A 144,179-nucleotide genomic window follows, 5' to 3' on the forward strand; every position below is an offset into this window, starting at 1 on the left:
TGGAGGGTTTCTGCAGAGAGAGCCACTGTTAGTCTGATGGGCTTCTCTTTGTAGGTAATCTGACCTTTCTCTCTGGCTGCCCTTAACATTTTTTCCTTCATTTCAACCTTGGAGAATCTGATGATTATGTATCTTAGGGTTGCTCTTCTCAAGGAGTATATTAATCTGTATTTCCTGAATTTGAATGTTGGCCTGTCTTGCTAGGTTGGGGAAGTTCTCCTGGATAATATCCTGAAGTGTGTTTTCCAACTTGATCAAATTCTCCCTGTCATTTTCAGGTATACCAATCAATGATAGATTTGGTCTTTTCACATAGTCTCATATTTCTTGGAAGCTTTATTTGCTCCTTTTTATTCTTTTTTCTCTAGTCTTGTCTTCACACCTTATTTCAGTAAGTTGATCTTCAATCTCTGATACACTTTCTTCCACTTGACCAATTTGGCTATTGATACTTGTGTATATTTCATGAAGTTCTCGTGCTGTGTTTTTCAGCTCCATCAGGTCATTCATATTCTTCTCTAAACTGGTTTTTCTAGTTAGCAGTTCCTGTAACCTTTTATGAAGGTTCTTAGCTTTCTTGCATTGGTTTAGAATATGGTCCTTTAGCTTGGAGGAGTATGTTATTACCCCTCTTCTGAAGCCTACTTCTGTCAATTCATCAAACTCATTCTCCGTCCAGTTTTGAGCCCTTGCTGGAGAGGAGTTGCGATCATTTGGAGGAGAATAGGTGTTCTGGTTTTTGGGATTTTCAGCAAGTTTGCACTGGTTTTTCCTCATCTTCATGGTTTTATCTACATTCGATCTTTGAGGCTGATGACCTTTGGATGGGGGTTTTTGTGTGGGGGTCCTTTTTGTTGATGTTGATGCTATTCCTTTGTTTGTTATTTTTTCTTCTAACAGTCAGGTCCCTCTGCTGCAGGTCTGCTGGAGTTTGCTGTAGGTCCACTCCAGACCCTGTTTGCCTGGGTATCACCAGTGGACGCTGCAAAACAGGAAAAACTGCTGCCTGGTCCTTCCTCTGGAAGCTTTGTCCCAGAAGGACAGCAGCCTGAGGCCAGCTGGAGCTCTTCTGTATGAGGAGTGTGTCAACCCCTGCTGGGAGGTCTCTCCCGTTGGGAGCCACGGGGTTCAAGGACCCACCTGAAGAGGCAGTCTGTCCCTTAGCAGAGCTCCAGCGCTGAGCTGGGAGAATCCTCCTTGTCAGAATCTGCTGCTCTCTTCAGAGCTGGCAGGCCGGAAGGTTTAATTCCGCTGAAGCTGAGCCCACAGCCTCCCCTTCCCCCAGGTGGTCTGTCCTAGGGAGATAGGAGTTTTATCTCGAAGCCCCTGGCTGGGGCTGCTGCCTTTCTTTCAGACATGCCCTGCCTAGTGAGGAGGAATCTAGAGAGGCAGTCTGGCCACAGCCACTTTGCTGCACTGTGGTGAGTTGCACCCAGTCTGAACTTCCCGGCCTCCTTAGCACTGTCAGGGGAAACTGCCTACTCAAGCCTCAGTAATGGCAGACGCCCCTCCCCACCACCAAGATGGGTCATCTCAGGTTGACTTCAGACTGCTGTGCTGGCAGTGAGAATTTCAATCTAGTGGTGCTTAGCTTGCTGGGCTCCATGGGAGTGGGACACACTGAGTGGGACACACTGAGCGAGACCACTTGGCTCCCTGGCTTCAACCCCCTTTCCATGGGAGTGAACGGTTCTGTCTTGCTGGGGTTCCAGGTACCACTCAGTTGGAAATGCAGAAATCACCCACCTTCTGTGGTGGTCTCACTGGGAGCTACAGACAGGCGCTGTTCCTATTCGGCCATCTTGCCAGATCCCCGATAAATGTCTTTATATAAATTTTTTTATTTAAAATTTACCTGGTTTCTGCAATTGACCAATGGATCCAATATTAAAAATTATAAAATGAAATGATAAAAGTACTAGATGATGATATTCTACTGTTTGCAAACACCATCTTTTGTTTATCCATTCATCTGTAATAGACATTTCAATTGTTTCACCGTTTGGCTATTGTGAATAATGCTGCTATGAACATCAACATATAAATATCTGTTTGAGTCCTTGCTTTTAATTCCTTTGTGTATATACTTAAAAATTGAATTGTTGGATCATAATATGGTTGGTTGTATGTTTAATTTTTTGAGGAACTGCCGTCCTGTTTTCCACAGCAGCTGTACATCTTACATTTCCACTAGCAATGCCCAATGTTTCCAGTTTCTACACATCCTCTCTAATACTTATTATTTACTGTTTTGTGTTTTGTGTTCAGGACTCACACATAAATGGAATTTCTAACATTCAAGGTTATTCACTGAAGCATTGTTTCTCTCAGGGACAAATGAATATAACGCAATTGTCCTTTAATGGTAGATTACTTAAATAAGTGGTTAGAATGTGTGCCCGATAATGTGATTGTGGATCTGATACATTTATAATGTTACTGTTTGACGAGGGGAAAGTAGCAATGAATGAAAATGAAGTCGGTTCTTAAATCATCTTGAGCTAATGCTAGAAACAAGAAATATGTAGAATTAGATATTTCTTTGAAAAAAAATGTAAGAGTTATAGATATTGTCTACAGTAGTGGCTACTTGTTAGTCAAATGTAGACATTCAGGAAGACTCCTTAAAGGGTGGGAGCAGCCTTGTTTTTGCATTCTCCTCTCTTGCTTGACAGAATGGGTGCCTGGGCTAGAGCAGACATCTTAGATTGTGAAGCAATTCTCTTAGTATGATGAACCAGTGATATAGAAGGAGCCTAGGTCCCTGCTGATTATAGAATTTCCTGGAAATTTCCATGTTCTTCATGCCACTACTGTGTATTCTTTTTAAATATGGTGGAGCAAAAGTTTAATGAATATAGGAGCAGAGGTGAAAGCAGATTGACAGTTAGGAGGCTTATACAACAGTTTAAGTGAGAAGCAACCAAGATTAAGAGGTAGTGGAATAATAATAGATGGTGAGATTTAGAGTATACTTTAAAGAACAATACAACAGACCTGGCTGGTGGATTGAATGCATACTAATTATTGAGATAGAAATGAAGCATACATCCCTATTTTTAGCTAGAATGAAGTTACTGTTTACTAAGTTGGGAAAAATTGCAGGTGGTGAAGCCATGTTTTTTGTCTGCTTTTTTTAATTTTTGAAGGTCAGACCTAATCAAGACTATTTCGAGTATGCTAATTTTAGATGCTGTTATATTTCCATACTGAAATATGGTGGGGGCATTTGATAAATGATTCTGCATTTTGAGGGAGAGAACTGGGCTGGAGATATATAATTATGGATTTATCAGATATCAGCTAGGAAACATGTATAGATAAAGAAGACATCAAAAGACTGAGTTGATGGGCACTCTGAAGTTTGCAAATTCAGAAAATAAGGAATCAGCAAAGAAAACTGAGAAGCAGCAGCCAGTGAGGTCTCTTAGCAGCAAAAGACTTGTTTCAAGAAGAATGGAGTGATCATTTGTGATAAATCCTGCTTTTAGGTCCAGGTAAATTAAAATAAAAAATTCAGGATTGAATTTGGCAATGTGAATGACAAGGATAGCCTTGTCAAGTGCTGTTTAAATAGAATAGTGATGAAAAGGACCTTACTGGAGTGGATTCAAGAAAGAATGAGGAGATAGACATTAGAGATTCTTGGGACAGACAACTCTTTTTAGAGCCTTTGTTGTAAAGAGGAGCAGAGAAATGAGGAGTTAGCTTTTTATCACTTTATTTTAGATGGGAAATACTATAACATGTTTTTATGTTTGCAGGACAGATTCAGTAGAAAAGACCAGTAGAAAGCAAAAAACAGGAGGGAGAAAAATCCATGTCCTATCTTTGAGTAGGTGACAAGGGACAGAATCCAGTGCACACATGAAGAGGCTGGCCTTTTGCATGAGTAAAAATAGTTCAACCAAAGGTTAGAGCACACATTTTTGTTTCGGAATTTATATTTTGTTGTTGGAATGTTGGGACATTTTCTCCTAATTTCTTCAATTTTTCAGTAAAATAATAGACAAAGTCATTAGTTGAGAGTGGGAGGATGGAGGAAATGTTAGAGGCTTGGGGATAGAAAAGAAGATGGGAAATAGAGAAAACAGTGTGAAGAGTGAATTGAACAAGATAAAATTAGTAGGGGGGTTGAAAGTTAGTAATCGTAAATGTAAGCTGGGACCAGTCAGCACTGTGATGGGGTTTTTTGCCAGCTATATTCTCCCCTTGGGTACAGGTGCAGAAGAGGTGGAGGGTTATATTTACCCAGGCTTGGAAACTTGGCCATGAGAATACAATGGAGGCAAAGAAAAAGGAGGGAGTTGCTAATATATATAAGGAAATGACTATAATGATGAGCCATGGTATCTAAGCCAGGTAGGAGAGAAGTTAGGAATGAGAGAGGCAAAAAGGAGTAAAAAGGCATTAGAGTGAATGAATTGGAGGTCCAGTGGGCTTGAGGTTTTTAGATGTCAGATATCTACTGGGAACAAACTGAGAAGAGTAAAAGTGGTGGTCAGAGTGTGTGGTATTAAAAATTAATATTACAGAGAGGGCATTGCTATTGGTAATGGCAAAGTCCAGGGTACCACCATAGAGTGGTTACCTGAGGCAGGTTGGAGGCTAAGATTATTGGAGAAGAGGTAAAAAACCTAGTGGCCACAGTATTGGAAAAATGATCTATGTGGATATTGCAGTCACCAAGAATTAAGAGAGCAAACCAGGTGCCTAGAATATTTGTATTGGTCCATTCTTGCACTGCTATAAAGAAATACCTGAGACTGGGAATTTATTTAAAAAGAGGTTTAGGGCCAAGCATGGTGGCTTACGCCTGTAATCCAGCACTTTGGGAGGCCTTGGTGGGCGAATCACCTGAGGTCGGGAGTTCAAGACCAGCCTGACCAACATGGTGAAACCCCATCTCTACTAAAAATACAAAATTTGTCGGGCATGGTGGCGCATGCCTGTAATCCCAGCTACTCGGGATGCTGAGGCAGAAGAATCACTTCAACCCGGGAGGCGGAGGTTGCAGTGAGCCAAGATCACGCCATTGCACTCTAGCCTGGGCAACAAGAGCAAAATTTCGTCTCAGAAAAAAAAGGAAAGAGGTTTAATTGGTTCAGAGTTCTGTAGGCTATACAGGAAGCATGGCAACATGTGCTCAGCTTCAATCATGGCAGAAGGCAAAGGAGAAGCTGGCACTTCACATGGCAGAAGCAGGGGGAGGAGAGAGAGCAGAGAGGTGCTACATGCTTTTAAACAACTAGATCTCACGAGAACTCTATCACAAGAGCAGCACTAGATGGGTGGTTTCTAAACCATTAGTAATGGCCCCCATGATCCAATCCCCCGCACCAGGCCCATCTCCGACAATGGAATTACAATTGAACATGAGATTTGGGTGGGAGCACAGACCCAAACCATATCAATATGCAAGTAATTACAGAGTGATGTAGAAGTCATAGATGTCAAACTTCTCATTAATTCCTTAAAAAATGAACTGTCTTAGGTATGTGAATACACTGGAAACTTAAGACAATTCTATGTTGATATAATATTAGTTCACTTTCCCTGTTTTAATTAAATGCTAACAAAATACTAGGCACTGAAGAAAGAAAGATTTATAAGGATGGCACAGCCTCTGATATTAAGAAAACGACTCTAATATAGGCAACAAACATGCAAACAAATGGCAATTCAGTGAAAATGCATTTCCACAATCTGTGAAACAATAAAAACAAAAAAAATATGTTGGTCATGAATTGCTGAAATGAAAGCCTTCTTGATCATATACAAGTCATCCCTGGATGCAGTTCAAAATTGGATCCACCTTACACTGATTTTCTCAAAAATATCTACTGAGTACTACCTGAGAGTGTACAAAGTGTGGTAGAAGACAGGATTATATATTAAATTCTAACTCTGTCTTTATATTGAATGATATTATGGTAGGTCTTATCATACATTAAATTCTCTGTGGTTAATTTTTTTTCCAGACATTTTATTCAGGCAGTGCATGAGCTCTGATCAGCTAGGGGCAAAGTTATTCTTTCATGTTACATCAAATTATCTGAGTCATGTAAGTATTTGTTTAAAGTCAGAGCTTTGGCTAAGAAAAATATCAAGGGAAAACAAAAGTGGTAACTGGATGCTGAAGACAGAGGATATTATCTAATATTCAGATTTTCTCTGAGAACTTAAAAAAGGCTCAGTGTCAGTGGGATGCTGTTTTGTTTTTGTTTTGGGTGATTTTTTTTTGATCAAATAGTATTATCTGTCAGAGCATCTAATAATGTCACTGGATGACTGGTATTTACCTCCCTGTAATGATCATGACATGCTAGTGAATAACCAATTTCAAGAAGAGAACTTGCAGCCTTCCTGAGAATATTTATCTCTCATCTTCTTGGTTGGAAGCTTATTATAATATCACAGTTTACTTAAAGGAACTCAGTATCTATTGATTCTTTAATTCATAGTAATAACTTGCTTGAATGATTTTTTTTCACCTAAACATGTAACAATATATGTTAATATATTGAGTTGGGGATAAAAATAGCACCTATCTCACGAGGTTATAGTGAACATTACATAATTCATGTATAGCTGTGAAAAATGCTTAATATAAACTAACATTATTGTTGTTATTATTGCCATCATAATTATTATTTTGACTACATAGCTGCTTTGTTTTGAAACATCTAGTTGCAAGTAAACAGAACCCAATTAGGAGTAATGCAAGCATACAATGAAGCTTAATTGAATTTACAGCGACAGTGGAGTGACATAAGGGCTGGAATGGTATTAGGACTCAGAAGACAATGGGATTAGAACCAGGAGAACCATTAAAACTCTATTTAAGCATCTCTCTTTTTATTTCTACATACCTGCATCTTTTTTTTTTTTTTTTTTTTTTTTTTTGGTCTCTGCATAATGGCTGAAAGCAGAAATCTCTGCTTTTCATCTGTAAGGTGGAATGGCATTGCCGTAGCCCCCGAATTTACATGAAGGTACAGACACATGCAGGACTAACCAGCTGACTCTGAATTCCATTTCTACATAGGGGAGAAAGTGTAGTCCATCCAATTTGGCTTAGTAATCATCTTCTGACCTTTTTAGGATTGAGGATAAATTGATACAAGTTACTCATCCTCATGATACTTGGGTAGAAGCAGGAGGATTATTATTAGTATGGCAAACAAAGATCTACCACATACTATTAATTTCTCAACACATATGTAAGTCTTTCTTTCTATATTCCCAAAGGTATCCTATCCATGATCCAACTAACTTACGTGTAACAACAAACTACTCAACGACCTCATAACCGGAGGAACCTGATCTTCTTTTGGTCATAGGCCCACATAGGTCAATTGCTCTACTTAAGATAAATGGAGATTTATCTGTGTCTAGAGATGTGTCACGTGTTTACCTCTAAGGCTGGGACAAATAGATAGGGGTAAAGATATACTGTATGATTGACAGCCGCACTGGAATCACATGAATGGGGAAGGGATGGCTCCACAAAGGTAGAGTGCTTATAAGATACTTTCTAAGCCACTGCTATATTCCAACCCTAGCTGCCCAGCATTCACATTATGAGAAATTATTATATGTCTCCACCTAATAAGCTATAATAATTCCATATACCACCAAATACACACTCAGTTCCTAAGGGAAATAAATCAATATTCTCTCCAGATGACACATCTACTGATAAGGTCCAGATGCAATCCTCTATGATGCATTTAACCACCCTACTACTTAAAATCCACCATGAAGGTAGGCAGAAAACAATAATAATAAAACAAGATAACTGCAATAGCTGTCTTATTTGTGAAGTAGAGAAGGAAAAATAACAAATAGTCATCACTGCATCTTAGTGTAAATCATATTCTATAGGAAAGGGTAGTAAGGATCCCTACCTTTGTCCATGGAGTAATTTCCAGGTTACATATCTGCCTCCTTTTGCTATGACTGCCAGGAGGATTGCCAGTGTTCATTTTCCTCTGTGGTCATAATCCAAAGCAGCATATGATAAGATTTCATCTGGAGAACTATGATCTCTTAGTCCACTCATTTTCGGTGGATATGATTATAATAAACTGAGTGTTGAATTAATGGTTGAACAAAAATAGATCTTTTTCAGGCTCGAGGGTTCTCTGACAACTACATTTTCTGAAGTAACCCACTCTTTTGCTTGTTAATTTATTTCTGAAACCCCCAAAGGATAATAATCAGCATTAGAAACCTTGGATCTAGAGCACTGAATCTTAACCCCACAGGTGTTTGTCTCAGTAATTGCCGTTAGTGCTCTGCTGGTCTCCTGAGGCCACTGCTCACTGGCTTCCACTGTGCCCTTAGCTGAAGGTGGTGAAGGCGAACCTGTCTGTACCCTGTCCCGGTGCATCCCAGTAGATGCTTTACACTATCTACTACCTGAAGAGAGAGAGTATTACCTCTGTCATTCTGGGAACAAATATTAAGATGTGGTTGGAAAATAAAATCTATGACTTAAGCTACTTCTGGATAGCAATCTTACTTTTTTTCTTCCTTTTTCATTTTTCTTTTTTTTTGTTTTTGTTTTTTGAGATGGAGTCTTACTCTGTCATCCAGGCTGGAGTGCAACGGCGTGATCTCGGCTCACTGCAACCTCCACCTCCTGGGTTCAAGCGATTCTCCTGACTGTCTCCAAAGTAGCTGGGACTACAGGTACGTGCCACCACGCCCAGCTAATTTTTTTGCATTTTTAGTAGAGATGGGGTTTCACCATGTTAGCCACGATGATCTCAATCTCCTGACCTGGTGATCCACCCGCCTCGGCCTCCCAAAGTGCTGGGATTATAGGTGTGAGCCACCGTGCCTGGCCAGCAATCTTACTTTCTTTCTTTTTTTTTTTTTTTTTTTGAGACGGAGTCTCGCTCTGCCGCCCGGGCTGGAGTGCAGTGGCAGGATCTCGGCTCACTGCAAACTCCGCCTCCCGGGTTCACGCCATTCTCCTGCCTCAGCCTCAGGAGTAGCTGGGACTACAGGCGTCTGCCACCTCGCCCGGCTAGTTTTTTGTATTTTTTTTTAGTAGAGACGGGGTTTCACCGTGTTCGCCAGGATGGTCTCGATCTCCTGACCTCGTGATCCACCCGCCTCGGCCTCCCAAAGTGCTGGGATTACAGGCTTGAGCCACCGCGCCCGGCCGTGCAATCTTACTTTCTTACCTCCCTGATTTTATCTGCTCTAACTTTTGCTTAGAAGCAAATGAGTAATTTTCTTTCAAAATTCATAAAGCACTGCTTTTCTGATTCTCAGCCATCTCAGATTCCTGTGCTGTGTTTTATTAACAAAGCTAAATATTGCTGTCTTTCTAATTGCAGATAACTGGCTTAAGAACCTAAGCATGACCACTTCTTGCAGGATCTTGCTGGAAGCTGCTGAAAGTGAACAGTATTTGCCAACGTTCTCATCTATTTCTTTTAGGTTCTCCAAAGTTCCACCTGAAGAAGGCATATCAGAAACATAACAAGCATTTCCAATCTCCAGTGCAGAGATACAGAGATCACTGCTGCCTGCAAAGAAATCTGGACTCAGACAGTTTCTCATTTCAAGATTTGTACCTGCAGGTTTACTTTTCAATATACCAATTTATACATTGAACTCTTTGGTTTACAGGGACAAAACCCAACTCATATCAGATTCAGTTTAAGATTCAGTTCATATATATATATATGAGTGCAGTGGTGACATCTTGCTCACTGTAACCTCCACCTCCCAGTTTCAAGCGATTCTCATGCCTCAGCCTCCCCAGTAGCTGGGATTACAGGTGTGAGCCACTGCACCTTGCCAGATTAAATTTAAAATGGGAACTGGATTGATAGTTTTAGACTTGGCTCTATTCAAGACTCAATCAATGTAGTAAATTTTTTGTTCTCTCTCTCCCTTATTTCTGCCCCCACCTTCCCCTCACCCCACGGCTTTTTTTTTTTTTTTTTTTTTTTTCATAAGCTGGCTTCATTTTCTTTTCCTTTACACATTTTTCCTACATGCAGTTAGGAAAGATGGAAGCCAACATTCCAGGCTACTCACTCCAGTTTAACAATCTTGGAAAGACAGCCTCTAAGTTCTGGAATTACAGTATGATATATTGATACAGTTTTTAAAAATTATCCATTTGTAAAATTGACTAATTTTTGTAATTGTACACATGTATGGCATACAATTTGATGTTTCAGTGCAAACATTGCATGATCTTAGTTATACATGGAATCTAGAAAATAACAACTGATATCATAGAAGCAGAGAGTAGAACAGTGGTAACCAGTCACTGGAGAGAGAAGGGGGAGAAGGAGGGGGAGGGGAGGATGAAGAGAGGTTGGCCAACGTGTACAAAGTTGTAATTAGATAGGAGGAATAAACTATGGTGTTCTATTGCACAGTAGGGTGACTACAGTTAATAGTAAAACATTGATATCATTTTAAACTCCACAAAATAATACTATATATTCTTTTTTTTTTTTTTTTTTTTTGTGACGGAGTCTTGCTCTGTCGCCCAGGTTGGAGTGCAGTGGTGTGATCTCGGCTCACTGCAACCGTCACCTCCTGGGTTCAAGCGATTCTTCTGCCTCAGCCTCCCAAGTAGCTGGGACTACAGGTGCACATCACCACAACTGGCTAATTTTTGCATTTTTAGTAGAGACAGGGTTTCACCATAGTGGCCAGGCTGGTCTCGAACTTTTGACTTCATGATCCGCCTGCCTCAGCCTCCCAAAGTGCTAGGATTACAGGTGTGAGCCACCACACCCAGCCAATACTATATATTCTTTATGAATGTCTACATATGTTAAAAAAAAAAGTTTTGTGACTGACATGGGAATAATAAACATTAAATTGAGCAGAGTGATTACTTCTGCAGGACCATAGGTGAGTGAGCTGCAGTGGGGTGCATAGGAACCTTAGCTATGTCGGTAATATTTTATTTCTTACACTAGTTGGTGGTTATATGGATTCTTGTTATATGATTTTTTTTCGACATTTAAGTATGGCCAAACTATTTTATAGGTTTAAAAAAGAAAAAAATCCAATTGTTATTAATGTTGGGATTTGGATTCCAGAGACAATCTCAGATTGGCCCTGTCTGGATGATTCAAGCATCCTAGTCCTTTATTTCTTCCCAGTAAAACGTGGATAGTTAGGTCATGCACTGATCACTGTGGCTGTGGGACGGGTAAGGAGATATTGTGGTTTCCAGCTCCATTACATACAAAAGGAATAGGGAAATATGACTTTTTAAAGAAAGGGATGTTGGCTAGAAAAAAAACAACTAAGGGCCGTTTTAGTCTGGGTTAATTTTCCCTAAGCGAAGCTCATTCCTTTCTCCAGTTTATTCTCAATCTGTCCAGGTATAGATTCTTACCACATTTTAAACTGTGCCCTAAAATTTTAAATTGAACCATGGCCAACACACTTGATAAGCAATGGTGGTGAAAAAAAAAATGCTTTTTTTTTTTTTTTTTTTTTTTTGGAGACGGAGTCTTGCTCTGTGGCCCAGGCTGGAGTGCAGTGGCATGATCTTGGCTCACTACCAAGCTCCGCCTCCCAGGTTCACACTATTCTCTTGCCTCAGCCTCCCAAGCAGCAGGGACTACAGGTACCCACCACCACACCCGGCTAATTTTTTGTATTCTTAGTAGACACAGGGTTTCACTGTGTTAACCAGGATGGTCTCAATCTCCTGACCTTGTGATCCGTCCACCTCAGCCTCCCGAAGTGCTGGGATTACAGGCGTGAGCCACCACACCTGGCTTCCTTTTTAAAAATGAAAAAAATAAATCTTAATTTTCTCCTTAGGTAGTGCTGTTCAAGGTCACTCCCAAGAGGAGCATGAGGAAGGTTCCTGTGAGTGGGTGTGTGTGTTTGCACACACACATAGGTATGAAAACACCACTTCCTAGTAGTGTTTACATTTGGATCTGAGGGTAACCCGAGTGGCTAACACTTCCCTTACTATTTATTACCATGGGTCACTGTTCATTAGAATTTCACACCATCTTAAAGCTCTTATATTTGCTGTCTTTTGATTTCATTTTGGGGGACTTGTTTTGCTAAAAACAAACAAATAAACAAACAAAACATTTCCGTAAGACATTGTCTGTAAAGACACTCCCCAACTCCTATTCTACCATGAAAACTCCCTGCTTGTGATGACGAGCTGTTGAGAGTACTCAACCATCCTCACATTTTCTGCCAATTAAACTCAGCCACAGACCACAGATGGGTAACAGTCACCGTAGGTGGGTAACAATGGGATGAGGAAGGAGCCAAATTAAATATATCAGGGTGCAAACAACACATTCTCACATCTGCAGATATTTGCTACTGTTTCTACAAAAGTTTCATCATTGGTAGGCACTCAGCCTAAGTTTTAAGAATCAACAGATAATAGCTTAATCAAAAACATCACTGTATGTATACTAGACTACCAAATTCTCCCCTGGGTTGGGAAAACCTTTCTGGACCTGAACCTTGCCTGATTTAGCCAGTTCCATATTTTCAGAAGTTCTATTACTCTCAGCACTTCACCTGATACTAAAATAGGTTATTAGCTAGAATTCTTTAGAACACAAGTAACAGACACCCATTTGTGTTTACAAATGTAGGAATGGAAAACGTGTTATGAGGATGTGTGCATATCTCATCTCCCAGGGCTATGGATAGGATCACATCCAAGCCTCATGCAGAACCTGGACCTATGAAATGAAAAGCAGTTAGGACTCAGTTTCATTTTTTGTCTTTACTTTGCCCTGTGCCTTTGTGTCCTTGTCCTCTTTCCAGATCAGTTTGCTTCCTTTTTCTATCTACATGACTATGTACAGTTACTGCACAGTTTGACTTTATAGATTCAGACACATGCTGAAGTTGTCTCCAAATTCCAAGGGAAAATCTGATTGGCTTAATTGAAGATAAATGCCTTCACCTTGTGCACAGGTTGTGCTAAGTGAAAACTTAATTTGGGGGGAGTTATTTTGAAATATCAGCTGGTCTCTTTAGAACATGGTCATTCAAGATAAACCATTATAATGGAATTTTTGCCAGCTAGAGATAAAAGACTATGTTTCTGTCTAACTCATCTTAGAGCTGGTCTTGGTTTTGATGTTTGAAATAGGTGTGGAATGTCTGCAGTAACGATAACCATAGTAATATTGGACTTTTGTATGATAATTGCAGGTTTTATAAGCTACCCAACATCTTTTTTGAGGTTAGTCAGTATTATTATAATTATGCTAGATTTAGGGATATGGATATAGAGACATAGAAATTTAAGTTGCTATGCTAAGTGGTCATAACAAATCTCAAAAAAATCAGAATTTAAATTAAAATCAACTGGCTGTAAAACTTGGGCTAAAATTTAGTAATGGTATTGGAGTTCTAGTTCTATTCCATCTGGATTTTAATTTTCTTCTTACCATTTCTCATTCCAAATGCTCTAATGGCCCAGCCATTTCTCGTAATAGATTTTTTTTTTTTTTTTCTTCCTTGAGAGGCAGTCTCACTCTGTCACCCAGGCTGGAGTGCAGTGACGAGATCTTGGCTCACTGCAAGCTCCACCTCCCAGGTTCACGCCATTCTCCTGCCTCAGCCTCCTGAGTAGCTGGGACTACAGGCGCCTGCCACCACACCTGGCTAATTTTTTGTGTATTTTTAGTAGAGACGGGGTTTCACTGTGTTAGCCAGGCTGGTCTCGATCTCCTGACCTGGTGATCCGCCTGCCTTGGCCTCCCAAAGTGTTGGGATTGCAGGTGTGAGCCGCTGCTCCTGGCCTAGATTTTTAAACTGAAAATTATTTGTTCTTTATGCAATAACAAACACCAATGCAATCTGTCTACAGCAGTAGTATCTTATATGTTTTTGTAATTTTTTTTGGTTAAATACTCTTCCATAATTCTCTTTTTTTCAAATAACAATCATAGTGGCCATGAATTTTATTCTGCCTACATTTGTAGGTAGAACTGGGGTCCTGGCAAACATCTACTTAAATAAAGTTTAGTGTTTTAGTGGGGATTCCTTTCAATACCTACTAGAGAAATATATTTTTAGTTTGAATACAGGGAGTAGGAAAGATAGAAAAGAGCATTGTTCAAAAATGTATCTAGGCTGGGCATAGTGGCTCGCACCTGTAATCCCAGAACTTTGGGAGGCCTAGGCAGGTGGATCACCCGAGGTCAGGAGTTCGAGACTAGCCTGGCTAACATGGTAAAATCCCATCTCTACTAAAAATACAATAATTAGCTGGGTGTGGTGGTGGGAGCCTGTAATCCCAGCTACTCTGGAGGCTGAGGCAGGAGAATTGCTTGAACCCTGGAGGCAGAGGTTGCAGTGAGCTGAGATTGTGCCATTGCACTCCAGCCTGGGCAACAAGAGTGAAAACTCAGTCTCAAAAAAACAAAAAACAGAAAACAAAAATGTGTATCTATATTTGTGATTTAAATATGAATATTTTCACTATAAATTATGAATAATTTTATTCTAATAATTACAGCAGTGATTAGGAGATAATTTTTTGATATTGGAAGTTTAATGTTGAGTAATGTAGATGTTGAATCCTTTGAAGCTCAGTTTCCTCCAGAAACAGTTGCGTGTTCTCTAAGAACCAGAAGAGTTGATCTTTTGTATAAATAAACCTAACATTATAATTATGACAGCCTCATGGTTTGGTGCTGTCTTCATGATAGTGAGTTATCCTGACATCTGGTTTTTTAAAATATGCGTGACACCTCCTCCTCCTTTTTCTGTGGCTCTCACCATGTGAGGCACTGGCTTACTCCTTTGTCTTCTGCCTGATTGCAAGCTTCCTGGGGCCTCCCCAGAAGCCAAGGAGATGCCAGCACCATGCTTCTTGTACAACCTACAGAAACATAAGCAAATTAAACCTGTTTTCATTATAAATTACCCAACCTCAGTTTTTGTGTTTTGTTTTGTTTTGTTTTGTTTTGTTTTTGAGATGGAGTCTCCCTGTGGATATGCAGTGGCGCGATCTCGGCTCACTGCAACCAAGCTCCGCCTGCCGGGTTCACGCCTTTCTCCAGCCTCAGCCTCCCCGGTAGCTGGGACTACAGGCACCCGCCACCAAGCCCGGCTAATTTTTTGTGTGTTTTTAGTAGAGACGGGGTTTCACCGTGTTAGCCAGTATGGTCTCGATCTCCTGACCTAGTGATCCGCCTGCCTTGGCCTCCCGAAGCACTGGGATTACAGGCGTGAGCCACCACGCCTAGCCCTCAGTTTTTTTTTTTTATAGCAACATAAAGAATGGCCTAACACATTAGGAAGAAAAAGTACATAGAAGCTTGTAAACCTAGAATTGAGAGTCTAAGAAACCAGGAGGCTTTCCTGTGAAAAAGAGAGTTAAGTTAAACTGTGAAGGAGGAGTTCATAGTAGTTTTTTTTTTTTTTTCATTTTTAATATACAAGGGTGTTGATGGCAATATTGTGAATAGTAGAAAAAATAATCTGGATATAAAATTCTAATCAATTAGTACTACATATATAATATATCCTCACCAAGGGGTATTATGCACCCATTCAAATAAACAATTAGAGCTCTGTCTTTTGACATGGAGGGATTTCCATGAAGTAGTGAGAAGTGAGAAAAGAAGCATGCATTTAAAAAAGCACAGGAATAGTTCCACAGAGAGCATTCCTCAAGAAAAAGAGAGAGGAAGTGGTGTAAAGATGAGCTTCCTAGGCATAAGGAACAGCATGTGCAAATGCCCCAAGGAAGAAGACAGCCTGGTGAACTACAGTAACTGAAAGGAGAGTAAAGAGGCTGGAGCTCAGAAAATGAGGTCGGGGCTATAGGTTAAGGAGAGGTGGGAGGCATACCGGGTGAAATAGAGAAGTAGACAAGTCAGAGCGTATATTTGAGAAAGCCACATGTTTTATACCTTGAACTATTTCCTTTTTAAAAACTTAGTGATTGCATGTCATTTAACATGTAGTGATTGCTGGGGGAGCTGTGCAGAGTATTCACTATAGTTTAGAATCAATGACACAAAGGAAATAAATTCTTTCCTGGCACAAAGGAAATAATAAATTCTAGTTTTCCACTTCACCTTGTCCCCTTTCCAGTGGTTTTCTCCCATGAAGGCATACAATACGGTTCTGTAGTTCTCAACTCCCAGGCTCAATGCCCCTTCTTGGTTTTAAAGAAATATTTTGTAACATCGTCTTGTTACACTAAAACAATGAAATTTATTAATAATGTAATTTAGCCTACACATATAACTTTTAAAAATAATGTTATGTCCTGATTATAATGGAAATAAAAGGAATTTATAAAAAAAATGCTATTTGTCATAGTATATAAACATTCATACACAAATATACCAGAAGACAGAAGAAGCTGTGAGAGGTGAGATGACTGACCTACAGATGCTAAGGAAGAATGATGAGTTTTATTATATCTCTGAAGCAGTTCTGTAGTGCCATGATCTAAAAAATGATGACTAATTCTTAGCAAATGTCTACGTTAAGCAAAATATATTGTAATTGGATTCCTGTAATTCAGTATACATTAAAACCGTGCCAAACATTTCTTGTATTTGTATGTAAAACGGAGAGAAGCTCTGAACTTAGGCAATTATAAATGAATTTTTCATCTTCATTTTGTCTGGCAGGGCTGCTATTATTTGCCCAAGACATCAGATAATTTTCCATTGTGATGGATACATCACAGGACATTGTCATTCCCAGGCCCACCATATAACCTCAATACACAGCCCTCAATCACTGTAACATTTTCCAAAAGTTCCTTATGAATTAGTCCACTGAGAACCACTGATCTGACTGGAAGACAAGACACTGGAAATGTCACATTATACCAGAAGACTTCAATAACAGCCGGAAAAAATAAATAAATAAATAAACAAATAAATAAAAAGGATGTTATAAAATCACATATAGTTGGCAGAAAAAATAGTAAAGGGATTAAGTCTTAGGCATTTTAAGGGGCCTACACCAGTCAAAGCTGGAATAAAACAATGTAGAAATAGATTTTGAACAATGGCTAACCTGAAGCGAGACAGAGGAACGAGGGAGGCATTGTAGGCTGGAGGTCCACTGAGCAGAGGTGGGCAAACGTGTGATGTAGAAATAAACATGATATGTCTGGGAGACAGTGATACAGAATTTCAGACATCCTCAAATTAGGCCTTCCAAAAAGGCAGTTGGAGTTGGCAGTTTACTGATGCTCCATTTTTGTTGTTGTTTTCTCTTTTTCTGTCTTAATTATAAAAAATACAAGTTATATCCCAGACCTCAGCTGAAGTTTGTGAAATCCAGTCCAGAATGTGACTCTAAGGACACCAAAAATGATCACTACTGATGTCATTTTTTATAATTCCTACAACATATAGTAACAATGAATGTCTATGATTATGCTAACAATGTTGATGATAATGACCTTTCTATATTGCTATGATAAAACACCTTAGAAGATGGCTATTCATATTCATCCATAACAATGAGTAATGAATGACTTCAGAAGTTAGATTTAGTATTTCAAAGATGTTAAATATTGACAATTCTCATGTCCTAACAAATACTAATAACAAAAGATGAATGAATATTTTAAAAATTGAATAATTAAAATAATCAGTACTTTGTATGAAATAGATTCTATTAGCTCACTCTATGTTCTGTTTTTACACCTAATGGCATGATTATGCAATTTACCAGTAAATACCAGCATGGTTTTTAATGTTATTTACATGTATTATGAAAAATGTAAGCAACCTAATATTTTCACGTGTTTGATCTGCCCAAGAGAAAGAGAAGAGGAAATGCACTCATGAGAGAATAGGACCTAATGAGTTTAGCAATTTAAAAATTAAGGACCATGATTTTCTGCTATTTTAATTAAGTCATTCCATATCTCTTTACCTCATTCTCTAAAATAATTTGTTACAATTATCTAACCTTTTACAAATGTTTGCAAATTAAAAGAAATAATTACCCAGTACTACACCATAATTTTGAAGAATGGATGAAGCACACAGTATGATAATGTGTTTTTCATCCTTCTAAAGGAACTTCGTGATGACCAAAACAGGAAAAAAAAAATTTTTAATCTACGAATCTATTGAATTTTATTACATTTGTTTCCACACCTCTTTTCACAAATGTTTGCACCATCTTTTTGAACTTCAACTGGTCTTTAATTAGTTGTCTACACACCAATGAACACACAAACATCAGTCAAGGAATCAAATTAACACAAGATTCCTAGTTATATTATCTGCTATGCTTTATTAGTCTTTCTATCCTCTGCCCTAACCAGTGCTTGGCATAATGCCTTTTCTTTAGAAAGCTCTCAATAAACGTATTTATGGCACTTACATAATACTTTATGAACAATTTAAATGTGAGCGATATATAAAATGATTATGATGTGCATTTCAATAATTTTCACAGTAGTCTTACATGAAATGTCATAAGACAATTAAACTAATGTGATGATTCATCTGGCCACAGGTTTAGCCAACACTGACAGGAATTTTGCTTGGTAACTTCCCCAAAGTACTTGGGGAAAATATTTGTTGTTGTTGTTGTTGTTTTTTATTTTTTTGTGGTGACGAAGTCTCACTCTATTGCCTAGGCTCCCAGGCTGGAGTGCAATGGTGTGATCTCAGCTCACTGTAACCTTTGCTTCCCGGGTTCAAGCAATTCTCCTGCCTCAGTCTCCTCAGCAGCTAGGGTTACAGGCACGTTCTACCACTCCTGGCTAATTTTTAGTAGAGACGGGGTTTCACCATGTTGGTCAGGCTGGTTTGGAGCTCCTGACCTCTTGATCCACCTTGGCCTCCCAAAGTGTTGGGATTACTGGCATGAGCCACTGCGCTCAGCTGTGAAAATGTTTTCGAGAGACACATCCATTTTCTTCTCATTAGATATGACATTCTTTCTGTATTAAAGGCTTTATCTGCCTGAAAACCATTGTCTCGAACTGAACTAAAATACATACATCCTAAAGCTCTTGAAGGAACTAGAATCTTAGTGCTCTTTTTGTGTGCAAATAATGACTGAGACCTGGTAAATAATTGAAATAGCTTCTCATACTTCTCATACTTCTAAGGATTTTTAAGAAACATATTTGTTGAAAACAAATCAACAACTGAAAAAAAACATGTCATTCAGAGTATGATTTCCTTCTTTCCCAATAAAGTTAGTTGCTTTCTCTCTTCTATAATTCCTGTCTCTTTCATTGTTATCTATATTTATGTGTATATATATATTTTCTGGATTATTCTACTTTACATATATCTTATCAGTTAAATTATAAGTACTAGCCGGGCACGGTGGCTCATACCTGTAATCCCAGCACTTTGGGAGGCCGAGGCAGGTGGATCACGAGGTCAGGAGTTTGACACCACCCAGGCCAATATGGTGAAACCTCGTCTCTTCTAAAAATACAAAAATGAGCCAGGTGTGGTGGTGCATGCCTGTAGTCCCAGCTACTCAGGAGGCTGAGGCAGAAGAATCGCTTGAACCCGGGAGACGGAGGTTGCAGTGAGCCAAGACCATGCCACTGCACTCCAGCCTGGGCAACAGAGTGAGACCCCGTCTCAAAAAAAAAAAAAAAAAAAAATTATAAGTATTTTCAAGACAGGAAAAAATACCTGATTGCTTTTGAACCCCCTTGCATACCTGTTAAGTGTAACTTCATATTTCCACTGATTTGTTTGGACTTTAAATATTGTAGAATGGAAACATTTTTATAATTATTTAATAAATATTTAGATTAAATATTGTAGAAAGATGCAATGAAGATTGTAGTTTTTTGAACAGATATTGTTTTAAGAACCTTTTTTTTTTTTGAGACGGAATCTCGCTCTGTCTCTAGGCTGGAGTGCAGTGGCACAATCTGGGCTCACTGCAATCTCCGCCTCCCGGGTTCAAGCAATTCTCCTGCCTCAGCCTCCCAAGTAGCTGGGATTATAGGTGTGCACCACCATACTCAGCTAATTTTTGTATTTTTAGTAGAGACGGGGTTTCACATGTTGGCCAGGATGGTCTTGATCACCTTGACCTCGTGATCTGCCTGCCAAGGCCTCTCAAAGTGCTGGGATTACAGGTGTGAGCCACTGTTAGTGTAATCTTCCCATCCATCCTGTTAGCTACTTTTAAAGAATTAACTGTAAAAGTCTAATTTTAGTTTCTGTCTTAAATATAACCTATCCATTTACAAAATAATAGAGAATTTATTAGGCATACTTTTCATATGGAGTGACTGAGGTTTTGTATCTCCCTTCCCATATCATCTGGACCTTGTTCATTACTCATTATTTTCTATTCTCTGCTATTTCCTTTCCAACACAATTAGCTGAGTACCTATAGCTACAGAAAGATTCCCAACAACCTGAAAATAACCTTTCATATGATTCTGCTCCTGCCTCTTCCTACTTTTCACATACGTGGCCATTTTCTTTCTTTCTTCCCCTCTATTGATGACTTTTGGCAGCTTGAAAACACAGTTATAACTTGGGCAACACGGTGAAACCCTGTCTCTACAAAAAAAAATACAAAAATTAGCTGGGTTTGGTGGTGTGCACCTGTAATCCCAGCTACTAGGGAGGCTGAGGTGGGAGAGCTGCTTGAACTGAAAAGTTGGATGTTGCAGTGAGTTGAGACACTACACTCCAGCCTAGGGGGCAGAGCAAGATCCTGTCTCAAAAAAAGAAAGAAAGAAAAGAAAACCTATTTATTTCTTTCACTTTAAATTCTACATCCAATCTATCTGACGCAAATCATATGATTTTCAATCTCATTGGCTGTCACATTGGTTTCCTCCTTTTCATTTTCACTATTTCTCCCCTTGTCATACTATTCACACTACAGTTAGGCATAACTACTCTTCCTGACTCCCTAGAATTTATACCAAAGGCACCAACTGTTAGATTAGTCAACACATCACCAGCAAGAGACACAAGTCCATATTTTTCAAATTGCAATCAGAGTTCTTCCCAATCTGATTCCCAGTATAATTAATAGTAATGGCCACTTACGTGCTTACCGCAGATCAAGAGCTGGGATGTTTTTCACATACCATATCTAATTTATAATTCTCACAACAATCTTAGATTGTAAATAATTTTGACCTCATTCTGTGAGAAAATTACTCCAAACTTTATTTTATTTATTTATTTTTTTGAGACCGAGTCTCGCTCTGTCACCCAGGCTGGAGTGCAGTGGCACGATCTCAGCTCACTGCAAGCTCCGCCTCCCGGGTTTAGGCCATTCTCCTGCCTCAGCCTCCCGAGTAGCTGAGACTAACAGGCGCCCGCCACCTCGCCTGGCTAGTTTTTTTGTATTTTTTAGTAGAGATGGGGTTTCACCGTGTTAGCCAGGATGGTCTCGATCTTCGGACCTCGTGATCCGCCCGTCTCGGCCTCCCAAAGTGCTGGGATTACAGGCTTGAGCCACCGCGCCCGGCCTCCAAACTTTATTTCTAAACGTATCTTCCACCACAACCATGTGGTGCCCATGGCCAAATCAGGTAGTTGATTTGTGAGTTCTGGAACTTGCTTTAACTTTCATCCTCTAGCCTTTACTCTGCTCTTTCAGCATCTAATCACATGCCAATTTCATTCTCCTGAGAAGTTTGCTCATCAGTCAGGACCCAATTCAAATTCTAATAGTTCTATGAAATTCTGTCCACATTCCTCACCTACCTTCTAGGCTCCTATGTATCTTTCCATCCCATTAAGGATGGAAAGGTCTTACATTGCATAATACCTTTAATGGATTCTCTCTCTCCACTTCTATTTTCTGATCTTTTATTTGCTTTTAATAATGAACACTCTAGTAGATATCCTTCTTTCTTTGTGATTTCACTTGACTTAGCATGAAAGCATATCTTAATAAAATTAGACTTCCTGTGGGCCTCATTTTACTGTAAATATTCTTGATATTTTTAAAAATAGGATAAGTGTAGTCTCAAAATATTCATAAGTATTGCACCTTTAAGAAACATCCAGAATTATTCTCAAAGGTTGTAGAAACATGCTAGTATATTAAGTACCACATACAGAATATTAATTTAGTCAATGGATTGCATGCCAAAAATGAGGAAGAGAACTGAAAAAAATACTAACAAGTGAGATGTGAAAATTAGGAACAGAAGGAAAAAAATAAATACATAAAACAAGACAATTCTCTACATGCTTTTGAAGAAAAGAAACTACAAATCAGACACCAAGATTTGGAAGATTAGCTTTGTACTATCCTGGAATTTGCTTTTACTTTCCTGACTTTGCCCTTTGCTCTGATGTTTCAGTATCCAGACTAATGCGAATTTCATTCTTCAGTTTAAATCAGCACATCAGTTAGGGATTAATCCAAACCTTAATGGTTTAGCATTTTCCTAAACTGTTTAATTACGGGCAAAATAGCCATGAAAGTCATTTTTAAGGGTCAATTCAATTTTATGATAATTTATATATTATGTCAGAAGCTTAAAATATGCCTATTATTACCCTAAATTCTATTCTTACAATACTAGGCTGCATTTTAAACATTTGCTGCAAATGACTATATCTTGAAGTCTACGTGATTACACAAGTTATTGTAAATACTCATGACAGATTTACTGAGGTGTAGGCAAGGAAATGAAAAAATAAATTTTATTATTTACTGTATTTCATGTTAAAACTAAATTATACTGTCTCTACTTCCGTAACATTGCTCCGCAGTATCCCACCTAGAGTGACCTGCTTTTGACGCACATCTCCCTATTTTAAACAATATCCTTTCATCCCAAATCTGTAACTAGGACAGTTGAGAGTCAGTACCAAAATCTTTGATGATATCTGAAATTGTGACGGGGCGCGGGGGCTCACGCCTGTAATCCCAGCACTTTGGGAGGCTGAGGGGGGTCGATCACGAGGTCAGTAGATCAAGACCATCCTGGCTAACATGGTGAAACCCCCGTCTCCACTAAAAAATACAAAAAAAAAAAAATTAGCCGGGCGTGGTGGCGGGCACCTGTAGTCCCAGCTACTTCGGAGGCTGAGGCAGGAGAATGACGTGAACCCAGGAGGCGGAGCTTGCAGTGAGCCGAGATCGCGCCACTGCACTCTAGCCTGGGCGACAGAGCAAGACTCCGTCTCAAAAAAAAAAAAAAAAAAAATTCTTTTACAAAAAAAGAAAAGTACTTTTTCTTGTACTTTTCCACTCCTCACGTCGTCTCCAAGCCTAAAAACTCTTAGGCGTTGAGAAGGAGTCTGCACTGCGGGATGCCCAGTGGAATTACCTACTATGGATGAATCCGCCCCACACTCTCGAGGGTGCTACAACCCTTGCTCTCACCCCGCCGTCCCCAGGCCTGTCCTCCAGGCATTCATGAGCCCAGGGAGAAGCGAGGCCGGGACCACGGCCCCGCTCGGCCTAGATCCGCCTTCTTCCCAGGTGAGCGTCGCTGTCCTCCGGGATCGCTCCTTGCCCCAGCCCAGGAGCAGGGTGTCGGGACTTGTAATTGCTCCGGAGCCCCGAGGGCGGGCAGGAAAGAAAGGCTTTTTCATACTCCGCCGGGAGAGGGTTGGGTGGTTGAGTTCAGACAGGTTCCGAGCGCTTTCTGGCTGTTTGGGGTTTGGCGTGCCACGACTAGAGACTTGTTGTAACCCGTCTCCACTCCCGCCCCCTCTAGCGCTGCACCTCGGTCTCGGGGAGGCGCGGTTCGAGCCGGAATCAGCCTCCCTCCGCCGACTTGACGCTGGGCAGGTAACTCCCCTCCCCTCCCCGCCCTCGCCCGGGCGCTCGCTGCTTCCTGGGAGGCAAACCTTCGGCAGCGGGAGCGGTGTGGCGGGCGCGGTTGCGCGCGGCTTAGGGCGCTCCTGGCCGTAAGTGGGGCTCGGGCTCCCCTGCCCCGGACCACGGCGGGCGGGACCCCAGCGGGCGCAGGGTTGAGGTGCTTGGGGTGCTGGTGGGGGGTGGTGCCCAGGGCTTCACCTGCCCTTGGCCGGCGCGGCTGACGGGAGGGATAAGGGCCTCCCCCTTGGGAGCGCGCGCGGGCTTGGAAGTTCCCCAGGGTGCAGAGCTCAGTTGCTTTAGTCTTTTCTACGTTTCTTTCATTGTCGTGTGGTTGCGAGTGAGTTGAGAACTTTGAAAAGTTGTCTCGGGCGGAGTCGGTTTGGGTCCCCAAAGGACGGGCGCCGCCGCTGGTGGACGCTGGATTTGTTTCCTCTTTCCCAGTGTAGGAGTGCGCCGAGGACCCCGGGAGAGGAAGCGGGAGGAGAGACCGCTGGGAAGAGTCTCGTGGGAGGAAATCCAGGGTGGAAGCGGAGGGCGTGGGGGTGGAGGGTTCCGGGAAAAGGTGGGAGACCTTAGGTCGCTAAGGGGCGTGGGTGTTCTTTAGATCCGTAGTAAGGAGCAGAACTTGAAAAGACAGTTTTTTTCACACAACCTCTTAATTGTACAGGATCCCGTTTCTGAGTGCAGACTGGTAGCGACCTGTGTTTTTCAAACTTGGGTCGGCCTGAGTCTAGGTCTGTGTGCCCTAGCAGCTCTCCAGGAGAAAGTCTGTACCTACCAAAGTTTGAGAACCACTGCTCTAAATCGTGGTGAGTGATCTAGAGGAGGAGAGTATGCCTAGAGCAGGTTGCTCCTGGAACGAGACTTGGAGACTTTTGGCCTATTCTGTGTGATATGTGGGGGGTCTTGCCTGTATAAGGTGAGTGAAGAGGCAGGGAATGTGCCTGTGTTCATTGCAGGGGTCATAGGTATGTCAAGAGACAACAGTGCTTTATAGGAGGAGGCTGGGAGGTTATGGGAACACAAGTTAGCACGTTGTTTATGCTTGGAGTGGTGAGGTTATAGGGTCTCTCTGACCTAGACGTGGAAATGAGAGCTCAGGCGGCCAGAACACTTAAGAAGAAGGTGTGCGGGTGGCAAGCAGTTGAGGCGAGAATTTAATGCCCAACACCTTATGTCCAAATTCCCATTTACAAACATCTTGCCAGGTTACTGGCAGGCACCTCCCTTCTTTCCCTTTCTCATCCTAACAAGTGCAAGAGCCCGGAGGAAATCCATGACAGAGGCTGAATCATTGCTGACTAGCATCAGGAAAGGAGACAGTGATGAAAGGGACTTAGAAGAGAAAGCTGGGTTTTTTTTTTGGGGGGGGGGGGTGGTGGTGGCGGAGGGAGGCTTCAAAATGATTGACGAATGAGAATAATATGAAATAGAATGATGGAAGGTTGGGAGTGCCGGTCTTTGTTGCGTTTGTTTCTTTCTGTCTTCCTATAGTTCCCAGAAAAGTAGAACTCCCCACACCTTCCAATTGCAAATTCCACCCCCTTGCCTTTGGGGCTCAGGCACACGTGGGGGGGTATACACCTATTTAGGGTGCTGGCTACACCCTCTAGAGCCTGCCTAAGGGGCTGGGTGGATCCTGCCTTTAAAGCTGGCAGGCTCTAGACCGCAGATGCTGAGAATTTATTGTGGGAAGCATTACCAATTGAACAGTTGCTGAAAGAGATTGTGTAGATGCAGACAAACCACACCTCTGGCGCTGACTCAGTGATGTCTTTTACGTTTATGCCCTTGAGTTTATGACGCTAACTGGCTAAACTTTTTTGGGATGAATTAATTAATTTTATTAATCTTTCTATTTTATTCCCTCTAGCGTCCACCGTTCTTTATAGTTTAAGGTGGAGGTTCATTCACTGAGTATTTTCTTGACCATGACTCACCTTGCAGCAACTCACCTACTTGTTTCCCATTTAATTACATTATACAATACTGAGTTGCCAAAATGTAATGTTATTATACTTTGAAGTGTCCAGAATCTTGGGGTAAAAAACTGTGATCCCATCAAAGCAGGACTCTTCCAATACATAAATCTAGTTGGATGAGACCTTTTGAAAAGAGGCCACTTAGCTTAGTTTAATTAATTATTGGTAAAATTTCAAGTTATCCTTGTTTAGCTAGTTAGGTAAGTTGCACATCTGTCCCTTTATAAGTTGCAAAATGTGAATGTCCCATGGATGTTTCACAATTCAGCTTTTTAGACACAATGTTTTGTTCTTTTTGAAATGTGCTTTTGTTCCTTTAATTTCTGACCTGGAAATGGAATGTATTTTAGAATTTTGTTGTTGAATTTATCATTTGAACATCAGAATACCTCCACTCCCCTGTGGAAACAAGAGTTCTAAATGACGGTTATTCACAGCCCAGCTTTAAGGATGCTGCAGAAAAAAATTTGTACAAATAGCACTTAAACTCCATCAAGAATTAAAGCCAACAACATTTCTCTGAGAAAATGTGTTAGAGCCTTCAGTGGGAGCTTCTTTCCCACTGAGGTGTGCCAATGGGCATGGGCACTGTCTAGAATTATCCTGGCCCCTAAGGGTAGAGCAGGCTTCCCAAGGGGATTGGGAGGCGGAGTGCTGTGGGAAGACAAGAGCTGGGGGAATGGTAGGCTCCAGTGGAAAGGATATACGTGGAGGTGAGGTGGTGTGGGGGGCAAGTGGGCTGTATGCTGGGGAGGAGGGTGCACTAAGGAGGCAGGGGGCTAACATGTACAGAAGGTAGGGGTGGGGAATGGAGGGGCAAAGGATGTTTTCGGGGGCTGTGATGCTATAAGGAAGGTGAGCCTGGGTGGAGAGATGATCCAAATATGAGGGATATTCACTGGGCTTGCTGTCTGTGTTGGGAAGTCCTAGAATCACATGATCATGAATGGTAGGAAACTTTTCCTCTCGGGACATCTAATTACTACCCAGTTTGTCTTTTGTTTTATTTTTACATTGTCCTTAGGAGTGGGGTGAGATGTCCCCTAAGGGCACATGACATTTATCTTTTGAGCTGTGTCTTAAATAATTTGTAGATTACTGGTCCGTGGGGAACTTAAAGTAGTCATAGTCAGCCTCTCTTGCATACTGACATAGGGTCAGGTGTAATCTCCAGGTCACTGGCAGGGGCCTATGTTAAAGAGTTTATAGAGAAGTTATGCAGTGATGATAATTATCTAACGGCTCTAACTTTGTGCTCTTTTACACTATCTCTTTGATTAAACATATTTATTGACCATTATCTGCCAAGCAATATATTCCTCTCCAGGGATAGGAAAGTCAAAATATATTCCTGGATCTTAGGAATCTTGCAGTTTAGGGACCTAATGATGATTACAAGTATACAAATAAATAAATGGATCAAGTCCACTGATTTTTGTAGTTCCTTCCTATTCTCTGAACATCACAGCAGACGTTCGTGTTCATTAATTCATTTGTGAAATTGAACATTAGCAGCCCTGGGATTGTCATGTTTTTTGACAAAGTATTAACATTCTTTAGGCTTGCAGGTTTTTCACTGGTATTGTGAAAGTTTTAGACTATGTGGCCACTCCTGTGTCCCACCCACAGTGCTCTGAAATTCTCTGTGATCACTTCTTATTGAAAATATCATAAAATAATGTTAACTAAGGTTTCTTCACAATATCACTGTGAAGCTTATTATTTCCACTACGTTGGCCAAATTTTCATTTCAAAGGGTTTTCGTTCTTTATTTAACATCAGGTTCCTTCTTTGATTACATAAACATTACTACTTGGGAAATAAAAGGCAGTTTTCAAAGTACTAAAGAGTGACATCTTCCATCTCAATGGTGGTAATAGAATCAATCGACATGAGATGTTTGGGCTGTCATTTATATATACATACTAGCAATTATGGCTTTAATTCTTAACAGCATGTTCCTCCAAATAACCTAGTCTCATAAGACTCATTCAGCAGATTTTTTTTTTTTTTTTATTATTCCTGAGACAGTGTCTCGCTCTGTCACCCAGGTTGGGGTGCAGTGGCGCGATCTCCACTCACTGCAAGCTCCGCCTCCCAGGTTCATGCCATTCTCCTGCCTCAGCCACCCAAGTAGCTGGGACTACAAGGGGCTGCCACCACACCTGGCTAATTTTTTTTTTTTTATTTTTAGTAGAGACGAGGTTTCACTGTGTTAGCCAGGATGGTCTCGATCTCCTGACCTCGTGATCTCTCTGCCTTGGCCTCCCAAAGTGCTGGGATAACAGGCGTGAACCACCACGCCTGGTCTCAACAGATGTTTTAAAAGTACTATATTTTAACGGCCAGATGTGGTGGCTCACACCTGTAATCTGAGCACTTTGGGAGGCCGAGGCAGGTGGATCACAAGGTCGGGAGTTCAAGACCAGCCTGGCCAAGATGGTGAAACCACGTCTCTACTAAAAATACAAAAATTAGCCAGGTGTGGTGGCGGGCACCTGCAGTCCCAGATACTTGGGAGGCTGAGGCAGAGTATTGCTTGAACCTGGGAGGCAGAGCTTGCAGTGAGCCGAGGTCACACCACTGCACTTCAGCCTGACTGACAGAGTGAGACTCCGTCTCAAAAAAAATAAAAAAAAAAGTGCTGTATTTTTTCAAATATAACTTCTGAGTTATTTGTTAAAGATAAGTGCAATATAGCTAAGATGTTTTTAGAGTAAGTAACTGTTTACAGTGTTCTCCCATAATTCTTTTTTTAGTTTCAACTCTTCCTTTCCATTTTCAACTTTATTGGTCTTTTCATCTTTTTTGTCACATCTCATCCTTTCTACCCTCCTTTTGTCCCTTCTCTTCCTTCTTTTTTCTTTTATGCTTCGCTTCTCTTCCTTCCCGTTATGTTTTTCTCTTCACCTGCCTTCTCTTTTTATCTATCCCTTCTCATTCCTTCTGATTTACTTTTTTACCTGTTCATCTTTCTTCTTTCTTATCTCCCATTTCATACTTCTGTTTATTTGTCCATTTTGCCATCTGTTGAACTACCGATTTATTTACATTTTGTTTTGTTTTTTTGAGATGGAGTCTCGCTCTGTTGCCCAGGCTGGAGTGCAGTGGTGCAATCTTGGCCCACCACAACCTCCGCCTCCCGGGTTCAAGCGATTCTCCTGCCTCAACCTCCCAAGTAGCTGGGACTACAGTCATGTGCTACCATGCTTAGCTAATTTTTGTGTTTTTAGTAGAGATGGGGTTTCACTATGTTGGCCTGGCTGGTCTCAAACTCCTGACCTTGTAATCCACCTGCCTCAGCCTCCCAAAGTGCTGGGATTACAGGCGTGAACCACCGTGCCTGGGCTATTTACAGTTCTTTATTTCTGTCAGTCATCTTTATCAGCACAGTTCTCTACTTTGGTATTCTAAAAATCTGTACAATTAAAATTAGAAGCATATCTCGTTTTATTGCGCTTTGCTTTATTGGACTTTGCAGCAGTTGTGTTTTTACTAATTGATGGTTTCTGGCAACACTGCCTCAAGCAAGTCTGTCAGTACCATTTTTCCAATAGCACATGCTCACTTTGTGTCTCTGTGTCACATTTTGGTAATTCTCACAGTATTTCAAACTTCTTCATTTTTATAATATCATTTTGGTGATCATTGATCTCTGATGCTACTCTTGTAATTTTCTGGGGGTGCTGCAAATCATGTGCACATATGACAGTGAACTTAGTCTATAAACGTTGTGTGTGTTCTGACTGCTCCACCGACCAGCCGTTCCCCCTATGTCTTTCCCTCTGCTTGGGCACAATATTGAAATTAGGCCACTTAATAACTCTACCAGGGCCTTTAAATGTTCAAGAGAATGGAAGAGTTGCATGCCCTCTTTTTAAATCAAAAGCTAGAAATGATTAAGCCCAGTGAGGAAGTCATGTTGAAAGCTGAGATAGGCTAAAAGCTAGACCTCTTGTACTAGACAATTATCCAAATTGTGAAAGCAAAGGAAAAGTTGTTGAAGGAAATTAAAAGTGCTACTGCAGTAAACACACACATGAGGAGTGAGTAAAATAGCATTATTGCTGATAGGGAGAAAGTCATATTGGTCTAGAGTTCAAGGCTGTTCAATCTGTGGCCTGCAGGCCGTAGGCAGTCTAGGACGGTTTTGAATGTAAACTTTCTTAAAAGATTATGCGATTTGTATTGCAATTTTTTGTTTTGTTTTCTTTTTAGCTCGTTGGCTATTGTTGTTAGTGTATTTTATGGGTAGCCCAAGACAATGCATCTTTCAGTATGGCCCAGGGAAGCCAAAAGATTAGACACCCCTGGATAGATCAATCCAGCCACAACATTCTCGGTCGAAGTCTAATCCAGAGCAAGACCTTAACTCTCTTCAATTCTGTGAAGGCTGAGAGAGATGAGGAAGCTGCAGGAGAAAGGTATGAAACTAGCAGAGGTTGGTTCCTGAGGTTTAAGGAAAGAAGCTGTCTCCAAAATGTAAATGTGCAAAGTGAAGCAGCAAGTGATGATGGAGAAGCTGAAGCAAGTTATCCAGAAAATCTAGCTAAGATAATTGATGAACAAAGTGACACTAAACAACACATTTTTAATGTAGGCAAAACAGCCTTCTAGTGGAAGAAGATGTCATCTGGTTTTTCAGAGCTAGAGAATGCCTGATTTCAAAGGATAGACTGACTGTCTTTTTTGTGGTTAATGCAGCTGGTGACTTTTAAGTTGAAGCCAGTGCTCATTTACCATCCCAGAATGCCTAAGGTCTTTAAAAATTATTCTAAATCTAGTCTGCCTGTGTTCTATAAATGGAACAACAAAACTCAGATGAGAGCACATCTGTTTACAGCAAGGTCTACTGACTTTTTAAGCCTACTGTTGAGACCTACTCAGAAAAAAAAGATTCCTTTCAAAATATTACTGTTTATAGACAGTGCACCTGGTCACCTAAGAGATCTGATGGAGATTAATGTTGTTTTCATGCCTTCTAACACAACATTTGTTCTGTAGCACATGGATCAAGAAGTGACTTTGACTTTTAAGTTTTATTATTTAAAAAGACATTTCATAAGGCTGTAGCTGCCACAGATAAGTGATTCCTCTAATGAATCTGAGCAAAATAAATAGAAAATCTGGAAAGAATTCCCCATTCTACATGCCGTTAAGAACATTTATGATCCATGGGAGGAGATCAAAATATCAACATTAACAGCAGCTTGAAAGAAGTTGCTTCTGACTCTTGTAGATGTCTTGGAAAGGTTCAAGACTTGTGGAGGACGTAATTGCAGATATGATGGAAATAGCAAGGGAACTATTAATAGAATTAGAAGAGGAGGCTGATGGTGTGGCTTAGTTTCTTCAGTGTCATGATAGCACTTTAATGGATGTGGCATTGTTTCTCATAGATGAACAAAGAAAGTGGATTCTTGAGATGGAATCTACTCTCTTGGTGAAGGTGCTGTGAACATTGTTAAAATGACAACAAAGGATTTAGAATATTATAAAAACTTAGTTGGTAAAGCAGCGGCAGGGCTTGCGAAGATTGACTCTAGTTTTGAAAGAAGTTTTACCATATGTAAAATGCTGTTAAACAACATTGCATGCTACAGAGAAATCGTTTGTGCAAGGAAGAGTCAATCTTTCTGACAAACTTCGTTATTGTCTTATTTTAAGAAATTGCTATAACCACCCTACCCTTCAGCAACCACCACCCTGATCATTCAGCAGCCATCAACATCAAGACAAGCCCCTCCACTGGCAAAAAGATTACAACTTGCTGAAGGCTCAGGTGATAGCATTTTTTTGGCGATAGGTATCTTTTGACTAAGGTTGTTCATTGGTGTTTTAGACATAATGCTATTGCACACTTAATAGGCCACAGTATAATGTAAAGATAACTTATATATGCACTGGGAAACCAAAAAAAATTTGTGTAACTCGTTTTATTGCAATACTCACTTTATTGTGGTGTCTGGAACCCAACCTGTATTATCTTCAATGTATGCCTAGGTATGAAAGTCAAATTTTATTTTCTAATGCAAGGCAAATTTTATTTTCTAGTAGCTAAAATATAAATAAAATTGACAATTACTCTTTAAACATTGTAAGCACAATATTCAACAATATGTTTCTAATATTTTATACTTTTAAAATGTTGTTCCTTTTCTTCACATTGGAACATATGTGCAATGGTCATCTGATCAGGACCAAAGAGTCACTTCTTTTGGCATGTACAGTGAAGTTCATCTTTGCTTTAATTCAAATTATAAACATCCTGCCACTAACTTCAGAATTTTCATTTTTCCAGTTTTCAAAATGTATTATAAGTTTAAATTGCAATAAAATATTCAAATAAGTGTGCAAATACACGGTAAAAAGAAATACAATGATATTATTAAAACTGCATATTGACATGCTGGCAGCCCCATGTACAGTAAAATGAAATACTTAGTAATGATAGATTAAACACTGGAATTATTAAAGTTGTTTTGAGTGTCAATCTCTCATGCAGAAAAGTTCAGGATTTTCAAATGTCGAAAGAACTAACTAGGAGATCACTTATACGTATAATTGAAAATTACAGCATATGGCTACAATTTCTATGTCTGTTAATGTCAGACAAAAACATCAGTCCATATACATTGAAAGAAATATAGAAAGTGCTTTATTGCAGAAGCACTTATTTGTATGATACTAGGCCAATTCATGTCCACTGATATCTCAATATATTATCTGAGAAATCTGTCACTTTTGGTTCATACTCAAAGCCATACTCATAGCTCTGTTATTAACATAAGGTCTTCAAACTTTCTGAAATTCTATATTTTGTTTACGGAGTGACTTCACTCCCATTTAGCATGTTAAATCTTGTATGTGGAAGAATTGGAATAAGTCATTTAGAGGAAAAGAAGAGTGTTAAATCTCTCCAAGGTCACTAGATCCAAAATGTGATTCCACAGAAATTTGAAGTGGATCCAAAATACGATTCACCAAAAAGTGGGGCAGGAGCTTGAAATCCTAAGTGTGTGTGTGGATGTATCACACACAGAGAAAATGATTTGATAAAATCATTAATTACTTGAGTTAAAGAAATGAATCATCTTTGATTTTAATGTAACAATGCAGAAATTCCATTGTCTCCCAAATAATTCAGTTTATTTTGTATACATATGAGAAATATTTTTGATTTGTATAGAGGATGGATAAAACTGAAACAAAGAGAAGAAAGGAGAAGAAAGGTTTAGATAACATAATCAATGATGATTCCATGGAAAGGGTGCCAAGGTCTTTTCACTTAAGATATATAGTGTTGTAGCAATTTCTAAATAATGGCCAGAGCTCTTTGGGGAAAGCTTAATTGAGAGACTAAGCGAGGAACCCTGTCTTTGAAATCAATTAGAACTTTGAGCTGCAAAGGAGTGGAAAAAGCAAGATTTACTCATGGACTCACATATCCACACCCACAGGTAGACTGTGCAAAGCGATAAGTAAACCAGTGATAGCTGCAATACTATGCGGCCAAGTCGTCTCCTTCTCCCTCACTGTTATGCTGACATAGGCCTTGAGGACAGACGAAAGTGAAATAACTGCCAGGTGCATTTTCTGGTTCAGGTGTGGTTTAAGCAACTGTGACTAGCAGAGTTCTATAAACATCAGCTTTGTCTCAGAACTGCAGTCTTCCAAGTTAGCGCTGCTGTCAGAAGAATTGAGCACAATTGTAGAGAGAGAGAGCTGAGAAACCAGGTTACTATTTGTAGGTAAGCCACAAGTCCTAGAAATCTGTCTGTATAAATCCAGCAGCATTTTACACATTTAAAAGCTATATTTATTTCTTATTTATTAACTTCCGTCTGTGCAAAGTCTCTATAAACAAGTAAGAAGCCAACGAAAAAGGTTATTTCAAAAAGAATAAAAAGTTGAACTAGAGTGGGCTGGTTTTCTAATCAGGTTTGTTGGCAGTTTCTGGGGTAACATAAAGAGAAAAGCACTTTTTTCAGTTGTGATACAGCTGTCTAGCCAGGCTTCATTAAAAGTGAATCCTAAGGGAAATGACTAATAAAGAATTGGTAGGCATTGGGATTATTTTAGATATTCTGATTATTTATATGGCTCTTTAACCACATGAAAACTAAAATCTTTCCAGGCTAGATATATTATTAATATTTAATATTATTTGGCATTCAAACTAAATAAATTTGTGTCCACTTACACAATTGGCACAAAATTATTTCTGTTTTAAAGCCTCTACTTTATAACAGTCTGAGACTGCTTCCCTGCTACTAAATGTATGTAACAATTTTACTTTTTATGAAAAGCTGTTCCTAACATAACTAAGCAAAATATATTTTCTTAAGACATTTTATTTATAGACTTCCTCACTATTTTCTAGTTGAAGCACACTACCCTTGTTAAATGTATTTGGGAAGCCATTTTAAGAGTTCATATTGGAACATACATTTATGAGTTTTCCTACAGCATTTACTCTGCAAATGTCAGCATGCGCCAAGAGTGACTTTATTGCCTTTTAGACTTAGAGGTGGAGCAGGAGGGTACATGACACATTCAGCATTTCACTCCATGGGGCTCTTGTTGCCTGTGGTGTTTTTGTCTCAATATGTCTTTGTTATAAATTATACTACATTTCTGAAACTGAGGTTGAAAGAGACTGAACCCTACTTCCTGTGGTGTTCAGGGGATTGTGTATGAGAGTTGTGAAGTGAGGAGGAGGAGGAGGAGGAGGAACATCAAGGTGAATAAGTAAGGGGTAGGTCAATAGATCTCTAGTTATTTCTCCTTTATAATTATACCGTGAGGGCAGAACTGAATTTACTTGTAATGTAAGAGAATAGGTCTTATCCAAGACAGTGATGATACCCAAAATATGAAATAACTAACATGATGGGGCCACTGGTAAATTAGAATATACCGACTCAGTGGCCTTTAAGCAGCCTTTATTTTACTGAAGGGGGTACAGGAAATAGCACATAAATAAATAAATATTTTATTTCACATAATAAGTGTTATAAGTTAAAGCAGGGTAAAACGATTAAGTATGGCAGAGAGGGTGGGTTCTCTCTACAATGGGTAGTCTGGAAGACCTCTCAGAGAAGGTGGCATATGGGTAAGATAGAAATGAAAAAAAAAGGAGCATTCCAGGCAGATGGAACAGCTGGTGCAAAGATCCTAAATTGGAAATTAACTCAGGATGTTAGGTGTAAAGAAAGAAAACCTGTTGCGTATCCGGGGAAGATGTCCACAAACCAACTGGATATGTGAGTCTAGAGGAGAAGGGAGCAGTGAAGTCTGGAGGTTTGCAAGTCATTCATGGATATAAGGCTGGACGGGATTATTCTGGGAGAGTAATGAGAGAAGAGCTAAGAGAGATGGCAACTCCCAAGTCGAAACCCTGATAACAGGAAATCAATAGCTTTGATGACACTTGAGGAAAATTCTTAGTCTTCTGCATATCTCAGCAATGATTTTCAGATACCATTGGCACTAACAGTAGTCACTATTGAAAAGTCATTTCCAGCCAGGCGCAGTGGTTCACGGCTGTAATACCAGCACTTTGGGAGGCCGAAGCGGGCGGATCACGAGGTCAGGAGATCGAGACCATCCTGGCTAACATGGTGAAACCCCGTCTCTACTAAAAATACAAAAAACTTAGCTGGGCATGGTGGCGGGCGCCTGTTGTCCCAGCTACTCGGGAGGCTGAGGCAGGAGAATGGCGTGAACCCGGGAGGCGGAGCTTGCAGTGAGCCGAGATCGCGCCACTGCACTCCAGCCTGGGCGGCAGAGCGAGACTCCATCTCAAAAAAAAAAAAAAAAAAAAAAGAAGAAAAGAAAAGTCATTTCCCCCACCTATCCGACATTTTCAAGAAAAGGAGGTCCTCATCCTGTTGTAAGTTTTGCCTACCTTTACAGTAGAGTGAGGGATGCATTCTTTTTGGAAAAAGAATCTAGATTCATATTTGGATGACTTATTGGATGAACTTAAGCCTTACACTATTGTGTTATATCAAGTTGTAAAATATAGACTTCAGCTTCCCAGGGACTGCTCTGAAATATATAGTTACTTCAATTTCACCTTATTGATATACGAAACATACATAACCATAATTTATTTAAACACCCAATTCATCTTTCCTTGCTATTGAAATAAGTTTATATAATAACTGATACCAGAAACACCGGAAAAAATGAGTCATGCTTTATAGCTAATTTGTATCACTACTTGTGTAGAAAACACAAGTCGGTAATTTATCTTGTTATGATTAATGAAAATGCCCAGAAACTGTTTGCTGAATGACTTTAACATAATAAAACAATGAAAAATGCAAATTTTATGGAGAATCCCCAAAGACACTTGATACCACCTTTGTTCTTCTGACAAAGTTCTCATTTGAAATTAATATTTATGTTTTTGATATAGATCTATCCATTTACCTAATCACCTTTACAGTACTCACTCATTTCTGGTTATTCTTTCTGAAGCCCTTTATAAATGGGTAATATTTTATATTACCAAAAACCTAACCTCGATTTAACATAAGCAAATGTATGTTCAAATATTAACAATTTCTGTATGGGTATTAAAATTCCTTCCCCCCACCGCCCCCCACGCCCCACCGCCCCTCCCCCCGACCCAGACGCAGTCTCATTCTGTCACCCAGGCTGGAGTGCAATAGCGTGATCTCAGCTCACTGCAACCTCCGCCTCCCAGGTTCAAGCCATTCTCCCTTCTGCAGTCTCCTGAATAGCTGGGATTACAGGCACCCGCCACCATACCCGGCTAATTTTTGTATTTTTAATAAACACTGGGTTTCGCCGTGTTGGCCAGGCTGGCGTCCAACTCACCTTGTGATCCGCCCGCCTCGGCCTCGCAAAGTGCTGGGATTACCGGCATGAGCCACTGCGCCCGGCCATAAGTATTATGATTTTTTTTTAAATTTATTTTTTAACAGTCTCGTTTATACTTTAGTCAACTCTCACTCTGTTGCCTTCAGTTATTAAGGCAGTATATCATGAGCTTATTTAACAATTATGTACTTACTGAGCATTTAGAATTGTGCTAAACAGACATAATCCCTGCTGTCATAGAGCTCACAATCTAGTGGAGAGGGTAGAGTATGATGCATTTAAATAATGCATGAGAAGGGATAACATGTATTGGGAATTACTGTGGGAGCTCCTTTCACTGACTGTTGTACTAGCCCCCGAGAGTTAGGCATGACATTCTGTGTCGGTGAGCTACTTACTAAGCCCTAATTAGGTACATCTAGTTATTTTACTTTTTTTCCTTTATGGGTCAGTACCCATATGACTTTAGGTTGGATATTCTGTACTTGTTCATGTGTTGCTCTGTAAGAATTATTAAACTTAGATATGCAGGGTTTTGAATCACCCATTGCAGCCAACAATCTGTGAATGAGAAAAGAAGTGGTTATTGTAAACTCAAAAATAACTGTTGAGGTACTTCTTTTAAAAAAATCTTTCCCCATTGCAAAATAATACATATTCATTGTATTATTAATGATTTAACATTGTATTGTATATATAATGATTTAACAAATGTTAAATACAGAAAAGTGAAAAGAAGCTTCAGAAAACCACCTGTAGAACCACTACTCGAAGAAAACCACCCTCATTATATGTGCGTGTGTGTGTGTATGTTTTCCTTTTGTTTTTGGGTATATTTTCTCCAATTATAATTGTGCTCTTACATAGTTTTGTAGTCTGCTTGTTAGCTACATAACATTGTAACAAGCTTTTCTGCATGCTATTAAAACCACTGGAGGCAGCTTTTAACATTCTTGTTTTTGCATTTGAATAGTGATGTTGATAATGTTGCTTAGTTAACTTAGAAAAAAAAATGAAGCTGGAGATTCTGGGTTGGTAAACACATTGACTTGCTGAGAGGGGGATGTGCTTAGAGAAGGCATGAAAGCTCTCCACTCCCTCTATACTCTTATACCTTGTCCTATACCTTTGGTTCTCCCTGAGTTGTATCCTTTATTGTATACCATTAAAAAAATTGTCAAGCTGTTTCTAAAACATATATGGAAATGCAAAGGGACTAGAATATCCTAAAGAATCTTGTAAGAGAAGTACAAAGTGGAGAACTTACATTGAGTAACTCTAAGACTAACTGTTAAGCTGTAGTAACCAAGACTGTGTGATACTGACGTATGTATCAACAAAGAGATCTATGGAACAGAAGAAAGAACCCAGCAATAGACCCTCCTTATATAGTTATGTCACATTCAACCAAGGCATGAATCAACTCAATGGGAAATAGAATGTCTTTTCAGTAAATAGCCCTGTAACAACTCTATTGTGTGTGTGTGTGTATAAATATATGTACATAATCGTATCACACACCATATACAAAAATTAATTTTAGATGATTCAAAGACCTAACATTTAAAATCTAAAACTATAAAGCTGCATAAGGAAAATGTTTCATCAAAATATAAAACTCTGTTCTGTACATGTTTGTGGCATGTTAACCACAGACTTCCGTGAGCCTTGACTCATTGCTCTGCTTATCCCTGACCCTATCCAGGACTTGAGGGTATTGTGGTGGTTCACGTTATGGTTTCGAACTCATGACCTCAGATGATCTGCTTGCCTCGGCCTCCCAAAGTGCTGGGATTACAGGTGTGAGGCACCATACCAGGCCATGGGTATTGTGTTTTTTTCAAATTTATTTTTTAGTAGTCTCTAGTTTATACTTTAATCAACTCTCACTCTGTTACCTTCAGTTATTAAGGCAGTATTTCATTATTAATTTGAGATGAATTTGAGCAAATCTTTCTTAAGATGAGAGTTTAATATTTCATTCTTTATACTGCATCAAAATGTCCCAGTATAGAAGTGGCCTGGTCTGGGCACAGTTGCTCATACCTGTAATCCCAGCACTTTCGGAGGCCAAGATGAGTGGATTACTTGAGCATAGGAGTTTGAGACCAGCCTAGCCAACATGGCAAAACCCTGGCTCTACCAACAATACAAAAAAATTAGCCAGGAGTGGTGGGGCATGCCTGTGGTCCCAGCTACTCAGGGAGTTGAGGTGGGAGGATCACTTGAGCCTGGGAGGTGGAGGTTGCAGTGAGCCAAGGTGGTGCCACTGCTGACAGAGGGAGACCTTACCTCCAAAACAAACAAAAAAGAAGTGGTCTCATAAAATGAGAGGAATGGTCCATGATGTGGTCTCTTGGGTTCTTTCTGGCCCTAAATGTCATTTCAGTTTAAAAAAATGATGGAAGAAGCAATGAATCCCAGGTAAAATGACCCCAAAACTAGTTGGAGTGTTTCCAGACAGAAAGGTCCGGCTGCTTGTTCTCACTGTCCAGTAACGAGATGCAGACAGACTGGGAAAGAAGGGAGTTTATTTCTGCAACCGGTTACAGGGAAAAGGCCTGAGTAACTCACCAGACCAACTCCAAGTTACAAGTTTTTTTCTCGTGCTTAGGTACATTTTAAGCTCCATGCCTACTTGTGGGAGTGTACCTACAAGCCGGAGTGTTTCATTCAATCTATATCTACTCTTTAACTAGAGTCTGTAGTCTGGAAAGTTTTCTCTAGAGTCTTGGAAAGTTTCTTAAGTGGGCCCTGGTACAAGGTAGTATAAGAATGCCTTTATTATTCAGTCAGACGTTAGGGTCTAAGAAAAGCCAGGTGGGGTCATAATGGATTTGTTTTCATATTCCAGCCCTTGTACTCCAGTTTCTCCAGTTCTTTAATGTTTAACTTATACACACATCAGAGTTATAATAGAGGGTTAGTAGAAACTGACTCTTCTGATGGCTAATGGGAACCTGGCCTGCCACTGAAGGCCACAGGTTTTGACAGGCTATAGGTCTATTCAGATTATATGACCAGTCTGGGCTGAGCACAGTGGGTCACAGGAGGAGGAGAACAAAAGGAGAAGGTGTAGTCCAGCCTTTGAGCAGCATCAGGGTATAGTTGGAGTGATCCAAGGCACACCCTAAAAACAGTGAGGGAAGTAACCCTTGCTGAGGAAGCCAGGACTGTGGGAAGGACACTAGGTGGCAGTTAACAGACCTGAGTTCTTACCCAGGATGTGACTTTCAGTATGTGGCCCGTGGTGGACATTTGCTTCTTCCGTAAAATGAGGGGCTAGCGGATCAGCAAGTGTTTCTTCTTCTTTTTAAAAAACCTGTCATTGGCCAGGCACGGAACCTCACGTCTCTAATCCTAGGACTTTGGGAGGCTGAGGCAGGCAGATTTCCTGAGCTCAAAAGTTTAAGATTGGCCTGGGCAACATGGTGAAACCCCATCTCTACTGAAATACAAAAAAAAAAAAAAAAAAAATTAGCCAGGCGTGGCCGTGCACGCCTGTAGTCCCAGCTACTCGGGAGGCTAAGGTAGGAGAATGGCTTGAACCTGGGAGGTGGAGGTTGCAGTGAGCTGAGATCGCGCCATTGCACTCCAGGCTGGGTGACAGAGTGAGACTCCATCTCAAAAAAAAAAAAAAAAAAAAAAAAGAAAAGAAAAAACCCGTGAAAAAACAAAAAAAAACCCACCTGCCATCTTGTTTTCATTAATTAAATACTTTTGATTAGTGCAAAAAATAAAGCTGAAGTTCGAAGGCTGATTCTGGAGAAACTGAGAAGAAGAGTAGGAGGCAAGTTCTTGTCACTCTGGTGTGGGAAACCACAACACACGTCACTGCTGAGCAAGCTTATGAACCTCACAGATCTTTTGAGCAGGCAAAACAAATACTATTTTGGAATTCTGATGTGAAGAATGTCTCAGAAATCCAACTGGTTATCCTATAGGACTCTCTCCAAAAATGTGTCCTCTGCTAAATTATGTGCATAAAGAGGGGTTTCAGTTAAAAACAACACAACAATAAAAAAAAAATAGAGGTACCAATTCTATTTTTATGCACCTTTACTAATTAAATAAAACTCCATCTTAGGTTATTACCTAACAGTTTTTAGCAGTTTTTATGGCAGATGTACACTTGAGGGCCTTCATCTCATTTAGCCCACATAGAAACCCTTCGGGGTCAGTATTGTTATTTTACCCTTTTTCCTGGTGAGTAACATGAGGCTTAAAGCCCTTAAATAACATGACTGAGGTCTTACAACCAGTAAGTTTCAGAGTAGAGGTCAAAACCTGTGCCGTCTTACCAACTATGCCACTGAGCCAACCTGTGATTTTTGTCATTTGGTCCTTAATAATTCTACTTCTCCACTTCATAAAATTGAAGACTACCCTTAGTGCGTCTCCTAGTGTTCTCTTTGGACTAAATGTTCCAATTTTTCAACTATTTTTCATGACATAATGGGCTCCAAACCCTGCCTAAACTTGTGTGAATGTAGTTAATTTTTGATATAAATTAAAACCTCCAAATTTGTTGCAGTTGAACTTAATAATGTTCATGTTGATTTATTATTTTGCCACTTTGTCACTATTTTGAATGTCTATTTTGGTATCTAGCATATATGTTTTTTGTTGATTTTTGCAGAAATTTTAGAGAATATGTCTCTATTTACTCATCCAAATGATTACTGATCAGGGCCAGAACAAGAATACAGCACTTTGGTATGGCACAAGACACAACTTTATCAGGATAGCCTTATAGTTTAGATGTTGGTAAAAATAATAATTTAATTTTATTTACATTTTTAAGCCATGTATAATCCTTTGGAATTTGAGCATTCAGTATAAGCTCTCTCTGTAAATGGTTTTTTTTAAAATGAATTTGTTTACAGGAAGTATTCAATAAATGCTTCCAAATTACATTGAATAATTGTGTTTTAATGTCATTAACATATATTGGGTGTTTTTTCCCCCTGATATCTAAAATTCCTATAGTTTAGATCTAAGAAGGCAAATAGCAGCCAATAGAAACAAGCCCTGGAATCATATTGGTATGAAAGTGATATTACTGTCCCCTCCCTCCAGTTAAAGTAAATTGAGGAAATTAAAGAATTATTAGGTATTGAGCAAATGGGATTCCTGTTTGAGGTTTAGAAAATGAAGTATGTTTGTTGTTTTTATGAGTTTGATAAGATGGGTGATTCTACTGGTAATGCACCTGTGGAGATGTTTGCATCCAACACCCTGTGACTGAGTACGTCATGTGTTTATATGTTCTGTGACCTGCTGAGTATCATACTGTGAGGATGACTGTAATCCGCACTATTGGGCCATGTTGTTATAAGTGTTATTATGAAGCCAGCTTAGAATCTTTTAATGAGTTTGGATGTCAACATGAGATATCAAATTGCACTTGACAGCTTGAATATTATAGTCAATTTTTAATTTAATAGAAACTTCTTTCATGTTTTAATTGTCATCTTAAATTTCTGGTAATCAAATGAGAAGAAAAACACAATCTTAGCTGAAGAAAGAAAAGATATATGATTTTCAACTGTTGTGGACCATGGATAATGATAATCATGAATAATGATTCAGAGATGTTCTGAAACAATCCTTTAGGAAACATTTTCTTACATTATGTAGATATTCATTTTGATATATATCATAAAGTCAATTACCAAAAGAAATGACGAATTCAAGAATTTTTTCCCTCAATATATGAGAGTTTGCAAAGTATTTCTTAATAAAATTGCTTAATATTGAAGTTACATCAGGTAACTAGTTTAACAATATCATATAAACTACAAAAACCAATCATTTCTAAATGGTAAATTTACTTGTTAATTTAAGCTTATTTTAAAATTGTGAAGATTTCAAAATAAAAGCCTTTTTGTATGCATTTGTATCAGCTGCCTAGTGCAGCTGTAACAAAATACCAAAAATATGGGCTTAAAACAGCTGAATTGATTCTGTTATGCTTCTGAAGTCTAGATGTTTGGAATCGGGATGTCAGCAGGGCCATGCTCTCTTTGAAGTACTCTAGGGGAGAATCTGTTCCATGCATTTCTCTTATCTCTGCTCTTGTAGGCAATTCTTGGCATTCCAGTCTCTGCCTCTGTAGTCACATGCAGTTCTCCCTTTGTGTCTGTCTCTGTGTCCCCTCTCTCCTTATAAACACAAGTCATATAGTCATATTGGATTAGGACCAGCTTGGGTCTAATATGACCTCATCTTAACTTGATTACATCTGCAAAGACCCTATTTCCATGTAAGGTCACATTCACTGGTACTGCAGGTTAGGACTTTAACATATCCTGTTGGAGGATGTAGTGCAACTCATAAAGCATTCAATAGTTGGAGAAAAACAGTTTAAGAGAGAGACTGGAAAATGGACTGCAGCGATGTTAGCACCTGTGATATTTTTTATATTTGTTTCAGTCAAAATTCTGACTTTGGATTATTGGCTTGCACATTAGGTAATTATAGCCTCAGACTTTTGATTTAAGAAAGTTGTAATTTCTCTTTGGAACATTTTCCCACTGACCTATTAGATCAGAAGCCTTTTCAATGAATTCTCTCAGATCAGAAACTAGGAACAAACTGAGACTGCGTTTGGTTGTTTTATACTGCAGATGATTAAATAGTTACAAATTGTACGATATTGCCAATGGTATGAAAAAAAATCTCTTTTCAAATCTTAAAATCTCTTATCAAATTTATCACATATTTGTAGTAATTATACTGTAGCAGATTGTGAACATGTAAAATATCATCATCATCATAATAAGGTTGAAGTGCATTACCTTATTTATTCCTTAAAATAACCCAAGGAGATAAAAACTGTTGTTATTCTTCTCTCTACATCTGCCCCAACTGAGGCTTGTGGACATGTGTAACTTGTTCAAGAGCTTCATAGTAATTGATGAAGCAGAATTTTAACCTGGCAATTTGACCCTACAGATGAAAAATTATCTTGTGTGCTATAGGTTTTTTTTTTTTTTTTTTTTTTTTTTTTTTTTTTTTTATCTAATGCTCATGACATTGCTCATCAGTAAGATTTTTTTCATTAAACTTTTTATTTTGAGATAATTGTGGTTTCACATACAGTTGAGGACAATAATCCAGAGAGATTCCTTCTATCCTTTACCCAGTTTCCCCCAGTGTTGCTGTCTTGCAAAACTATAATACTGTGTCTAACAAGTATGCTGATATTGATACTGTCAAGATACAGAATATTTCTATAACTATAAAAATTCCTCTGATTGCCTTTTTATAGCCACATCTACCTCTCCCACTGTCATTTTAAGAGTGCAGCATCTAAACAAATGAAATTATTCAGCATGTATACTTTGGAGACTGGTGTTTTTTCATTCAGCATAATTCTCTGGAGATTCATCCAGGTTGTTGCATGTATCAGTAGGCCACTTATTTTACTACCAAGTAGTATTCCACAGTATGGGTGTACCATAGTTTAATATTCACCTGTTGAAAGACGTTTGGGTTGTTTCCATTGTTAGGCTATTATGAATAGAGCTGCTATAAATATTTGTGTACAGGATAAGTTTCAATTTTTCTTGGATAAATCACCAAAGTGCAGTTGTTGCATTGTATGTTAGTTGCATGTATCATTTTATAAATGAAACTGCCAAACTGTTTTTCCAGAGGAGCCCATGAATTGAAATCAATTTTTATGACTTATTGTATATCATTTGTATTTATAGAATTTCAATGGAATTTCTACTTGCTACAAATGACCCTAAAGCTCAATATCAAATGCAATTTTTAATTTATTTTGAGGCATGGATTTGTAAGGCCACTTTTTTTCTGGAATGAGTCATTTAACTGTTAGATAAGCCTAATGGTCTGCTCAGCTTACATGGCATAGTGATATCTTTTTTTTTTTTTTCTTTGCTCATTAACTCTACTGTATATGATAAAAGAATGTACTTCCTATGAGCTTTTAATAGTTATTAATAAAATAATGCCTTATTTTTTATGTATGTATTTAAAGGCACACCTAATTAATTCTGTCCTCAAATAAAGCCCTCCAAATTTTCAGGGATTGAACTGTTGAGAGTGCTTTATTAAGTCTATAACTAAATACAGGTGATATTTTATTGCAATACTCACTATGCAAGTGCCATTACCTTGTAGTTCTCTGATAAAATTTGTTTATAGATGGTTCCTTCACAAGTATTCCATGCAAATAGCTCTTGTGATAAATATCTCTGGACATTGGCTAGAACATAGCCTCTCTACCAGAACAATATCAAGTATATTTAGTAGTAATCTTAAGTCTTGTACATAATATTATAACCTCATTGTTCATTCTGTTGTATTTTTTATGTAATATAGTTTTCTGTGTGGTATCTGGCTATTGATTAGTCCTACAATTGTAATTAATTATAAATAAGTTTCACTTCTTATTTCCATTTTTTTCTTCAGATTAATTTATCTGTCTTCATGGTTTTATTTGGTTTTCATGGTCCTTTCGAGGTCTGTGATTTCAGAGTTTACACAGTTCCAGAAAGAATTTTTTACAGTTGCAAAATATTTATTTGCATAGGTATAGCTCAGAAATAAGTAGTATTTTTAAAGTACTTTATGCATTTTAACTTCCAAATAGGTAACAGGTGTTTAACATCACATGTATAGGAATTCAGAAGTTACATTTTAAAAATTAAATGAATAAGTTATCAGGAAACTTTGATTGTTTATGAACAACTAGTAGTTACCTGTGACTTAACAATTATAAATTACAGATGTGATTTATCATGTAATCACCAGATACTTGTTCCTTCATTGCAGGAATTTTCAAGTGAAAACTGTACCTCACTAAACCTTAGGAAACTGTAAGCATAAGGATTGAGTCTTTCAAGTGAATGCAAATCTTATTTATTTTTTTTTAATAAAGATGAGCATTATGTGCAAAAGAGAACTTCAGTGAATGTTGAAAGTTATTAATTAGTGGTATGATATCATGAATATGAGGTGAGCAACTTTATGAAGATTTGTCAGCCTTGGCACTGTTGACATTTTGGGCGGGATTATTTCTTAATATGGATGGCTGTCTCATGCATTGTAGTATGTTTAGCAGCATCCTGGTTCTCTAATCATTAGATGCTAGTAGCCCTCCTCCTCACAAGTGATTCTATTTAAAAATGTCTCCAGATGTTGTCACATGAGGGACAAATCTTCCATTTTGAGAACCACTGAACTTGATTGAAATGTGATTGGGAAAAAGATGACATATCCTAGAATGATTGAGAAATTTATGAAAGTCTCAGGATGTATCCCCATACATGTCAATAGATTAATTTTAATTAGGTAACAAAAGAAATTTTATTTCCCCATGCGATAGCTTTTATACTAGCAGACAAGATAGGTGTTCTTCCTTTTTCTCTTGGAGAAGAGAGTATTTTTGCAAAACTTCACCATAATACTATTTAGGGCAGGAAGACTGCCATCCCCAGAATTCAGATGCTGCCATCCCCAAAATTCGGATGCTGCATTGTGGAGCCTAGGATCCAGGTATAGTTCTAGTTGTCTGGGCTTGGATCAAATTATGACTCAAACTGAGGGCTTTCCAAAAGACAGAAGAGAACATGTTCTATTTTTATTCCTATATCATATTTAATCTTTGGGCTTTCTGTACTGTTAGACTTTCTTTGTAAAACTTCTGAGCTCAGCGATGGGAACAGGATAGTCTCCACTAAAATGGCACCCTTTGTCTTCCATGCTTCTCAGTTCTATGTTAGTTGCTGGATCTTTTCTGATCCTTGTTCCCCAGCAAAATTTATTGCTCTGTTGTCCATTCTTCAGGACTGCTCTGTATGATTAGCTTGTGACTCCTGTTCCGTATTTTGAGCTAAGGAGTTATTCAATGGTAATGGTTCTCTGGGCTACCCTCCCAAATAAGATTTGAATTTTGACTGAAAAGACTGAGTCAAGTGGAAAATATAAAATTTAAAATTAAGGCAGGGTTACTGACAAATATATATCTCATCAAGTCAGCTTTTTAATGCTTGTAGCACATCATAAAGCTGTACCTTGAATCCACACAATGGAGATTATGACTTCAAAAGACTGGAAAGTCCATCGTCTGATTGAGATAGCCCATTCCAGTATCTCACACAGTGTGGAGTACTGACTGAATGATTGAATGAAGAGCATTCTGAGGGCATTATGAGAGATGGAATGTGAGCCTGGATAGGCAGATTTTGACTCCTAAGAGAAATTACTGAATTACCTTTCATGCCTTAAATTTCATCCTGTATACTCTGTCAAGTCACTGAATTGCAAGGCTACTTCCTTCAGACCATCTCTGGAATACTCTGTCCACTTCCTCACTGGGTTTTTGAACAATGAAACACTTTCCTAACTACCTGTCTCTTCTCCAGTCCCCTGCTACTGCCAGAATTGTTTAAAACAGAAGTTTTGTTGAATGACAAAAATTTGTGTCCTTCCATTCTTGGCTTTATCTTGTCTATTCAATTTTATCTCTTACTCCTAGTAAAAGGAACCTATTTTCCAGCATGCCAGGTTTTTTTTCCTTTAAATTTTTTTCTTCCTTCATGATTAGTGAATGTACCAAACTCTCATATCTCTTCTGTGCTTTTGCTTATTTTTTTTACTTGTATGGGATGGAAATATTTCTTCTTGCCACCTGATCAGATTCTTACTCCTTGCTCTGGGTCCAGCTGAAGCCCATCTCTTGCTCATGGCTGTTCATAACTCATTTGCTCCATATTGATCTCTCCTTGCTTTTATTCTTAAAGCACTGAATATAGGTGTTACTCATTTTGGCCCTTAGCAATGTATGGCTTTCTTCAAAGTGGTAACTAACGTTTTGTGTGTACAATTTGCCTCCTCAACTAATTAATAAATTCCTGAAAGACCCGTGTTTTGTGCTTTTAACATTACATCTAGCATATTACTGTATGCATGACAGGTACTCAGTAGAGACATTAATGACTGGGTAGGCATTGATTGTTTTCTAATTCTCTTTTAATTTAAATTGAGATACTTTGGAAAGGGAAAATCCAACAGCAATCTGTAAGGGAAATTGTTTAGCTTATTTGTGATAGATGTGTGAATTGTGGTGCTGTTAATGTCATTTTGGATATGAAATATTTGTCATTTTGAACTTCTGGTAATGGAAATGTGTAAATGAAAAAATAATAGTTGATATGTATCATAAAACATTCTATTGCAGAATTTTAACTTGATCTTGATTTTCTTCTTTTCCAATACCAGATACTTCTCACCACTGCATGAATGGACATTTGAAAGTGCCATAGCCAAACACTTGCAAGCATGGAGACCTCATCAATGCTTTCCTCATTGAATGATGAGTGTAAATCTGACAACTACATTGAGCCTCACTACAAGGAATGGTATCGAGTAGCCATTGATATTCTGATTGAACATGGGTTAGAAGCGTACCAAGAATTTCTTGTCCAGGAACGAGTTTCAGACTTTCTTGCTGAGGAAGAAATTAATTATATTTTGAAAAATGTCCAGAAAGTTGCACAAAGCACAGCGCATGGTACTGATGATTCCTGTGATGATACCTCATCTTCAGGGACCTACTGGCCTGTTGAGTCTGATGTGGAAGCTCCAAATCTTGACTTAGGCTGGCCATATGTGATGCCTGGACTCTTAGGGGGCACCCATATAGATCTCCTTTTTCATCCACCAAGAGCACATCTACTTACGATAAAGGAAACTATTCGGAAGATGATAAAAGAAGCAAGAAAGGTAATAACATTTCTATTTTGAAATGAAAAATTTGAAACATAGAAAAGTACAGAGAGTAATAACACAAATATGTATGTTAACAAAAGAATCTCTATATGTATACGCCATGTCTTTTATTTTTAGGAAATGTACCCATGATACACAGGAAGGTTGTATTTCCTATATCTTGCATATTTCCAAGAAAGTGGCATTAGGTCTTTGCTAAAGAGATTTCCTTTTCTTTCTAATGTATTGAAGAGATCTCTTCTCTTCATTTCCAAGAAAGTGACATTAGGTCTTTGCTAAAGAAAGAGATTTCCTTTCTTTCTAATGTACTGAAGAGATCTCTTCTCCCAGAAGACTGAGGTATGTTGACTGGGAATAAGATGACTTGACACTCACAATTTTAAAACACTTAAATTTTTCTTCTCTGAAAGGAAGTAGTTGGTGGATATGGTGGAATTTTCTTTGTTCTTAACAGGACTGAATGCCAATTCTTGCTCTGGATGTGGTTTATGCAGTTAAATAAACCATACATTTACTTATCTATTTTCCTGAGTTGTGTGGAAACAGTATAAAATCAACATAATAATGTAAAATTCTAAAGCAAGATTCTGAGATATTTAGCATTTTAAGGCTTTGGTGTTCTTTATCAAATATTTATATTGTCTTATACATCTCACAGATCTTATTTTAGAGCTTGGGTAAAACTGTAGAACTCTTTAATCAAGCAACAAAAGTTATTAAGAGTTTTCTATCTACTCAGCACCATGGTAGGCACTTTGGAGACTATAAAAAAATTTGCCAAGCTCAATCTAGAGTTTTAAAATGTATAGGCAAGGCCGGGCATGGTGGCTCACGCCTATAATCCGAGCACTTCGGGAGGCTGAGACGGGTGAATCACTTGAGGTCAGGAGTTTGAGGCCAACCTGGCCAACATAGTGAAACCCCATCTCTACAAAAACAAACAAACAAACAAAAATAAACCAGATGTGGTGATGGGTGCTTGTAGTCCCAGTTACTCAGGAGGCTGAGACACAAGAATCACTTGAACCTGGGAGGTGGAGGTTGCAGTGAACCGAGACTGCACCACTGCACTCTAACCTGGGCTGTCAGAGTGATACCCTGTCTCACAAAAAAAAAAAAAAAAAAAAAAGGATAGGCAAAAAGTTATAATTTTTAATTATAAAGTGTACATTTTTTTACTTATGACTATTTGATACAGAAATTTAGATCTAAAAAGGACCTTAGGAGCACACATGCATGACATTGCTTTCTTGTATGCCAGTAAGCACAGAAATGCTTGCAAAAGCATGCTTTTATGAAGTACATCAATATAAGACTCTTGAATTCCTCAGTGACATGGCAGTTTGCAAGACAGGCAACTAAAAGGCTAACAATCACGTAGGGAGACACAGTGTTCTGAAGCTAATGTCAAATGCAAGCTTTGCAAAAATGAGGTAATTTTTTCCCTAAACCTTTTTAGTTCAAATAACCTGTCTTTTTAGCTGTATTAACTCCTTTAACAGTATTATATCAAATAAAGTACTAATCCATTCCAGTTGTTAAAAATTAGCTATAGAATCAGTCTCACTGTAAGTGACCAAACTTTTATTGAATAAATTGAACTGTCATTCAATTTTCTGAATTGAACCAAGAATTTTTTTTTTAACAGTACTATCGGAACAAATTATACAGCTGTATTTTGTAAGGCAACAGTACAAAATTTGAGGATATATATGAGTCTTTCTAATGGCAAAATCATAAATGTCAAGTATTAATGTTTGCTAATTTTATTTGGGGACATGATATGCTTTTGAAGCACAGTGTTAACAGAAAATTGAAATCCATTTTTGAAAATACATCAGTGAAGATGAAGATTCTTATTGTGGTAACTTAGTAGTAATGCATTTATCATCCTGCATGATAGCTAGTTTCCTTTGGGACATTGCATTATTATGACACAAAATGTTAATTCAAGAGATATCATAAGTTTTTGGGCTAGCACTCACTGGGAACTGAACATCAGTCATGATCTTCTGATGTATTTTTCTTTCTAATGTGGCAGCTATGTATTTAATAAGCCTCTAAAAGTAATATCTTCTACCCGGTCACCGTCCATTGAGAACTCCCACTTGAATTAGCGAGCTGAAGAAATTGAAGTCCATACTGTAAAACAGTAATGTAATGTGTGCTTCTCTTTCATAAAATCAATGTGGCATAAAAATAAGAAAGAGAATTGTGTCTTTTTTCTACTTGTATAGCTATATCTAAGCTGAATTCAAAGTAAGAGAATTATTTGATCTGGTAAACTGAGTATACTGCCAATCAAATATAAATCATAACAGATGACTTCGATTTGGTGAACATGGTGTGTGTGTGTGTGTGTTTGTTTGTTTGTTGTTTTGATTTTTTGTTTTTAACACAGAGACAAGGTTTCCCTGTGTTATCCAGGCTGGTCTCAAACTCCTGAACTCAAGTAATCCTCCCGCCTGAGGCTCCCGAAGTGCTGGGATTACAGGCATGAGCCACCACACCCAGCTGTTATTTTTTAAGGTGTTAGGGAATGTGCTAGTTTCTACCCAGATGCAATAAATATTGAAGTCTAACTGGCTATCTTTGCATGGAATATGTATTTCTCAATTATTGTGGAAGATTCTTCATATGTCACCATATCTACTTAAAGATTTTTGAAGGATTAAGTACTCTGGGGAAAAAAGTTATTGACCCCATTTTAAAGAAATGAAGATTATTTAGCTTATAACTGGACATTGTCCTGTGAAGAATTTTTAAAAGAACAAATATTTTGAAATAAAAGCTTACCAGAACACATTGCTTTTTAAAGATTAAATGTGGTTTTCATGACTATCATTTACTCAACAGATGTCTTGCTCTTATTATCTTTCAGAATCAATGGAAGCCTAATAGTCATCAGGATAAGCTTTCTGTTTTTGAATTTTTTTCAGAGGATAATTTGTCTTTATTGGTAACTCAATGAATTGTCATGGCATTGTAAAGGGATGACCTCTTTTTTCCATAAAGTGTTTGGATAATGTATATTTTAATGGTTAAAGTTTCTTTTTTTTTTTTGCTTCCAAATATCTCAGGGAGAGTTTTTTGGTAATAAACGTTGTAAAACTCTACAGAGATAAGCCAAACCAGTAGGACTAGACACCAGCAAAACAGAACCCAGGAAAAGATCTCAGATAAAAATTTAAATCCATTTTCACGTTTGTGTTTGCAATTGAGATAAGGTACTTCTGAAAATAATGCCATTTTGTGGAAAAATCTTCAACTAATGAAAAGAATATAAGTTATCTGCTTAAAGGCCCAAACATTTGAAGTCTGATTATAAGCACCAAGTTAAGCTTCCAGTCTCTTGTGAAAGGAATTAAAAATGATTCTCAGTCTCAACTGTCTTTACTGGAAAGGGGTGAAACATTTTGTTTTTGTTTTTGAATTTCAGTAATTTATATGCTCTCATTTCTAGCTTAAGTTATATAGTTGAATGATCTCTTGATCATTTTTCTTTTATAAGCAGAATGTGATCTTTATAGTATTTCAAAAATCTATACTTTTTTACTTTTTAATTTTATTTTTGCTAATTGTCACTTAGAAATTGATTAGAGATTTTTGTTTCTTTTGTTTTCTTTCTTTCTTTTGTCTGTTTGCTTAGTTTGTTTGATAACTTTCCTTTGGGAAAATTCAATTGTCGATAATATCTTACTTGTGCCCTAAAGGGACATATTTTAATTTACTGGTTCTTTTTTTAAAACACTGTTTTTTACTTTGTGATTGACATAATTACATTTGGGTCAACTTCATGAAGTCTGATAGTGTCTACTCAGACTTTTCCCAGGTAATTATTTGTCTGTCAAGAAGTGTTCCCAAGATGATATATGCACATATTCCTAATTACTGTGAACTCCTCTTATGAAAACATCACCTCTAATTACTTAAAAAAGTCATCTTTCATTAAAGTATTTTTTTTTCCTAGCCACTCAGTGGTATGTATTTACAAAGTTATAACTTCTGAGAGTCTTGAATATCTGAATGTTTAACCACAATGTTATTTGCATCTCTGTTTCCTAATTCTAGGCTAGCTTTTTTCGTGAGATGTGAATCTTACTCTTGCGAAATATGGAATCAAGACACATAAGCAAAAGTCTAGTGAGAATTAGGGCAGAGTAATTCCTAATGCGCTCTGTACCACGTTACCTGAGTTCAGGGCTTGGTTCCTCACTGAGTCACTGCTCCTGGGTGTGTCTATTATGGCCTTAGGAGTTATTAGTAATACAGAGAAATATTAACCATCAGTTGACCCCGCAGATGCACAGAGGAAGATGAACAGGTGATGGGAAATCTTCTGGGAATAAGCTGATATTATAAAAGTAGAACTAGACTAGAGACTTTGTCACCAGGACTCTAACTAGTGTGGCATTAAACAAGTCGTTGTACCTCCTCAAGTATCTTCATTTATTTAGGGAAAGATGTAAAGCAAAAATGTTTTCATATTTTTAAAATCTGGTGTTCCTAACCAAATCTCTAATATTGTTTACCAACTTAAGATTATTTTGATATATTATACTTCTTGCTGAATTAGTTTGTTATAGAAATGATTTTTATTCTCTGGTGATATGTTACTTCCATCTGCATCCCTTTGCAACCATGTCCTGCCCAGCTAAGTGATATTTATATGTTTTTCTGTGCCTTCATTAGACTAGAATGATCTGTCCTGATGTTCCTAATTTTTATTAAGAATTTCCTCTCTACCCTATCCCTGTCCCAACTCTCACTGTGAATTTTGTGATTCTTTGAATTTGAGTCAAAATTGATTTCTTCTTGGAAAAAAATTTTGCTTAGTTAAATTTAGTGATATTACTATCCTAGGACATTAAGTTGAACATTTCTTCTGTGAATAAAATGTATGACATGTTAATATATATTTATGTTTGAGTGTGTATGTGTGAGAGAGAGGGCATGAGAGGAGAAGGAGGGAGAGAGAGGGAAGAAGAGATGGAGGGAAAGAGAGGGAAGAGGGAAGGTGGAAGAAAGGGAGAGAAAAGAAGGTGGGAAAGAGACAGGAGAGGAGGGAGGGAGAGAGACAGAAAAAGAGATCTGGTTAAAATTGCGCTGACTTCATCCTGCCAACTATTGCTGTGTCTGTATGGCAGTACTGTGCCTTTAACAAGCTCCTGGTGCTATACAGAGACAACACATTCCATGTCTATTTTATGGTTGTTGAAGCAAAAAATTAAAAAAGTATGAAAAGATGAAAATGAAATTGTTATATGAGATTTCCAACTTGGTTGCACACCAAAGCCATCAGTAACTTAGGAATTTCAGATGTTTTACTCTGTTGTATATCATCAGGTAAAGTCTAAGGATCATCAGTGACTTGTATTTTTAAGAGACTTTCATTTAAAAATTGACAACTGAGAAAAGAATTTGGCTTTAAAAAGAAAAAATACAGTTACTTATGGGTGTCAGTAAGTTTATCAGAGTCTTTGTGTTGCTAATACTAACCTATACCTCTATTAATAGTTGGAAAGAAATAATTTAAAATGCGAGTTATTTAGGAGTGTGTATATATATATACAATTTTTTTTTTTTTTGAGACAAGAGTTTTGCTCTTTTGCCCAGGCTGGAGTGAAATGTCGTGATCTCGGCTCACTGCAACCTCTGTCCCCCCAGGTTCAAGCGATTCTCCTGCCTCAGCCTCCTGAGTATCTGGGATTATAGGCACCCATCACCACGTCTGACTCATTTTTGTATTTTCAGTAGAGACAGGGTTTCGCCACATTGGCCAGGCTGGTCTCCTGACCTCAGGTGATCCACCTGCCTCAGCCTCCCAAATTGCTCGAATTACAGGCATGAGCCACCGCACCCTGCCGGAGCGCATATAATTTATCTGATTACGAGAAATGTTTTTGAGATTATTTTCTTTACTCAGCTATTACTTTTTAATACTTTTAAATTCTCTCTCTCTCTCTCTCTTTTTTAATGTAAAATAAGCCGTGAGAAACAATTTTGGTAGGGACTGCACATGATGTGTTTAGTCCTTCTCTGAGCTTTGAAGTAGTGTTACTGACTACAGTACAGAATGTAGTTCTATATATTTGGGGATCTCTGAAGTAGAATATTTATTTTTTGTGATTGTTTATGTTTACTCATTCTTTCCTGTCTCTGGTTTACAATAAAAGCCAAACAGTTACTTATTGAAATATGTAATATTTTCTGATGATACTCCTTTAGTAGTTTGTTGGAATGGCAAAGTTAATTGTCATCATAAAACCTTATCATAAAATACTGAGCGTTCCTAATGCCTAAACACCGAAATTCCAGAGGGGTAGAAATTAGCAGTTTTATACACTCAAATACCTTCAGGGCTAAGCCACAAAAATAACTCTGCAAAGGAGAAAGGGCAGGTGGTATTCCAATAGAGAATGAAAGGAACATGGAAGAAGAGATAACTTGACCCGACTTAAGGCATTCTTTAGGCATTTGTTATAGAGGTGATAAGCTTAGGACCTTAGGTACACATTGAGGCATCATATCAAAAGTTAAGTTTCATGAAAATAAGGGGATATTACTTTACTTGTTTGTTCTCTCAATGAGATGTAAAAAAGTCATGAAGGTTTGACATGGGAGCCTTTTAGAGGTGATGAGAGCTGACATTTTGACACACTGACATTTTGCATTTTAAGGATTCTGCCTGCTCTCTTACAGTTGTTACAGATCCATCATGTGGCGTACATTATTATATCAATTATTGATATCTTTAACTAGGCACTCTTCAAATTATCTTGAAAAAATTGGGTGGCTTTTATCCTAAGGACTGGAGCTCACATCTGATTTTGAGTAATGAATTTATATTATGTAATTTAGTAACAGTATCAAGTAACATGTATTGAGCACTGACATGTTAGGCACTGCGCTAAGCACTCTGCATGCATTATCTTAAGTTGACCTTCATAGCAACCTTGTGAAATGTGTCCTTTTATCATCCACAGTTTTCTGATGAAAAATACTGGGTTCATGTGGTAGGTTGGTCAGTGGTAATAAAGCAGAATGAAACCAAAATGATCATAACCTGAAAGTGGTAATGATTACATGTTCCTAATCAGAGGTCTTCGAGACCTGGTTGAGAGCATCTAAGATTGAGATCAGTGGGTGTAGATGTGGAAGCGTTGATTTCTAAATGTGTCAGGTAAAAAGTATCGTGTGGTTGTTATTAGAAGTCAGAAGTAACTCACTTGGAGCTGACAAAAGTTTATGATAAGCAGATAAGGTGATAGTACCTAGAGTGCAGACCAGGCCAGGAGACACTGAAAGGAAATGTGTTTCTGAGTTCAAATATAAGGTAAATTTGAAGCAGGAAGAAAAGGAAAATCAGTTAGTGAAGTTGTCCTTTGGCCTCTGCTGGGTTCAGTTATGAGGGAAATCAGCAAGTCTTTGGCCAGCCTTACAGGTTAAAGGTATTGCAGGCCATTTATTTATTTAACAATTATTTTTTAGTGCCAGTGATGTATCAGATACTATTCTAAGTTCTGAGAATACATAGGTGAATAAAGTACCAAAGAAACCCTGCCTGCCCTTGAATGAAGTTTACCTACAAATGGGAATAATCAACTAATAAATAAGGAGTGCTAGCAGGAAGAAGCAAAACACAAATATTTTTGAGTAAAGGGAGCTACTAGTGGTGGTGGAAGGTAGCTTGCAATTTTAAATAGGGTGCTTGGAGCAGGCCTTAACAAAGTGACATTTGAGCCAAGATTTGAGTAAAGAAGGAATAAGCCATGCATATATTTGTGGACAGAACACAGGAGACATAGGGGAAGCTTTCTTGTTTTTTAGAAGAAGAGCAGAAGCCAGTTATTGGACCTGACAGCAAAGAGGAGAGGAGTAGAAGATGAGTCAGAGAGGAAACATGGAGGGTAGATCTTGGGGATCCCACTGGCCATTTTAAGGAATGATTCCTATAAGTTAGGAATCTACAGGAGAATTGTGAGCAAAAGAGAGACATCAGTTTTAAACCGGCTATATTTTAACAGAATACATCTGGCTGTAATATTGAAAATTGACTCTAGGGGACTAAGAATGAGCATATCAGATATTACTAAAATAATTCAGGTGTGGGATGATGGTATCTTAGATGGTCAGATGGTGGCAGCAATGGCTAGTTTTTAGGTATGTTTTGAAGGTAGTGAAACATGGAATGTGAAATAGGTTGAACAATGCAAGATGACTTCAACATTTTTTGCCTGAGCAGTTGGAGTGATGGCATTGTCATTTGAGGTTGGTGTCAGAGGTCCCAAAGTTGTGAGCAGGAAGCAGGCATAGAGAGTGAGTTAAGTAGACTTTTAAGTTACCACTTCACCATAGCCTTTGGATGGTTGATCCGTAACCCCAGCCACTGACATCTGGCAACACACATGGCTAAGTATCTCTAGATGAGGGTTCACATTGGAACCCAAATAGTGACTGACTTGGAGAATAGTCCTGACCCGGATGACCTAGTTGTAAGTAACTTGGATATTCAGATGCAAAGGAGTAGATAAATAGAGAGTATGAGATAAGAACATGACTGATTAGATGCTGTCCCAGGACCTAATAAAACAGGAGATTATCTACCCTGCTGGGAAGCAGAACCTCCCAACACATAGTCTTTTCAAACAAACTTTTACAGGCAATTATTTCGCAATTCCTTTATGCTGGGTCAGGTGAGTGGAAGACACAGAAGGAGAAACTGGGAAGGGGTCACGTAGGAGGTCCCTTTTTTTTAACAGGCCATTTGGATGGATAGTTTTGATAAGTAGGAGATGAATGGTGGAGAGCTGGGCATTTTCAGACAATGGGGGAGTGTAAGAAGTAGAGTAGGGTGGGAAAAAGGAAGGGAGAGTTGTTGAGAGAGGTTGATTAAGGCCAAATTGTGAAGGTCCTTTGATCAAACCTTGTGAAAGTGAATAGTGGAAAGTCATGAGATGTTTTTTAGTGACAGTAATGTTGTTAAATCTGATTTTGGACATACTAATATTGCGTTTTGGTTAGTTAACACATAGAGAAGAATATAAGACAGGTTGTAACAGGCATTGGGATAATGGTCAGCAACAAGCTGACAATAGGCTGAAGCTGATGTTCAATAGCAAACAAAATGTCTTTTCAAGGGGAAAATATATCTTCAATTTCCTACTAGAATAGAATGTAAATATAACTACTTAATTCTGTATCTTAAGGAAAGTGCCTTTTTTTTGTTTTAAAGCTATTTTTAAGATGTCTTAATTATCTGATTTTAAGGTAATAAAATGTATTTCTGTACAAAATAGTTTTAACTATCTACATACGGTTTAAGTCTACATATGCTTATTGAGTCCCAGCTATGTGCAAGGCACTCTGCTAATTCATACGGATGGGGGGAATAACCCACTTCAAGTGATTTAAAGTCTGATATTTGAGGGATATGGTAAAAAATTCATTGGAAATATATAGGTAAAATCATGTGTGTTTATGGGCATTACCCGAATGAGCTATGTATTATATAGGGTCTGGATTTTTTCCCACCTGTTTACTCTTTAAGTATCAGGATTATACAGACAATTATTGAAATTTTAAAGTAGCAAAAATATGATACAGATAAAATACCTCCAAAATATTTATTAGCAAATGTGTTTCACTAGTGCAACAAATGTATATATAGAACGTGTCTTTTTTTTTTTTTTTTTCTGAGAAGGAGTCTCGCTTTGTTGCCCAGCCTGGAGTGCAGTGGCATGATCTCGGCTCACTGAAACCTCTGCCTCCCAGGTTCAAGCAATTTTCCTGCCTCAACCTCCTGAGAAGCTGGGATTACAGGCGTGTGCCACCATACCTTGCTAATTTTTGTATTTTTAGTAGAGATGGGGTTTCACCATGTTGGTCAGGCTGGTCTCAAACTCCTGACCTCATGATCGGTCTGCCTTGGCCTCCCAAAGTGCTGGGATTAAAGGTGTGAGTCACTGTGCCCAGTTGAAGGTTTATTTTTTATTATTGGGGTGCATATATTCCTTATAGGCAATATGGAAAAATTCCAGAAAGGGTTAAGAAAAGGCAATCGTAATCTCCCAGTAGAGATAATCACTGCTACTAATGTTAGAAATTTTCTTACTGATTAAATAGAGAAATACATGTATACACAAGTGTATGTGTATGTATTTTGATATCTTATATAAATCCCTGAAATAGAAGATTCATATGTGTTATATTTGAGATCATATATTTCGTAATATTTTAAAAATTGCCTCCTGTCTTTTTTCACTTAGGATTTTTCTTACAATAAAATAATTGATTTCTTGTGCTGAAATGCAATGGCATAATAAAATAGGGGGCAGTGGGAGCTGCTGTGTCTCCCACGGAATTTAAAAACAGTAAGATTGACTAGATGACAGTCTGCTTTTGAGAGCATGTGCTGACAACTGTAAATAATATTAGTGATAATATATTCCTTCATTACTGCCACCTCCACCCATTTCTTACTCATCCCTCTACCCATTGGCATACCAGTGCTGATATGGTGAGAGTCTCATGGTAATATTCCTTCAGAAATGAAGAAAGCCTCATAACTGTTTTTGTGTAATCATCAGTAAGAAAAATTGGTAAATGTACATTTTCTTTTGAAAATGAGAACTTTCCTTTGGGCTATATTAATTTCATATTAATAATCACATTTTGATTTTTTTCTTCCTTGAACTCAAACACAGGCAATAAATAAACATGAAAGGGAAAACATTGTCATTTGGCTAAATATCAATCCAATATATGCTGCTGAAAAAAATCTATAATCATAAAAAAGACCTGAGTCATAGTAGTCATATTTCAACCTGCTGAATTCTGGAGCAGTTACTGAAAAAAAAAAAAAAAAAATCTGAGGTTTGTGATCATGTAGTCTTTTTACAATTGGGCAATGAGAAATTGAGAAAGTCCAAAGTCACCCATTTGGTGACCATAAGGACTGACAGCACTCAGGCATTTGGGCTTCTATTCTAAGATTATTGTATCGTATTGCTTCTCTAGTGGGAAGGAGAAATACATTTGTTAATGACACCAGTAATAGCTAATGTTTAACGCTATGTGCCAGGGAGTGTTTGAAGCACTTTATATGTACTAATGTATTAACACATTTATCTTCACAACAGTTCTCTAACATAGATACCTTTATTGACCTTTTTTTTTAGAAGTAAGGAATAAAAAAGTTAAATAATTTTTTTCTAGGCTTCAGAAGTAGAAAATTACAGGTCTGGTATTTGAGCCTGGGTCGTGGGCTCAGACAGAGCCTGCTTGGGCTTTTAACCATTATGGTGTATTACCTCTGATATAGACCACTCCAGGCAGGCTCCATGCAAACCAACTGAACGTTCACAACCATGCTTTCTAGTATTAGTATTATTGGATAGTATCTAGTTCTAGTATTATTGCATTTGATTCCTGGTTATCTGCCACATGGACTCCAACTCATAAGCATGGAGTATATGATGAGGCTTTGTGCTTTATCTTATGCCTCCCTCAGTCACTTCCACTCCAGCGCTACTGGGCCTGCTCTGGGTCTTCCACTGTAGAAGTATTCCTTCCAGCTTTTGTTCATGATTATTCACATATTTGGAGCATTCTTTCCCAACTTTTTGCCTCCAATTCATCTTTTAAAATCCAGGTTAAATTATACTTGTTTGGGAAAGCTTTCTTTGATTCCCTTACAGACTTCAGTTAGTCATCCTCTGTATTATTGTCACTTTTTTTTATTATTTATTTATTTTTTGAGATGGAGTCTCGCTCTGTCGCCCAGGCTGGAGTGCAGTGGCACGATCTCAGCTCACTGCAAGCTCCGCCTCCCGGGTTCACACCATTCTCCTGTCTCAGCTGGGACTAGAGGCGCTCACCACCACGCCCAGCTAATTTTTTTGTTTTTCATATTTTTAGTAGAGACTTGTTTCATCGTTTTAGCCGGGATAGTCTTGATCTCCTGACCTTGTGATCTGCCCGCCTTGGCCTCCCAAAGTGCTGGGATTACAGGCGTGAACCACCGTGCCCGGCCATTATTGTCACATTATACTTGTTCTTTAATATGAGATATATTCTCCATTTTGTCATAGGACCCATGATTTTTTAGTGATTAAATTTTTTTTTTTTTTTTTTTTTGAGACGGAGTTTCGCTCTTGTTGCCCAGGCTGGAGTGCGATGGGGCAATCTTGGCTCACTGCAACCTCCGCCTCCCAAGTTCAAGTGATTCTGCTGCCTCAACCTCCTGAGTAGCTGGGATTACAGGTATGCACCACAACGCCCGGCTAATTTTTTGTATTTTTAGTGGAGACGGGGTTTCTCCATGTTGGTCAGGCTGGTCTCCAACTCCTGACCTCAGGTGATCCACCCGCCTTGGCCCTCCCAAAGTGCTGGGATTACAGGCCTGAGCCACCACACCTGGCCGATTTTTAAAAACTAGGTTATTTTTCTTTTTAAATTTATTTGCAATAATTTTTTTATGCTGTATATGAATTATTTGTCAGACACATGTTGCAAATATTTTCTATAGCTTAGTTGTTCACTCTGATAATGGTATTTTTTTTTTTTTTTTGATTAACAGGCGTTCTTAATTTATAGTTCTTAATTTCAATGTAGCCCAATTTTTAAATATTTTATTTTAAGGTTAGCTATTTTTGTGTTCTATCAAAGAAATATTTGCAGCCGAGTGCAGTGGCGCATGCCTGTAATCCCAGGACTTTGGGAGGCTGAGGCGGGCAGATCACTTGAGGCCAGGAGTTCAAGACCAGCCTGGCCAATATAGAGAAACCCTGTCTCTACTAAAAAGGCAATAAAGTCCGGGCATGGTGGCTCATGCCTTTAATCCCAGCACTGTGGGAGGCCAAGGCAGGTGGATCACAAGGTCCAGAGCTCGAGACCATTCTGGCCAACATGGTGAAACCCCGTCTCTACTAAAAATACAAAAATTAGCCGGGCGTGGTGGTGTGTGCCTTCTGTCCCAGCTACTCGGGAGGCTGAGGCAGGAGAATTGCTTAAATCCGGGAGGCAGAGGTTGCAATGAGCCGAGATCGCGCCACTGCACTCCAGCCTGGTGACAGAGCAAGACTTCGTCTAAAAAAAAAAAAGACAAAAAGAAAATTACCTGGATGTGTGGCGCATGCCTGTGATCCCAGCTACTTGGGAGGCTGAATCATGAGAATTGTTTGAACCTGGAGGACGGACGTTATAGTGAGCCGAGACTGCGCCATTGCACTTCAGCCTGTGCAACAGAGTGAGACTCTGTCTCAAGAAAAAAAAGAAAGAAAGAAAAAAAAAAAAGAAATATTTGCCTTCCCCAAGATCAAGAAGATGTTCACCTTAATTGACCTCTAGACGTTTTATTTTTGTCTTTCATATGATGTGAGCTCAGGGTCCATTTTGATTTCCATATGAATATGCAGTTACTGCTGTGTCATAACTCAAGTGACCACTTGTATATGGGTATATTTCTGGACTCTATTCTAATTCCATTGGTTTATTTATCATTGCTGTGCCGAGACCACAGTGTGTTGGTTATTACTTGTAAACCTCTCCCTTTGGTAGTGAATCCTCTAGTACTGTTCTTTTTTCAGTATTGCCTTGGCTACTCTAAATCTTTCGCTTTTCTGTAGGAATTTTAGAATCATCTCGTCAACTTTCCAAAAAAAAAAAAATAATAATGTTGGGATTTTTATTGGGATTTCACTGCATTTATAGAACAGTTTGAGTAGACTTGAACTTTACAATATTGGGTCTTCTAATCCAGGAGCAAGGTATATTCCTCTATTAAGTTATGCTTAATTTCGTTCTGTACAATTTTGTTGTTTTCTGTGCATAGATCTCACATACCATTTGTTTGATTTATTCCTCATTATTTGTTATGTTTCATCCTGTTGGAAATAATTTTTTTGTTTTAATTTTTTTCTTTTTTACTAATATGGAAATGGATTTTTTGTATATTGACATTGAGTCCAGTGACTGGATTGATACATTTATTAATTCCAATAGTTTATATATTATTTTGGATTTTCTAGATATATTATCTGTAAATAATGGTAGTTTTATTTTTCTCTTTTCCAACCCATATAACTTTAAAATCTTTTGAATGCCTTAGTACATTGGGTAGGTGTTCCATTGCAATGTTTAACATAATGTTAAATGTAAACAATACTTGCTGTAAAATTTTTTTAAAAAAAGAAACTATCATATCTAGGAAGTTCTATTCCTAAAAAGTTTTTGTCATTTTATCATGTCATATGATTTTTCTCCTTTATTCTGGTAATATCTTAAGCTACGTTAATTGATTTTCTAGAAATATATCACCAGTGCAATCCTGGAATTCATTTGAATTAGTTGTGATATTTTATTTTTATAAAGCTAGATTATATTTGCTGGTATTTTATTTATGCATTTTGCGTTTATGTTCAGAAGAAATACTGGCTTGTAGTTTTCATTTCTTATAATTGTAGTCACCAGTTTTTAGTATCAAGGTTATGCCGCCCTCATAATGATGTTTTTGTGTTTTTTGTTTTCCCAGTTCTCTGGAAGAGTTTGTGTAAGATTTCAACCTTGAATATTAGGAAAGATTTGCCAATGAAGTTATTTGTGCTTAAAGTCTTTTTTATGAGTCTAATTTTAATTCTGGGTTTAATTTCTTCAGTAGGTCTAAGGCCATTCAGATTTTCTATTTTTTTCTTGTATTTGTTTTGTTTTTACTGTTTTTAAGTTATATTTTTTACAGGAACACCTGAGTTTTTCTTATGGATTGGCATAAAATTGTTTATAATATCTCCTCATTGTATTAATGACTGTTGGATTTGTGATGATGTTATCTTTTCATCCTTCATATTGGAGGTGTGTTCTTTTTCATGACTAGTTTCTTGATTTTCTTTTTCAAATTTAGTGTGTTGATTTTTTTATGTTACTGATTTCTGATCTCATTATTCCCTTTTTCTTTTTTCTGTTTTAAGTTGTTTTATTTTTCCAGGATTCTTAAATACTTGGACTATTAATTTTCAGTGTTTTAGTTTGTAATATATGAATTGGAAAATAATTTTTTCTTTAAATATAGCTTTAGATTTATCTTATGAGATTCAATATTTATATTTGCCTTATCATTACTTAAACTATATTTTAGTTTCAATTTTAATTGATCCTTTGGTTGCTGGATTATTCAGAAGTGTCTGTTAAATTTCCAAATCGTTTTGAATTTTTATCTTTTTGTCATTGAGTTTTATTTGAATTATACTGTGATCAGATAATTTACTCTGTATGACTTATGTACTTTGACAATACTTAAAGTATGTTTTATGATTCAGCCTGTGTTGCATTTTGGTAAATGTTTGAGAATTTGAAAAACACAGTTAACCCTTGAACAGCATGACTTTGAACCTCATGCATCCATTTATATGTAGATTTTATTCAACAAATACAGTAGGTCTCCTTTTCCAAGGGTTCTGCATCAATAACCAAATGCAGATTAAAAATAGGGTATTCTTGACAGTATTCTTGGGGTGCGAACCTCGCATCTGTTGAGGGCTGACTTTTCCTGATGCTGGTTCTGCAGGATTGACTGCAGGACTTGAGAATGCACAGAGTTTGGAACACACAGAAGTCCTGGAACCAATCCCCTGTGTTTTCCGAGGGACGACTGTATTATGTATTCGATAGCTGTTAGGTGAAGTCTTCTGTTCCTTAGGTTAAGTTTTAGTTCTTGTATAGTCCTCCCTATTTTCACTTTGGTTTTTTTGTTTGTTTGTCTTATTGCTTGTTTTATCAGTTACGTACCTGGTTATTACTAATTGTAATTATTTTATTTTTAAAAGGAGTATTTTGAGAGTCTTCTTAGGTACATAGAAATTTATTTTGTTTTGAAACAGTTCTCTTTATCTCCTAAAAAACTTCTTTATAATTTACTCAATTTGAAATTCCATAACTATTTAAATTTATAAAATTAGTATTTTATATGTGTGTATATATAAAATGTGTATATATATATTTTTTGTGTCTATGTACACACACACACATACACACTATCCATTGTATGGTATATATTTTCATCCCTATATGTTCAACTTTTCTCTGTGTAATTATGGTATGTTCCTCATAAACAGTGTATAGTTATATTTTTTAAAATTAACCACCTTTTGTCCTTTAATTGGTATAATTAGTATATAACATGTAATTACTGATTTCTTTTATTCACCTCATCTGTTCTTTATTCCTTTTTTTTTGTTTTGTTTCTGTAGGATCATTCACATAGGTTTTATTATTCAGTTTCCTCATTTATGGGCTTGTTTGTTGTGTGTTATTTATATAATAATAAATTTACATTCTTGACATTTTAGACTGTATTAGAATTTGGTATTCTTAGTACAATCTAGACAGTACAAGGACCTTTGAAAACTTTAATTCTACTAATGCTTCTTGCATCTTGGTCATTGTTGTCATGAATTCGATGTATGTTTTATTTCCAAGATATTTTTATTATTGTTTTAAATTATGGATATTCATTCAGTTATGTATACATATTCACTCTAGCTGTTGCTGTTCATTCCATACTTGTTAAGATTCTGTCATCTGGGATAATCTTCCTTCTTCCTGAAGAATTCCCTTTAGGATTGCTTTTGGTACCAGTCTGTTGGCAATGAATCCTCTTGGAATTTTTAAAAAATTTGTTTATTTCTCCTTCTTTTTTTCCAGATAATTTATACCTGGTATGGAGTAAAAGTTGTTATTATTGTTATTTAGCACTTCAGTGACTTTGAGTTATTTTATCTTTAGACTTTCATAGTTTCAGTTGTAAAGTCTTCTGACTTTTATTGTTGCTTCAAGGTATATATTTTTTCTCTACTTTTAAGGATTTCCTTTTGTCATTCATTTTTAATAGCTTTAACATGATGTAACTAGGGGAACACTTTTTTAAATTTTTTATTTCTCCTTGACATAATAGAGCTTCTTGAATATGTACCTTAAGGTTTTCCTGCTGTTTTGGAAAGATGTCAGCTAGGATCTCTTCAAATACTGCTTCTACCTTCTATTTCTCTTCTTCTTCTAGGAATTCTAATTACAGGTCTGGCATACATTGTTTTGTTTGTTTGTTTGTTTGTTTAACCATGTTCCATCTATCCCTTATTCGTTTTTGTGTTTTTTATAATTTTCTCTCTCTGTACTTCATTTTATGTATTTTCTACATAGATATCTTTCAATCACTAATCCTCTCTGCAGTTGAGTCTAATTAACTATTAAACCTGTCTGTTGAGTTTAATTTTGGTATTGACATTTGTCAGTCCTATAATTCTCATTAGTCTATATATTCAGTTCTCTGTTGAAATTTTCTTTCTTGGCATCTATTGTCTTGAATACTTCAATAACAGTTATGTCAGAGTCTGTTTTTGATAACACCAATATCTGCATTACCTGTAAGCCTGTTTCTTTGTCTGTTTTTATTTTCTTATTTTAAGCATTTCCAACATTTTAATGGATGAAAAACATCCTGCCTTTTATTTTTTCTTCCCATGTCTTACTTTCCTAACATTTATTTATGCAGTGCACATAATGAAGCATGATTTTAACCATTATCCCAATGAAGTGTTGTCTATTTAAGCTACATATGATAAATCCCTACGTTTAAAATAATGCTACTGCAGAGTATTGGCTCCAAGACCCCCACACCCCTTCCCCTACCAACCTGGGATACCAAAATCCATGAATATTCAAGGCCCTTATATAAAATGATATGGTATTTGCATATTACCTACATACATCTTCCTGAATACTTTAAATCATCTCTAGATTGGTTATAATACTGAGTACAAAGCAAGTGCTGTTTAAATATTGCTATATTGTATATCAAAAATTTGTATTTTTTAATTTTTTTTTTTAGTTAAATATTTTCTGGAAACAGAATCATGGATTCAGAGGGCTGACTGTATATGTATACATATGAGAATATATGTGTAGACTTTTCATTTTCTTCATAAACTTAGAGAATGATCTCCAAGTTGTTGATACACACTTACAAATGGTTAACTCTATTGGAAACACAGCAGAGTTGAACTACTCATGGCTTTAAAGCCTTAAAAAATTAATTATGGGTGTGTAGTTTTTAAATGGGATTATAAATATCCTACGGACATACATAATTTAGTAGTAAAGCTCTTGATAGTTTTAAGTTTTATATTTTAACCATTTATGTTCAACTTCTTTTAAATATATATATGTGTGTGTATATATATGTGTGTGTGTGTGTGTGTGTATATATATATAGTCATGATCTATTCAAAACATGAAAAGAACAGCCATAAATAAAACCAAATACAAGAATTTTATCACATCATATTCTTTACAGCTATTCTAGAGAATAATTGTATCGTAGAAGGCATAGGTTTGGAAAATGTAATGTCAAAAGTTTTTTGAGTATATGTTCATGTAATCTGATTTTCAAAATTGTTTGACACATTGAAATAAGAAATGCTTTATTGAAAACCGAGTACACCAACCTTTTGCTAAATTACATTTTCACAATTTATTTCAATTCTTAACAACCCAAGTTGAAAAACTGCAACTAATTCCCCAAATAAAAGACTGCCTTGTCAGCTGCCTTTTTCTATTTTTGTAAAACTGGACCAATTCTCATTCAATCAACAGAGTTTTTCAGGATTTATTTACATAGTTTCACAATACTAAAATTCCTGGAGCTCAAAGTTATAGATTTCCCAAAGCTTAGTTTCATGTTAACTTGTATGTCCATATTGTTTTATTTTTAAGGGTGAGATCAAAGAAATTAAGAGTTCAAACAATTATTTTAACATAATAGTACAGGAAATGTGACCCAAAGAATGCACTCATCAGTTACACATGTGAAATATCTCAACTTCAAAAGCAGAAAAAGTCCATTCTCTGCCCTCCCCGCATCTTCCCCCAGCACTTTCCACAATCACAATAGAAGAATCCTATAGATTGCTGTAACCTGTGTATCACTGCATTCAATTTATGTAATCAGTGAGAAGAAATAGTGATAAGATCAGTTTAAAAATTTATACATTTATCACATGCATTCACATTGTAAACTCGACTGAACCTTTTTGTTCTCCTTCCCTCAACAAATCCCTGATGTTTAATAGGGGACATTCAGAATGAATTTTAAACTTCCCCAGTCTCAAAAGCCTAATCTCAGCTACCATTTCTTCTAATTTGTTTTCTTCAGAGAAAAAAATAAAGTTGTGATCTTGAGCCTCCTGAGATTCTGTTTAATTTTTATACCTTTAATTTGTATTTATGGTTACTTCTCCTCTGTGTTCCATCATGACAGTCCTCTGGAGTGAGTTGCTTGCCTCCCTGCTGCTAGTGTCTCAGGTTATTATTCCTTTTCCCTACCTTTTAACCATTATACATTTGAAAGAAGTAGTTTCCACAAAGGGCTCTACTTCCTTACTTCTCTTTCCTCCTAGCCCTGCAGTCTGAATTTTGCTTTCCTTCCTCTCCTAAACTGTGTCTCATAGGCTACTGTGGTCCACATGACCAAGACATGCCTGCTACCTTGTAATATCCTTTAGTCTCTTCCACTTCTCTGTAAGTAGTTTGCCTTCTCTCTTTGTTCTTTTCCTGTCTCTTCAACTGTTGTTTCTTTATTTTCTTTGCTCTTTCCATCTGTTGAAAGTGAATGTTTTAAAGACTTTTAGCCCTGGGTCTGTTCTCTCTCTACATTTTATTACTTACTGCTGCTTTCTACCTTCATACTTTGGCACTATTGCTATTTACAACCTGATGTGACCTGTCTCTGAACATTAGCCTATGTAATCTAGCTGATGGTCCAGCGTCTTTACCTGTGGCCCACTGGCCTATCAAATGCAGCATGTCCAAAATAGTAGTTAGAAATTTGGAAAATGCACTAAATTTTTTCTCATCCTCTCTCTCTGTTAAAGGCATCATCACATTCTTAGATGCCAAGACTACAGTATCTCGGAATCACATAATGATTCATTCTTCTCTCATTGTATAGCTTCACTTTTGTCATTAGGCACTGGGTTTTGTTTCTTTTTTTCTTTTCTTTTTTTTTTTTAATATAGAAATGTTTGGTTCTCATTATGTTGTCCAGGCTAGTCTAGAACTCCTGAACTCAAGTGATCCTCCTACCTCAGCCTCCCAAAGTACTGGGATTATAGGCATGAGCCAGCATGCCTGGCCACAGGCACTGGGTCTTGGAAATTGCCATGTCTTCCTCCTTCTAATGCTCTCCATTGCTACCATCCATGTTCTGCCCTCTATATTTTATAATTAATTACAACAGTACCCTTAAATTATCTTGCTAAAGAACATTTCTGCTTTCTCCAGTATTCCTATAGCCATTTGCCTGAATGATCACTGATCATGTGATTCTTTTCTGAATATAAATCTCTGTATCTTTGCATTCTGCAAGTGCCACAGAAGCCCTCACTTCATCTAACAGCCTAGCCTGCCTTTCTAGATTTAACATGCTACTTTTTTCTGCCTCTGAATCTTTTTATTTTTTAAAAACTTTTATTTTAAGTTCAGGGGTACATGTGCTGGTTTGTTATATACATAAAATCATGTCATGGGGGTTTGCTGTGCAGATCATTTCATCACCCAGGTATTAGGCCTAGTACTCAGTTATTTTTCCTGATCCTCTCCCTCCTCCCACCCTCCACTCTCCAATAGACCCCAGTGTATGTTGTTCCTGTCTATGTTTCCATGTATTCTCATCATTTAGCTCCCACTTATAAGTGAGAACATGCGGTATTTAGTTTTCTGTTCCTGTGTTAGTTTGCTGAGACTAACGGCCTCCTTTTCCATCCCTGTTCTTGCAAAGGACATGGTCTCATTCTTATTATGGCTGCCTCTGAATCTTTCCTTTCCCTTTTTTCTTCCAAAAATACTCTTCTCCGTCTCCTCCTATTAATATTTTATATATATAATATATAAATTATATATTTACATTTATATTTGAACACCAAATTTAAATGTTACATGTGATAATTTCAAAATACATTTACAACACTTCAACAAACCTCCCTCCAAAAGGTGGAGCCAATTGTCTCCCTCTTAAGTGTGGATGGGGCTTAGTGACCCCATTCTAATGAGAACATAGCAGAAGTGATGGCATGAATCATGGGTTATAAAGGTATCATGATTCCCCCTTGCTTTCTTCTGGATTACCCACTCTATGGGAACCCAGCTTCTGTGTCATGAGGTGACTCAGCAGCTTATATGGAGGCTGTTGCGGTGAGGAGCTGAGTCCTCCCACCAACAACTGTGTGAATGAACCATCTTGGAAACATACTCTTTCCCAGTCAACTTTAGATGACTGCAGCTTTGATTCACAAGTGACTCTGAATTGGCACCATCCAGTCAAGCTCCTCTCAGGTTCCTCACCCACATAAACTGTGAGATTATAAGTGTTTGTTGTTGTAAGCCACTAAATTTTGGGAACAATTTGTTATGTAGTAATAGATAACTAATACAGTATATTTTCAAGAAGATCTGGTTTCTATTAGTAAGATAATATTTCTCCTGAGAATTTTTTATTTATACCATCAACCTGTTCCTTGTCACAGTCCATTCATATTGTGGTTATTTGTTAATACATTTTACAATTTTGTGTATAAGGGCAAGTTTTTCCAAGTCTATACTGTTTAATGAAACATGTAAATACATAAAAGCTCAAAATATGAGCCAGAGTTCTGGTTATGTGTTTAGTATCTTAATACTTCATATTTTCGGATATTTCTAGATATAAATGTTTATCATCACCAGGTGGTTCTTAAATGACTTCCTCATCTTAAGCTTCATATTTCTGTTTATGCTATATGTCCAATATACATGAACCAATTAAAGAATTATGATTCTACTACATTAAGTTATATATAGAGCCAGTGTCTAAATCCAAATTCAGACACATGAATATATATCTATGTGTGTATAGATAGATAAACATAGATATATATATATATATAGACATACAGGGGAAGTGATTCTTTTTTTAGAAGAACCTTCTTAAGTTTAGTGCCAAGGAGTTTCCTTTGATACTATTTATATGCAGAGAAATATGAAAGGAACCTCCAATGAGTAATTTATAGTGCACATGTATATATGTGTGAGGTCTCAATATTTATTACTATAGCCATTCTACTTCTGTCCATTTTGGAAATGATTTGACATTCTAATCACTTGAAGTGTTATAGGTGATAAAAGATCACTGGTTTCTTCTCACCTTATTTTAACCCGAGTCAGTATGTTTTATTATGGTCAGAGATCAACACTCTTCATTATTCCATGAAGTAAACTGTGTTCCTTTCCACTTGGTTCTTTATATTTTTCTGTAGATGCTTAACTTAAGGATGAGGGAGAAGAGTTCTTTTAAAGCTTATATTTAAGTGTGTCTTTTGTGCTTTCATCACATAAATGCTGTATATGGGTACCAGTGACCTTCAGGGATTGTAGTGTCCGTTGATTTAAGTGGTTCGTGCAAGTGTTCTGTATCTGAATTCAGGAAGCAATGAATCTGGCAAGAATTTACAAACTGATGTCCTGGGAACTTTTTTTTTTTTTTTCTTACAGAATTTGGTAAGATGGTACATTGGTCTATTTGGATTCTGATGAATCTCTTGATTTTGTTTAGGATGATAGTCTCATAGGTAAATTGGGGAAATATGCATTCTGTAACTTATTTGTGTGATGTCTGCTAAGAAAATGCATACTCATGCCATACAAAATGCACAAATACAATCTAGTTTATGCAGGTATCTTATACTTGAGAGAACATAGTTGAAGAGATTTTAATTAAGAATATATGTCATCTTAGGGAATCTAAGAGATAGAACTCCACAGGGTTTGGCCTCTACCATCTGTTGTTTAACAAATTTTGATTTTTACTCGAATAGAATACAAAACCTGCTACTTAAGTTTTTTTGTTTAGTTGATGACATATTGAAAAGGGTAGCAGGCCCTCAGAATTTAGGATTCAATTACAAAATGGCTTCTTTGGTCAGAAAACTTAGAAGCAGGGACAAATCTGATACTGTGGTTTTTGAAAAGACACTGTGAGGCAGCTTAGGGCAGTGATTGAGAGCATGAACTCGGGTTCTAGAGTGCCTGGCTTTGAATCTCAGCTCTACCACTTAGCTTTTACAGTGTCTTACGTGTGATGCTACACATGCCTCAAAGAGTCTTTCACTTGAACTTTGAAAACATTGTGGGTAAGGTATTATTTTCCCGTTGTTCACATAGAGACTGAGATTTCAAGAGGTTAAGTAATTTGACCAAGGTCAGCAACTGACTCTCAAGACTGACACCTAAGTCTCTGACTGCAAAGACTAGGTCTTAACTCATGCATTACCAGGGGTGTTAAAAGTACTGTATTGTATAGATTCTGTAACTCAGAAAGGACAACATCCAAACCTGTATCCAAACAACAACATCCAAAACCTGTATCAGTGAGAAAAACATTACAAAGAGATATTGAAGAAGTGATTACTATTGAGTATGAAGAGAACAAATTTGGTTTACCTAGAAAAGCCATGGTCTTGGAAAGGTCTTGGAACAGATTCAATAGCATTTCAAGGTCTCCTCAGTCTTTATTATTTTAGCCTTGCATAAAATTCTATTATACTTCCTTGGGACTTGTACATTTATTTTCATAAGACATATAGTGTCTTTTCCATATCCTCAGGTAGTTGTGCCAATTTCTGCTTCTGACTTTTACTACTTTTTAAACTTTTTAAGCAGTATCTTTTAAGCAGTATTACTTGTACAAGCAATATCTATTCAAACACAGTTATTACATCACAATTTTAACACACATTTACATATCAAGCATCATAGATTCTGAAATTAAATATGTGAAGTTGACATTTATAGTTTTTATATTGTATGTAGTATGTATGTTATATATAATGATTGTTTTTGTTGAGAGAGGCTTCAACTGAATTAGGGAAAAATGGGTTCTGAAACCAGTAACCAGTAACATGGCATAGGTTTGTTTTGTTTTGTTTTGTTTTGAGATGGAGTCTTGCTCTGTTACCCAGGCTGGAGTGCAGTGGGGTGATCTTGGCTCACTGCAACCTCCACCTTCCAGGCTCAAGCGATTCTCCTGCCTCAGCCTCCTGAGTAGCTGGGACTACAGGCGTGCGTCGCCATGTCCAGCTAATTTTTGTATTTTTAGTAGAGACGGAGTTTCACCATGTTGGCTAGCTGGTCTCAAACTCCTGACCTTGTGATCCCCTCTCCTCGGCCTCCCAAAGTACTGGGATTACAGGCTTGAGCCACTGTGCCCGGCAACATGGCATAGGTTTACGACAAAGTAAAAAAAACAACTATTGATAAAATACTTCATCAGTTGATCATACCAAAAACATAATCTTAACATTCTACCTTTCTGGATTTGGCTACATTGTAGCATCCATCTAGAATGATGCAAAAAAACAAGAAATAAACCAATTATTCACTGAGCCGCCAAAACAGACATGCTAAATAAAAGCTTGTTGGTAGAAGAGGCCTCCTCGTCCTACCTCAGAGTTCATTTACCCCTGTTTTATACATAATTCGAATAAGTTCCCTGATCTTCTTTCCACACCCAGATCAAAGTATGAAACTGGAACACAAGAGGCCAGTCCACACTGATAAGAGAAGGAAGTGTTAGCTTGACATCTAAAAGGAAAACAAGCAAGAGAAATACTGTTAAGAAGCGTACAAAAGAATACCATAAACACAGCACCATAAAGCAAAAGAATATGGCCATTGCCACTCTCAATAGCCTTTAAAATTGTCAATGTCTCAGAGTATCTTTAAATAACACTAAATTTAAATTATGTTCTGGACACTATTTCTGAGAAGTCAGGAAAGTATCTTCTATATTTAGTAGTATTTTCCATTTAAAGTTGACAGAATGAAAACAACAAAAATAATTTTATACTTAAGTCACATTTCTAAAACTGTCAGGAAAACTTTAGCCACAATCTTTGGAAGGAAGTTTACAAAAATCAATTATATTTGTTGAAAATTAAACATAATTGGATATTATAGTTAAGTCTAGATTCTTAGAGGTCATACTGAAACAGTAAAATGCACAATACTATGAAAATACATTTGACACCATCCTGTTAGTATTTAGCTAGAATTTGTTTCTGTGTTGCCTTCCCTGGAGTCCTCCTTTTCCTCATTACTGTTAATATTATTGTCACTGCCAAATTTCTTCCCTTGTCCTCTCTCTGAGACCCTTTAGGCTACTCCCGCAACAAACCTGGGGACAGCTTTACCAGCTAATACTGCTGCCACACTGGTATGGCAGTAAACCGTGTTGTGATCTTAAAAAAAAAAAAAAAAAAAAAAAACATCTGGACAGTGGGGAAATCACATATGGGAAACAGTCATGGGTACGATGATTAATCTAAAACAATATTTATAATCTCCTTGCTGATAATGAAAGTCTTGATTGCATTATTATGTATTCTCAGTAGTTTAAATGTTACAAACAGGAAAGCCTTAAATGAGGTTAAAATTTCTGACATTTACTTATATATCATTTTATTCTCTATAAGTAGAATACAGGGAAGTAAGGCTCTAAAGTTATTTTTAGAACTTTTGACAGAAATCCTAATAACAGTTTCCATCTGAAAACTGCAGATGTCTGGAAAAAAGCAAAACAACGTAGAAACCTGACTGTTAAATTAGTTGTCAAAGTCTGGTCCAAATGTTTAATCTCTTATTGGGTAGAGTTATATTCTGGAATTTCTTAGTCACTCTCTGTCTTTCTGTCTGAACTGGTAAGATAATGATTCAGTAAAAAAGAAATTTAAACAACACGAAGATATCTAGAAGAAAAAGAATGAAACAACTCACATGCCAGTTCACCATCAGTAATGCTTCTGGCAAGCGTATAGGGATTAGATAAGTATAAAATAGAAATATTGCCTGAACTATATACTTTCTAATCAGCAACCTTAATATTTAAGGACATTTAGTGTTATAATTACAACATAATCAAGTAAAACAATTATGTGGGGACAGAGAAAAGACTCGAATGAATAAGAAACATACCTGAATTATTATATATGTTTAAACTAGAATTATCAGAAAATTGAAAGAATATGATGCCATGTATACTTTTTGGTTGTATGTAACTAATACATTTTTTTTCCCCCTCTATTAAGTAGGTCTTTCTTAGGGTGGCTAATGATATATTCTTCCTCCCCTTTTGGTGGGAAATTGCTGGCTTAAATAGGCTTTCTAAGAATCCAATATAGCTTTCTCTGTATTTCCTCTTAGAATTAATGCTTGAGAGAAACAACAGGTGCCTGACATACTTGAACCTGCCCATTGCTATTTTCTGATACTCTTCTCCGTCCAACCTGTCTCTAGCTCAGAAAGAAATTCCCTGCTAGCCCCACAGCAGTGCAGGAATAACAGGATTTCCTGGGAGACTTATCACTAGCTCTGTTCAAGTGTTAAGCAGGTTTGGGCCCACTCTACGTTGTTCACGGACTCAGAAATGAAGATGGCTGATCTTTGTAGGTCACTTGTTACTTGTTGAGAAATGGGACAAAGGCCACAATAAATGAAGTGCTGCCCATCATTGCTAGTTCATGAACGTCGTCTTCTGGACATCCCTACCTGAGTGTTCCATAGACCCCAGATTAGGTACTACTTCCGCAACTGAACTCCTTATCTCTACTCTACTTCCAAACTGGTTATTACCATTTATAGCTTCTGACTAGGATAATGGTATTACCGTCTAACCACTCATTCAACATAGTAACATTGAAGTTAATTTTTAACTCTTTGCTCTTTCCCGTTACCTTTCCCTAACCCCATCCAAATTTTTGTCAAGACCTGTTGATTCTATCACCAGTATATACCAAATTGGTTCTGTTTTCTCTATTCTCAGTGCCACATGCTATACTTTAGGCTTGCATGATCTTTTGCTTTGACTGTTTCAGGAACCTTTTAACTTGATGGTGGTCTCTTGCAGTGTTCCTTTTGACTTCTTCTGTAAGGTTTAAAGTGTCTTTTCTATTAAGCATTTCCTGAACTTTCCAAGTTAGTTCATTATTGCCTTCCGTGCTGCCATGCATATTTTTTGTAGCACTGGATCAGGCAGTAACTCAAATCTTTGTTTATGCCTGTTGCTCCAACTAAACTTTGAAGTCCTTGAGATAGGAAACTTATCTTCCCCATTTAACATTTTCTAGCTCATAGTAAATGCCCAGCATATTTCTTAAATAAAAATGAGAAATAGAAAAAGTAAGTTTAAATTTGTCATGAAATCTAGAGTTAGTCATATAAAGTAGAAATTGAAAAGGCTCTATTATTTTTGAAGAGTGTTACATATAACACTTGGCTGAATGGGAGAATGGGTTCGAGATTTTTCTAAACATTTCTAAGGATGTCAGAAATCACAAGCATGTGTAATTTTGCATTGAGATTTAGGATTCTTTCATTGTAGTAAATGCAGCAACTCTCCACATGGATTCACAACACATATTTTATCTTTTGTTATACCTAATGACTTCAGTGTTCTCTTCAACTTGTTTCTGTCAGTGTCTTCATCTGTTCAGGACTGCTGTAATATAATGCCATAACAGAGTAGCTTTTAAACAGCAGATATTTATTTCTTACATTTCTGGAGTCTTGGAGGTCCAAGATCAAGACACTGGCGTTTTAAGTGTCTGGTGAGGGTCCACTTCCTGTTTTTAGATGACTAGCATGTTGCTGTGTCTCCACATGAGAAAAGGGACGGGGAGCTCTCTGGTACCAGCTTTATAAGGGCACTGATTCCATTCATGAGGCCTCCCACAGGCTCCACCTCCTAATATATTATCTCCTTAGAGGTTAGGATTTCAACATAAGAATTCGAGGGAAACACAAACATGGATGTTACCATAGCAGTCAGTGTTTTTTTCAATAGCTAGTGGAAATACCAAAGTGAATGCTGTTCAATGTTCATTTTCAATTTTTTTTCTGACTGAAGGTAAGTTGAGCTCTAGGAATGAAATGACCCAGAGCATGTATTTCAATTATAATAAAATGAAACAACTCACATTAAAACAAAAAGAAAACTTGATATATGAAACAAGTTAATAATTTATCCTATGATATATAGTTTAGTGATGATTACAGAACACAGTATCACATTTCAAAGCTAAGTTTTTGTCAAAATTAACGTTTGTTATGCAAAATATAATCATGTACATGAAGTTATTGATGTACAATCATTTCTGTAGCACACATAACCTTAATGGTGTGGCTTTCCAATATTTAGTATTTTCATATAAATACAAGGCACAACATGAAAGCAAGAACAAAGAACCAATCTATTTTTAGATCATTGCCTTTCAGTGGGTTGGAGTGATGAGAAAAGAGGGAGGCCCTATCCCACCCCACGCCAGCATATCAGGATCTCTGGGGGGCCTTTTCAAACTGCTCATTTTCTTTGGCCCCAGTAGGAAGCACCAGGTGTAATGTGAGCTTTTGCCTGACAGGAGTGTACTATTCTTGAAGAATATTGAAGCAGAAAAAATGAGAGTACTATTGGAGGAAGAAGTTAATAGCTGATCTGACTTCTGTTTCATAGTTCAAAAATATAAAAAATAAAATAACTCATTTTTAAATATTCAAAATGAAGCATTTATTTTGAAGTTATTTGGTGCCATAGATTCTGTCTTTGCTCGTAATCAAGTAAGTGTTGTTGACAGGGGTAAAAAAGAGAGACCAGATGTAGAAATAAGTATGTGTCAGTGACAACATATATATATATATATATAAAACACATATACATAGGAAATCCAGTGCTTGACCTAGGAAGGCTGAATTGACTCTATAGCTTGCAGCTAAATGATGGTATGCCTCAAATAAGTTCCTTTAACAAGAAGGTGAGAGATGCCAAAACTGATGAGTGTGATAGACCACCCCCTTCTACTTAGTAAGAAAGGCTGGGAAATGTGGGCACAGAACTACAAGCTCTGTATCCACATGTATATCCAATAAATAACAGCAGGCACACATGGGCTCAACATTCAAACAACTCTAATTGTGTATTCAGACATTAAAGAGTAATCATAGGTCAAAATTTAAAATTTCCCATTGGAACATGACTGCTCTTTGACACCATAAAAATGTTGTGTTACTGACAACAAAAGCTATTATCGATGTGTGGAATGAACTGGGAATCTGTTTGTTTATCTAGCCAAGCCAGGACTCTTGAACAGACTAAAACAAGAAAGCCTGAAGGTTACAGATGACAAATAATTCAGAATACAATTTATATTGATCCTGCTTTTCAGGCTGTTATCCTTGACAACTGTTGTACTCCTCTTAATACATCTACCATGTGTTCTTAGACTAAACACCAGTGGGATAGGGGAATTTGGTAAACTCCTGGATCAATATAGAATATCAGTAAGTAAAATTGTGTCAGGTTTACAAAGTTTCTCATGATTTAAAAAAACAACAACACTGTATCATATTATCCTCTTGAGCAAATGTGATAAAAGCCTGTTACAAGGTAAATAGTTTTATCCCTGCAAACCATTATGTTAAAGTATTTTCTGTCATGAAATAATATGTAACAAATCACATATTCACTCAAAGAAGCTTTTAAAATGTGGAGATGCAGCATTGCTATGATATAAAAAGTCAATAACTTATAGAGATTCTTATTAAAAATTGCATTGTTTCCTTTATTTGGTTCTTTAATGTTGAAACATAACATTATAAAAGAAACAACATAAAGGAAATAAACAATATTTGCTGGTTGAAGTTATGCTGTCAAGGCACTAAGCTCTTTCTTGAAATGACCTTGAGGAAAATTTAGTATTTTACATTCAGATCATTTTTTAAACCAGATTTATAGAGAAGCAATTTAAGGTAATTAAGCACTTTAACTCTGACAGGTTGATGTTATTTAGTGACAGGTGTGTCATTTTTATGACAAACAGCTAATTTGAAGACTATATTTCCTTCCGGTAAGCCCTCTTTTTCCTCCTTTTTCAAGCCTTTACAGGTCAGCTGTCTTCCCGTCCATGGTCCCTCTTACTTAGGAATCATGACTTTATTTGTATTCATAATATGCAAATTTGCTGCCATTTGCCTGAAACACTTTCAACACAGTTATTTTCTATTTCGTTTAACTCATAGTGAAGGGATTGGTGTATTGGGTCAACCATTATTTCCTATATCTCAATGTTTTCTTTCTCACATTGACACCAAGCTGTATGTTTAAAGATAGCAGAGCAATTGTTCTCCCTGATCTGACTCTAGAAAGTAAAGCTTTGTCCCCAAGTGCCCTCAAGTTCCATTTCAGAGGTGTTTGCAAATTTATAAACTATGAATTTATTTTTACTCATTCTGGATTATTTCTCAAGCTCCTGGCCTCAAGCAATCCTTCCTCCTCAGCCTCCCGAGTAGCTGGGATTACAGCCATGGGCTACAGTGCCCAGCTCTCATTCTGGATCATATTTCCATTGTCTTGACTCTACCAACTTCTACAGGTAGAAATTCCATAGGTCCAATATCTGCTATATGAAATTTCTTTTCTGGGGTTATGTTATTAGGAATTGTGCAGTGTCATGATTTCAGTCTTTAGCTCTATTATGATCATCGTCTTTGTGGAAGTTCTAATTAGCTTGCTTTTCTGGAGGCTACACGTGCCCTCATTGATCATTGTAGTTACCTTGCTTTTGACATTTTTCTACATTTTTCCATATTTTTATGTTTGTCCTAAGATTAAAAGGACCATAGAGTTCCAGGCAATAACTCCCCTTCTTTTGTGTAAATGTCAGATTGTTCTCATTTTATTTCCAGTACTATATTAGTGATCCCCACATAACCTGTAACTCAGTCAGGCAGAAATAAGTCTTATTAAGACAGAATTTTTCAAGGAGTGCTGATTACTGGACTTGCTCTGTCTCTGTGTACAAGAATCTTGAAGGGTTCTTTAGCTTTTAGGAGTAAAACAAAATGATTTGTTCAGAATAACTGAACCCACAAGGTGTAAGATGAGATTTATTCACTTTATTTTCACAAATATTTAAAACAAGTACATTTTGGTAACCAGAAAAAATAGAACAAGTCATGTTTAAGGTAATACTCATGTATTAAGAGAAGATATATATAAGATAATAAAAATAACCTAATACGATTTGCATATAGATTTGTTTCTATGGATTTATTTCTCTATATTTCAGTAAGTGGGTTTATATTCAGCATTCTTTGAACTTGACTTTTTTTAATCATTGTTTTCCATTATAGAAGTGTACTGTAATTGGAATGCCTTATTATTTACTGGACATTTAAGTTTCTTAACCTAAGTGTAGAGATTGTAGTGCTGAACGTGTAAGTATATGCATCTCTGTATATTTGAATCATGCTTTTCTTTTAGGATAAGTCCAAAGAGTTGGACTGACACGGCAAAAGAGTATGGCTTGGGGCCAGGCGCGGTGGCTCAAGCCTGTAATCCCAGCACTTTGGGAGGCCGAGACGGGCGGATCACGAGGTCAGGAGATCGAGACCATCCTGGCTAACACGGTGAAACCCCGTCTCTACTAAAAAATACAAAAAACTAGCCAGGTGAGGTGGCGGGCGCCTGTAGTCCCAGTTACTCGGGAGGCTGAGGCAGGAGAATGGCATAAACCCAGAAGGCGAAGCTTACAGTGAGCTGAGATCTGGCCACTGCACTCCAGCCTGGGCGACAGAGCAAGACTGTCTCAAAAAAAAAAAAAAAAAAAAGAGTATGGCTTGGTCACATATTCACTGTAAAGAACATTGCCAGATTGCCATTTAGGAAAATTGTCTCCATTTCTACTACCATTGAGACTTCATGTGAATATTTCTCACACCACCTGCTAACTTTGAGTGTTGTCAACAGCTTCAATTTTTAACAAAGATGACAGGCAAAACATGATAGTTTAATTTGCAATCATGTGTTATTGAGGTCTTGTGCACCTTTTTATATGTTTCTTGGCCACTTATATTGGTTTTAATAATTATTCTTTTGGGATATTAATCTTTATTATTTCCTAACTACATTAATAGAATATTTCATCCTGTCTTAACTGCTATAAAATCATCTTCATAAAAATCAACTCAAATGTGTTTTTTAACTCATTATTTTTTTCTATATACCTTCCTACTGGTCTGTTTCTTGTATGCCAGTAACATACTATTTTATTCTAGCATAATAGATTTTTTAATTACTTTTTTCTCTTACATTTTCTATATAGTCTCACATTTCATTTTTCAGGCAAATATTGGAATCATTGCCCCATATGCTTATGTACCACACATATACAGAGTAGATTCTCAGGTCACTTCCCAGCTCCTCCTCACTAAGATTTCATGTCAACCTTTATCCAGTATGGCTGGGAGAAACCTCTTTTGTTAGGCTGAAAACTGTCCTCTGCATCCTAGATTGTTGCTGTGCCCTCTCATTTGGCCAGGATACTTTACTGCTTATTTTAAGGCTCCTCAGACTAATCACGGTTTAAAGTCTGTTTACATATTGTTCATTGCTAAATTGTTAAGTAATGAGTCAATGTTTTTAAAAAATTATAAATGAAAGACTCTTCTCTCCTGAAATATTTTACAAAGTAGTTGATCTTCACAGGTTTTTAATGGTGCTAGAGAATGATGATCAGTACATATGCTGATATGTAGGCAGTTATCAAGTCCATCTGAGAAAACAAAACTTCTTCAAAAGCAGCCAGTAGCATGATCTTCCACAAGTTCTAAGGTACCTGTGGAGTGAATCTACAGGTACTACCATTTCAATGTAGAGGTACTGTTGTCCAAGGATTAAATATTCTTCTAATCTAGATCATTGCCTCCCCCTACTTTCTAAGACAGTTTAAGGAAAACACACCTCCCATTCCTTGCCCCACTCCACAGCTCTGTTTTAATATCTCTCACAGTGCCTGTCAGCGAATGAGGGCCCATTTTTTAATAAAAAATAAACATATGGATATGGCCTCACCTCTGCCCATACCAGTCATTACTGTTCATTCCATGGGTGGGCCAAAGATGTTCTGACTGACAGGTAAGACATTAGACTAAGAGACTCAGACACTAAGGTTAGTGGATGACATTAGCACTAGAGCTGTGAAGCCAGAACGTGGTAAGAGCCAGGATTTGGCCATGGCTTCGTGAACTGAATGCAAGCCAAAGTTGGCATGGTAGGAGTAGGTGGCAAATACTACCAGCTTTGTGGAGAAGTCAAGCAGTAAAGAGAAGCAAAGAAAAAATATATTCTGAGGAGCAGGGAAAGAAGAAGAAAGACAAAAGACAATTAGAGGGAAATAAGAGAGCAGAGAAAGAAAGAGGAGGGAGAGGACAGGAGATCAATGATCTGTAAAGAAAGGAAGGACATTTCTGCAAGGTGTAAAATGATTGGCAGAGGTAGCAGGAATGGTGATTAAGGCAGGACCTGGAGGAGGTGGATAGGAGGAGTAGCTGCAGGGCACCTACTGGGAATAGCCTTCTCTGTCTTCTCAAAAAGCAAGAGGTGGAGAAAAGAACCTAGGGTCAGCAGAGAGAATTTATTTGCTGCAAAGAAAATATAAGATGGTGATGCTGTTTGGAACCACTGTTGGCCCCTGCTGTTCTGGGAATAGCATAGCATAGTGGTAAAGTCTTAGCTTTACTACTGACCAGGTGGCAGGAATCCTCAGGAAGCCAGTTCTCTCCCTAATACGAAGCTCCCAGTACACGTGCGATTGTGCTGAAAGGACTAAATTTTGAACCTGAAACTTAAAAATTGACAAATAATACTTGTATATATTTATCAGGTACAATGTGAAGTTTTAATATATGTATACATTGTGCAGTAAATAAATCAAGCTAATTAACATATCCTTCACCTCAGATTCTTTCCTGTTTTTTGTAGTCAGAACTCAACATTTTTATTCTTGGCCATTTTGGAATACAATACATTATTATGAACTATCGTCAACATGCTGTGCAGTAGATCTCAAAAATGTATTCCTCCTGTCTCAAACTTTGTGTGTGTGAAATAGTCTTTACTATTTTCTTAATTACACAGTTGAGAAAATAAAAAGTTTAGAAAGGTTATGTAACTTAGTAAAGGCTAAAACTTATATGTTAACAAAATAAATAATATTAAGAAAATTGAATAAAACTGAAACAAATATCAAGGTTTGGCCATAGGATCATAATCTTTTATGATCACAATCATAATATAAAGGAAGCAATTTCCTTTGTATTAAGGAATATAATATAAGGAATATAAATTGCTTCATTTATATTATGAATTCTCCATTTCTATTTTTCCCCATTTGCCCCTCTGTAAACATGTTTTTCTCTTCTATTGGAAGAAAAGAATCCTACTATTTATCCTATTTATGTTATGATTTTTCCTCTTTCTTTTCATGGTTAAGATTCTATACAGAATAGTTTATATATGTTCTCCCTGACAGTATTCTTTTGCAGTCATTCTACTGCACCTACTATTGGGGGGGGAAAAAAAAAAAAAAAAAACCTTATTAAAATAACCAGTGATATTCTAAATGAAGACTCTTTGTTTCAACTGATCAGCTGGTTCTCTCTCTATGGAGACTGTAGATTCTATTTAAATGACATTTTCAAAGGCCCTCAAATTACAGTGTCTAGTTCAATTTAAATATAAACTAGGTCATTTATACTATTAAGAGTGGATAAAAGTGCCAGAATCTGATGATTACCCTATATAGTTAACATACATGAAATGAATTGAGTTGGTGTTTTGGTACCTATTTTATCAGATTTTCTTATCTAAATTTAAACCAAGAAAACAATTATTATTATTTTTATGTTTGTTTATTTATTTATTTTTGAGACAGAGTCTTATTCTATTGCCCAGGCTGGAGTACAATGGCACGATCTTGGCTCACTGCAACCCCTGCCTCCTGAGTTCAAGTGATTCTCCTGCCTCATGCTCCCGAGTAGCTGGGATCACAGGAGCATGCCACCATGCCCAGCTAATTTTTGTATTTTTATTAGAGACGGGGTTTCACCATGTTGGCCAGGCTGGTCTCTCACTCCCGACCTCAGGTGATTCGCCTGCCTCGGCCTCCCAAAGTTCTGAGATTACAAGAATGAACCACCATGTCTGGCCGAGGAAACAATTATTTTTAGACTGAAAACTCAATCTAATAAAGTACAGTATATAGTTAAAGCAAGACAAGTTATTGACCATTCTCAGTTAATAGATTGTTTTTAAAAATGGTGATTCGATAGAGGATGTTGCTAAGAATTAATTTAAGTCCAAGTCATATGACTAAATAACAACATACTGAAATAATACATTCACAGATACAGCAGGTTTTATATAGTCTCTTTTGTTTAATATATGTTTGTGAACCCTTTTGGCTAGATATTCTTTCCTGATTATATTGAAATCTATTCTGTTTTATGAATGCCCATTTCCATTTGTTCTATTATTGTCATGTGTTAAGAGTGAACAGTACCTTCAAATTTATGCCTCATTACAGTTATATGGAGAAAGCCTGCTTTTAACACGTGCTATGCATCCATTATCAGCCTGTGCCTTTTCTTGAATACTAGTTAACTGTAAAATAAAACAGATACTGGAAACGTATTCCAGCTTCTTTTGTTGTTTCTTTAGGATAGAAAAGCTATTATCTACATTAGTCTTATTATGTTTTTAATTAAAGATTATTCCTATCATTGTTTTATTCAATCAAATGGTATTTAAGAATATGCAATTTTTCACAGATTATTTTATTTACGTATCTCAATGGTTTGGAAGTATTACTGTGGAAAATAACCAAACCACCACAAAGCTTTATTAAATGTGGCTAAAATTTAAAAAAAATTAAAAATAATTCAGTATGAGTAAGTTTTTCAGTAACATTAGTAACCATTCTCAGAAACCTAGCACTGCATCTCTTCAGTTCTTTATTCTCTTTGCTCTCACTTGATCTTTACTTTCAATTTCTATATTTAACATCTCATTAGCTTTCAACATAAGGAGCCTTCTGACAGGGTGAGACTGAGCAAGTAGAAGAGAGGTTTTGATGATATTTTCATAGAGAATGTTTTTTGAAGATTTTTTTTTTAAAACAGTGTCATAGAATTTCAGAGTTTGAAGGCACCTCAGAGGTCAGAGTTGACCTAATTTATGTATTTGTTCAATGTATGAATTTTTTCTGTTCCATGCAAGGTTCCGGTTAAACACTGTAATGTTGCCAAATTTTGGAGGATATATTAAGATGTGAAGGAATCTTGATTTCTAAAGCTAATACATTTTTTATATTGGCTTGGGAAGAGACCTAAGGTCATAAGTATTATGAGAACACATTTAGTTTGAGTAAGTTACCATATGACTTTTATCAAAGAAATGACATGAGACAGATACGATGTAAACCTCTGTAATGAATCAAAGTCCACTTAAGGAATAAAAAATTACCATTGCTTATTTAAGGTTCTTCTTGGCCATAATTTAGAAGATGAAGAAAAAGTGGGCTTGACACTTTCAAAATAACAAAGCATCTGTTGCTGTCTAATTTGTTGACCAAATGGAGATTTCTGCCTTCTTGGGATTTCATGGAACAAAAAAAAAAAAAAAAAAATCTAGCAATTGCTGACAGGGTGGGTGCTGTGTAGAGGATAGCTATTCTACTGACAGAAGTTGTGTTTAGTGATTTTGTTTACTCTCAAACTCCTTATTCCCTTTTCTTTTTTACTTTCCTCTATTTCTTTATTAGAAACTAAGCAGTTTCTTCCATGAGCGATTGTATTTTCACTGTTGAGATTCTAACTTTGAATAGGTAGGGTTCTTTCATTTTTGAGAGTTATTCCTGAAGTATCATTCTACTACCAAGGAAAAGAGCTGCTTTAAACACTCTGAAATCTGTCTTATAAATATTGTATGCATTTAGCGTAGATGAACACTTTCTGATTTCTGATTTATTCTGATTAATTTTTAATTTCTAAATTAAAAAATTATTAATTATATTTTATCATTTCTCTTCATTAGAAATTATACAATTTCTAATTTAAAATGGGGTGGATTTTTCAAATAACTACCTGTAGCTATACTGTTTTACAAAATTTCTAGCAATAGTTTTTATATCTCATATCATTTATGCTTATATTAAAAATCATCCATAATGGGTCTAGGTGCTTTTATAATTGAAGCTCTGACTTAAGATTCTGTCCTACACTTGCTTCAGCTATAACTCATCTTGGAGACAATGTACAATTCAATACTAGCTTCACTCAAATGATGGTAACATGGAAATTGCCTGTAGTTTGAGGCAGGATTCCAGAACATGGGGTACAGTTGTACTTCAGGAATGGAACTTTAAATCATACTGTTCCTTGACCCTTCTTGTTAATGGAGCATTAACCATACATCTGTGATCAATTTGGATTCTATGTTCTGGAACCCCTCAGGTATACCCATTTTCCCTTGATTCTGGTAGGCGGCTGGAGTCATATAGTTTAATAGTAGAGTACTGATCTAGAAGAAAACTAGTTCTAGTCATAACTTTATCACTACTCTGTGATGTTAAATAAAATTCGTTTCTATGATAATTAGCCTTTTATTGCTGATGTCTTTGGCGTGTGTCTGTATTAATAGAAATAATACTACTTGTCTAACACAACTTATAGGGCTGTTTTGAGAAATTTGATTGTTACAATACCTTCCACAATGCAAGTGTTATTATTCCAAACTTACTAAGATTCATATTTTTTACATTCATTACTTGTAGCATTTAGAATATATTTCAGGTTATACTTTATTTGAATATATGGCGGGTGACCTTTAGGAGTCTTCTAGCTGTTTCATACAGGTGTTCATGCATAAAATATTACCTAGAACCAGAAGACCAGCAAACAAAGTAATAACAGTCTGTATATTCCAATCCAACTCCCTCTTGGAATGCTGTAGATTTCAAATGAAACTATTAGTTTGGTGCAAAAGTAATTGCGGTTCTTGACATTACTTTCAATGATGAAACCGCAATTACTTCTGCACCAACCTAATACTGTGAGAGATTTCCGAGGCATTGCTTCATTTAGAAAATTATTACAAGTTTCAGGAATTCAAAAGAAAAAAAATGAAATATTCATTAAATATATTTATTTGCATGTTTAGTATTTGAAAGTACTGATGCTTTGTAGAAATAACAGTGACTAATAAGTTTTATTGAGTTATATTAGTTAATTGGATCGGATACAACAATGACTTAGGTCCACACATACCCTCAAGTAACTTATCGCCCCCAAGAAAGTAATAAGTAAGCAACAAGGCTGAATAAAATAAACACTCCACTGAAAGTATTCCTAAACTGTAGAGAAGCATACATTAGGGTGCAGTTAATTTAGGCTCAGAGCACTGGCAAAGGCTTTATAAAGAGGCTTGCAGAGACCTGTGCCTTTAAAGATGAGTTGAATTTTCTTAGAGAAAAAAGACGGGGATTTCTGAAGAAAGGGACCGCATGAGCATGATACTGGGAAAGTACATGGCCATCAGAGCAGCACACATGGAAGATGCAGTAAGGTGTGAAACTAAGAAGAAAAGTTAACTTTTGATAGACACTGAATATCATTGTAAAGAATTTATATATGATTCCATAAATTATTTTTAACTAGTTTATCTGAAAGATAGATTGGAAATTGGAGGCCAGGAGCTGTCTCCTGAGTCCCAGGCCATGAAAACCAGCATACTATGAGTTTCCACCTGGCTGTTTCATAGATGGCTGGAACTCAGCGACCCAAAGCCAGATGCATTCTTTCCAACAATCAATCTCCAGATGTCTGTCATTGACAACACCGATCACTTAGCCAACAAGAAACCTGGAAATACATTCTCCTCATGTACCTGACCATCCAATTAATTGTCAGATTTTATATTTGCCATCTAGTTTCTAAATATCTCTGAAATCCGAGTCCATTGTTCTACATCCCTGAGCATGCTGTTCTCTGTCCCCGCCCTACCAGATCTATTTTTCCATCCTTCTCTACCCTTTCAAAAAGGGAATTTCCAAGGCTGATGCCATGGACTGCATTGCCTGGGCTTCCTTGTTGCCTGCCTTTCTGGTGGTGACAAGGTTGCCCAATAGGTGGTGGCAACAGGAGAGTAGAACACTGGAGCGGGGCAGAGTTCACTTTATTTGCTTGCTTGTTTTTTCTCTTGCTCCCTCACTCCTCTAGTGCCAGAGTTCCGTCTTCCTTGATGGTTTCCTTAGCCATGCACACACTTCAGTAAATAGTCTTTTCATAAATGTCTCATTTTCGTAAATGTCAGCATTAAATCTCTTAGGGAAATTTGGATTCCCGCCAGAAACCTGAATGATGGAATCCCCTTTGCCAATTAAGTTAGATTCTCGTTTCTGGACTTCTGCAACAGATTTATGATTGGTCTTTCTGTGTGCAGACTACATTCTTCATACTGCTTTGAAGAACTGTTTTTTCCCCAAACATGGGATGTAACAACAGTTTGTAATAAGAAAATATACTATAATGATAAACATGCAACATACAATTATCACATGCATAAGATGATCTCAGCTTTGTAAAAATATACCTATATCAAGATGAAAGGAAAAGAATCACTTTTCCTGGTTGTAAAATTATGGTTATTTTTCTTTTCTTAGTCTGTTTTCTATCATTTTTCTTCTGGGGGTACAGAGAGAGTGAGCATGAGAGGAATAGAGAATGACACACAGCCTGTGTGTGTGTGTGTGTGTGTGTGTGTGTAATAGAAAAATATTTTATACATTTTTTATATAGAATGTTACCAACTATTTGTTTCTTTGTGTTTTGATCCAGATGTTAGAATTGAAAGAAATGCCCCTAACTTTACTTAGGAAGTTTGAGTTAAAGGAAAAAAAAAAAAAAAAAAGGCAGTCTGACATTAAGTCTAAAAAAGCAGAGAGAAGATCTTTTAATTGGATAATTAGTGATAAGGTTATCTCAGGAAGTGAGGTTAGGAGCCTGTTTTAGATGTTCACAAATTGTAGTTTACTTTAAAATTAAATATTTTATTGAATATATTACATACTGTCATGAATTATAAATTCAGAAGAATATTTTACAAAACCCTTTTCTTCCCTCCTCTCAGATGACACAGTACTTTGGGCCCCTTCTTAGTATATGGCTTTGTTGTATTTGGTAAAGTCAGTAATAACAGCTTAAGGGTTAGATTTTTTTGCTGAACTGCTTCACATTTTAGTAATTTGGATAATTTTTCCTTTGCTGTGACTATTGGGATTTTTATTGGTCATCTGATATAATTTTCTCTTGCCATTTAATCTGTTTCTGAAAATGAAGTCTCAAGAAATCCAAATTATAGGCATATTTAAATTTTCTCAAAATATTTCATTTGCCCAAATTGAAATTCTAATTTGAATGTTGCTTATCACAATAGATTTATCTTTTTAATATTATTTGTGTCCTTATGTATGAAAGATGAAATTATTCAGCCTTTGGAAATATGTAAAGTTGAAGTAAGTTTTTAAATGCCATTTTACATTTTTGGTACAATAACCACATTTAATGTATTGCTCCAAGATAATTTTTATACTTGTTTTTCTATGTTTTGCCCTCTTTGTCTCATTTTCTTGTTCTTTAATCATTATATTTCATGATCCCTCTGTTTGTAACTTAACTGTCTGCTTGAGGATATATTTATATAAAGCATATTTTATTTTCTCAAATAACATATTTATTTAGAATATCAATCAAGCGTGATACATAAGGCTATGAAAGTTTTTGAATTTCACAAATAAAACAATTTGGTTTAAGGTCATGAAAATGGTTGGAGTAAATGTGGTTATTTTAGCTTTTGATATAGGCAATCTCAATTTCAATAAAATGTCAGTTTTTAGATGTAAAATATGTAATAAACAGAAGCAACCTTCCAAATCAGAACACTGACAATTTCTTTTTTATGAACCTGCTTTAGGAAAGGAAGTGAATTATACTTCATAATTTTCCCAGCCAAAAAAAAAAAAGATTCTGACAGTGAGATCTTAATCATTACCTGAAAACTTGAAAATAGAAATTGTTAATAAAATACGAACTCTACATCTTACAGCCCAATTGAAAAAATCTTCTAAGTTTTATAATTTGAACTGTATATTTATATATTATTTATCTGTTTATAGATTATCTGTTTTCATTTATCATTAGTTGTTAAATATTTGTGAGAGGAATATTCAGTTAGTATTCTAAGTAACATGGCTAAAGTTGTTCAGTTTAGCTTGATGGCCCCCTGAAAATTGATTTCTCACATCTTTAGCTTTGAGAACCAATGTTTCTACCACCAAAGGTATGCTGTCTTTCAAGTTTCAGGCTTGAAAGTGAAGCATAATGCATAATTTACGAAAGCTATTGGTGTGAAAATATCCAAGAGAAGAATGAGGAATAGTGGAGTGAAATAAACAGGAGATTAGGTAGATAGAAATTGACTGTTGGGTACAGATGTAGGAATATATTATATTAAATACAAAATTGCTACTTTACCAATTTATGACTTGAATGTAACTGCTTTATATGTAAGTTTTTTATTAAAATGGAAATTACTAAAGAATGAATAGGACTGTATTTTTGCTATGCAGTATATTTGATTTTTTATGCTAGGTTAGTTAATTGTTTATACTTGACATCAAAGTGAAACAATTATCACCCAAGTAAAGAATGCAACCTCTTAAAATGGGAGTAGAAAGTTTTGTTTTGCCATATTTGTTGTGTTAATTGTTGGAAGAATTTTTGGTTAAGGTCAACATAAATTAAAAATAATGGCTTGAGAAATGTGAAACACCTCACCAATCTTCTCTTTACATGTGGAACTATCAATTTCTATTCTTCAAGTTATGTTGTCACCAACATTTTTATTCATAGTAGCCACTACTTAGTGCTTCCTTACCATACGCTACTGCTGTAACAACTTGGTATTCATAATCTCAATTTTCCCAATAATCCCATGGGGCAGGAAGTATTTACTTGACTTTATAGATGAGGAAATATATATGAGATCCATATATAAATATAGATGAGAGATAATATATAAATATAGATGAAGAATATATATGAGATATATATATATAAATATAGATGAGAGATAACTTTCTTCTCTCAGTTTACCCCAGTAGAAAATGGCAGATCCCAGATTCAAATAGATACACAGAGACAGACACTTGTGGAAGAAAAGGAAGTACTGAAAGGTGACTTAGGGAGAATGAGAACAAAAATAAAAAGGGAACATTTAGCAAGAATGTTATATACGAGTTAAGGAGAGATAAAAATAAAAAAAAAAAAACATGAGAAGAGGAATAAGATAGATGGAGTGAAAGCTAAGATAGGTCATTGAATACTTAACATCTTGTTATGGAAGTTTTCAAACATATGTATATGAAGAATCAGTTTCAGTAATTATCAACTTGTAGTCAATTTTGTTTTCTTCGTATCTCCCACTCTTGCTGAATTATCTTAAAGCAAATTTCATGCATCATATATTTTTAATTTCATCTGAATTGTTTCAATGTGATTGTCTTTTTTTATATTAAAAAAACAGCTTTTGAAAACATACCCCATGTGTAATTATCAAACCTAAAGAATAAAAATAATCATTAATATTATCACATATCCAGTCAGTGTTGATCTTTTCCTGATTGTTACCTAAATGTCTTTTAACAGTTGTTTTGTTGAAATCCAAACAAGCTGTGGTCCACACGTTGCATTTTGTTGATATGCCTCTTAGTAATCTTTTAATCTATAAGTTTCTCTCTCCTTTTTCGGTAAATAGTGGTGGGGTATTTTCTGTTTTCTAGGTGTCTTTTAAACATAAGATACCAATGGGTGTGTTCCTATTAACATCAGCAGAGTACTGTGAAAAACTAGAATTTATTCATGAATTATGTGCTGCATAACATTGCTGCTAGAAAGGACAAAACCTTAAGTTTATGTTACATATTAGAAATGCCAAGTTTCATGACATAATAAAAAATAACCTATTTATTTATATATTGAACCTAGCACTTAAATTCTGTCTCACCCTAGAGGTCACTTTTCATCAAACCCACTGAGTTTGAATTTTTTTCTTATGCTGATTTCTGGTCTCTTCAAATTCTTCTTATCCATCCGTCAGTCTCTTTGGATGCTGTTTGGTCATTTGTGTTAGAACCCATCTGTCTATTAACCTGAGGAACCCCTAATCCTGAGTCAAACCCACTTCCTGCTGCCTTTGCTTTCACTCCAGGCTTGTTGAGCTTTGCTGGAAAATGTCTAAAAAATTTGTAAAAAATGTGCACTTCAAGTTTACATTTTTGAATCTCAGTTGAGCTCTTACTGAGCTTTGCCAACCCTTTAAAAATTTCTTATAAAGTCTTATTGTATTTCTCAGAGCGGCTAATCTGATCTTTTTCACTTCCTGGCAAGCCCACAATCTGAACCCTCACTGACTGCACCCAAAGGAAAACTTTACCTCCAATCATGAGTGGTATGTTAATGGCATCAAGTGACAGTCACCTAATCTGGTTCCCATTTCTCCTTTATGTCCTGTTCACCACCGAAATATGCCTTTTCATTTTGACCCATTCTCTTCTTCCCTATAGTTTTAGCATATTTGTATAACTTAATTCTAAGGCAGACTTTTTCTCTTGTGCTTACGCCATGTCATTGTGCTGCCACTGATATCTTCTATCATCAAGCAAATCACCTCTTTCCCATTTTATTCTTTTGATGTTCACACACCTGTTTTTATGCATAAAAATTCCCGAGTTTCTATGGTTTAAAAAGAAAAAAAAGCATAGATAGTTAGATGGGTGGATGTGTGGATGGATAGATGGATGAATGGTAGGTAGATTAAAAAGTAACACAACTTTTTATCATATTGTTTTGACTTAGTCTGATGGCTTTCTTTATACACAAAAATGAAAATCTAATTTTGAATTTCAAGTTTTCTTATAATGCTACAATAATTCTCCATGTAATTTAGGTCTCTACACCCTAGAGATTTCTGTCTATCCTTTCTCTGTTGTCCATTAGAACAATTAGCCAATGAGTCTTGTCACATCATCCTTTACAACTTTACCTCCAACCCTTTAATTCCTGCTTTCACCATCCACGTTGGCATCTCGCGCTAGACTAGGACTGAAACCCCCTAACTCCTCTACCTACTGGCAGAAACTCACATTTCTAACTCATCCTCTGTATGCAGACACATTAATGTTCTCAGGTATTGTTTTAATCATGTAATTCTTTGACTATAAAGTTTTGAATGGTTCACTGTTGTGCCTTATAGAATCCATAGTTAGCCTAGCATTCAAGGACTTCCCTCTGCAATCGGCCAAAATTACCATTACAATCTTTCTAGCTTTATAGCCATCTCTTTCTCAATAGAATTCCATTTCCCAACAAACTGGGCCTCTAGCTGTTTCTGCTGTAGTGCTGCTTTGCTGCTCAACCTTCCTAAAGCTTCTGTTCCTATTCCCCAAACTCCTCTTCATGCACTATTTTACAATTTTCCTTACACAGAGGAATTTTTACTCCTTCCTCCCTCTTTCTCTTTCTGCCTGCACTGCCATTCACTCCTTTTTTCATGAGAGAAACCCGTTTGTATCACTAAAGTACAAAATCAGATAATAGCTATCTCAGGACCATGGATAATTACATTACTGAGAAAAAGCTACCTACCAAGAGATCTTGGGGAATTTTTTTTTTTTTTTTTTTTTTTTTCTGTAGTTACTTTGCCAAAGTCCAGAATCTGAACCTTACACTTAAGAATTAAAAGCCTGATTCACAAACTCATATTGACTAAGCTTGGAACGTGGATGTCTGACAAAATAATTTCATTTTACAGTGCCAATTGTAAGTGCTCAATATCCTAGCAGATTTGCGTTTTCCAACTGGCTCAGTCTCTCTTTGTGGCAATATACACACTAAGTCCCAATATATTTGAAGGCTATAAAATCAGAACAAGAGGAGCTAATACGATGTTTAAAATGCATCTGGCTCTGATGCCATTATCAAACCAAATATACCTAGCCAATATTATAGAAAGATCAAGTTCATGCCTTTTGATACCCCTCCTCTCTTCTGGATAGTACACAGATGAATGTGGGCAGTATTTGTCTCTGTGACTGTATTTGCATGACTTACCAACCAAGTTCTACATTTTTCTACTGAAATGTCGATTTTTATATGTTATGTTGCTATCTTTCATCTGGCTATTATTACATCTTGCAGACCTTGCTGTCTGCTAAGGGACTTTGAATGCTTTCATTTGTTGACATTTAATTCTTAGAAGACAGTCTCGTTTCCCTTATTAAACAAGATCCACAGGGATGCCTCACTCACTGTAGGCTGTAGGTACTGATGACACATAATTCTTAGTCATCAACAATTATTCCCTTACAGTAGTTTGTTCTACTGTGTTATGTACATTTTATGGCAAATGTCATAATGATTTATAGTTCTATTAATGAGTCTCTCAATACTGTGTACTCTTTGAGAACAGGTGCCATGCAGACACTGCATCCCAACCAAAGTTTATTGAATACCTGAAATGTATCAGTTATAACTACCTTAGAAACTAGGTATAACAGAGTAAGTACTCTCAAGCTGTACGGTTAATTATGGAAAGATCTAACTAACTCAATAATTACAAAACACATATTTAGAAAGATCAGATATGGTTTAGTCTAACCCAGAGGTTTTATTTACAACTAAAGTTTTCACTTAACTCTAAAATAATTTTTTTTTAATTTCCACTTTTAAATATTCCCTTCCCAATGTCTTATTTACATAATTAAATTAATGATTTAATAATTTCTCATTTTAATGCATACCTATATTCATGATTGGTGAAAATAAAAAGAGCTAGAGAAAAATTTAAAAATATATGATCTAATTTTTGCCTTCTTGTTCAGAATTTTTACCTTCTTGGTCAGAATTTTGAGTAGCTTTTCTTGGTTCAAATTAATAATCTAAAATAACAGTTATTATAATACTCATTTTCTCCATAATAAGTTTTCTTTTAAATAGCACCAGTGAAAATGACCAATTACACATTTGGTTATAGTGCAAAATTGAAAAATTAATAGTAAGCTATTAAGAAATTAAGTAGAAAAATGTTTATTACTTTTAATGCATGGCTTAAAAAGTCTCATAAAAAATTCTTCTGTTTTAGCAAGTTGCCTTATGAATCCACCCAAAACCCTCTCTCTAACTGTCATTAAAAAATATAGCCATATCAAATGTATCTGTTTTTACTCTGAATTTTGAGCCCATGTCACTTAATAAATACCTGTAAAATTAAATATGGCAAAATTTTAACATTTAAAAATATTGGTGATGAGTTATAGATACTCGTATTATTCCTTCAACTTTTCTGTAGGTTTGACAATTTTAATAATAAAATTGAGAATGAAGGAAAAAAGTCATATATAAATATTATATTTTGATACTCGTTCCTAATGAAGTGATTCTATGGTAATGAAGTGTTAGAATACTATAACATACACTTTGAAAACTTATGAATGCTGGCCGGGCACGGTGGCTCACGCCTGTAATCCCAGCACTTTGGGAGGCTGAGGCAGGTGGATCATGAGGTCAGGAGTTCGAGACCAGACTGGCCAAGATGGTGAAACCCCATCTCTACTAAAAAAAATTACAAAAATCAGCCGGGTGTGGTGGTGCACGCCTGTAGTCCAGCTCCTTGGGAGGCTGAGGTAGTAGAATCGCTTGAACCTGGGAGGCGGAGGTTGTGGTGAGCCGAGATCATGCCATTGCACTCCAGCCTGGGTGACAAGAACGAAACTCCATCTAAAAAAAAAAAAAAGAGAGAAATTATGAATGCTTCATCGTTTCTTAGTCAAGTCTATTATTAATTTCAAATATATTTCTCCTTACATTTTTACAAATATTGTCAGAATTTGACTAAAACTGGCCCTGATTCTTCAATAGCAGCAAGTCAGAAAACACTGGGATTTCTAACTCTGTAGTAATACAGCACACATCTTTATCTTAAAGAACATCTGTGTTAGTCCATTCTCACACTGCTATGAAGAAATACCCCAGACTGGGTAATTTATAAAGGAAAGAGGTTTAATTGACTCACAGTTCTTCAGGGCTGGAGATGCCTCAGGAAACTTACAGTCATGGCAGAAGGGAAAGCAAACAGGTCCTCTTCATGTGGCAGCAGCTAGGAGAAGTGCAGAGTGAAGCGGGGATAAGCCTCTTATAAAACCATCAGATCTTGGGAGAACTCATTCACTATCACAAGAACGGCTTGGAGGTAACCACCCCCATGATTCAATTACCTCCCACCAGGACCCTCCCACAACACATGGGGATTATGGGAACTACAATTCAAGCTGAGATTTGGATGGAGAGACAGTCAAACCATATCAACATCCTTCTGACATACTGAGAGTTAGATTGTGCACAAAGTTAGGGGCATTTTAATTGTTTTCTGGTTGAACTAAATATTGCCATTGACATTGCCTCCTCTCTGTCTTCCAGCATCCCTTCAAATGGTGTAACTCTCTGCAGAGCTTCCTTTTATGCTTTGTAAGGTGCATTGTTTGTGTGATCACAGAGCTAGATTATTCTAATATAGGAGAGGCTGAGGGGTCTTGAGCTCATTTTTCCACCACTAATTACCCTCTGACATCTTGGCTTTGAGGGCCCATGCTTGGGACACTTACCAGACCAAGTTTCAAACAAAGTAACTTTTCAGGAAGTACCGAGGAAGTTAGAACATGAAAGATGATTGAATTGTTGAAATCAGTAAAAATAAAACTATGACTCGTCTTTGCAGTTTCTTTTAGGCCTACTCCTCATTCTTTTTCCTCCTAATTCCTTGTAGATTTCCTTATTAGAGCAAAAGTTACTTTAAAAATCAAAGTTGCTTACTTGTACAGAGCTGATATAAAGATTTCCTTAAATTGGACAAAGGTAAAAACGTGATTTATTTTTGTAGTATTAAGTATTTTCAGTTCTATGATATGATGCAAATCATGTGGAAAATAATGTATACAAATTCCCTTCTGAGTTGCCATACACTTTCATTTTATAGATTACTGTTGCCATAACGGAACCCAAACATGCCCTTTACATTTCCAATTGACTTTTATTACAATACTCTAGATTTGTTCCCTGCTTTCACCAAGCAAGCTATGTACAATGTACCTTTTAATCCAATTACTAAAAACTACTGAGATCTCATTATTTACAAAGTCTAGATAATTAGGATTATAGTTATCAAGTCTTGTTTGTATCCCCCTAGTAATATATAAATCAGTTTTGAATAATAAGTTAGCAATATGTCTAGTGTGACTCAGTTCTCATGTTTTAATATATATAAATGAAACTGTAATACTCTTTTATGGTAGTGCTTGAAATCTATGTCTGTTTATATTATTTTATCCATCATAATATGGAGTGAATGAATGATTATTGAAAACATAAAATTTTGGAACCTGGTGCATGCAAGATATTCTCTTATTTGTTTGTTATATTTAGAGGTGTGTGAGACTCAAAGTCATTTCAGTGACTTTCCCAGAATCACTTAATTTATGGCAGACCAAACCGGTAGATATATAGATATAGCAGTTAGGATAGATTCTTAAATATCTGAGAAATTATTAATACATCCATAATATAAAGCCATGAGTTAGTAAGCAATACTATAGTGCACACAGTACATTATATATAAATTTCATGCAAAATGGATACTCTTACTTAGGCTATAGAAGGATTTGGGCCAAAGGTACTTCTTTATATCAGCCTCATTTTTTTTTTTTCTGAAATCATTTAGCAGATTGCTTTTGACAGGGTTTACAGACTTGGAAATATATGTCCCTTAAGTGATCATTTCCCTTTATTTCTGTTATTGAATTCTTAAAAGTTTTTCAGTTGTGTTGAATTTTGTTTTAATGTTATTCTAGAGCTCCATTAATCTGTTTTTTTTTTTTTTTTTTTTTTTTTTTAATTTGATCTCCCTCTGAGTTTTTCTTCTGTTGAAAAAAAAATCCTCCTGTCTCTATTTAGGCAATTACAAAAGAAGTCTGAATAATATTCAGTTGTGAGGGTGATAATGACAGTTGTGTGACTAAAGAACATTAACCCAAGGTACACCTATATTTCATTAAGTATCTAGGTCATACCAAAGCATATTGCTAATAGCTCTGTATTATAATAGACTTCAAAGGGAAAAGCAATGTAGGATTCAACATAAAATATTTAAAATAGTGAAGCATATTTGTAAGGAAATGCAAGTTTTCAATGTCAACACTGTGATGAATATTTTCTATGAAATCTGACATTTATTTTCACTTTTCTTATCACTGGTTTCTACCACACTTTTTGGTTATTTGGTGCATTTATTAAATTACAATAAAAATCATACAGAAGGCTTCACAATCTTATTCAATTGTATGACTCAGTAGAACTTAGATATTTTCAGTATGCATATTACTATCAGATACATTTTCCCAACACAGTTTTGACTAGATATTCTCTTTTCTAGCACTTATATTGGTCTGCAGACCAGATGTAATAATGAATCAGATTTTCAAAATCTTTCATAATCTGTATAAATCCCGTCTAACTATATTCCTTATTTGTGATCTTTGTATTTAATGATCTTTGTATTTAACTTTATGTTAATTCAATAAACATTTGTTAGAACCCTCATCTTTTTTACCTTTGCCTCTGTATCTTTGCAGTACTAGCCTTTCACCTTGGATGGCTAAAAATAATTTTACTCATTATTTACTGCTTATCCATGAAGGCCTGTTTATTTCATTCTACTCTATACCCACCTTTACAACCATGTACATATAGATTATTGTTTTTTCTTTCTCTGAATTACCATTCCCGTGTATTACTTAACACTTGATTATGTACTTTCCTGAATGGCCTTAAATTTTGTAATGCATATGAACTTATCAAAATATTCATTGACTATATATGTAATATATACCGTCGGTATCCTCTGGGGTCTGTGTCACTTCGGGAAAATTTAGTACTGTAAGAAAGATGAGTGAAGATGAATGTCCTTGGGTCAGGTTCTCGGAAACCTTTAATACGAAAAGATGTGAAGTTTTATTCAGATCTTAAAAATGTCCTGGGATAGCATTCTAAAAGTTTTCTAAGTCTCATGTTTCTGATGAATGCATTTATTTATTTACCTTTTCAAATTATAATGCAAGAATTGTGAATTCATGGCAAGAATTAATGAAGAAGCAAGTAAATAATTTAAGAACTATATAATGTCATGGTATTTTAATGAATTCAATTAATAGGACCGGTTTCTGTATTAATATAATCGATTGATGTACCTTTTGAAAAGCCTAATACTAATCAGGCATATAACTTTTCTTCAATTACATGTAGCCATGTGGTCATGTGTGCAACACAGTGTAATTTTGATAACTAACCAAGCATGTAATAATTTCAGATCAGATTTGGCATACCTCATTTCTAATTATTATTCTTTCCCAGGAATGTAACCCATCATTTTTTTTAAAAAAGTTACGTTTTATTTTGCCTTTTGCAGCTTAGCTAAAAGTTACTGTAGATTTCATGTAATTTTTCCACACATCAAGTGAGAGTACAAAGAAACAGAAGCCCTGAAAAGCAACCTGGCTTCGTTGACATCAGATAAGCTTGTCAGAGATGGGTAATCTAGTCTCCTGGATCCTGATCCAGCGTATTATTTGTCATGCAAGAAAGACTGTCATTTGTTCTGCCTTTAGTGTGACAGAAACATCCATTGGCTGAGTGACTTCAATTACTTTTTGCAAACAAAACCCTTTATGTATCCTAGTAATGTGTTTTTGTTCACTTCCAAAGTCTAAAGTAATGTGTTACATGAGACTATCTGGCAAATTAAAAATAAATTTTTAGATATGCTAATTAAAGAATACCATGTTGTACAATACTGTTTCTGTATTCAAAAAATTCTGGTTAAAAAAATTAGTACCAGACTGCACCAGACATATGTTTTTGAAAGTTATTTTGTAAAATAAATGTATAATCTGGACTTTAAAAAAATCTTAATGCCTATATATCATTACACCCTCCTTAATGCATAGCTAATGCATTAAATTAATAATTTGGGGTACAATTTTAAGACTTTTTGTATATTTGACATTATGAAAAATATTCTCAAACATGGATGAGATTGTTATCACTAGTTTCTCCCTTCATCTGGTTCCTCATACCATTTACAAACAAAAAGATTGTGAAAAGCTACTGGAATGATTGAAATTGTTCTTTCTAGAGAAAATCTGATTGGAGTATGTTTCACAGGTAGTTTGAAGAATGTCATCACAGATAGAATTTGAGCATGGTCCAGAATTTTGTTTAAACACTCTAATTAGAGTAAATAAAAATTATTTCATATATTATCCATAACTTTGCTCATCTTCTAACGTATTCACAGTGTATCCATTACATCATGCTGTATATTGCCATGCGCCTATTTTTAGGTCATTCCATTCCCCCTCATTTCTTTACAATTTTTGTTTTCTGGTCTGTGTCACTCTTTTCAACACTATTTATCTGACTACCACCTCTACTTCTATTTTTGGCTTATCATCTCTAGTAACTGCTAGTAAAATATATTCTTGTCTTTTCAATATTTTAAACTTTATGTTATAAAAAGTTTTGAAAGTAGGAAGAATAGTATATGGAGTATACTAGTAATAGTTTTGAAAGTAGGAAGAATAGTATATGGAGCCCTTGTGTACAATCAACTAGCTTCAACAATTATCATTCATGGCCATGTTTTTCATCCATTATAATGGGAAGTAAATATAAGGCATGATGCTTTCATCTATAACTATATTAACATGTATATTTTAAAGATAAGATATATATTCAATCTTTAACAATAATCCTTTAATATCTAATGTTCTTTAATGCCAGCAGGATCTAAAATTCATTTATCCTACCCTCATTTCACTGCCTCTCACATTCATGGCATCTTTTCTCCTTTCTATATCAAACTTAAAGCCCATGATCAATCATTTCAGCCACTCCATATTATATACACCTTCAGTCTCCTTGCCCTCCTTTAATTTGTTATACACTCATGGCAGAACCACAGCCATGGCTAAATCAAACTCTGCCTACTCCATTTCTATAGCCTTGCCACCAAACAGGGTTGAAGAATAACTTACAACCACATTGACTGGTCCCATATTAAATTTATGAGCTGGTGAGCCCTAAAGCTAACCAGCAACCATATTATATTTTCTTAGTGTATTTTATTTTGTACTCTCCTAGATGACTACATAGTAACCTTTTCCTCAGATCTTTAAAATGTCTTCTAGAATCTTCACTCTAAGTTGAAGACCTTGCTTCCCACTACACTGAGAAAATCAAAGAACTCAGAAGAGAACATCTACAGCACCACTGCCACACTGTCTCCCCCACGAGCATCTGCACCTTTATACTTGGCCCTCTGTCTTCATATAACAGATGATCAGTTACTGGTCTTTACTCTTTGTGCTATAGTTTTATTTTATTTTATTTTATTTCATTTCATTTTATTTTATTTTATTTACTTTTGCACTAGACTCTATACCTTATTGTCTACTAAAAGACATTGTTCCAGAAATTCTCCCCTTCTCCACCTCACCTCCCACCTTCTCTTGCACTATTAATTTTACTCTTTACTGTAGCATTTCATTAGCATAAAGACATACTGTTATTTCTCTCACCTTAGAGTATTTTTAGATTCTACATATGAGTGAGATCACGCAGTATTTGTCTTTCTGTGTCTGCCTTATTTCACTTAAAATAATGCCCTCCAGGTTCGTTCATTGTAACAAATAGGATAATTGCATTCTTTTTATGGCCGAATAGTATTCATTTATACCCCCCCCCACACACACACACACATTTTCTTTGTGCATCTGTTGATAGACACCTAAATTGAATCTCTATCTTAACATCATGTTGTACATGATGATTATATGCAATTTTATGTCAATTAAAAAATAAAAAGTACAACTTCTTTTGATTCAGCTCTACCTCCACCTACTGCTCAATTGCTTTGCTTCCAACTATAGCCAAATTAGACAAAAGTGGTTTTCTGTATCTTCTATGTCTAGTGTCTGCCCCAATTCTCTCTTAAATGCCTTCCACTGAGGCTCTTGCTGTTCCATCTCCACTAAAACTATTCTTGGCCTAGCTGTAGGATTGGAACCTCTCAAGTTCACCTTCCTTCTTACAAATGCACTGTCTTTATTGGTGTTCAGGATTCCACCTGCCCTTTGTTTCCTCAATCTGCTTTGCTGGGAATTTTTCTGGTATTAGACTTCTTAACTTGGAGTGTCCCAGGGTTCGATCCTTGGTCTTCCTCACTTTTTCTCTCTTTTCTCTCATACCTTATAATCAATCCATCCACAAGACCTTTAGACTCAAAGATATCCAGTATCTGACCATCTCTTTTCATCCCTGACTCTACCGTCCTGGTCCTACACACTATCACCTCCCACTTCCGTTGCCCCAATAGTTCTAACTGGCCTCCCTGTTTTCCATCCTTGCTACCTTTTATTAAAGCCTGTTCTTAACACAGTGGCCAGAACAATCCTTTCAAAACATAACCAGATCATTTTATTACTTCAACTCAAAGTCCTTTAATAGCTTGCAGTCTTATTCAGGAAAAAAAAAAAAAAAAGGGGGGGCTTTTAATGCCTTTAAGACATTGTGATAACTCTCCCATTCTCATTTCATTCCTGCTATCTCCTTTCTGTTTTTTGGATTGCCAGAGCAGAGTTGCTGGTTTCCTCTGCCTACAACAGTCTTCCTGAAGATATCAATGTGGAAAATGTCATTTCCTTTAAATTCTATTCAAAGGACACTCTCTCAAAGAGACCTTCCCTGAAACCCTCAAACTCCTCCTGAATTTCCAGGAACCCATGATCCCCTATTCTGCTCTATTTTTTTCCCCCCAAAAAACCTATAGCCTGTTACATAATTGACTTATGTATTATCTTTATTACTTTTTATGTCTTCCCCCAGTAAAATGTAAGGTTCATAAGGGCAGGATTTTGTTCTTCTTGCATGGCCCATAGTAGTTGCTCAATAAATATGCCTGGCACATAGAAGGTGGACAACCACTTAAATGATTTTTCCCCTTCTTCTAGCATTATTTTACTTTCATTCCAACAATCAACACAGACTCTACATCTTAGGGACCTGTTCTTTAGGGCATTTTCCTTCTCAATTATATCACCTTTTTAATTCACTTTTTTTCTTTTGCTTATATTATCTGTTAAACAATTTTAGGCAAGTTCATTTGGCCCTTAAACAGCATGGGTGTGAACTGCTTCAATCCACTTATTGCAGATTTTTTTCAACTAAACATGGATAAAATACCCCAGTATTTAAGGGGCATGAAACTTGCATATATAGAGGTCCTGCTTTCCATATACATGGGTTCTTCAGGGTTGACTGTCTACTTGAGTATGTGCAGATTTTGGTATATGCAGATGTCCTAGAACCATTCCCCCAGTAAACTGAGGAACAACTGTATATTTAATTTTTTGGTCTTCAAATCATCTTATACTCTTTCTCCATCTTTCATCCTTTCCTAGGTATATTTCTATTTCTAGAATAGTTTTTTCTCTGTCTCATTTCCCCTAAGACCTTTATTCTTAACAACTATTCAAAAAATCCTACTTTCCCCTGGAAATGTCTCTTAGAAAAATAGTAACACTGGTTTCCACCTTGTCCTGTTTGTCTACCTTATGGGCAGTCTTGAAATCCATGATTTGGATTCCCCCATTTTTCAAAATCTTACTGAAATGCAGATTTCCTTTAAATTAAAGCTAATATGAAAATGACTTAGTGTTACAAATCTGCATATAGTTATTTGCTTATTTTAATATGGTTTTATCTTCCATTTTAGAAAATGAAATGAATATTTGTATATACATATATATTATACATCTGCACATTTATGCATTTGATTTTTTAAAATTTTATCTGACCTTTACTGAAAATAAGCAGTTTCTTAATCTTTCTCTATCAAGGATCTAACATTGTTTCATATTCTTTTCTTTAACAGGTCATTGCTTTAGTGATGGATATATTTACAGATGTGGACATTTTCAAAGAAATAGTTGAGGCATCAACTCGAGGAGTATCTGTTTACATTCTGCTTGATGAGTCCAATTTTAATCATTTTCTAAATATGACTGAGAAACAAGGTTGTTCAGTTCAGCGTCTCAGGGTAAGAATTCTGTGTTTTTTCCTCAAGTAATTTGTGTGTCATTTTCAACTCAGTCAAATGTAAGGCATATTAAGGTAGATGAATATAAAAGTTAAAAAGAAAAAAAAGTATACATATTTAAGGTTAAGGAATGACTGATCACAGAAAGGTCTCTGTACTTTTTAGAATGTGACTGAAAGCACATCTTCATGAGAGTGTGTGTTTGTTTGTTTATTTGTTTTTGAGAAGGAGTCTTGCTCTGCCTCCCAGACTGGAGTGCAGTGGTGCAATCTTAGCTCACTGCTACCTCCACCTCCTGGGTCAAGCAATTCTCCTGCCTCAGCCTCTCGAGTAGCTGGAATTACAGGTGCCCACCACCGTGCCCGGCTAATTTTTTTTTGTATTTTTAGTAGAGATGGGGTTTCACCATCTTGGCCAGGCTGGTCTTGAACTCCTGACCCTTGTGATCCACCCACCTCGGCCTCTCAAAGTGCTGGGATTACAGGCATGAGTGCCGTGCCCGGCCTTCATGAGGGTTTTATATTGTGCTTTTACTGATTAATATTTAATACATCAATTTTGCATGCACGGCTTTGAAACCAGTGACTCACAAGCGTCTATGGTTCAGCATGTATTGCTTATCAGAATCATTTTGTGTAGTATTTTCTATTACTTTTGACTTTTTAAAAGAAAGGTTAATTTTTATTTTAGTTAATTTATGATCAAGGCATTATAACCCAAAAAGGTTTTTTATACTCAGAGCCTGAGTGATTTTTGATGCCATTCTGTGTAAATGTAAAGTGAAGTCTCCTCTTTAAGCTGTGTTGAAACGTATATTTTAAATGATTATTTTCCTTAAGGATTTAATATTTGGGAGTTTTTAAAAAATTACCTGAAGTAATTTTTTTTATATTAAGATTATATCATGGGTTTTAGTTTTCAAAATATTCTTTTCCTACCCATAATGTCTGCTTTTTATTTATATATAATTCTAGAATATTCGAGTGCGAACAGTAAAAGGCCAAGATTATCTTTCAAAAACGGGGGCAAAATTCCATGGAAAAATGGAACAGAAATTTTTGTTAGTTGACTGCCAGAAAGTGATGTACGGTTCTTACAGGTAAGATCATTGTGTTTAACTTCAGTGTTATCAATCATTTAGATGATTTATTAGTTTCAAATTTTAACATAATCAGTTAAACTCTTTCTTAAAAGTTAAAAAAAAAAAAGAGAGAACACTTACATGGGAGATTAGAGACCTAGGTTTGAGTTATGAATCTGCCACGAAGGTGCATTAAGATCTTAGGCAAATCATATAACTTCCTTGAGCTTCAGATTCTTCATCTAGAAAATGAAGACATTGACCAATATCTAAGGTTCCCTACACCTCTATGGTACTACAAGTGGTTTTGCTCCTTATGGAAACATTACATAGTATGAATTTAGTTATAATTGTTTGTGAAAGCATAAGTTAGTTACCACTTTAAATAATCTGGTAAATGGATTTTTCTTATTTTGTATTCTTAAGAATCTGATCAAAGCAGAACTGGCAGCCCAGTGTAGGTGAGGCTGGCTCCAGAGTGTAAGCCTGCCCTAATATTATTTTGTAAATAAATCCCCTGGCTTCAGTCCTGAATCAGATACAGAGTGAGGCTACACAAACAGGCAGATAAAAGCACCAGCAAATACCCATGAACTGCCAGGTCACTGAGGCAGGGTAGATTCATTATTAAAGACTGAGGGAAGAATCCAGAAGAGCTATGGATGTGAACACGACTGTGTAAGGCGAAACCTTTGTCTCCTGTCTTAGCAACAGAAAGCGCATGAGAAGGAAGTATCACATTGAGATGAGTTACTTTATATGGTTGCACTTTAGTTTCCTCTGCTATAAAATGAGGGGAATCATAGAACTGGCCTCATGATATTGTTGTGAGGATTAAATGAGTTCATGCATCCCAAACCCCTAATGTTAACTATTATTTTAGGACTTGATTTGCTACTTTCTGCTAACCCTCTCTTTAAGCTCGGGACCTTTTTAAAAAAAAAATGTTGTTTGGAGTTCCAAATGAAAACATATTAAGAGAGAAAATACAACTAGTGCTTGAAATTAGTGAGTCCTTTTAAAGACTCATTGTATGTGAATATATTTGTCCAGACCCACTTGGTTTTAGAGAGGTTTTAATTGAACTTTTAATTAAAATTGAGAGTTCACTTGAGTTATAGAATGATTGTTATTTAAGCTCATCACAATTAATAGTTTCTGTGGTTATTATTTAAGTTTTAAGATTGTCTTTGACAGTAAATTTACCTCAACTTTGTTTTGCTGCCACTAGATATTAGTAGTTCCTAGTGTTGCAATGAGTGTAGCTGAGCTACTTTTGATTAATTTAGGGGAAAATCAAACAACAGCAATGACAAAAAAATTATATATCTGTATCTCTCTGTCTATATCAGAAGCCAGAGGCAGAATTTAAGTTACTATTTATGATAGTAACTATGGGATTCCTAGGACCATGGATTATAAAAATTCATCACAACTCTTAACTAACACCCTCTGTGTTATCTCAAGTTCGTTTTAAATACATTTCTTTAAATAATTCATAGTTGTCAATCATTGTCCTTTTTATTTTTTTGACATTATCATGGACCTTTCCTATTGCTAACAGTATTCGAACAGGATGTGGTAGACTAGTTATGAACTAGTTATGAACTAGCTTGTTTACAAGTGAATTTCCTTTTGGTTTAAAAACTGCCTTTGTCCCTCATATTCTAGTATTGCTATTGTTTTCCTCATAGGCGAGTTGAAAATGCCTTCTTCTTTAATTCAGTATTCTTTGCCATGGGATATCATTGGATTCTAAATTGCTCCCGTTCCTGGAGAGGCCCAGAATCTCTATTTTCCACAATTACACATTGTGTGGCAGCTCACTCACATGGTGATGACTTTATCAGAAAAGCATGAGGAGTTTTTCCATAACATGATACTAACATTGATGAATGTTTGATAAACCATTGTCTATAAATCAGACTGAGAGATAATTTTATAGGCTTTTTCATTTTTAATCTCATGAGCTCGATAAAAAAGTTACTTTCAAAAGACAAGTTGGCTGATGTTGGCACCTCTCAGGTTCCATTTTTAACCACACATAAAAATCATCACAGTTGAGGTCCATGCTGCAACTATTTACACTCAATGGACTTATTTAAGCTGCCAGCCAGGAACTCGGAATTTTTAAGTCAACTTCATGACCAATGTCTGACAGTGTGTGTTTAGTGGAGCTGGGAGTAGTTAGTTTTTTATCCATCAAAATATTTGTACACTTTTTTAAAAAGCCAAATATTACTAAAATATATGCAGTATAAAACAGTGATTTTTGTTTTCCATCTCTAGCCAACTCGATGCAGTTGCTCAATTCTTTTAGTTGGTTCTTCCGATATTTATTTCATCCCTTAAATAACATGATTATGCTATTCTTGTTTGATTTACCAATTTCATATATTATCTTGACTTTTTATTTTTGGAGAATTGTATTTCCTACCTACTATTCCTTCTTGTCTGCATTATAGTGTTATCACAATTTTTGGTTAAATGAGAAGTCCAGGTCTACATTATTGAAACTTTGTCAAAATGGATCACTGATGAGCCATAGAGTGATATATGTTTCTTTTTTCAAAACCAAGTTAATAATGGCCATTTTGTTTTTATTCATTGTCTTTGTTTTCTATTTATCTATTGCTACTTTTTTCTCCAGTTGACCACACAGATTTTGCAACACATGAATGACTTCCCCAAATGCTCAGTTACAACCAACCATCTATGACATCCCATCTGAACTAGCAGGTCCTTAAATTGGAAGCACACCTGGGGGCCTGATATTTTTCATATTTCTAAGTGATTTGATCCATGATTTCTTAAATCCCATATTTCATCATTTTGTTTCTAAGTCTCCATTTTTCTCCCAAAATTGCTCAAGGACTTTTAAGTTTAAAAAATTTATAATTCTAGGTCATTTATGGCTTAACTTGGGATGGAACTCTAAGTTGAACCATTTTTCCTCCGAATTGATAAGGTATTGCCCCATAATCAAAGTTGCTGCTGAGAAGTTTCAACAATTTTTATTAGTCACATTTTTTTCATGCAGTCATTTTTTCTTTCTGGAACCTGTCAGGATTTCCCTTTTTTCCCTATTCGTTTGTTTTTCTTTTTTCGAGTTTCTTGAGGTATAAAGTTAGGTTGTAGCGTGATATCTTTTAGCTTTTAAAAAAATGTTTTATGGATAGAAATATGTGTACATATGGTATAGGTCATATTTTTCATATTTTATCATATGCATAGACTAGGTAATGGTTAAGTCAGAGGAGATCTTTTCACTTTTTTAATATATGTATTTACAGCTATAAACTTCCCTCTTAAGAGTGCTTTTGCTACATCTCATAAATTTTGATATCTTGTGTTTTTATATTCATTTGTCTTAAGATATTTTCTAATTTCCTTTGTGACTTCTTCTTTGACTCATTGGCTATTCAAAGTTGTGTTGTTTACTTTCCACATATCTGTGAATTTTCCAATTTTCCTTGTACCGTTGATTTCTAGTTGTTTTCTGTTGCAATCAGGATAAGATACTTTGTGTGATTTAAATCTTTAATTTGTTGAGGTTTGTTTTGCCCAACCTGTGGTCTATCTTGGAGAATGTACCATGTGTACTTGAGAAGAACGTATATTTTCTGCTTTTGTCAGGTGTTCTCTATGTGTCTGTCAGGTGCTGTTGGTCTGTACTCTTGTTCAAGTTGTCTGTGTTCCTTTTCATCTTCTGTCTCATTGCATTCATTATTGAAAGTGGAGAATTGAAGTCTCCTACTAATACTGTGTTGCTGTCTGTCCCCTTCAATTCTGTTAAAGTTTGCTTTGTATATTTAGGAGCTCTGAGGTTTGCTGCACAAATACTTATAATTGCTATATCTTCTTGGTGAATTGACCCCTTTTTCGTCATATAATATTCTTCTTTATCTCTTGTAAGTTTTTTATTTTAATTTAAAGCCTGTTTTTCCTGATATTTTTATAGCAACTCCTGCTCTCTCTTTTGGTTACCAATTGCATGGCATATCTTTTTTTATCCTCTTACTTTTAGCTTATGTGTGTCCTTAGATCAAAAGTGAGTCTCTTAAAGATTGCATATATTTGGATACTGTTCTTTTTAATCCATTCAGTCAATTAAAGTCTTTCAATGAGGTAATTTAATTCATTTACCTTTTAACTAATTACTAATGGAGAAGGACTTACTATTGTCATTTTTTTTCCGTATGTCTTTTAGCTTCTTTGTTCTTCTTTCCCTCTTTTACTGAAGTTTTTTGTGTTTTGTTGTTGTTGTTTTTGCACATATACGCATTGATTATCATCTCATTTCCTTTTGCGTATATTCTAAAAATATTATCACTGGAATTACACAAAACTTTTTTTTTTTTTGAGACGGAGTTTCACTTTCATTGCCTAAGCTGGAGTGCACTGGTGTGATCTCGGCTCACTGCAACCTCTGCCTCCCAGGTTCAAGCTATTCTCTTGCCTCAGCCTCCTGAGTAGCTGGGATTACAGGTGTGCACCACCGCGCTTGGCTAATTTTTTGTATTATTAGTAGAAACTGGGTTTCACCATGTTAGCTAGCTGGTCTTGAATTCTTGATCTCGGGTGATCCGCCCATAGCATTTTATTTTAAACTGATAACTTCAATCACATATGAAAACTCCACTCCTTTGTAGCTCTGCTCCTCACTTTACATAACTGTTGCAACAAATTACATATTTATATATTGTATAGCAATGAACACAGATTTAAAGTTACTTTTCATATTTTTCACATTTAAATTCTACGAACCACATCTGCAACAGTAGAAGTCACTTCGTTTGTTTACATATTTACGTTTACTGGAGAACATTATATTTTTATAAGGCTTTGTGTTGCTCTCTACCATCCTTTTATTTCAACTTAAAAGATTCACTTTAGCATTTTGTGTACAGTAGATCTAATAGTGAACTCTCAGATTTCATTTATCTGGGACAGTCTTAATTTCTCCTTCCTTTTGAAGGACAGTTTTGCTGGATTTTTGGTGTTTTCAGTGTTTTTCTTATAGCTCTTTGATTATATTTTCCTGCTTCTTTGTAGCCTGCAAACTTTCTGCTGAGAAAGTCGCTGATAGTCTAATGGCAGCTCCCTTGTAAGTGACAAATCACCTTTCTTTTGATGCTTTCAAGACTTTCTCTTTGTCTTTGACTTTAAACAGGTCTGATTATAATGTGTCTTGGTATAAATTCTTTTTGAATTTATCCCAGTTTGAGTTCTTTAAAATTTGTAGGTCAATTTTTTTTTTTCCTCAGACTTGGGAAGTTTCTGTCCACTATTTCTTCAAATAAGTTATCCACTTCTTTGCCTCTCTTCTTTCTGAGCTTCTCATAATGCATGCATTGATAAGCTTGGTAGTTCTATAAATTTTTTAGTATATCTTTGCTTTTCTTCATTCCTTTTTTTTCATTTTGCTCCTCTGACTCAATTATATCCATGACCTGTCTTCAAGTTTATTCATTATTTCTTCTGCCTGATCAAGTCTGCTGTTGAATCCTTCTAATGAAATATTCAGTTATTTTATTTTTCAGTTCCAGAATTTCCTTTTAGTTCTATTTTATAGTTTATCTTTGTTGATATTCCATTGGTATATCATTTTCCTGATTTTGTTTACTTGTCTGTGTGTGTGTGTTGTTGATGTTTTTGTTAGTTTTTGTTTGTTTTTAGCTCATTGAGCATTTATATAATAGTTATTTTAAATATTTTATCAGACAGCTCATAGATCTGTGATTCTTTGGAGTCAGTTTCTGGAGTGTTATTTTATTTCTTATGATTGGGCTGAGTTTCCCTGCTTCTTCATATGCCTTGTAATGTTTTACTAGTATTCAGGCATTTTAAAAATAATCAATCACCTCTCCCAGTCTTTATGAACTGTCTTTGTTCGGGGGAAGAACTTTATCATTCGGCCCAGACGCAGATTCTAGGACCTTTCAGATCTTTTCTGACCTCTTGTTCCCTTGGTGTCTCCCCATGGAACTGCAGGTTTAACATGCTGCTTACCTCTATTTTCAATGATTTCTAAACTCTGGTTCCAATCCTACCAGCACTCAGGCAAGATAGAAGCCAGTCTCTTGGGCTGCACTGAAGACAAGCCAGAATTATGATCCATAGTCTACTCTTCTGTTTCCATCCTGAGGGAGGACCCCCAATCTGGGGGCTGGGAGAAAAGTTTCCCTCTGTTTGCTTCATGCTATACCATATGGGGGAGGAATAGGAATGAGCATGCCAAACATCACAGGTTTTCCAACCTGTTTGACTGGAATACAATGTTCTGGGTGCTCTGTCTTTGCAATTAGTCTCTAGCGTTTCACAGAGGTGTTCTGTTTCACATATTGCTGTTAACTTAGTGTCTCTCTGGGGTAAGTAGAGCCTGTAACTTTCTAATCTGCCACTTTACTGACCTTGTGTTTGTGTTTTGGGAAGTATTTTTATTTGTGGTTTGTGTCTGTTTCTTCTAGGTGCCATTTTCCAGTTTGTTTTGATCTCTGATTGCATCTAAGCGCTTAAGCTTCATAAGCTGTCTTTGAAACTTGCTTTATTCATCTGTTAATCTTTGCTATGTGTTTATATTTAAGAACGAGGGATTGTAAAGCTGATTAGAAACTGAGTGGGGAAATGCTTATCAACATTTGAGTTTACAGCTGAATGATAGACTGGGGTCCTGGCAACTTTACAGGAGGATCCCTAACTATCAATATAAACATCACTTATCTGGGGTTTTTCAATGTTTCCAGAGAATAATCTCTTTCTCCAAAAGATTGTCAAAGGAGATGGAATTTGGAACGAAGTCAGAATATGATCCTAACTGAAGATACTCTAGAAGCAGAATGGGGAAGAGAGCTGAGGGTCTGAAAAGCCTCATTCTTAGCTCACCTTTATCCCAGTCATGAGTTGTTTAAAGTTTCTGAGTTCAGACTTTCTCTGGATTGGTTTCTGCTGAAGTAAACCTTAGGATTTCTGAAAGGCATAACAAGGAGTGCTTCTTGGGAAAGGAAAGAGTAGGAAACCTGGAGGCCCAACTGCTCCGTATGGGACTTTCAGTCAATCTTCCTGTTTCTCTGTTTTCATGACCTTTCTAACCCACCATTTTTATTACCTTTTGATCCAATGTTGAATTCATAGATTCTGCTGGGCCCACCTGGCTTATTCTCATTGGTGCTCACCTCATGCAAACTTCCTTTAAGTCAGCCACCACTTCTCCATCAGATTTCTCTATTCTAAACTTGTATTAAATACTTTCACTTGCTACTTCCCTTTTCCCTTTGCTATCTTTTTAGTAGTGTGTAGGGAAGAAAAAGAAATAAACATGCATGATAATCCGGATTTAATGTAAACCTTTTAAGTTTTCCACCAACATAAACATCTTTACCTTTTAGTCTTATTTGATTTTGAAACTAATAATTCATTTATATTGTCATTTGTTTATTTACAACTAATGTTTTTAAGTGTTTACAATATGCCAAGCACCACTCTTAGCACCTAGGAATACAGTCCTAAATAAGGTATACAAGATTGTTGAGCTAAATTTTATTTTAGTGGGGCATTGGAGATAGATGATTAACAAAGGGAGAACATGCAATGAAATGTCAGATAGTGGTAATGGGGTATTGCATAAATGAAATCAGGAGAATATGATAAAGCATAATCAGATGGATACTTTGAATAGAGTGATCATAGATGTATTCTAAGAGCATGTCAGCCCAGGACTGTCAGAGAGAAGAGATGTATTGAAGAGGGAACAATAGATAAAAGATCCTGGAGTAGATATCTGGGAGATAAGCAGAAAGGCCAATATGGTAGGACCACATTAATCAAGGGAAGAGCTATCCGTAGTAGAATTGGAAAGCAAGCAGGGGAAGAATTATCTTAGGCCAGGTAAGGAGTCTAAATTCTCTTTTAAACAAAATAGAAAGTGCTGTGTGGAAGTGTGACATGACCCAATTTGTTTTATGCAAAGATCACTTCTGCTGTTCTGTTGATTGAAAAATGAGCAAATGAGGACGCTAAGAGTCAAATTAGCTGATAATGCTAAGACTAGGGTGATAGTGGGATAGGATTGATTTGTGAGAGGTTTTGCAAGCAGAGTCAACAGGACCTTTTGGTTCTGAAAAAGAGGGTATTCAAAGATGGCTGCTTGTTTCCTGTCTTGATCACCTGAAAGATGGTTGAGTCACTGACTTACATAAGTAATACTAGGGAAGAAATAGGTTGGGGAAGGAGGAGTGCTAGATGACAACTTACGAATCATACATGTTAGGTTTGCAAGGCCCACTAAAATTTTGAGTAGAGATTGAACACTGATTCCAGAGATGAGGAAGAGGTCAGCACTGACAATACAGACTTGGTAGTTAATGGCATAGAAATCACCTATGATAACAGAGGAACATAGAGATTCATTTCCAAGCCCCAAAGCATGTCTGTAGGTTTTCTTCCTGTTGCCTGAAATGTTTTTACAATATTATTTTCTGATTTACTATACCAGGGAAACTTTTCCAATTGCCACACATTCATCAATACCAGTATCTTCTCAGTTTCCTAACCTCAACACTTGGAAGTTGTTTTTATTTAATAACGTATAGATATTCTTTTGACATGACATCTTTTGGTTCTTTCTTCTTACTACTGGCTCAACATTTTCACTCATTATTCCAATTTCTACTTTGGTTGGGCTCTTTTAAGTCTATACTGCAATAGTACTACAAATAGCTGCTGGAAAAAAAATAGTTCCTCAGACAGTTCTTTCTATTATAATTTATCCAAATTTGGAAACAAATTCTATGTAATCAAACTTTCTGTTTTGTTTTCAAGATTTTCCCCACTAGTTCATCAGTCTCTTATATGGCTTCTTTGCTCCAGCTATATATAGTATGTTTTCTGTGTTCAGCTAGAACATGACCCTTACTGCATTCTTCCCTTTTCCATATTACTCCCTCCACACAAATTGTCTTCCCACATCTTTTGTGTCTGAACTGGGAATCTAGTATTTATCAAAATATTGCAAAACTTCACTTTCTTCATGGATTTCCTCATACTTGATAGTTGACTGTTCATTCCATTACTTGCTGTTTCTAATATTTTGTATTCATACCTTTAGTCAGATAGAAAATTTATTTAGTTACTTACTTTTGTACCGTTTCTTTTAAGTCAGCCCAGTGGCATAATCAATATTCCTCCTATATCATGCTTCCTGTAGGCATGCTAGATAAAATTAAGCATATCCAAATAAGAAGTTTCTTAAATTACATGCTCCTGTGTGTGATATGTAATATTTTATATATTTTAAATGTTTGCACATTCTTTTAATTATTTTTTCTGCATTTTTTGTCTCCTTTATAGAAATAAGATGCTTCAATGTGGAGAGTGTCTCTTTTTTCTTTTGTATTAATCCCCATTGTGTCATATACATTACTTGATGCATAGCATAATTTTTTTTTCAGCTCAGAGACTGTGTATTAAATCATTAGATTTTCAAAAATGAGGTTTAAAATTTGATATGAAGTTTAAAGATAGCTGTTACCTCTAAACTCTAGGAAAGAAATTGGAGCTTCCATAAAGTACTATAAAGTCATATAAACATTAATTTCCTAAAAATTGTATTTTATATTAAAAGATCTTGATTGCCATTTTGACTGGCATGGTTTCTGAGGCCTACATTTACTAATACTGTGTACAGCGAGTACAGTGAAGTCTGCTCTTTAATGATTGAGGCAGCTGGCCACAAATCCTGTTTACAGCTCTTGGCATCCTAAATTACACTTATTAAGTAAACCACACAGAGATAGCAGTCTGAAAACTTATAGACTCTTAAAATAAATGCATTAGCACAGCTGTATCTTACATTATATCATGTTAGAGCTATAAGGCATTGTAGCTATTATGCTGTCCATATCCTTACGTTGGACACGAGGAAAGTGAAGCCCAAGCTCATGTGTCTACAATTCAGCAGAAGCCAGGCCTCTCGACTTTTTCTCCAACACTGGCTTTACTGCATTCTGCCAAGATGGTATATATGAAATATAATATCAGTTTTTATGCCACAAAGTTTTGTATACTTGCAAAATACACAGCAAGTTTTTCTTTATTTTTTTTAATGTTCTATTTTATTTATTTATTTCTTTAGTGTTTGGGGAACAGTTGGCTTTTGGTTACATGAATAAGTTCTTTAGTGGTGATTTCTGAGATTTTGGTGCACCCATCACCCAAGCAGTGTACACTGTACCCAATGTGTAATCTGTTACCCCTCACCCCTCTCCTACCCTCTCCTTCTAGTCATTATATCATTCTTATGACTTTGCATCTTCATATCTTAACTCTCACTGATAAGTGAGAACATACAATATTTGGTTTTCCATTCCTGAGTTACTTCACTTAGAATAATGGTCTCCAATTCCATCCAGGTTGCTGCAAATGCCATTATTTTGTTCCTTTTTATAGTTGAGTAGTATTCCATGGTATATATATACCACATTTTCTTTATTCACTTGTTGGTTGATGAGCATTTAGGCTGGTTCCATATTTTTGCTGCTGCAAATTGTGCTGCTATAAACATGCATGTGCAAGTGTTTTTGATAAAACAACTTCTTTTTCTCTGGGTAGATACCCAATAGTGGGATTTCTGGGTTGAATGGTAGTTCTACTTTTAGTTCTTCAAGGAATCTTTGTACTGTTTTCCATAGTGGTTTTACTAGTTTACATTTCCACCAGGAGTGTAAAAATGTTCTCTTTTCACCACATGCATGCCAGTGTCTATTAGTTTTTGATTTTTTAATTATGGCCATTCTTGCAGGTGTAAAGTGGTACCTCATTGTGGGTTTAATTTGCATTTCCCAGATAATTAGTGATGTTGAGCATTTTCTTTTGTATTTTTGTTGGTCATTTGTATTTTCTATTGAGAATTGTCTGTTCATGTCTTTGTCCCACTTTTGGTGGGATTATTTGTTTTTTTTCTAGCTAATTTGAGTTCCTTGTGGATTCTGAATATTAGTCCTTTGTTGGATGCATAGTTCACAAATAGTTTCTCCCACTCTGTGGGTTTTCTCTTTACTCTGATGATTATTTTGCTGTGTAGAAGCTTTTTTGTTTAATGAGGTTACATCTATTTTTCTCTGTTTTTGTTGCATTTGTTTTGGGGTTCTTGGTCATGAACTCTTCGCATAAACCAATGTGTAGAAGAGTTTTTATCATGTTATCTTCTAGAATTGTTATGGTTTCAGGTCTTAGATTTAAGGTTTTGATCCATCTTGAGTCGATTTTTGCTTAAGGTGAGAAATGAGGATCCAGTTTCATTCTTCTACATGTGACTTGCCAATTATTCCAGTACCATTTGTTGAATAGGGTGTCCTTTCCATACTTTATGTTTTTATTTGCTTTGTTGAAGATCAGTTGGCTGTAGGTATTTGACTTTATTTCTGGGTTCTCTATTCTATTCCATTGGTGTATGTGCCTATTCTTACACCAGTACCATGCTGTTTTGATAACCATAGCCTCGTGGTATAGTTTGAAGTCAGGTAATTTAATGCCTCTAGATTTCTTCTTTTTGCTTGGTTTTGCTTTGGCTATGCAGGCTGTTTTTTGGTTCCATATGAATTTTAGGATTGTTTCTTCTTATGTGAAAAATGATGATGGTATTTTGATAGGAATTGCATTGAATCTACAGATTGCTTTTGAAAATGCACAGCAAGTTTTTCTTTGGACTTCTGGGAAGTAGTGAATTCAAAGCCATAATTTGAGTTGCATTGATATTTAAAATGTGAATATGAGGATGGGAAGACATGTAGTGCATGTAATGATGGTAAATATTCTAAATAATGGTAGCCAAAGAAAAGTACAAAAACATATTTCAGTCATTAAGTTTTACTTTTTCTAGTAGAACTATATGTTATTATCAATCTTTTAACTTAAATGATTAAAATTTTTCCATTTTTTTCCCCAGCTATATGTGGTCATTTGAGAAAGCTCACCTCAGCATGGTTCAGATAATTACAGGACAACTTGTTGAGTCCTTTGATGAAGAATTTAGAACTCTCTATGCCAGATCCTGTGTCCCCAGTTCATTTGCTCAGGAAGAATCAGCAAGGGTGAAGCATGGCAAAGCCCTCTGGGAAAATGGCACTTACCAGCATTCGATTTCTTCATTAGCATCTGTTTCCAGCCAAAGAAACCTTTTTGGTAGACAAGACAAGATTCATAAACTAGATTCTAGTTACTTCAAAAACAGAGGGATATATACTTTAAATGAACATGACAAATATAACATAAGAAGTCACGGATACAAACCTCATTTTGTTCCAAACTTTAATGGTCCAAACGCAATACGTCAGTTCCAACCCAGTCAGATAAATGAAAATTGGAAAAGACATAGTTATGCTGGGGAACAGCCGGAAACAGTGCCATACCTCCTGCTTAATAGAGCTCTGAATAGAACCAATAATCCACCTGGTAATTGGAAAAAGCCATCTGATAGTCTCAGTGTGGCGTCCTCATCACGGGAAGGCTATGCAAGCCACCACAACGCACCCGCCCAGAGTTTTGCCAATCGGCTTGCACAGAGAAAAACAACAAATCTTGCAGACAGGAATTCAAATGTTCGGAGGTCTTTTAATGGAACAGATAACCATATCCGCTTTTTGCAACAACGAATGCCAACTCTTGAACATACCACAAAGTCATTCCTACGTAACTGGAGAATTGAATCCTACTTAAATGATCATTCAGAAGCTATACCAGACTCAAATGGATCAGCTTTAGGTGACCGATTTGAGGGCTATGATAATCCTGAGAATTTGAAGGCCAATGCCCTTTATACTCATTCTCGGCTTCGTTCCTCTTTAGTATTTAAACCCACTTTACCTGAGCAAAAGGAAGTTAACAGTTGTACAACTGGCTCCTCAAATTCAACTATCATTGGTTCTCAGGGAAGTGAGACACCTAAAGAGGTCCCAGACACCCCTACAAATGTACAGCATTTGACAGACAAACCCTTGCCAGAATCAGTCCCCAAGCTCCCATTGCAGTCAGAGGCACCAAAAATGCACACCTTGCAGGTTCCTGAAAACCACTCAGTAGCCTTAAACCAAACTACAAATGGCCATACTGAATCAAATAACTATATATATACAACCTTGTGTGTAAATAAGCAGACAGAAAATCTAAAGAATCAACAGACTGAGAATCTACTTAAAAGGCGAAGTTTCCCATTATTTGACAACTCAAGAGCCAACTTAGATCCTGGAAATAGTAAGCATTATGTATATAGTACACTTACCAGGAATCGAGTTAGACAACCAGAAAAGCCCAAAGAAGATTTGCTGAAAAGTTCTAAAAGCATGCACAACGTGACTCATAACTTGGAGGAGGATGAGGAGGAAGTCACCAAGGAAAACCCTCCAAGTAGCACTACTACCAAGTCAATTTCCATTGCTGCTTTACTTGATGTGAATAAAGAAGAATCCAACAAAGAACTCACTTCAAAGAAGGAAGTTAAGGGTTCCCCAAGTTTTTTGAAGAAGGGGTCTCAGAAGTTAAGGTCATTACTTAGCCTTACCCCAGATAAGAAAGAAAATCTATCCAAAAATAAAGCACCTGCCTTTTATAGATTGTGTAGTAGCTCTGACACATTAGTTTCTGAGGGTGAAGAAAATCAAAAACCAAAGAAATCAGACACAAAAGTTGATTCATCTCCTAGAAGAAAACATTCTTCCTCATCGAATTCTCAATGCAGCATCCACAAGAGTAAGGAAGATGTAACAATTAGTCCATCTCAAGAGATAAATGCTCCATCAGATGAAAATAAAAGAACACCTTCTCCAGGTCCATTTGAAAGCAAGTTGTTGGAAAGAGCAGGAGATGCCTCTGCCCCAAGATTTAACACTGAACAGATCCAATACCGAGACTCAAGGGAGATTAATGCAGTTGTTACTCCTGAAAGAAGACCAACTTCTTCTCCAAGGCCAACGTCCAATGAGCTTCTACGATCTCATTCAACTGATAGGCGTGTTTACAGTCGTTTTGAGCCGTTTTGTAAGATTGAGAGCTCTATTCAGCCAACAAGCAACATGCCAAATACCAGTATAAATCGCCCAGAAATAAAATCTGCGACTGTGAGCAACAGTTATGGCAGGTCTAGTCCAATGCTTAATTACAACACTGGTGTTTATCGCTCGTATCAACCCAATGAGAACAAGTTTCGAGGATTTATGCAAAAGTTTGGAAACTTTATACACAAAAATAAATAGCTATTGAAATGCAAAATGAATGAGGCTATAAATATTTGTCCAAAGAAAATTGTGGACAGTCTTTGTAACATGCCAATAGATTTTCCTAAGGACAGAATTATGGGTATGATATCTATGTTTACCAGTGTCCTTGTATAAAGTTATTTTTCTGTGTGATAAAGTTAGGGTCTGCTGTAGATAGAATTTCTCTGTAAACACATGATTTGTAAGTGGTAATGGTAAAAATAACAGGTGTATTTAAATCATTTTCTTTAGACTGAAGATTTTAAGTCTTACTTAGAAACTTTCGTGGATGATGTATGGTGTATGGATTTTAACCATTTCCTTTTAAAAAGGTCATACTACCCTCAGTAACCCTTTATAATATGTCTTTATAATATTTTCATATCTTCAAAAATATAAGCAAATGGGACAAAGCCTTTTTCTAAGATTAACTTTAAATTCTACAGGATAACTTGTTATATTTTATTGATATTAATTTTTCTCTGTTGCATTGTACAGCTGTTTGGGCAACAGCAGTACCTTTTAAACTTTTTTTTTTTTTTTTTTTTTTTGCCTGAAGTGTTTGCAAAGTATCAGCCTCATGTAGTATAATGACATTCGTAGGAATTTATTTTCCTAAGCCTTTGAAAACGGTCTGGGATGTGCTTCTCTCTACACTGGACCCAGGGAGCTGTCCCCCTCTTACCCATAGGCTGCTGATTTTTTATAGTCATTCCTTACTTCACATTTAGAACAAACCAGTAGGAATTTAGAAAATCTGAATGGATTCCCCCTCCTTTTTCTTTTGTGTAAAAGCTTTTAGAAATGTAAATTTCTGCCTAAATTTTTGTCAGATTGGCATGACAATGCGAAGGGGTCCTTCTTGCGAAAATTCTTGCTCCTTTTTTTTTCTCTTTTGAGATGGAGTCTTGCTCTGTCTCCCAGGCTACAGTGCAGTGGCATGATCTTGGCTCACTGCAACCTCTGCCTCCCCAGTTCAAACAATTCTCCTGCCTCAGCCTCCTGAGTAGCTGGGATTACAGGTGCACACCACCACACCTGGCTAATTTTTGTATTTTCAGTAGAGATAGGTTTTCACTATGTTGGCCAGGCTAGTCTTGAACTCCTGACCTCATGATCTGCCCGCCTCGGCCTCCCAAAGTGCTGGGATTACAGGTCTTGCTCTTCTTTAAGTTGTGCCAAATATTATATGACTGCATAGTGTTTTTGTAAGAATATCATTGGGAAAATGAAAAGTTGTACTGGGCTAGTTTGTCCATGATTTGAGGATGATATTCAGATTATAAGATACCCTTTGTCTTTCTTACAGTAATGAAGTATAAGCTCCATATCTGTTCCAGAGACTTTAACTTGACTTTGCTTCATTCACAAAGAACAGAATTCAAGAAGCAATGCATCCTGTGAGAAGTGTGAAGTGTTTTTACATCACTTTAAATATATTACTTAATACATTATAAGTTGCTGTGTGGAGCAGTATACTGTTGTTTTAAAAATGGAAGATTCAGACAAATTTTTATAAGTATCTCATTAAAATAATTAAAATAATGGTATAAAATATCTATGTCATTAAAATAATTTTCCATAGTATTTAGAAACCATGAAAAAGAAAACATAGCAGGAGAAAATATGACAGGAAAAGAAAACATAGCAGGAGAAAATATGACAGGAAAAGAAAACCTAACAAAGCCCCGAACCCACAGTTAACCAAACTAGACTGACTTTGTTATTACCCATTCTTTGTTAGTATTGGATGGGGAATTAGGATAATGAGCCATTAGGCAGTTCTGAAATGGAAAGCCCTGAAATTTAGTGCAATGTAACTTTAAAATTGAAATTATATAAAGGGTAGAAGTTTAATCATGTTTAATTACAACCAAAAGCCTATTGCCTTTTTGTACAGAAATTTCCTTAATTTCAGGAAATATAGATAGCTTATGGAAACATCCTTTTAAATAGTTCCTGAGCTCTTCCTCTTAAGTGGAATTGAGGAGTACAGAATACTTTATTTCATCATCCCCTGACAGGTAACTTACGCTTTTGCACAGCAGATTTACTTTTCTCTGCGTTTTTTAAAAATTGTTTTTCTTGCATCTTTTTTCTTCAAAAATATCTATATTTGAGAATATGTACATAGCAACTTTCCAAAGTCTCTGTGGCCAAGAAACTCTCCAGGGATAAGACTGAGCAAGAATATAATACTTCAAAAAATTTACAGCTACTGTTTAAGTTTTAAACAGACACCACCACAGTTTGTGGATGAAATAGTTTTAGGCCATATACTTTCTGTCTTTTTCTCCCCATATTAATATTGGGGGACAGATAATATCACTTTGATGTACATTGATATTAAAGTTTGGTAATGCAGTTTTTACTCTATATGTAATACTGTACATTAGTTTTTAAGCAGAAACACAAGAAAATGGGTATAATTTCAAAGTAGTTCTTGGCAGATGGCTAGAGAATACTGTAAGTGACCCTGTATCCCAAATACGCAGATATCCCTCTATTACAAGTTTGGGATTAGCCATAATTCTGATAGGGCGTGTTCAGATATGGGGATATGTTGTCAGTCTACACTTGTGGAAGCAAATATCTTGTTTAATCAAGATGATGTCTAGTGTCATCTAGATAAACAATGCAAAAAGTTTAATTCTGGCTGAATTCAGCTTTACTCAAGATCCACATATTCAAGTATCGTTCCACAGATATCTCTGTGTTCTGTGAATATCTGTTGATTCTTAATGTGCCTGTGGCTAAGGGATGCAAACTAGAATTGTTTTACACTGACTATATGTGTGACATGTACAATGCTGTTTTTTTTTAAATAACTTTATCATGATATTCAGATAGATTCTGGGTTCTAGAATATTTAAAACAAAAAGGATAAAATGATAAACCAAAGAGTCAACTTGTTAACTTTTCTTTTTTAAGAGATGGGTTCTCGCTTGTATGCCCAGCCTAGACTCCAACTCCTGGGCCCAAGCAATCCTCCAGCCTCAGGTTCCTGAGTAGCTCAACATTTTATATATGTACGATGTTATAAAGAAATATTCTTCCAAATGAACTTCTGTTTTTAGATCAATAAATGAATAATAAATTATTTTGTACAAACATCAATATATTGTAAGCTGTTGTTTTTTTAATCTTCATACTCTGCATTTCTGCATTCAAGCTCAGTCTTTCACCTAGTTATTCTAATCAGGAATTTAGATGTGGACATATTTTTAAATATTTCTTCATGAACTTTGAAATCATCTTTAAAATATTATTTTGATTAGCAATTATATTTCATATAGTAATTTATTCATATTTGAAATTCAGTGGCAATTCTCTTCCTTTAAGTGAAATATTATATATCCACGTTCTCTTTAGTTCTGTTATTACTGTAATATAGTGGTTACTTTAAATAATTTTTACTTTTTTTTTTTTTTTGAGATGAAGTCTTGCCCTGTCACCTAGGTTGGAGTGCAGTGGCACCATCTCGGCTCACTGCCACCTCCGCCTCCTGAGTTCAGGCAATTCTCCTACCTTAGCCTCCTGAGTAGCTGGGATTAAAGGCACCTGCCACCTAATTTTTGTACTTTTAGTAGAGATGAGCTTTCACCATGTTGGCCAGGCTGCTCTCCACCTCCTGACCTCAAGTAATCCGCCCCCACTTGAGCTCCCAAAGTACTGGCATTACAGGCATGAGCCACTGTTCCTGGCCTAATTTTTACTTTAAAAGATAGAGAATCTTTAAAAAAGAAAAAAAAAAAAATGATGGCTGACTTCTGTATAACTTCATAGCATTTGGTTTGAGTAAAATATTCTAAATGTGCATTTGTATTAGTGACATTAAGTTACAGTCTGAGAATTAGTGAATTAAGACTCAGAATTTATTAGAAAAAATATCCTTTTTATCACAGATTATGAAGTAGTTGAAATAGTGTGTATTGCAAATTAAAAATTGTGTCCTTTTAAAGGCAAATGTGCTTTTTAACTAGTTAATTATAATGAATGGTAGAACAAATGGTAGAATAAATTAATCATAAGTGCCAATGTTTAAGAAAAGCCTAGTTCAGTTAGCATAGTAAGGGAAATGGATAAGACTTCACTTTTGTGGCCATCTGAAAGGGAAGTTATCAATAGGTTCAGTTGGTTTAAGGAGTCAAAGACCATCTTGAGTAATTGGACCTGGGAAAGATGGAAGGGCATTGAAGGGGATATATGTGTATCCTGTCCAGGGAAACACTTGACGTAAGGGGAATTACCTGAGCTTCAAGCAGTGAGAAACACAAGCAAGAGATATACAGAGGAATATTTCTGAGTTAACAAAGGGTTAGTATGTTAAGTTTGGACATTTCTCCTATAATATGAATGTTTCAACAATCTGGCTGATTCATTTAACAGTTATACTGGGGACCTACTTTGTTCCAAGTATGTAGGTTATAGTAGGCTTTTGATGGAAAAAATAAAAATTAAAAAAAAAAAAAAGGTTGTCTGGATAATCAGGATAATCAGAGGCTGCCAGCAAGTTTTCATACATGTTTTAAGAATACCCCAACTTACAGCAAAAGCCTGTGTTACTTGAGGGGTATTTGTCCTAACTTGTTACTTAATGTACTCCTAGTGCCTAAAAAAGGGTGCAATAAAAGATACCTGATAAATACTTGATGTGTGAATCCAGTCATTTCCTTAGCTGCAGTTAGGAAAATATAATAGTCCATTAATATCCATACATTAAAATAGGCATTTTATAACTACCTGAATAGGCATTTGTATTAGAAGATGTAGATAGGTTAATGCAGCAAGGGTGCTAGGTTAAACTTCAGCCACATTAACCCTAGAATCTGGGCATCTTTAAAGACCCGGAAGTACTGGTCTTCCTAGCATATATTTTTGTGCAGGAAAGAAAACCCCTGATGAATTCATCTTGAAGGAAAAAAGAGTAGAGCTCAACAAATCAAGTTCAAAGGCAATTGGTACATGAGGGAAGGGAGTGGTGATTTTGTGTTAGTCCTTTAGATTTTCAGCTACCATAGGCAGGTTGTATGGGAACCGTAATTGAAGAATGGCTCCTCTAAAATCTGTATAGTGAGGACAGCCTGGTGTCAGTAGTGACAGCAGCGAGTACCTTCACTGAGGACCTCAGAACACTCGACCTCTTGCTTTCAACAGCAGCCCTTGTGCTATTGTTGAAAGGTTGTAACAACTGCAGACACAATATACAAAATTTGACTTTGACAGAATGATCACTATTTTACTTTCATTAGAAAGGTAAATTTAGAGTCGGGCATGGTGGTGCATGCCTGTAGTTCCATCTACTCGGGAGGCTGAGGAATTGCTTGAACCTGGAAGGCCCAGGTTGCAGTGATCCAAGATCGCGCCACTGCACTACAGCCTAGGTGAGAGAGCAAGACTCCATCTGAAAAAAGAGGTAAATTTTTAAAAAGTCCAACAACAAAACCTTTTATCAGGGATTTGTTTTAGAAAACAACATTCAGTGTATATTTTAATTTTAGTGTATTTTGCCTCTAAATTTCTTTTTAGCATTTTAATAATCTGTATGTGTCTCAATTCGATTGGCAGATTCAGTTAGACTCAATAGCCTACATTTCAGAAAGAAACTTATTTTTTCTTATTGTTTGTGTATTTTTGGTTTGCGTGTTGGTTGCTTTACACATTACCAAAATTTAATATTAGTTAACCGCTAAGGCTAAGTCAGATAGTTATTAAGTATTCTAGTTAATTGGGATCTACCATAAAGCTAAGAACTAAATGTATTTCTATAAGTGGAAAGTCTAAAATACTTGAAGTTTGATTTCTTGTTTTTCTTCTTCAAGCAGAATATGATGTTTTTTGAAGACAGAAGGAAATTGTTATGTATTTTGCTAATTCAAGTATGAAAAAATATTTTGCTTCGCAAAGCATTTACAAAATGTGTTTCATGTGACACAAAATTGAACAATACTGGCTACACCATGTGCTTTCACAGTGCTTGACATAGGGAAGGGACTTAATAAGTGCTGATCTCATTTGATTTTCAGAGGAAGAATTTGAGAGAGATTTTGCATTATAAGTTAAGGCAAAAGACATTGTTTTGAAATAAAATTACATAGAAATGGAAAAAAGAGCACAGAGCAGGTGAAAGGCCTAATGTTACTTCTACCTTCTGGTAACTCACTTTTTGACACTAAACTTATTTGTACTTGGTTTCCTTCATATGAAATAAAACATTGTATTTTACTTTATGAAAATATGTAAATATTAAAGACATCTATCTTACAAGTTGTGCCCCTTTCAAAGGGGCACAAGGCAAATATTACCATATATCATCATCCCTCTTGCATTGTCTGTCTACTTAGGTAAAAACAGTAATAATATTTAAATTCTTAGTAGTTCTCTTCACTGGACTCAGAGTTTAGCAAAAGGGTAGATTTCCAGATGCTGGAATTAAAACTAAGTATTTGAGAGTAAAATATAATTAAAAATGTCATCTAGATTAAATGTTTATGTATGAGCTTTAAGGCCCATATAATCAGAGGTCAGAGACTGGCTGGAACAGAGTGATTTAGAGGTAGAGCATGCCAGTAGCAGGTGCTGCTCCTAGTGCCCCCAAGATTGGACGTGTTCTGATGCAGCCACCCTGTGACATGCGTAGAGTAACAATGACTCCATCAGTCAGAATGACAGAACCCATTTCTTATTGTTGGAATCCTACAGACAATGATTTTCAGAGACTGTAAAATATTTTAATACCTAATAAACCTGGGAAGTTATTTTTAAGTTATCTTTATCTAATGTCAGGCAATTACTAGAATGAGATTCTATGAACTTTCTACCACAGTAGCAACACATCTGAGTTTGGTTAATGGCAAAATCTGTGTTTAAAGATGGCAACCAGGATTGATTATTATACATACTACATGATAGATTTTAGATTAGTTACAAACTTTTCCATGTTATACTCCATATTGACTCATCAAATTCATGCAAGGCTTTTTTTCCCCCATAATATTACTTGATGTATATAATCAAAAACTACTTATAGGTCATTTTTTTTCAAGTGCTTACCCAATTATTTTCCATTTACACCTAGACGTTATCTTGTTCTTATTTCTCCCTAGACCACGGTAATACATTACAGAGCTAGGATGAGTTGGTTTTTTTTTTTTTTTTTTTTTTTTTTGAGATGGAGTTTCACTCTTGTTGCCCAAGCTAGGGTGCAATGGCACTATCTTGGCTCACTACAACCTCCACCTCCCGGGTTCAAGCAATTCTGCCTCAGTCTCCTGAATAGCTGGGATTACAGGCATGTGCCACCATGCCCGGCTATTTTTTTGTATTTTTAGTAGAAACGGGGTTTCTCCATGTTAGCCCACTGGTCTTGAACTCCTGACCTCAGGTAATCTGCCCGCCTCGGCCTCCCAAAGTGCTGGGATTACAGGTGTGAGCCACCGTGCCCGGCCGATGAGTTGGTATTTTAATTCAATATGCATACTGTCAAACTAGCTAGCACACATCAAACACTGTCTTCAAAATTATGGGGTACAGGCCTCAAGTACCTTAAAACACATCTATAGAAATAATGTAAATACATAAGAACAATTATTGAAGGGTTAGAGATTATAACACAATGTATAGGTTAAATGTATTCATTTTTATCAAGCTTTATTATTCTTAAATGTAGTAATGTAGATAATATCTATTAAATAATTCAAAAACTGATTTGTCAATATTTAGATGCGTATATGGCTTGCTAATATCAAGAACTTAGTGGTACTCAGTTTTTCATTTTCAATATATTTATTTGACCAGTTAAAATTGATTTGAGGCTTGAGAATAAGTCTGAGGTAAAACATTTATTTTATCAGTTAAAATAAGTTTGAAACTTGAAAACAGGTTTGAGGAAGTATACTTATTTGATCAGTTAAAATAGATTTGAGAGTCCAACTAAGTTGGAGGGGCAAAAAATAAAGGCAGTTCAGTGGGACTGCATAAGATGCAACAGTATCACTAACTGGTCCAATATAAAAAATGTTTATTATTTGTTAATGGCACATCCCAGGAGGCCTAGCTTGTACCATAGAAAACAAATGACATGGGTAAAAGCAAGTGTATTTATTAATAGAAACAGAATGGCATTTAACTTTTTTAATCAGAAAAAAATGGACTGTACAAATAAAATCTAAGGAGTGACTTGGGATGCCTAGAGAATATAGGAAACTGGAAGTTTCTCTGTAATTGCAAAGCTAAAAAACAATCCGAATGTAGCACTAGAAAGTCCAGCAAAACAAAGAGAATTGCAGATGATTTTACACAGAACAGAACACAGGTAAGGGTGAACATTCAGGAAGACTCTTTTTATGCTAGGGTCAAGTTTAAATAAAGGATACAGTTTAATCATCTGAGACAATAGTGTTGACAATATTGCTTATTGTTTTATCTTTAAATATATAGAGTCAGAAAAAAAATTTTTGAAGGAAGGACAATACATGAAATCAAGCATAACTTTGTCCATAATGTGTCTCAGTCTTCAACTGTTTAGACCAACCCCAGAAAACTCTTCTGCCGCAGACTTTATGATGAGAACCATGTGATGAAATTAGAGTAACATTAGGGAGATGCTTAAAAGATTAGGAGCTTTATGAGAAGGTTAATATTTAATATGAGTTATGGAAGATTTTTAAAGTGGGCATTGGATAAGAGGGAGATTAATTCATGAAGGATTATTTCATGACATAGAACAGTGTTTGCCATTACTTTTTAGCAAAGACTGAAATAAATTTAGTCGTTCATCTTTAGTAGGCTTAATTTAAATTAAAAATAGAATAGAAAAGAAAATATTAGAGTATGTCACAAATAGCAACAAGCATTTGATGTCATTTTAATTGTTCATATTTGTGTAGGCACTGGTCATGATGGAAAATGTATTTCTTTTTTAAACTTTATTGTAGAGAATTTCAAACATACACAAAGGTGAACATATATTTGAATGAATGTTCATTATCCATCACCTGTCCTATATACCCATTGATATGGTTTGGCTGTCACCTAAATATCATCTTGAATTGTAGCTCTCATGATTCCCAATGTTATGTGAGGGACCTGGTGGGAGATAATTGAATCCTGGGGGTGGTTTTCCCCATAACTGTTCTCATGGTAGAGAATAAGTCTCATGAGATCTGATGGTTTTACGAGGGAAACTCCTCTCACTTGGTTCTCACTTCTCTCTTGTCTGCCACCATGTAAGACGTGCTTTTTGCCTTCCACCATGACTGTGAGGCCTCCCAGCGACGTGGAACTGTGAGTCCATTAAACCTCTTTTTCTTTATAAATTACCCAGCCTCAGGTATGTCTTTGTCAGCAGCGTGAGAACAGACTAATACACCCATTAAACTGTGGATAAGCATTTTTTGTTTACATTCTTAATTACATCACCATTTTGCATTATTTTGAAGCACATCTCACAAGTCATATCTGTGTTTCCAATGTATCTCTAAAATTTAAGGATTCTTATCTAATGTAACTGTATAATACCAGTACAAGTTATTTCTTAATATCAGCAAAGATCCAAAAATGTTTTTCTTGGCTCATAATGTTTTTCTTGGCTCCAAAAATGTTTGTTTGGCTCATAGTCAACATTAAACTTCACTTAAAAGACATGTCCTTAATATTATACACTGAGGATTGACTTGATATTAGATGAGGAAAATTTCTGACAAAATTTTTGAGTTAGTTTTCGACAGAGATGTAAAATGGCAAACGTGGTGTACTTTAAACATGAAAATAACTTTTCCTTTACATTGCAAGTAAATGAGAAGAAAACTGGTATCTTTCCAGATTTGTAGTCCTTCCTCAAATATGTACAATTTACTACTCAATCATTTATCAACTTTATTCAAACATCACTACAATTGTTATTTACAGGTGTACTTACTAAGCATGTTGCCTTATATTGATTCGTTTAATCATTCACTGAAATTAAATGTCCATTATTTGCTAGATAACTACGGTATACTCATCATCCCTTTTTCCAGGAGCACAGTTCAATGAGCAAGGAGTCACAAACACACAACTAACATGCCATTTGAGAAGCCGTAGTGGAGATACTGCATGACAGTAAGATAAAAAAAAGAGATACTCTATGTAAAGAAAAAAATATATACTGTAAAAAGAAACAAAAGCATAAAAGAGGCCATGCGTGGTGGCTCATGTCTGTAATCCCAGCACTTTGGGAGGCCAAGGAGGGGTGGATCACAAGGTCAGGAGTTCAAGACCACCCTGGCCAAGATGGTGAAACCCCGTCTCTACTGAAAATACAAAAATTAGCTGGGTGTGGTGGTGGGCGCCTGTAACCCCAGCTACTTAGGAGGCTGAGGTGAGGTGGAGGTTGCAGTGAGCTGAGATAGCACCATTGCCCTCCTGCCTGGACAACAAAGCAAGACTCCATCCCACCACCCCCCGACTCCCCAAAAAAGAGCATAAAAGGTATTTTTCTAAAACAATTAAGTTTGTGTGATTTGAACTTAGCATTTATGGAGGTGCAAAGGAGAAACAGTAAATGATAGAAAACAGATTTTAGAGCAAAATTGTAAGGGGTCTTATGTGCCTAGCTGAAGTAGACTTTACCTTGGAAATAGCGAGGAATTTTTGGAGGCTCTTAGGTATAGAATGACCTTTATTTTTATTTTTATTTTTGTTAAAAATAAATCTCAAGAAGTGATACAAAATATGGACTGGAAGGAAACCTGGAGGCTTGGAGACCAACTAAGCAGCTATTTCAGTCATCCAAGAAATTTGTAATGAGTGACAAACTAATACAGTGGCATTGGGGGAAGAATAGGAGAAAAATTGAGAAATACTATGGAATTGAAATAAAAATTAATAACAAATGTATTATTTTTATTTAAAAGGGGGTGAATTTTAGATAATTCCAATATTTTTATCTTGGGAAACTGCATGATCTTCTTAGCTTAGATAAGGCATGTAGAAGGAAGAGCATGTTCAATGTGTGTTTGTGTGAAGGGTACAGGGCACAGTGATGGTGAGTCATTTGCAGTTGAATTATGTTTCAGTTGACCATGAGACACCTGGGTACCCATTAATGGGTACCCAGGTTATAGGTATGCATTAATGGTATGTACCTGGAGCTCAATGGAGAAGAATGAGATAGATGGGGAAGTAATCTGCATTGGAATCTATAACTGAAGCAATTAATACACTAGGTAAGATAGTGCAGAGACAGAGAAAGAAAAAAGGAAGTAAAGACAGGAGAAAGAGAAGAGACGAGCAAATGGCAGGTTTTTTCGGTCCTTTTTTTCCTTTATTAATGTCTGCAAAATAAATGAGTCTTCTCTGCTAAAAATCTGTTTATTTTATTATTTATTGTGTCTTTTAAATAGTTAAGGACTTCTCCTAAAATCTTTACTTGGAAACTCCTGATTAAAATCCAAGATACTGGCTATGTATCTTAAATACTGCTTCTGCATCTATGAACGTGTATAAATAAATTCTCAAGATGCCAACAGCCATAAAACTGCCTTAGGCTAAAAGTAACCACCAAAGAAGTTTTTGATGGCTCTCTTATTCTAAGTGTGTCATCTATTGAAATTCTCTTTATCCAGATGGTCTATCATGATGAAAACTCAAACTCAAAAGTGCAACATTTTCAAAGATCTCTTCTAGCCTGATATCATTTGCTGAATAAAGTGATTATTCTATTTCACAATAGAACCAGGCTTTGACAGAGTAACTACAGCCGAACTGTAAAGAAAGATCTAAGAGTTAGAGTTAGAACCAGAATGACTTTTAATGGGGCATGGAGTAAGTGAAGTTTCTCCAGGATGATGAGAGGAAGGCAGAACTTAAAATATTGGAAGTATAATATAGATGTTTTGTACCACAAGAGATGGCCCAAAACAGAACTCAACATTTGGAAATACAAACAAAGAGTAAGATGAGTCCCCCAAATATTGGCAAATGGAGCATATAAACTGCTGGTTTATCTCAGAGCAATTGATATAGATAGTGATGGCTGGCCACAAGGACCTTTCAATCCACTGTTTCTTCTTCCTTCTGGGATTCTCTGATAAGAAAGCACCTGATGCCCCACGACCTTCAAGGCTTGGCTGAGAAGTAGCATTAAACTTAGACCTGGCATGCTGTTGGGTGCTTCCTGCTACACTCCTATCCCTCTCTGCTACCATCTGTCCCTCTACCCAACCATGTTTACTCTCATACACACCACTAGTATTCTTGCATGCTGGTGAAGAATGGCCTATTCAATGACTTAGTTTCTGACTAGTTTGCTTAATAATTATTCCACCCTTGCAGAGTAGGAGAGAGTAGTCAGAGGCACATGCTTAGGTGGACATTGTATCTTCGGTGACAAGAAACTGAAATATAAGAATGAAGCATAAACGCTTCAGAAATAGGAACTTGGTTTGATAACTAGACAAGGCAGAACTAGCCATTATGATAAGTGAGATTGGCAAAAAGAGTCATAGCACTGAGCTTCAAATTATTGATCTGGAGTTACCTTGAATGCAGTCAAGACCAGTTTTAAAGATCAAAATAAAATTGAACTTGAATTTATAGCAAAAGTGGAACAAATAGGGCATTGTATAAATTGCATTTTAATTTAGTCAAAGGAGTAAAATAAATAGGACTCGAAAGCATCTGGAAAATGCAACAGTGGCAAACTTAAGTAAGTTACCTAAGCATGATTTCATGTGTTTGCTCCTTGGTTACATACATCAAGTTTCCCTTGTTTTTGAGGAATTGATTGAGACCAGGAGTCCTTAAACTTTAGCATGCATCTAAATTGCTTGAAGAGCTCATTAAAACACAGATTTCTTGATGTCCACCCCCAGAGTTTCTGAGTTAGTAGGTCTGGGTGGAGCCTGAGAATTTGCATTTCTAAGTCCCTGGATGATGCTCTCTCTGCTAGCCTGGGCATCATAATTTGAGTCATTGAATGCTAATTTTCTAGTAATGCTAAAAAAAAAAAAAACCTCTTAAGTCTTAACTTCAGAGGCTGCATTACCAGAATTTAATATTGACATCATGACGTTTAATAAATTCCACAAAGATAAAATATTAAAACTTGTTCTTTTAGGAATGATTTTCCTTCTTTACCATCTCTTATAAAATCTGTCTCTCATGGCATTATTATACACCTATTTGATGAGCCCTAGTTTATTTAATTGTATAGGGAAAGATATTATATTCTCCTGTTTGCTAGTTCTACACACACACACACACACACACACACACACACACACACTTCCTAGGACCTATATTTGGTTAAACAAGATTATATTAGAGAGAAACCATAATTTCTCCATCTTCAAGCTTAGAAATAGTTTCCCACATAAAATGTTCCCTCTTCAACTTGTGCAAAGTTGATTTATTTGCCTTATCCAAATTTAAAGATGTTGCTTGCTTAGCTGTAAAATGATATACGTGTCAGAAGTGGAGAGGAATTATATCTGTACTAGTTTCTCATTGAAACAAATCTTATTTGTCTTTGTGCTAATGCATATTATTTTAAATAAATAATGTGAAATTAGATTGGGAATTGTGTACTCTATATCATTACAGTTTATTAAAATAACATTTAATTTGCCATTTGAGAATGGAATATTTTTCTTTTCTCTAAAGCTTTTACCATATTTAGTGACAAGACGGCATATTTGCTGTTCCTTCAGGGCTCTGTGGTTGCAATCAGTTTGATCTGGCTGTTCTGCAGAAAGAAACACATTATCAAATACCCTGTACTTCAAGTGTGAATTCTGAAATTTTTGAGAAACCCATTAAAGATAATTTTTAAACATTTGAGTAGGAAACAATAAGGTGGTCCACGTAAGAGCCTCATTTTCATAAATGACAGCAGAATCCAAGGTTCTCACTTTGTCACCTAAGCTGGAGTGCAGCGGTGTAATCACAGCTCATTGTATCCTCAACTTCCTGGGCTCAAGCAATCCTCCCTCCCGAGTAGCTGGAATAGAGACGCACCCACCATGCCCAGCAAATTTTTTAATTTTAAGTTTTTGCGGAGATGAGGAGATCCCACCTATATTGCCCAAGCTGGTCTTGAACTCCTGGGCTTAAGCTACCCTACCATGTTGGCCTCCCAAAGTGCTGGGATTACAGGCCTGAGCCATTGCACCAGTCGAACCTTTAACTTCTTGAATCGATGTTATATAATCACAGTAAAGAGCTACTGGGTAGTTGTGTTGACACTATTCTAAGATAATGCACTAGAATTATATTTTTAAAACACATTAATGGTTTAGGTATTCTGTTCAGATTAATTTAAATAATGAATGAATTTTAAGATATATTTGAATACATCTGACTATTTAGAGCAGGATCAAAATTTAAAATAAAAATGGAAAGATAATCAGGATTGGAAATTCTGTGCATTGTTATGAATGAGAGAATACCAGGGACTCCTGGGCTTGAGACAGCTCCCTTTTCATAAAGCATTCTAAGTGGACAAATGTTAGCTTATTGAGACCAATTAACAAATTTACACTTTACCAACATTAATTATCCATTCAAAAATATCTGCCCCATAGGACAGGAGAGTCATAATAGGGACAGCTGCACAATAAATCAAGACTCAGTATAACAGTATTAACTAGTATGTACTGAATGCTTATAACATGCTAAGTGTTTTAATTACATTATCTTAATTGATCATCATAGAAATTGTATTGACTCAATTTTACTAACATCTCCATTCACCCAATGAGAAAACTGAAGCTGAAACTCCTTTTTTTTTTTTTTTTTTTTTGAGACAGAGTCTCGCCCTGTCGCCCAGGCTGGAGTGCAGTGGCGTGATCTCCACTCACTGCAAGCTCCGCCTCCCGGGTTCAAGCCATTCTCCTGCCTCAGCCTCCAGTATAGCTGGGACTACAGGCGCCCGCCACCGCGCCAGGCTAATTTTTGTATTTTTTTTTTAGTAGAGACGGGGTTTCACCGTGTTAGCCAGGATGGTCTCGATCTCCTGACCTCGTGATCCGCCCGTCTCGGCCTCCCAAAGTGCTGGGATTACAGGCGTGAGCCACCGCGCCCGGCCTGAAACTCCTTTAATGGTCTCACAGGACAAGGAGCTAGTAAGTGGCAGAATTAGAATCTGAACTAAAAAAATTAGCTTTCAAAGTCCACATAAGGAAAAAACTATATTTTAAAGCAGATTCATCTTTCATTGGATTAATTGACTGTGGTTCAAAACACATTATATGCCCATTAATGTCATAAACAAAAAGTCTGTTCAGACCAGATTTATTCTCATAAATTAAAATAGTCATATTTATCTATTTACCTCTTTAAAATTAATTTGAGACACATAGCCTATAAGGTATAGATATGGTTCCTAGCAGAATGTCCTGCATATACTAAATAATAAATGTTAGAGACAGTGAAAAAAGAGGAAAATGTTTGGATACTGTGATTGTATCTGAAAGAAGGATAATGCTGAAAACTGTTCAGACTGGGCATGTTCTCCAATGCTCCTAATATTATATCTTTATACTTTTCTTGCCTTAGGAACTGCAAGTTCTTTTCATGTCTAGCCCTCTTACTTCTCCCTCAAGTTTCCTTTCTCCTTATTTTCCTTTTCTTCAAAATACAAATTGCCCTCTCTGCTACATATATCTCTCTCTTTCATCATTGCAAATGATCAAAGCAAATCAAACATTGTAAGTGGTCAGGTTTACTTTAGTTGAACACAGAAAACTATGTGGCACCTAATTTCCCTGTGTCTGTCAAACAAAAGCACACAGCTTTCCTTATAATACACATTTCCACAATTAAATGTTTTACTCAATTTTAATTAATGCTTTCCCTTTTATCATAGAACCAGAATAAAAAATATCATTTAAAGATTTGGTACCTGCCTTCAATGACTTAATAATATATAGGGCTATGTAGAATGACTGAGGTAAATAAATAGCTGTAATGAAAGATCAAAAGTGCAGTAAGAGCCATGTACACAAAATACTAAGAGGACTCAGAGGAGGGAGAAAACATAACCTGATGAAAATTCATGTTTTACTTACTGTTTGAAAATGACTTAGTTTTGAAGCAAACTTTGTCCAAAAAATGAGTCAAAGACACCCAAAAGTAAAAAAGAAAGTTTAGAAATATCCATTTTAATTTTCAGGCAAGACATTTACTCTGTATAATTTTCTAATAACTATCTCCCTTTTCCACTTAAGGTAAATACTAGTTTAACCAAAGCAGTGCTCTTCCAAGCTGTGCTATGTATCTTTGCTGCAAAGTCATAAAAATAGACATCCTAAGATCCAACATAACAATCATTGGAGGACAACATGTTCCAGAATAGACCATGAAACAAATGTAGATCAAGTGTTTCACTCCAAAGATCCTAAAACCATTGACAACATGGATGGCATGGGATACAAATGACAAATTTGTTAATTCATAAGTCAACATATAATCCCCAAACTAATTATTAGTTAGCCACTGTGCCCCTGTCTACACATCTCTGCAAATATTTTTAAAAAGATATCCCTCAATCCTTCATGGTCCTGCTTGGGTGCCCTAACAGAATACAAAATAGTACTCTTGAATATTAGCACTATGCCATTTTTATAGTTAAAAAACCAGGCTGTATGATTGTTTTAAACCCTAATATCTACAATGTAAAATTTGTCAAGGTGCAAACTAAAATATTATAAATGCATTTAAAAGCAGATATTAAAATGAATATTGGATATTAAAATGTTGCTGTGAGAGAATAATTCTGACATAATAATTTTTTTTTCATTGGTTTAATGGACCAAATCTTGCCACTATTTCTGGCTTCTGAAACCAGGAAGGGATTATTTTTTCTCTTCACTGGCAATTAACCGAATGTATAATTTTGAATAATCATTTGTAATTATTTCTTGGGCATGGTCCCCATACCTTTTATCCAATTCCAAAACCCTAGCATATGTGCTGTGCTTCTGAAGTTAGGTTACAAGTAGAAGTGTTTATAATTTGTGGCTGGCAACCGTTCCACTTGAACTAGGACCGGAACTTCACCGTGCTGTGCAGATGTCAGCAAAACAAAACACTCTCCTAAATTCAGCAGCACGCCACTTTACAGAAGTGGTAGCAGTCACCTTCTGCCAAACCTTTCTGCAATGTTCTAGATAGAAAATACAACTAAAGAGTCACTACAACGTGATTTACTTTTCATGTGTGAAATTCACTGATTTCAAAACAATCAAGCACTACAGCGACAGTGTGTAGTTGTTAAGAGTATGATCTCTGGGAGCAATCAGACATGGGTTTTCATGTGTCTCCCCACTGATTTTTAAGGTAGCCTTAGGTAAGCTACAGAATTCTCTGAGCTTCGTTGTCTAGTAAATGGAGTCAGCAAAGCTTTCCATAAAAGGTCAGATAGTGAATATTTTAGGCTTTGTGGGCCATAGGGTCTCTGTTACAATTACTGGACTCTGTCTTCTAGAGCCAAATCAGCTATAGATAATATGTAAACAAACGGATGTGGCTGTGTTCGAAAAAAACTTTGTGGACGCTACAATTTGAATTTCATGTAATTTTCACATGTCACAAAATACTATTCTTCCTTTGATTTTGTTTCAGCCACTAAAAAATGTGAAAACCATTCTCAGTTTATGGATCATACAAAAACAGGTAGCAGGCCAGATCCACGAGCCATAGTTTGTTAAATGCTGATCTATGAAATGGTGATAACAAGATAGCTCCCTTACAGAGTTCTTTTGAAGAGTAAGAGAGAGAATGCAGGCACAATTGTGAGCATTATTTTGGCCCTTACAATTTCTATTCAGGTAAGTGTGGATTTTCAAACTTGTCATCCTAGAAGCCAATTTGTATTTTTCAACTATGTTGTTATTGAGAGCAGTTTCACGTCCACCTTTAGGGATGGCTTAAGAGACTGCGTTAGACTCTCCTCCTGGCTGAGTACCTGGCAGCATGAGACAGCAGCAAAGAGAAGCACTAATGCTCCAGGTGAAATCAAATGACTTAGCTTTGTAGCCAGGCCCTTGGTGCCACAGGATTTGGATAATTCTAGGCTTCAGACAGGTCAGCAACAACACTGAACGCAATCTAATTTAGTTGATTGAACAAGGCAGCAAAGGTCACTCACATCAAAGGATGTTTAAGTCACTAAGCGGCCAACACAAAGTATCCTAGTGATGAATACATTCAGAATTAGTCAAGTGAGCAGAGATTTACAACACAGATTCAATCCATTGGGGATCTGGCATGCTATGCTCAAAAGTGCAATATCAAACATAGAGAGCAGAGATTGAGGTTGGCTGTGCAATGGTGCATATTTGAATTTCCAGTGCTCAACAAGATGCCCCACCTGCCAAGTGTAGAGCAGTCAAACTTATTCCACCGGTGGAAAATATTGGTCCTATTTGGTTCAGGAAAAATGATAAAGATTTATCATAAAACATATATGAGCCAAGCACTACACTGTTATTTGCACATAAAATATTTCATTTAATCTCTATTCAACGTTACACCACATGTATTACTCCAATTTTATAAAAATAGTAATAGAGTCAGACCTTGTCTATCAGGATCCAAAACTCATTCTTTCTTAGAGCATTAGGAAGGAGAAAATTTTTCTCCTTAATGTCCTCTTGTCTCTCAAAGTTCTAATGACCTACCAAAAAAATAGCTAGTAGAACTAAACTTGCTCAGTGGAAGAACACAAGGTCTCTAGGTAAAGGCAGTGCTGGTGTTCAGACCCACCTGGAGTTTTGCATTTTCTAACCAGACATTTCTCCGGCTAAAACCTTCCATTGTTGCAGAGTCCATAGGTGTTACTTGCCACCTCCTAACCTCTCCTAACTACTGAAAAATATTGCAGTTAGAGATGGCTTTATCAAGAAGCTAATAAAAAATGAGTAGGAGAATTCTTCATAGTGTATGTGGAGAAGTGCTGGGAGCATGGCATGATGCCTAGCTTAGGTCCCACATTCTGTTCACCAGTGGTGGCCCTGGGGCTGAGGGTAGGCCAATAGGCTGCCATTTTTGCCTTCAGTAGTTAGATCTGGGCCCAGTAGATGTCATCATTCATCTGGATCCCGTCTTTGACCTAAAGAAGAGGGAAGTGACTCAGAGTCTTCCCCATTGCTTCCTATCCAGAAGTTACTATGACAAAGCTTCATAGTTACCTCATGCTCTGCACACCAATGGTCTGGTGAGGGCTGGTATGGTTCAAGGAAGACACAGTTAAGGTGGTCCAATTGCTGTCTTTTCAGTTCTGTGATGACTTGTCCCCTCTCAAGGAGCACTGTCTGAGCAGATGTGGCACTATTAGTAAAGAAATGTGACATACACAAACACTTTTGTGTCAATAACTTTTAAAAGTACACCCAACTTTCTATCAAGCATGTCAGAAGAAAGATTGACTGTTACCTTTTTATTTTCTTTTTAGAAAATTATGTCACAAAATTGTTGCCATGGGAAGAGACAGTCAGAGAGTATACACTAAAAATTGTAGGAAATAAATGTTAGATACACAGGTTATTAATTAGTAATACTAATGTGTTCTTTTATTTATTTTGTGAAACTTGGGATACTGTTTTTTTTTTTTTTAATTTGCTCAGGTTCCTTTTTTCATTTTAAATAAATATACAATTTCTTCCCCTATCATTGCTCACATTTTTGTAATCTTTTCCTTAAAGGGCAGGCCCCTGAATTAAAATTCTTCAGGCACCACAAAATTTGAGTCAGCTGAGTCCAACGGTGGGTTTCTTTCTTGGCATGCAATCGTGCCCAGCACAATACTGCTTCTTTGATGAATAGAAAACTGGAGGATGAGGAGTCATGTCTACTCTACTGCAAACTTTTTGCTTGTTAGTATTTTTATAGTACATTTTTCTCACTCTCTGTGTTGCTAGTGGTATGTCTGTGTCACCTTCCCATATATTCCCTGCCTTGGTCAGAGATCACTTGAAAATGGGCAACATCAAGCTTGCCTATGAACATTTTACAAGTTATGACTATAGGCTTGAGATCTCTCAATATCTCATTTTAAAAATTGTTCCATGGGAATAATAGTTCCCATTCCACAGAGCTGTGTTGAATGTTAAAAATATGCAAACAAAGGACTCAGAATGTTTCTGGCTTACAGAAAACTTTCAGTAAAAACCTGCCCTTTAAGGAAAAGATTACAAAAGTGTGAACAATGATAGGGGAAGAAATTGTATATTTATTAGAAATGAAAAAAGGAACCTCAGCAAATTTAAAAAAATAACATAACATAACATAACAAAACATAACATTATGTTTATGAACATCATTTTTGTTAAACAGATCTGTGAAGGCAGGAGCTGGTTTATCATTCTTTGCATATTTACAGTGGTGACAAAATCTTCCTCATGGGGATAATTTGATAGAAGGCAACAAAAAGAGAAACAATAATAAAATAGGTGGGAGCTGTGTTTGAGGAAGGAGGAATGGGCTGAAAGATGAAAGAGTGATGTGTGGTGCTAAGGGGGTCCATCCACTGGCTCTGAAGGCAATGCCATCCCTTATCAAAAAGGGCACTAAACATTTGAGACAATAACAACTCTTTTAAATGTTTATCCTTCTGAGGTGACCACTTTGATGAAGTTTCACAAACACATGGATGTCTAAGTTTTATTATGTTAATAAGTAAATCAGACCTATAACTCATATAGTTCCACCTGAGTCTGCCCAGTTCTCTTGATTAGAAGGCAGGAGAGGTTAATAGACATTCTGCCAGGCACATCTTAGTGCATAAAAGAACACAATAAGACTGGCAGCTTGACAAACATTTCCAAAGAATAAATGCAAGTAATTTTGAGTTCCTGGGAAGAAAACTATTTTATAAATTCAAGGCAAACTTATATCTAACTTCCTTCCTGATGCAGTTAAAATTCAGCTTGAAATATAAAAGAACAAAAACCCAGTCCTGCACAGTGTACAGAGGAAGTCATATTAAATTATGTTTTGTTTAAAATTATGTGTCTGAATTCACAGCTATTGATAATAAGAAAAATAAATTCTTTCCATATAGTCAGATAAAATACCCATACTGGCATTAATACAAAATAAACAAATTTCTTACTACCTGTGATGATAAGTGTATTATTTGTCTGAATGTTTCTGGTTAGAAAATGCAAAAATCCAGGTGAGTCTGAACACCAGCACTGCCTTTACCTAGAGACCTTGTGTTCTTCTACTGAGCAAGTTTAGTTCTACTAGCCATTTTTTTGGTAGGTCACCAGTTATGTAGTTATGTATTAGATTGGTGCAAAAGTCATTGCAGTTTTGCCATTACTTTCAATAGCAAAAACTGCAGTGACTTTTGCACCAATCTAATAGTTAAAAATGTATTTCACTATGCCAAATCAACATATCCTTCTTATTTAGAAGTTACATGTCTTTTAGCAGTTACATCTTTTGTCACATATTTTCTCCAGTACATTAGAAAATGGCATTGCTTTTATATTTTTAAAGATACAGATAAATGCACATATACAAAAAGCAAACAAAAAGTAGTATTCCATAACTGAAGTAGATTTAGAACATTCTACTTATTGAGCATTTTCACATTCATTATTATGAAAATCAATTCAATTTTTAAAGACAGAGATAACAGTCCTTTGATATATAGAATAAATTAAAATTATAGTACACCATATAAAATAATCTTCATAATTTCTTGCTGTATACAGTTTGCATTTGACATTCATAATTGGGTCTCTAAAACTTAACCTGGGAAACTCTCTTACTTAAGATAATTTTCTAAATTGGATAAATCTGCAATCCTCAAACTTATGACTCAAAAAGAGATCTCCAGGTGATTCTCATATACTACATTTCGAGAAACTTTTGTACTGAACCATGGCAACTCCAGATTTGAGCAGTTACCCATCATGATTTCTTCTTTTCTCTCATATTTTATTTGATGGCAAAATATGTCCACTTTTTCAGGATAAATTAATATCCACATTATGTCATTTATCTTATTGGCATTGTCCCAATGTTCCAGTGTTGGGAAAGAATTACAAAGCAGACAATATCTTCTAATAAATAAATAAAATTATTTTTTTAATATATTAGAACAGTTTTTTACATTGAATGCATTCCATGACACTAGGCAGTTTGTTGTATTGGATTTGTTGTCTATAAATTGCTCTTTTTAAGACCACACCTATGAAAAAAATCAAAACGATTTTGGTAAAAATGTTTGCATTTTGGCATAAGTAAGAGATGTACTGAGCAGCATGAAATCTGTCGGTAAAATGTTTCGAACCCTTCTCTTTTGCCATAGTTAGAAGTGGAGATCCTGTCAAAATGGTTACTCCAAGTTTAGGTCCATGATGATTGTATTCCCTAGGAAGCTCAGAAAAGGATCTTCTTTCAATGATGCCAATGGCACACTACTCTCAGTGGACCCAGTTTGACCTGGAGTCCCAGGCAGAATCCCCATCCCGTCCCTGCAACTCAACATGAGGCAGGGAGCAGAGGGCTGGCTGGAGAAAAGGTAGGATTATGTTGAACTGGTCATGGGGCCTGCAGTCTTCAACACTATCGTCAGGATTTGGGATGCCCAGCTCAACTAACTTCAAGCTTCCTCTAACCACCCTGGCCAGATTTTCCCAATTGCTGTTACTCTCTTTTAACCTCAATTTCTACTTCCCAGCCCCATTTCCCTACTAGGCTCAGCCTTGACCAACTGACCCTTGATGCCGTCCAATTCCTGTGTTCCTCTCCCCTAGAAAACACTGTCATGAGTCATAAACAGAAGATGAATCCACCAGGTGCTCAGCATTTACATCACCTTAAGTAATTTTCCGTATTAAGATTTGAATTGATTTATAGTTGCCACATCAGGCCTTTTGAGGATGGACCTGCTTGAGCTTCAGTTCCTTTGGACCTTCTGCATGCGGCAATTTTATTCTTAGGCATTGGGTAAGCCAGGGTCAGCTGTCAGTTTTGTGATACAGTTGACCAAATCCTTAGCCTTTGTTTCTTACTGAGATTCCAGCAAACCTGAGCCATATTCACCTGAGTTAATCATGTGGACATATTGATCATAACAAGATTATCACAGTGATCACGTTAAGTGCCTGGCCTTTCCATCTTCACTCTTTCTTGGAAGCCTCTGAAAAATAAACAAATTGACTTAAAACTCTTACTGAGCCCAACATAGACTTATAGTTCCTCTTAACTAACTGCTATGGAAAACTGCTACCAATAGATCAGCAGAGGAATAAAACCTAAATCTTTAAAGACTTGTTTTCCACAGAAAGACCCTTTTCTCCAAAGGGCTCTATTTAAAAAATGTGTAGAACCTTCTTATTCAATCTTGAAAAATATAATAGGAATTAGAGAAGATGGAAAGGGACAGAGATTTTTAATAAAAGTGATGCAACTTAAGGCATTTCAATGATTCAAAGACCCTCAGCCTTCAGTACAAATTAGAACAGCAATCCTCTTTCAGGAAAATTAAGAGTGATTTCCTTCTCTGAGCTTAAGTTTTATTTTATTTTTAAAGAGCATCAAGAAGGTTAAATTTCCAGGAAAATTAGAGGTATAGACAGCCAGAAAGGGATATCCTACCTTTCAATTCCCTATTAAATACGACGCTAAGCAATGTGAATCTACTAGTACTAGCACCTCTTCCAGTTTCGGCTTGATTTGGCATTTTTTCCTTATCTTGCCAATTCTGAGCAGAGGCTCATGGTTCTCTCACAGTAACTGGGTATGAAACGCAGATAAATGCTTGGACTTTGCAGATGTTGAGATCCCTTAAAGACACTGAGAGATTATAAGGGTGAAACTGTAGACTTACATAATTCTATCCCTTTTTTTATATGGTGCTTATTTCTTGAAAGGGGTATTAAGAGATTTATTTGCTTAAAACCAAAATTCACAGTTTGTAATTCCTTTGCATTCTATAAGAAGGGATGAGGGGATGATCATTACATGACGGAGGTCTCAGGGCTCACTGAAATTTTCATGAGGATCTCTGATAAAAGTCTTTTCCCACAGCTCTGCATCCTTCCAAGTCCATTCACTGATTACTTTGTTTTTTTTCTAACTCCTAATAATTTCTGTTTTAAGCCAAGTCCCAAAGCTGATACAGAAGCTCTACATCTTGTATTAGTTTATAGTGAAGTTTAGGAAATCATGTCTTCAGTGACTAGGCAGGTAACATGAGTCACTGAGAAATGCTAGGCATTGCTTAACTGTGAGTCCTGAGTAATGTGATCAACTGGAGAGAGAGCATCTCATCAAGTGGTAGGCGAAAAAAAAGACTAGGTGTGATGTCATAATGCCTGTAGTCCAAGCTACTTGAGAGGCTGAGGTGGGAGGATCACTTGAGCCCAGGAGTTCAAGGCTGTAGTGAGCCATAAATGTGCCACTGCATTCCAGTCTGGCCAACAGAGTGAGACCCCATCTCAAACAAACAAAAAAAAAATTTGTGACTAAACTCTAGCTTGAAGTCTCCTAGATTGCTGCCTCTAGTACTCATTGAAATAGTAATTTATTCAGATTCTGTCATCATACTTTTGAGTTTTGGTTTCTCCCATTATTAGCTATGAGATTTCAAATATGAACAAATCTCTTATTCCTCAAGTCTCAGGGACACAATTTTATTTGGCACAGCTGCCTCTCTGTTCAGATGTAAGATAATTTTGTGAAAGCACATTATGAACCATAAAGCCATATAAAGGTGAGATATCATTTTCTCCACAACCACACATCAGATGTTTACTATCCACAAATTAATACAATTCACAATGTTATCATAAACCAAAAAAACTGTAGGAAATATGGTTCTTTTTCTCAGGGAGATAACATTCTTGAAGAAATAAAACTACTATGCTGGAACAATCTACAAAAATACAAAAAAAAATTATTATAAATGTAACTGGTATGCCGCATTTATTCACTGGGGTAAAAAGTTATATTTATTTTCCTACACTTATTTTTAAATGGCAAGAGCTCTAAGTAGGAGTCCATCTCCCTCCAGAATTAGACTCAGTTCTTATAGAGCAGCTCTTTTATTCTTACCTACAGCCTCCAATCCTAAGGCGCACCCACCTATGCTATGTACAATGGCTCCACGGGATTCCAGCATCAGTCACACAGTGAACAAAGTTTCCGTGGCAATTTGGGTCATGGGCCAAATCCCCATTTTAAAACAGAGTTTCATTTTGGGTAACCCTGGTTTCATTTTATCACGGCAAAAATATTTTCCTATTTTAAAT

General features: G+C 36.4%; 1 protein-coding gene across 1 annotated transcript; it reads left to right on the top strand.

Moving 5' to 3' along the window:
- Positions 1 to 47,864: 47,864 nt before the first annotated feature.
- FAM83B (family with sequence similarity 83 member B) lies at positions 47,865 to 119,819 on the top strand. The gene is made up of 4 exons (XM_025383635.1): positions 47,865 to 48,368; positions 103,435 to 103,599; positions 104,574 to 104,698; positions 116,625 to 119,819. Exons 1-4 carry the CDS (start codon positions 47,925 to 47,927, stop codon positions 118,924 to 118,926), a joined length of 3,036 nt encoding a protein of 1,011 aa, XP_025239420.1. The 5' UTR covers positions 47,865 to 47,924; the 3' UTR covers positions 118,927 to 119,819.
- Positions 119,820 to 144,179: the final 24,360 nt, after the last annotated feature.

This window comes from Theropithecus gelada, chromosome 4 (genome assembly GCF_003255815.1).
Source record: "Theropithecus gelada isolate Dixy chromosome 4, Tgel_1.0, whole genome shotgun sequence".
Classification (NCBI taxonomy): domain Eukaryota; kingdom Metazoa; phylum Chordata; class Mammalia; order Primates; family Cercopithecidae; genus Theropithecus; species Theropithecus gelada.

Coding starts and splice junctions, on each gene's coding strand:
- FAM83B (XM_025383635.1), top strand. CDS start 47,925: ATGGAGACCTCATCAATGCTTTCCTCATTGAATGATGAGTGTAAATCT. Junction 48,369..103,434: donor TGATAAAAGAAGCAAGAAAG/GTAATAACATTT, acceptor TTTCTTTAACAG/GTCATTGCTTTAGTGATGGA. Junction 104,699..116,624: donor GTGATGTACGGTTCTTACAG/GTAAGATCATTG, acceptor TTTTTTCCCCAG/CTATATGTGGTCATTTGAGA.